The sequence below is a fragment of the Macaca nemestrina genome, chromosome 13 (assembly GCF_043159975.1).
Source record: "Macaca nemestrina isolate mMacNem1 chromosome 13, mMacNem.hap1, whole genome shotgun sequence".
NCBI lineage: Eukaryota > Metazoa > Chordata > Mammalia > Primates > Cercopithecidae > Macaca > Macaca nemestrina.
The window spans coordinates 116100921-116245099 of record NC_092137.1 but is presented as its reverse complement, the minus strand read 5'-3'; the positions used below and the strand labels follow the sequence as shown (position 1 = coordinate 116245099).

Genomic DNA, 144179 nt, shown 5'->3' with positions numbered 1-144179 from the left:
TGGGGACACAGCCAAACCATATCACATGGGAATTTGCTCCAATATCAAAAGGCTTTTCAAAAGATGTTATCTATCTATTATCTATCTATCTATCTATCTATCTATCTATCTATCTATCTATCTATCTATCTGTCTGTATCTATAAAAGGGATCTACAACATCTTTGCAATATCAAAAAAATTACAATATGATGATAGTTGTAAAAAAGCAGAATGTACCATGATAGGTAACCTTAGTCTATTTGTTTATTTATCTATGTATAATTTGTTAATTTTTCTGTTAACAAGTAAGCTTCGGGAGAACTAGGAGTATCATGTTCACAGCCATTTCTGCCTGCCCTACCCTAGACATTTCTAAACCATAAAAAATATTTAGTATATATATATTGAATGGATTAAAAATTAAAAAGCAGCATCTAGTTATTTTCTTGATATGTGGCTTACCATTTTGCACACCAACAATTGCAATGTTTACTATTGCTTTCTCTAGGATCTAAAAAAGTGCTTGAAGTATGGCAGCACTCAATCAAAAGTAGCCATTATTTTGAAGTAAAATAAGTACTGTTGCATGACTTTTGATAACTTGTCTGAGACTACCCAGTTAGTGGAGACATGTGATTTTGGTGTTAAAAATGCATATTCTGCCATTGTAATGTTTGTATTTAAAGCATGGTTTCACCTTTTACCGGTCGGGTGATGCTGAGCAAGTTACTCTGCTTCTCGGTGCTTCAGTCTCCTTATCTGTAAAATGGGGACAATAATTATATCTGCTTCATAAATTGTCCTGATTTTTAAAAATTATAATTAGAGACCCTAAAGCAATGTCTGCCACATGGTAGACATTGCACTGCTATTTATTGCTTTTACGAATGGCCAATTCATTAAACCATCATATATGGAGATACGGTTCCTGCACTTCCAGGGCCTCAGTCAGGGCCCTTTTTCCTCTGGCTTAGTTTCCTTCTCTAGCATTTCTCTAAATCCATGGAACATACAAGGGTCCATTAGCAAATCTGCCACCAAATCATTAGCTGCTTGAGAGTAATTACCAAGTCTTACTCATCTTTGCTCCTTTAAAGGCTAGTATTATACATAACACATAGCAGATACTAGTATTATGCTGTATTTAGCAAAATAATTTTCAATTTTACCTTAAATATACTTAGATAAAGGAGTTACACATTTCAAGTTCTCACTCCATCAATGCTGGCTAAATATAAGAGTTTTTTTATGTTTTCTGAGAGAGTGCCTGGTTTGGTGTAAGATAAGGACACGAGCAAGAGTTTCTCTGAAACTTCAATATATCATACAAAAGAGGACAAAGAAACTGAGAAATGATAAAGATAAATATGACTCAGAAACTACACTTAGAAAATGTAGCAATCCATCTCTGCACAGACTGTGTGAACAAAGAAAGCATGAAGTTTGAGTACAAGCTGGGAAAGTGTTTGTTAAAGGAGGATGGAAAGAAAGCGAGAATGGTGTTTAATATTAATGATGTTAATGTGATGTTTAGAGAGATTGTACCCATTATATCGCACATAATCCAATTACATACACCCCCTGTAAAGTATAAATTAACAAAACAGATTTGAACAAAATTTTGTGAGCTCTTCCTCAAGTACATGTATACCATAAGGCTGCATGAGCGTATCTTAAGGAAATGTAACTAGAATCACAAAGATCAAACATGGAGAAATAAATGCCAAGAAGAGGTGCAAAAGTGTTTGCTTTTGGAGAGGCAAATATAGACTAGTCTTTAGAGTGTGGGCTATGAAGTCTGACTACCTGAGTTTTTTATTTTTATTTTTATTTGTTTGAGATGGAGTTTCGCTCTTGTTGCCCAGGCTTCAGTGCGATGGCATGATCCTTGCTCATCGCAACCTCCACCTCCCGGGTTCAAGTATTCTCCTGCCTCAGCCACCTGAGTAGCTGGGATTACAGGCATGAGCCACCACACCCGGCGAATTTTGTATTTTAAGTAGAGGCAGGATTTCTCTATGTTGGTCAGGCTGGTGTCAAACTCCCGACCTCAGGTGATCTGCCCACCTCGGCCTCCCAAAGTCCTGGGATTACAGGTGTGAGCCACTGAACCTGGCCTCTACCTGGGTTTTTATATCCAATCTTTCTTACATTAATCAGTTTTACAACATTGGGCAAATGGCCTTCGTTTTCTCATCTCTAAAATGGTAATGATGGTCATACCATTGCTGAGGAATTTATAGTGCTTAAAAAGCATGTAGGACACTGCTTGTCTATAACAATTGCTCAACAAATGTTAGTTGCTATAATTATTTCCAAACAAAATATGACCATTTTTCAAACTTCGTTAGACTTTGATAATGCTGATCATTGGTACACTGTCAATTTTTTTTTTTTAAAGTGTTCTCCAATCTAAAGTGGAATGGAAGTAATTTCTTGTATCCAGGGGAATTATAGAACCACTTCCCATGAAAGATGTGGTCCACGGAGGTGGGTAGGAGCCTTATGTTCAACAACTCTAAAAACCCAGGATTTTCTTGGCTCCTTACCCCCTAACCATACCATGCAATGATATTATTCTCTGCCACTAACATATATTTTCACACCTCCAATTGTCCAGTACCCTCAGTCTGGCCAGGGCTGCCACAGCTCTGTAGCTTTGAATTTCTAAGTCCAGCCTTACAGATTCCACACTGACCCAGTCAACATAGAATATGTAGTTCTCGGTGACTATGTCAAAAACCGCTAACTATATATGTATGTGTCTATACCAAAACCCTCTCTTCTGCTGCATTAAATTATGGTCTATCCTTATTGTCAATATCATGGTCTTGCTTTCTGTATCTTTATAGCAAATCTTTAAATCCAGAAATGTAAGTCCTCAAATTTATTTTTTTTAAGATAACTATGACTGTCTCTGGTGTTTTGCATTTCCATATGAATTTCAAAATAAACATGTAGTTTATATAAAAAATATCCACTGGAATCTTGATTAGTATTGTGGTGAATCCGTGGTGGATCCCATTTTGGTGGGGGGAAATTGCATCTTATAAATAATGAGTCTTCCAATTAATAAACATGGTATATTTCCCCATTATTGAGGTATGTAATTTCACTTAGTAATTAATGTCTTATATTCTCTAATGTAGATTTTTTTGTACATCTTTCACTAACTGTGTCACTCAGCATTTTAATATTTTTAGGCTATGCTATGTACTTTTAAATTACTACATTTTGATTTTATTTTTCAATTATTTGTTGCTAGTATATGCAGATACAACTAAATTTCAAATTAACCTTGTATCCTATGGTCTTGCTAAATTCACTTATTAGATGTGGTATGTTTTATGTGGATCTATCAACATTTTCTATGTATACAATCATATCATCTTCAAATAAACATAAGTTTGTATCTTTCCAATATTGGTAGTTTGTATTCGTTTTTCCTGCTTTATTGTACTAACTAGCATCTCTAACACAATGTTAAAAAGATGTAGAGAGGGGGAAAATTCATCATTAATTAACCAGTAAGCATTAAGTTAGCTGTGGAGGGGGATTAACAGAAACTTGTTATCAGAGTAAGTTCTCTATTTCTAATTTAAGAATTTTTACATTAATGGATTGTATATTACATCAAATGCTTTATCAGCATCTAATAAAGTAATCAAATCACTTTTCTTTTTTATTTTTTAACAAATTAACTTTTTTATTAATTTTAAAATGTTGAACTGTGCTTTAATTCCTGAGATAAACCCAACTTGATCATCATGTAGTAGTTTTTAATATATTCATGGATCCTATTGCTAATACTTTTGTTGAAGATCAATGTATCTTTGTTCATGAATGATATTGGTCTATCATTTTCTTTGCTTGGTAATGCCCTTAACATGTTTTGGTATCAAGCTTATACTGGCTTCATAAAATTAGATGTGATGTATTTTCTCCTGTATCTTTTGAAAGAATTTATATAGGTTTGGTGTTATCTCCTCATTAAATATTTTATAGGACTTGTATGCAAAACCATCTAAACCTATAGTTTATTTGTGGTAAGGTTTTAAAACAATAAACTAAATTTCTCTAACAGATATTAAGCCATTTTACTATTTCTTCTGAAATCACTTTTAGTGACTTGCATATTTCAAAACATTTTTCTGTTTTGTCTAAGTTGGCAAATTTATTGGCATGATGCTGTTCATAATACCATCTTATTATACTTTTATGTTCTTTACAATCTCTAGTATGTAATAATTGTGTGTTTCTCCTTTTGTTTCAATTTTAATTGAAATGTAATAATTGTACATATTTATGGATATATGTATACAATGTGTAATAATCAAATTAGGGTAATTAGCATATCCATCAACTCAAACATTTAGCATTTCTTTGTATTGAGAACATTCAAAAACCTCTTTTCACTATTTTCAAATATACAACAATTACGGTTAACTACAGTCACCTTGCTGTGCTATAGAAAACTGAACTTGTTTCTCCTATCTAACTATAATCTTGTACCCAGTAACCAACCTCTCCTTATTTTCCCCTCCCCCCTACACTTTCCAGTATCTGGTAACCGTTATTTTACTCTTTACTTCTATGTGATTTACATTTTTAGCTCCCACATATGAGTGAAAACAGGTAGTATTTGTCTTTCTGTGCCTATATTCACTTAACACAATGTCTTCCAGACTCATTTATGTTGCCCCAAATAATAGGATTTCCTTTTTATGGCTAAATAGTATTCTATTATGTACCTATACCACATTTTCTTTATCTATTTACCCATTGATGAACACTTAAGTTGATTCTGTATCTTGACTATTGTGAATAGTGTTGCAATAAACATGGAAATGCAGATATTGCTTTGACATATTGATTTCCTTTCCTTTGGATATATTCCAAGTAGTGGATTGCTAAATTACATGGCATTGCTATTTTTAGGTATTTTAAATTTTATTTTTAATTGACAAATAATAATTGTACATATTCATGGGATATATAGGGATGTTTTGATACATGTGGTGTAAAGGGATCAGGTCAGGGTCAGCAGCAAATCCATCATCTCAAACATTTATCATTTCTTTTCATAATGGCAGTACTAATTTACATTCCCACCAATAGTGTATGAGTTCCTTTTTCTCTACATCATTGCCAGCATTTGTTATTTTTGTATCTCATTGTGGTTTTGATTCACATTTCTCTGATGATTAGTGAAACTCAGTATTTTTTCATATACATACTGGACATTTGTATCTATTCAGATTATTTGCCCATTTTTAATTAGATTTTTTGCTTTTTTGTTGTTAGGTTGAATTTCTTATGTATTCTGGATGTTAATCACTTTTAGGTGGATAGTTTGAAAATATTTTCTCCCATTTAGATTGTCTCTTCAGTCTGTTGATTGTTTCCTTTGCTGTGCAGAAGATTTTTAGTTTGACATAATCCTGTTTGCCTATTTTTGCTTTCATTTCCTATGCCTTTGAGGTATTATCCAAAAATTATTTGCCTAAATCAATATTCTGAAGCATTTATCCTATGTTCTTTTCTAGAAGTATCATAGGTTTCAGTCTTACATTTAAGTCTTAAATCCATTTTGAATTGAATTTTTTATATGGTGAGAGATATGGGTCTAGTTTTATTCTTATTTATGTGTCTATCCAGTTTTCCCAGCACCATGTATTGAAGAGACCGGCCTTTCCCCATTTTATGCTCCTGATGCCTTTGTTGAAATCAGTTGGCTATAAATATGTGAATTTATTTCTGTGTTGTCTATTCTGTTCCATTGGTCTGTGTGTCTGTTTTTATGCCAGTACTATGCTGTTTTCGTTACTATAGCTTTGTAGTATATTTTGAAGTCAGGTAGAGTAATACTTCCAACTTTGCTCTTTCTGCTCAAAATTGTTTTGGTCATTTGGAGTATTTTGTGGTTCCATATAAATCTTAAGGTTGTTTTCTGTGTTTCTGTGAAGAATGTCATTGGAATTTTTATAATAATTGCACTGAATCAGTAGATCACTCTGTATATTATAAAAATATTCTTCCAATCCATGAATGTGGGATATCTTTGCATTTTTTGCTCTTTTTGATAATTTTTATAAGTGTTTTATAGTTTTCATTGTAGAAGTCTTTGACCTATTTGGAAAAATTTATTTCTAGGATTTTATTATTTTTTAGCTATCATAAATGGGATTTCTTTTTCAGATTGTTAGCTATTGGCGTAGAGAAGTGCCATTGGTTTTGTATGTTGATTTTATATCCTGTGTCTTTACTGAATTCATTTATCAGTTCCAGTTTTTTTTAGTGGAGTCATTAGGTTTTGCTACATATAAGATAATGCAGTAGACTTCCAAGATGACATTGAATACAAGTGGTAAAAGTGGGCATTCTTATCTTGTTTTAGATATTAGTGGAAAGTTTTTCAACTTTTTCCATTTAGTGTGAAAATATTTTCATGTTAGCTATAGGTTTGTCATATATTGTCATTATTGTTTTGAGATATATTGCTTTGATACTTAATTTGTTGAGAGCTTCTATCATGAAAGAATATTGAATTTTATCAAATGCTTTCTCTGCATTTATTAAGATGATTATATGGTTTTGTCTTTAATTCTGTTGATACGATGTATCATGTTCATTGAATTGTATTCATTGAACCATCCTTACATCTTTGGGATAAATCCCACTTAATCATGGTATATAATCTTTCTGATGTTCCATTGAATTTGGTTTCCTAGTATTTTTTGAGGATTTTTCATGTATGTTTATTGGGGATATTGGTCTGTAGTTTTCTCTTTTTAATGTGTTTTTATCTAATTTTAGTATCAGGGTAATACTGGCCTCATAGAATGAGTTTTAAAGAATTCTCTACTCTTTAATTTTCTGAAATTATTTGAGAAGAATCAGTATTAGTTCTTCTTTAAAAGTTTGGTATAATTCAACAGCAAAGCCATCCAGTCTTGGACTTTTCTTTGTTGGGAAATATTTCATTACTGATTTAATAACCTTACTCATTATTCATCTGTTTAAGTTTTCTATTTCTTCATGGTTCAGTGTTAGTAGGTTGTATACATTCAGTAACTTGTCCATTTCTTCCAAGTTTTCTGATTTGTTGACATATAGTTGTTCATAATAGACCCTCATGATCCTTTGTATTTTTGTGGAATCAGTTTAATGTTCCCTTTTTCATCTCTGATTTTATTTATTTTATTATTTTATTTTTATATATTATTTTATTTTAATCTGATTAAAATTATTTTAATTATTTAAATTTATTTTATTTTAATGTGATTAAAATTATTTTATTTTAATTTGATTTTATTATTTATTTTCCCTTTATTTTCTTAATCTAGTTAATGGTATTTTTATTTTTGTTTATCTTGTCAAAAACCAACCTTTGTTTTTGTTATTTTTATAAATTAGTTTATTTTAATCTGATTAAAATTGTTTTATTTTAATTATTTAATTTTATTTTAATCTGATTTTATTATCTTATTTATTTTCTCTTTTTCTTAATCTAGCTAATGGTATTTTTATTTTTGTCTATCTTGTAAAAACAAACCTTCATTAATATTTTCTATTTTTTAGTCTAAATTTCATTTATTTCTGTTCTGATCTTTATTATTTCCTTCTGTTAATTTTTATTCTGTTTTTTTCCTGCTTTTCTAGTGCCTTGAGTTCCATTTTTATACTGTTTATTTGAAGTTGTCCTACTTTTTTTTTTGAGATGACATCTCACTGCATTGCCCAGGCTGGAGTGCAGTGGCATGATCTCAGCTCATTGCAACCTCTGTCTCCTAGGTTCAAGAGATTCTCCTGCCTCAGCCTCCCAAGTAGCTGGGATTACAGGTGCACACCACCACACCAGGCTAATTTTTGTATTTTTAGTAGATTTGGGGTTTCACCATGTTGGCCAGGCTGGTCTCAAACTCCTGACCTCAAATGATCTGCTTGTCTTGGCCTCCCAAAGTGGTGGGATTCCTGGTGTGAGCCACCGTGCCCAGCCTGAAGTTGTTCTACTTTTGTGATGTAAGTATTTATTGCTATAAAATTCCTTCTTAGTACCGCTGTTGCTTTATCTCATAGGTTTGGATATGTTGTGTTTTCACTTTTATTTGTTTCAAGACATTTTAAAATTTGCTTCTTAATTTCTTCATTTGCCCATTGACCACTAAGGAGCATGCTATTTTTTTCTGTACATTTGTAGAGTTTTCAAAGTTCCTCTTGTTATTTATTTTTAGTTTTATTCCATTGTCATCACAAAAAATACTTAACAGAATTTTGATTTTTAAAAAATTGTCAAGATTTGTTTTGTCACCTAACATATGGGTCAATCCTGGAGAATGTTCTGTGTGCTGTTGGGAAGAATATGTACTCTGCAGCTGTTGGATGAAAAGTTCAGCAAATGTCAGGTCAATTTGGTCTAGAGTGTAGTTTAACTTCAACATTTCTTTGTTGCTTTTCTGTCTGGAATATCTGTCCATTGAGGAAAACAAGATGTTGAAGTCTTCTACTACTATATTATTGTCATCTCTCTCTCTCTCTTTAGATATATTAATATTTGTTTTATTTATTTAGTTGCCCTCATATCGAGTGCATATGTATTTACAATTGGTATATCCCTCTGCTAAATTGACTCCATCATTATAAAATGACCTTCTTTGCCTCTTTTTTACAGTTTTTCTTTTTTACTCAAAGTCTATTTTATCTGATATAAAAATACTCTTGCTCTCTATTGGTTTCCATTTGGATGCAATTTCTTTTTCCATCCCTTTATTTTCAGTCTATGCGTATCCTCATAGGTAAGATGAGTCTCTGGTAGGCAGAATATAGTTGGGTGGTGGTGTTTAAATCTATTCAGCCACTCTATATCATTTAACTGGAGAATTAAATTCATTTAGAATTAAGATTATTGGTAAGTATGAACTTGCTGCTGCCATTTTGTTAATTGTTTTCTGGTCGTTTTGTAGATTCTTTGTTCCTTTCTTACTTTTTTCCTTGCAGTTTTATGTCTTTCTACAGTGGTATGATTTTTTTCTTTTCATCTTTTGTGTATCTGTTACAGGCTATTGTTTTGTGGTTACTCAGGCTTAAAAAAATCTTATATTTATAATAGGTAAATTTAAGGTGATAATAGCTTAATTTGATCATGTACACAAACTCCCCACTTTTACTCTTCCCCTTCCCATGTTTTGTTTTTGATGTCACACTTTAAAAATTTTTATGATAAAGATCTCTTAGGAAATTATTGTAGCTTTCATTGTTTTTAATAGTTTTGTCTTTGACCTTTATACTATAAATATACATGTTTTATCCACTGGCATTACACTATTAGACTGTTTTAATTTGACAGTGTACTTACTTTTACCAGTGAGTTTTATACTTTCATATGGTTTTATGATACCAATTAGTGTCCTCTTCCTTCAGCTTAAAGAACTTTTAGCGTGTTTTGTAATGCAGGTATAGTGGTGATAAATTATCTCAGCTTTTCTCTGTCTGAGAAAGCCTTTATTACCCTGCATTTTTGAAAGACAGAATTGGTGAGTTTAAAATTCTGGGCTGGCAATTTTCTCAGGGTTTTTAATATATCATTCTACTTCCTTCTGACTTGCAAGGTTTTTGCTGAGAAGTCCATTGATAGTCCTATGGGGGTTCCTGTATTTGGGATGATTCACTTTTGTCTTGCTGCTTTCAACACTCTTTGTCTCTAACTTTTGACAATTTGACTATGATGCATCATGTTCTAAGTGTCTTTGGATTTATTCTATTTGGTATCTCCTGTATTTCCTGGATATGGCTTTCTAATTTCCTCCCCAAACTTGGAAGGTTTTCTGCCATTTTTTTAATGTGTTTTTTTTTTCCTTTCTTTCTTTTTTCCTCCTTCAGCATACCAACAATGTGCAAGTTGTTCTGCTGACAGTGTCCCTTAAGTCTCTTAAGCTATCTTTACTTTAAAAATTATTTTTGCTTCTCAGATTGAATGCTTTCTAGTGATCTGTCTTCAAGTCCACTGATCCTTTTCTCTGCCTGATCTATTCTCTTGTTGAATTACTCTAGTGGATTTTTCAATTCAGTACTAGCATTCTTCAGATCTATGATTTACATTTGGCACTTTTTAAAATACTTTCCATCTCTTTGTTGAAGTTCTCAGCTGGTTCTTGTATTGCTGTCTTGACCTCTGTGAGCACATTTATGACTATCATATTGAATTCACTGTTAGGTAAATCACAAAACTTCACTTCGTTTGGCTTCCTGCAGATTTATTTTGTTCTTTCCTTTAAATTGACATATAATATTTTACATATTTATGAGGGCACATGTGACTTTTTTACATGCATAAAATGTGTAATGATCAAGTCAGGGTATTTGTTCTTTATTTGGAATATATTTTCCTGTTTCTTCATTTTCTTTTATCCTCTATGCTGATTTCTGCACATTAGGTAAGACAACTTTATAGCTCTCCCACACTGGCCTTGTGTGAGAGAAGGTTTTCACCAATTTGTCTTACCAAGGATTTTAAGGTGCCCCTGGAACTTAGAATGTGCCATGTCTTGGCAGTACACCAATATTAGTATGATGGGAGCCTGGCTCCTTAGATGTAGCTAGAAAGTTTGGGGTGCTTGAGGTATGTCCTAGTTCTTGCTATCTTCATTGTAGTGCTACATGCAGGTGTTGTCTTCCACTCTCTCTGCACTAAGCTGAAGAGAAGATCCGTGGCAAATCCCTATACTCATATTCAGGCTGCACCTTCTGATTCTGGAGGAATAGCTGCTGGCTGCAGGCCTGTTATGTGTCTGCCTGATTGTTTTCTATGGCCATGGGTCACTCAGGATTGCAAAAGCCCTTTGACTTTCAGAGCTAGGTTAAGAAGAGAGTCCCTTAGGTGGTAGTTATGAAAGTTGTGGTGCTTGGTGCATGACCCAGTTCTTTCCAGAAAGAATGGATAGCCCTGGATTTGTCTCTGGGACAAACTTGGGTAGGTCTAATGAAGTGCCAAGCTCTGGCTCCGGCTAATGAAGGGCTATTGTTTTTTGACCCATTAGCTCCCTCATGCAAGTTAATTAGAAACCAGGCTATCAAATAGCCACTGGGAGTGTGTGTGTCTCAAGCCCCTTTTGGAGAGAAAGTGAGAGCTGCATGTTCTTATCCCTTTTTGGCACCTTTCCAAGGGGATGTAGTTCCTGGAAGTGTTTGGACACCTGTTTAAGGCCACCTCTTTGCTCAGTGATCAAGGGAGACTCACATATGCCTAGTCCCTTTTGTTCCCAAAGCTACTATATTTAAAATGCAGTCCTTTGGGATGTGGGAGGTAGCTTTAAATAGTAGGGCTCTTAATATGTGTCCTAAATTTCTGTTGTTAAAAGGTAGTTGAATTTTTTAAGCCCTTTCTCTGCACTGCTCCAGAGGAATGAAGTTCTTGGAGGTGCAGAGATGTGTATATGTCACTCCTTTTTCCTCCTAGAGCTAGGAGACTTAGGATTCAGTCCTTTGGGTAGACATTGTAAGAGTTAGGGTATATGGTGTGAGTGCAAACTCCTCCCAGACTGCTAGTGGGTTAATAATTAACTGTCTCTTTAATCCTCCAATGCAAGTCACCCCACGACAGGCCCCAGTGTGTGATATTCCCCACCCTGTGTCCAAGTGTTCTCATTGTTCAATTCCCACCTATGAATGCGAACATGCGGTGTTTGGTTTTCTGTCCTTGCGATAGTTTTCTCAGAATAATGGTTTCCAGCTTCATCCATGTCCCTACAGAGGACATGAACTCATAATTTTTTATGGCTGCATAGTATTCCATGGTATATATGCGCCACATTTTCTTAATCCAGTCTATCATTGATGGACATTTGGGTTGGTTCCACGTCTTTGCTATTGTGAATAGTGCTGCAATAAACATATGTGTGCATGTGTCTTTATAGCAGCATGACTTACAATCCTTTGGATATATACCCAGTAATGGAATCACTGGGTCAAATGGTATTTCTAGTTCTAGATCCTTGAGGAATCGCCACACTGTCCTTCACAATGGTTGAACTAGTTTACAGTCCCACTAACAGTGTAAAAGTGTTCCTATTTCTCCACATCCTCTCCAGCACCTGTTGTTTCCTGACTTTTTAATGATTGCCATTCTAACTGGTGTGAGGTGGTATCTCATTGTGGTTTTGATTTGCATTTCTCCGATGGCCAGTGATGATGAGCATTTTTTCATGTGTCTGCTGTCTGCATAAATGTCTTCTTTTGAGAAGTGTTTGTTCATATCTTTTGCCCACTTTTTGATGGGGTTGTTTGTTTTTTTCTTGTAAATTTGTTTCTTTGTAGATTCTGGATATTATCCCTTTGTCAGATGGGTAGATTGCAAAAATTTTCTCCCATTCTGTAGGTTGCCTGTTCACTCAGATGGTAGTTTCTTTTGCTGTGCAGAAGCTCTTTAGTTTAATTAGATCCCATTTGTCAATTTTGGCTTTTGTTGCCATTGCTTTTGGTGTTTTAGTCATGAAGTCCTTGCCCATGCCTATGTCCTGACCTAATGTAAATGACGAGTTAATGGGTGCAGCACACCAACATGGCACATGTATACATATGTAACAAACCTGCACATTGTGCCCATGTACCCTAGAACTTAAAGTATAATTTTAAAAAAATAAAAGTGAGTTATGCCAGAAAAAACAAACAAAACAAAACAAAACAAACAAACCACTGGATGAGTGTTCTCTAAGCCCCTTGGAGAAAGAAACAGAGGGCTGTGTTTAAGTACCTTCTGTGCATACTCCTGGAGGGATAAACTCACTGGAAGTGCTTGTACGTCTGTATAAAACCACTACTTTTACTTATGGTTTAAAGAGACAACACTTTTGTCTAATCTACACTCCAGTAATTTAATTAGTGAATTAAGAGTCAACCCATGGGAAACTTAGGGTTAGGGTCCTACATGTGAGGTCTAGACCCTCTTCCCCACAGGGATTCCTTTTCCAATTGTGTGCTGCAGTGCCTGGATGGGGTCCATACCCAAGTTTTCCTTGGCTTTTCCTACATATTTGATATGGATGTTTTCTCAATTGCCCAGTGGGTAGGAGTCTCTGAATTGGTCTCTGACTTTCTTTTGGAGAGAACTGATTCATGAATAGATTTGTATTTGGTGCATCTGTGGGTGAAGGGAGAGTTAGGAGTTTCCTGTTCTGCTACATTGATGATGTCACTTCCACTTTCGTTATCTTTTCTTGATTAATCTTGCTAAGGGTTTCTCAATTGTAATAATGTCTTCAAAAAACCAATTTTTGCTTTGCTGACTTTGCCTATTGTTGAAATGTTTTCTCTTTCAGTTCATTTCTTTTTTTATTCCCACTATTTCCTTCCTTAATTTAAGGTTAAGTTGTGCTTCTATTTAAGAACTTAAGATGAAACCTTAGACCATTTAGTCTTCTTTTCTAATACAAGCACTTAATTTTCCTCTAAGGACTGTTTTACCCGCATCCCACAAATTTTCCAGTATCATGCAGTTCAAAATGTTGTCTGTTTTCTTTGTTATTTTACCTTTGAACCATATCCTTTTAAGGAATGTGTTGCCTTATTGTGAAATATTTAGAGATTTTCTAGATATTTCATTATTAATTTCTATTTAATTTATTAATTTCTTAATTTAATTTATTAATTTCTATTTAATTTTGTTAACTTCATAGAACATACTCTAAATTATTTCACTATTTTAAAATGTATTGAGGTTCTTTTAATGGTCTATCAGATGATCAATGTTGGTGCGATATCCATGTTCACTTGAAAATAATGTATATTTTGCATTTATTGGGTGTTTCCTTCGATAAATGTCAATTAGGCCATGTTGGATATTGTTGTTCAAATTTTTAATATCTTTTTGTCTTCTCATTCTATCAATTACTGAAGGAAGGATGTTAACATTTTAAATTATGATTAGAGATTTATTTATTTCTGCCAATTTTATTCATTTATTTTGTAGGTCTGTTATTAAATACATACACATTTCAGATTATTATGTTTTCCTGAAGAATTGACCCTTTTATCATTATAAAATATCCATTGTTATCTCTACATTAATATAGCTATACATTAATATAGCTAAAGCAACTTTCTTATACTTACTGATGGCATCATATATCTTTTTACTTATCCTTGGACTTTTAAACTTTCTGTGTCTTTATATTTATATTAATCATGAATATCATATAGTTGGTTCTTTCCTTTTTTCCCTGTGTGATTATCTCTGACTTTTAATTGAAGGGTATAGCTGATATACTGTTAATGTAATTATGGATGAGTTTAAGTGTGTGTTTTATTGGTCTCATGGATATGTTGTTTTTGGTTTTTCCCTTTTTGCCTTCTTTAGGGCTGCATGTGTTTGAGCATTGTATATTATCTCCTCTGTTGAATTTCTCTATTTTTAAGGGATTACACTGAGGATCATGATATGTATCCTTATCTTATTCTACTTGAATTAACTTCACTTCTACTTGAATGTTAATCCAACTTAATTCTGAATTTGACTTGATACAATATTACACACACCACACACACACACACACACACACACACACACACACACACCCCAGTATGTTTTAACAGTATAATTCATTTTATCCCTTCTCTTATCTTTTGTGCTATTATTTCGTACATTCACTGGATATAGAATTTTTGGTTGGCCATCTTTTCTTTCAGCTCTTTAAAAACGTAATTCAGCTGTTTTCTGATCGCCATTGTTTCTGATGAGAATTCAGCCATAATTTTACGTTGTTCCTCTCTACTTAATGTCTTTTTCTCTGCCTCCTGTTAAGAATTTATCTTTACCATTAATTATCAGCAGTTTACTATGGTGTGTTCACATATCCTTCTCTTTGTTGTTTTTTCCTGCTTGAGTTTCACTGAGATTCTTGGATTTGTATCTTCATGTTTTTACCCAAATTGAAGAAAATTTTAGCTATTCCTTCAAATATTCTTCTGCCTTTTTTTTTCTCTTCTTGTTTTTCTGTGACTTCAATCACATAAATGTTAAACTGCCCAATACTGTCCCACAGATCACTGAAGGGCGGTTCATATATGTATATATATATGCATTTTATACAGAAGGAGGCATAACAGTGGGGTATATTTGTCATCACAGAGCTCAACTTAACTTGTGACCTTTCCCTTAGCTATAGCAACCTGAATTTAATCTATACCTCAAAGTTCACTAGAACTTTTCTCTCTCTTTCATGAAGCTGGTCCCTAATTCTTCTAGTCAAAATAGGTCATTTCCTTCTGTACATAACAGTTGAATTTTGTTGTTGTTGTTGTTTTTAATATGACACTTCCTACTATGTCCAGTGTTTTATTTTTATTTATTTTTTGCTAGGGTTTTTATTGGTTGGTTGATTGAGAGTATTCACTTTCGTTTTATCGTTTCAGTACCTGGAACTCACGTTACCTTCCAATTCTGCCTTATTGTTGGGCATCTTCCAAACTCTACTTCTCTGTAGAGCTGTATGGGCAGCAAACTCTTGTTCCCAAAGAACCTTGCCATTATATACCAGACCCTTCAGAATGTGGCAAATCCTCCCTGGGAAGCCTCACAAGTGGCTCTTCTGTTTCTTGAGCTTCAGATTAACATGGTCCCCTGCATTCATTTCTGGCAATAACAAGCCTTGTGGAAAATAACAATGGCAAGGATATGAGGGAAAAAATGAGGGTTGAAATGACCAGTTAAAGTAGCACGGAGAACTTGCTCAGCTTATAGCAACGGACTTCTCTAGCTTATTGCCCACATATGTTCGGATGAATCAGGCCCAGATAGCTGTGTAGGTGGCCTCGCAGCATGTTCTCGATGTAATCTTCATGTTAGTAGAAGGACTGTGAAAACTGCGATCCAGTACCCAGATAAAGTCAAAGAGGAGAGTCAACATATAAGCAGATATAATTTAATATCAGTGAGAGACAGGACATATTTGAAACAGAGTAGAGGGTTATATCAGATCCACGGTTCTTTAGAGTGAAATGGAAAAACAAATGTATCTCAAGAGCCAAAGAAATGCAAAATCTAATTAACCCTCTGGGTCATTGTATAACTTCTGGAGATCTTTTCCACGTAATTAGTCATTGTATAATTAATTCTGAGATTAGGACTACCTGATGACCTCCTGTGAGTATTGGAGTATTAACTTAGCCAACACAAATAGGTACGATATAGCCCATTTGACTCAAACCAAACATCACTCATGTCCTGCCTGAAATCTCTGGTCATTAAGATACTTACCAAATTGAGAAGCTGTCCCCTAAAACTGCACAGGACAATAGTCATCAAATGGAGTAGAATGCAATAATTGTTTACTTAATGGGCAAATATCTTTCAAAGGCAGAAAGACTTAAAACTAAATATAGAAAATATTTGAAAGAATCAAATATATGGTATTAATATCCTTGAAATAAGAAATCTGTGCATGATTGATACTTTACATGTATATATATCACTCAAAATTGTAACTTGATAGAAACAACAGATTGACCTCATAATTCCAATTTGAAGTATATTTTTAAGCAATTGAAAAACTCATGATTTTTAAGTAGACAACTTAGTAAGATTAAAAATATCAATGGAAAGCTTAAGATAATTCAAGTTTCTCAATAATTATTTAAGTTTGATTCATCAAAATTTTAAGAGTTTTTTTTTAAATTATGGAGGCTTAAACCTAAACATATGTATATTAAACTTAAAATATCGGTTTGGGGCGTTAAGAGAAGTTTTCCTTTTTGTAAAGTAGATAGAATGTTAGCCAAAGGCCCTCTTAAAGGTGATTGTTAAAATTTGCTAGATAATAATAATAACATTTATTATTAGCTTTTAAAAACCAAAGTAAACCCCCATAGTGCTTTTCCATGCACAAGGCAGCCCTGCAAAACACACATTATTTAATGCGAACTAATCTCTTTGCTAAGCTTTCTGCCTGTTTGACTTTCCATTTGGCTTTTCTTCAAATCTCCTAGAAGATGCCTTCAGGCCTGGTGGTGGCAGGACAGAATCACTAGGTGACACCCAAAGACCATGAAAAGAGTTACCAGCAGGATGAGCTCTGTGAGGTTGGAGAGAGACAGGGAAGCTAGCAGAGAGGCAGGGAAGGCTTTGGGAGTCATCAGAAGTTTTTCAAGCGACTACAGATGACCCCTGGCTACAACTGGGGAAGGCCAAGTTTTATCCCTAAGTACACACTGTATCCGTCCACCTTTGGATCCAGCCCCTGATGTTTGGTCTTATTATCTTCAATGATAAGGAATGAGGAGTCAGAGCGTGTTTCTCCCCGAAAGCCAGTGTGACTCCTTGTTTCTGAGATTCTTTTGTTAGTCTTTGCTTGTTGAGGTTTTGTCTTTCCCTAAGGGTGAATTCCCTGGCACAATGGACCACTCCCAGATCTATGCGGGTGCTTTAGCTGGCAAAAGAACTGAGGTTGAAATATGAGATTGACTTTCTGGGTGAGGTTCCTGTTTGTTCAAAGCCACCTCCTATCTTTCTCTTCTGAAGCCACCAAAGAAAACTCTGAAGATCCCGGAGTGACCCTTAATTAGCTCAGGGAGGAGGTACAGGGTAGCTGAAATAGAACTCCTTTCTTTTCTCTACAGCAAATACAGTCAGGGCCAAAAGCCTTTTATGGACTAATCATTTTTCCCTGGTTTGATCTATTATCTGGGTACATTGCAACAACTTTGCCTCTGTTCCTTTTAGACAAACAGCTAGGTTTTGAGTGAGTGATTTCTTTAGCTCCAGTAGCTATGATTTTGGGAGTGCCCGGCCATTATCTTCAAATGGCTATTCTCTTTCTTTTGGGGAAATGCAGTGGTAAAACATCAGAGCTGCTCCTGGGGAAATAATGAAGTGGCCAAGGTCATGAAAGGATCTGGACTGCTGTTCCTCTGCTTGCCCTGACCCGCCTCCAGGCCTCAACGCCAACCCCCGCTTATCAAAATATGTTCTTAGGAAAATTCAGAACAAATGCCTTCCATTTTGGTGGGTTAGATTTCTCAGAATACCAGCATCTGAGCCAAGTTTGAGAAAAATGAATTTCAGGCAGGAAAGTGGCTTAAAAGGGTTTTTTGGGGAAAGAGGGACTTCCCTCTCATACTAAGGACAGCCTTCCTAAAAGGAAATGCGTTTGCACAGATTAGCGTACAAATTCAAACTAAAACAAAAATTGGTCTAAACTAGTACTTTGGCTGAACTTGAACTAACTCGAAGTGGTTACTTGAAGTCCAAACTAAACATTAGAAAGCATTCTCTCAACAGTCTAGAATGTATCTTTAACCAAAGTTGAAAGAAATATGAGATTATGCCATCTTAGATTTGCCACATGATTTTAAATTGCTGTTCTTATCGAGGCTTTCAATGGAAGCAATTGGACAAGTAGAAAGATTTAAAAAGTATTTTTCTGGACATTTGGACACAGGAACTATTTTCTCAGGATTAAGGGTAATCACGCTTAAAATAATACTTGTTCCACTAACATTTTATCTTAATGATTCTCAAACTTCATTGTGGGTGAGAAACACACGCACCTGGGGAGACAGTAGAATGATGGTTACCAGAGGCTGGGAAGGATAGTGAGGGAGCGGGGGACGTACGGTTGGTTAATGGATACAAAAACAATAGAAAGAATGAGTAAGATTTAGTATTTGATAGCACAACAGGGTGACTTTAATCAATAATAATTAAATTGTACATTTAAAAAAACGTAAAAGGGCCAGGCGCAGTGGGTCACGCCTATAATCCCAACACTTTGGGAGGCTGAGGGAGGTGGATCACTTGAGTACAGGAGTTCGAGACCAGCCTGGCCAACATGGCGAAATCCCATCTCTACTAAACATTCAAAAATTAGCCAGGCGTGGTGGCACATGCCTGTAATCCTAGCTATGCAGGAGGCTGAGGCAGGAGTATCACTTGAACCTGGGAGGCGGAGGCTGCAGTGAGCCGAGATCACGCTGCTGCACTCCAACCTGGGTGACAGAATGAGATTCTGTTTCTAAATAAATAAATAAATAAATAAATAAATAAAACTGGATTGTTTGTAACACAAAGGATAAATGCTGGAGGTGACAGCTACTCCATTAACCTTGATATGATTATGACACATTGTACACTTGTGTCAAAATATCTCATGTAACCCACAAATATATACACTTACTATGTAACCACAAAAAATAAAAATTAAAAAAAAAATTAAAAGGATCACCTGGGGAATTTAAAAGCTCAGATGTCTTTTTTTTTTTTTTTTTTTTTTTGAGACGGAGTCTCGCTCTGTCGCCCAGGCTGGAGTGCAGTGGCCGGATCTCAGCTCACTGCAAGCTCTGCCTCCCGGGTTCACGCCATTCTCCTGCCTCAGCGTCCCGAGTAGCTGGGACTACAGGCGCCCGCCACCACGCCCGGCTAGTTTTTTGTATTTTTTAGTAGAGACGGGGTTTCACCATGTTAGCCAGGATGGTCTCGATCTCCCGACCTCGTGATCCGCCCGTCTCGGCCTCCCAAAGTGCTGGGATTACAGGCTTGAGCCACCGCGCCCGCCCTCAGATGTCTATTATACACCCTTCTGCCTTTCTCCTTCAAGTGACCTAGTTGATCTGTGCTGGAGCCCAGGAATCTACATTTTTGAGAACTACATCAAGTGTCTGATCACGGGTAAACCAGAGTGTTTCATTTCGACTGCAGGACTGTGTAACCATTTCCGGTGTAAAGGCTCTCTCTTTTTCTGGGCCAGACCTGCGCTGCGTGACCCAGCCTCTGTTTCTCACCTTGCCTGCCCTGCTTCCTCCCCCTAGGAGCTAAGCCCTGTTGTACTGTGTTTCCTTGGTGCCTAATTTAATCTCTGGTTATGATTTACGTCCTTTGGGCAGGTGCTAATCACATAGGAAACAAATTCTCACTTGCTGAGGCTTCGATGCTCCCAGAATAAACTTCATACCCTTAAGAAAATGATCCCTCTGAAACTGTCATATGGATTTGATTATCACACTTCACAAAAAAACAAAGCAGATCTAAAAAAGCAACAGTATGATTAAAGTGTTACAGAAGGTTTCATAGGCGGTAGAATAAATAGGTTAGAATCTGTGTATCTGGAAAGTTGAAAATTCCCTAGAGGTAAGACTATAGAGGCTGACTGGTAGAACCAGGTGGTGCCGTGGAGATCATGCTGGCGCCTCACTCCAGAGTCATTGCAAACACGTGGGTAAGAGCAAAACCTGCTGGGCCTTGTCTTCTTAAAAAACTCGAAAGACCTATCGTAGATTGGAAGAGATAGTTTTGGGAAGATAAAAGCAATATATGGCCCAACAAATTATGGATTAAATATAGGCAACTTATTACTAGCAATAAATCACCTAAAAGATTTTAAGAACATTCTTGAGACTTTTATGTATGTCGCACACATGAAGAAATCATTAAGAAAAAATAAGTGTTTTCAGACTCATCTCTAACATTTGAAAGAGACCAGGATTATGTCTTGCAAAGTTTTTTTTTGTTGTTGCTGGTTTGCTAAAACCAGGCTTTTCCTCTTGCAATGGCTGGCAACACGAAGGCCTCAGCACATCTGTAAAGCAGCGTGCATGGTAGAAGAAGCACAGTGTGGGGCTCTCTGGGAATTTCCAATACAGTTGAGAGATAAAATACATCCATGAACAGAAAATAACGCAACACGGCACAGCCAACAGAATGAGCTGTAGTTTGAGAGAGGAGTCCAACACTAGGAGAGATCAAATATTCCTGTTAGTTTCCGGTGATAAAACTTAGCCTCCAGAGCCACACTTTGAACAGTTTTGTGCCTCAGTTCACTATTAAATAGAGATGATGATGACAGGAGTCACACCTACTTCATAAGGCTAAGATTCGATGTTAAGATTTGATTAATGTATGTAAAATGCATGACATCCAGTATAACAGCGTAATAAATAATTAGATCTTCATTACCATTGTGCTTTTCCTTTGGATTTTGTTTTATACCACTCCACACCTCTTTCTTTTCACTTTTGAACTCTTATTCATCCCTCAAAACCCTACTCAAATCACACCTCTCTCAGGAAGCTGGCCTTGATTGCCCAATTTGGTTTTGAAGTACAAGATTGTCAGCTTTGATCATGTAGTTTTTGGCCACCTCCTCTACAGTCAATGCTCTTTGAGGTCAGAGAGTGAGAATCATCTGTGTCCGCAGACCTTAGCAGTGTGCTTAACACATAGTAGGTACCAAGCAAATATTTCTTCATTAAATGAAATGGCTTATCTTGAATAGGGAAGGTGGATTTTATACTAAATCTCAAAGTCCAGGCAGAATCTTAAAGGACAAAAATTGAAGGAGAATAAAGTCTGATGAGTGAAAAACTATGGTTTGCGCTTCTTTGGTAAAGTTGTGATTTCCTCCTCCTGCTAGTCCTTATTCTTCGGTTGGAAAATTTATTTCAGGAGTGCATTTTTGGTTTGAGTGTTGATGTCATGATTGTTATTCCTTCACCAAACTGATTTAAAGGGTCCCAACACAGAATTTCTACTTCATAGGTTACTATTGTCAGGAAATCCAATAATGAATGTTTGGGAGCATCACCACCCCAAATGAATTATCTGCACAGCACTTACGTCAATTCAACACTTAACTCCTTTTCTGTCTTATGCTTTGGATTCTGAGTCCCTTGAGTACAGAGACAGTATCTTACTCGCCACTAAATTGCACACCCAGAAGTGTGTAGTCAAAGTAGCTGCTCGGTAGATCCTGGCTGATTGAATGAATGGATGAATTGCTGGATGAGAGTGTACGATTTTATCAACAAAATCATTTATTTTCACTTCTCCAGCATGCCTTCTGCAAACATGTATTTCTCTCTTTGATTAGTCTGCTTCCTATAGCTGGTTAACCAGCTGCACACAAATATCTGCCTGTTGATATTGTCCGCCCAAATTTTGTTTCAGGTGCTTCTTCCTTCACTTCAAAAGCTGACTAAATACCCAATATTGTCTCTCCACCTTAAGTTACACAATAATTAGATAAACCTCTATTACAGCAAAGATTGCATGCTGCTTGACTTTTTTTCCTGAGATCTTAAGGAACTCATCATTGTATTCCTGAGCTTTGAATGTACTCATTCTTGATCACATGTATGGCATTAACTTTTTCTATGTTGCTTCATAGAGGCTGACTGGTAGAACCAGGTGGTGCCGGGGAGATCATGAATAATTTTAAATTTATTTTAAAATTTATTTTTAAAAAAATCAATGCACATTGGCCAAGTGCAGTGGCTCACACCTGTAACCCCAGCACTTTGGGAGGCCCAGGCAGGAGGATTGCTTGAGACCAGGAATTGAAGACCAGCCTGAGCAACATGGTAATTTGAAATTATTAAACTAATATTTTTGGCATATTCAACATACCTGAATAATACCTTATATGTAGATATAAGTGCATAATGTATTGTTAGACATTTACATTTAATTATGTTCCAAATAATTGAATTTAAAAGTATTTGGAAAATAATGTATATTTAAATAAATCTATGTCCTTGCTCTCTTTTCTGATTTTAATTTTTAAAAAAGGTATTACACTCTGGAATTTTTCTTGACTTACAAATGGTTCTATAATTTTAAAAAATATATTTTTCTCTTATTGCCTATAATATTAATATTACCAACACTGAGTATTATATTAATAGTGCTAGGTTGCTATTACTTTGAGTTTGAATTTTTTAAAGCTCTTATAACTGTTGTCAAATTATTTTTCAAACATTATCTGCCAGTTTATGTGCTTCTCAGCAATGGGTAGATTTACTAGTTTTATTTATGTATTTCCCAACATTAGGCACCATAATATACTTTTTAAAATAATTTAGTAGAGGAAATAACATTTATTTTTGCTTTCATTTGCAACCTTTCACTATAAATGAAGTCGAACAATTTTCATCTTGCTTATACATTTTTATTTTCTTTTAGGTAAATTATCTTTTTTACATACTTTGTCCATAATGTGGTAAACTAATTTAGCAATTTGGGGGCATTAAAAATAATCACTAGATTTCAATAAACTAAATTTTTACAAGAGTATTTTTAATTATACCAATTCTCGTCACGCAGCTAGTGTTTACCTAGCTTAAAGCTCATGTCAATTACAGGAGTAGCCATTTCATTTGAGAAGGAAGTTGTAAAACTCAAATCATGGACCTATACTTGTTGTGATGAGAACCGATGAATATGGTGGATATTAATGTCCCCGTATCAATAAGCACCTGCTATCAATTACAATCCAGGGCCGGGGCGGCCGGACAGGTAGTTTCTGTTCTAGACCAAACCTAAGAGAAAGGTAGGCCACTTATCTCAGGTGAACACAAGGCTAATCAAACGCTGCTCTTTTCCCTGTTTCACTTTTGTTTGCTTATTTAACCAGGCAAAAGTAGTTAACCACTCAGAGAAAACAGCTTCAACTCTGTTGACATAAAACTCATTTCACATGACCCACAGATAATCGTTGGCAGCCTTCAAAAGGGTACAAGCTCCTGCAACAACACCATTTCCTCAAATCCAACCGCAGTAGCAGCCCTACTTTCAGTCCATGCAAATTTTTTTTAAAGAACTAAATGACCGTTTATTTGTCAGGCAGTTTCCATGAAATAGACTTAAAAACAATCATTCATAAAATATCAGTTTTGGAGCCTAAGTGATGACCACAGCTGAAGACATGCTACAGCGATGGCTCTGTATCTTAGCAGCATATTGGACTCTTGTGGGAGCTTTAGAAGATAGTGATGGCTGCCTGTACTCCCACATCCTTCAGGGCTCTGATGTAATCGGCCTGGGATAAAGCCTAGGCATGGGGATTTTTAAAAGGCCCCCTACGCTAGGTTGAGAAACTCTCACTGCTCTAGGGGAAGATAATGGATAGGGTTTGACTACTACCTGCTGCAGGTAGTTTCAATAATAAAAGATGAATGATAACACATATTAGTTTATTTCTCAAAGGAAAAGATTCATGAGGATGTTCTTGTCTACTTGTTTGTTTGAAGAAATGCCTGCAAAAATATCTAGAAATATAGAATAGATTCAAATGATGCAAGTTGATGAGATTTAGGGGAGAAAAATAGTTCATGTTTGATACTTTACATAAATGCTACAAAATTCTATTTGTGCATATCAGCGTACCAAATCTAAATCGGATATTTAGGTGCTTTTGCCAACCGTCTGATCCACATTTATTATTTTAGCATGTTTAACTCTATCCTCGTTTTATACTCCTGTTCTTTTCAGTGATGCCCAGACTGCCTCCTTTATACACTTTCTTATCCCCAGTGCCTGGCAGTAGTGTCTGATAACATTCAGTAAATGGTTATTGACTGAATGAATGAATTTTCTTTATTGTTTTGCTAGCTGGATAGGCTGTTAGTAGTAGTAGTGCCACAGTGACCTCTGTTGATGAAACCAGGAAGTGCAGAGAGAAACTCTTGGAAGAAAGGAGTTATTTTAATGACAGTCAAGTTGAGGTTGAAATGCGAGCTGTGCCCAGTCTCAGAACTGAAGAGAAAATGGTATCAAATGCGAATGTGTTCACAGCATATGGAGAGAGCAACAGCACCACTGGTCTGTCCCAGCGAGTAGGCCAGCTCAGCAGTTTTCTTAACAGCTTGTCTGATTCTTTCTCTCCATGGTCATATGCCAGGGGCATAAGCTTCAATTTGCTCTCCTAAATAATTTTACTAGTTTGTCATCATTAAAAACTTAAATATTTCATACTATGCATTGATTTTCATTTTTTTGTAGAGCCTGAATTTTGCCATGTTGCTCAGGCTGGTCTTCAATTCCTGTTCTCAAGCAGTCTGCCTGCCTGGGCCTCCCGAAGTGCTGGGGTTACAGGGTGAGCCACTGTACCTGGCCAATGTGCATTGATTTTTTTTTTTTTAATAAACTACCCAAGACATTCTAATTAAGGTATCTAAAAAACTGCACTCCATTTAAAAAAAAATCATCGTGCTTTAGAGTAGGTTTTAAAAACTGTTCTTGTTTTTTATTTTTATTCATACTTATTGTTTGCATACTGATACATGGAGCCATTGAACTGGTACCCATCTCTCCAGTTCCCTGTTTCCTCTCATACTCCTAGTACTTGGTGTAAAATTTAGGGGGAAGAGAAAATAAAAGAGGCAGACTTTGATAACTGCTTAAGAAATTAAGTACAAGAATATTTAATCTCATGAAAAGAAGTAAAAACAGGAATATTGCCACCAAATAATAAGCACTGATAATATAGGGGACCAGCCAGCTAAGAGTTAACTTTGAGACTCTAGCACTAAACTGGGTGTCCCAGTTTCAACCTTTGCACCGACTGAATCAGTTAACTTTCTGCCTAATTAACTCAAACTTCAGATGGGATTATACATACAACATCCCATATGGACTGTGGGCCTACTTCCCCATCTAATCAGAAGATATAAAACTGCTTATCAGCATACAACTGATTACTTAGGGTTTAAAGGAAAAAAAGGGAGGTGAGGTATATATCTGAATAGAAATGTCATATTGATACAAATGTTACCTGAACAAAACAGTGATGATTTTAGAGGTAGTAAGAAAGAAAAGAGTACATAACATGCCAGTTAAATCATTAAAACATCATCTCCTTTGAATGAAGAATGAAAATACACTGGATCCTCACCTCATTGCCATCTTTGGGGTTTTGGTCCTGTGACCACTTTCACAGTGGGTCTGTGTTGTAGGCCTCCAAATGGCAATAAATGAACCGTCGGCCATCAGATCCTGGTGGAATTCAAAACAAAGAGTTCCGTATCAAATTATCCAACTATTTTTGTAAGACTCCAGGTTTAGTCTGTTTATTTTTCTTTACACACCCTGTCCCCAAAACTTTTGAAGAGTGCTAAAAATGATACAAAACCCAAGAAGATAACAATAATAAAGCAGAAGGAAGGAAACCAAAGATGGGGCCGTAAAATGGAGCCAGTAAAGACGTTAAGAATATGCATAACCATGGTATCTATGTGCATGCTTACACACGAACGGACCACATATACTAAAAGCCACACTGCAGAATAACCTGGTCAAGAACTCCTTCACATAACATAAAAACAAATACGTTTCCCAGAAGACAACCAACTCTTCCTGGTATTAGACTAGAAAAAAGAAAAACATGCTTGGGTTCTTTGTGAAAAGAGAAACTATGTGGTACAATAAACAACGTCCTTAACAATTATCGTGATGCGAAGTTGCATAAGGGCTTTTCCTGAAATTGCTCCTCTTGAGGGGGAGCCCCGTTCAATCTGAGTTTCAGATAAACAAAGGAGACATACGTATACTAAACAATTACACCTGGTTTATCTATGATTCAAATTTCAGTGGGCATTTGTAATTATATTTGCTAAATCTGGCACCCGTGGATGAAAGCCTCGTATCAAAAGGCAGATCCCTACATCTGTGCATACATAATATCCCTGTTGAAAATATACAGCACCATGCAGGGACCAGCCCAGATCAGTGCTACAGCTTAGTGAGTTTAAGTACTCGGGGTAAAAAAAAAAATTCAACCACATTCAAAAATTAAAACATTTGATGAAAGAACTTTTGGGGGAGTCGAGGACTGGTGAAAGTTCTATTTAAAAGTACATGGAAATTGACTATTTTGTCAGGTCATTACTGCTTACCTACAAACAATTCGTGGAACACTAGTGTTTTAGCTTGTTTACTTTTGGTTTTTTGGTACCATATAAATGATGGGGCACTGACATAGTTTAATATCTTAAATTATATATATAGTTAATATCTTAAAATAGAGCTTGTAACCAATATAATGGATTATGAGAACCTAGCAAAACATTACAAATGCATTTTAAAGCATTAATTATTGATTAAAAAATGGACAAAAATGACATTGCAAAAATTTTGTGTTTTTACTTTGAATGTTTTTGATCTGGCTATATAATAATCAATATCTCAAAGCTCATGAATATTTCTAAATGATTTAACTACTTAATAATTAGTTAATATTATTTATATTTACTAATATTAATGATCTAATTATATAATATGAGACATTAATATTAGATGACTAAAGTATTTAGTAAAACATTTTAAAACTACATGTAGATATTTACAAAATGTATTATCAAGTCAATTAATTTCCTTCCTCTTTGTAGATGAATTGCTCCTATCATGGTTAATTGTTAATATTAGGAAGAAAAATATAGCTACTTAGATCATCTAATAACTTATTCTGTTAATTTTAGTATGAAGCAGTTAAACTTTGCATTTTCTCAATGTAGTTCCTTAAACACAAATCAAGATGTAGGATTTAATTTTCTCTTTCCTCACATCCAACTCAATACATATTCTAAAGACAGTATTAAAAATCTGAATCCCAAAATGTTGCATCTGTAATAAAATTGATTCCCTATACATTTGAATTCAAAATTATTCCCTGATCTGACATTCAAGAATTTTATGGAATTTACTAAAGAAAACAAAATATTTGAACATTCCTCACAGAACATAAATCCTGGCCATAATTTACTTGACAATGTCCCTGTTGATGAACACACTTATTTTATTTCTCATCTTTTGTTTTATAAACAACGCAGCCCAGAATATCCCTGCAAATCTATTTTGCACATGTGTATTAGTATAGCTGTACATGGAGTCCTAGAAGGTCAGTCGTGGGCTCAAATAGATTCCCCAGTTTTACATTTAATAGAAATTGCCAAATTGCCCCTAAATAAATTAGATCAATTTTCTGTCTAGCCACAGAATAAGAGAATGTTGTCCAGCATCCTTGGTAACAACATGGTTAGTAACTGCAGGTTTTAACTTTTTCCAGTTTTATAGGTAAAAGAAACAATAACTCCATCTTTTTTTTTTTTTGAAATACACTTTCTCTTTGTCACCCAGGCTGGAGTGCAATGGCACAATCTTGGCTCACTGCAACCTCCGCATCCCAGTTCAAGTGAGTCTCCTGCCTCAGCCTCCCAAGTAGCTGGGATGACAGGCGCACTCCACCACTCCCAGCTAATTTTTTACATTTGTGGCAGAGTCGGGATTTCGCCATGTTGGCCAGGCTGGTCTCGAACTCTGAACCTCAAGTGATCTCTCTGCCTCGGCCTCCCAAAGTGCTGGGATTACAGGTGCGAGCCACTGTGCCCGGCCTTCTTCATCTTATATCAATTTGGAATGCATCAGTTATAAATGCAGTTGTAGTTGATACCTGTCAATTTTCAGCTCCTGGCATTCATCCCCCATGCTCAGCTCCCTCTCACACTTCCCACTGCTATGGGATCATCTTTTGAGGATGGCTCCATTGTGTGTCAGTGGTAGGTGGTAGAGTCCAGCAAGACAGTGGATACAATGTGGCTTACCCTTGGACAATATGACTCTCTTGTGGACACTGATTCTTTAGAGAGGGACCCAAGGGCGATGGTGCAGGTTGGAGCCACAGCTGCTGCAGTGGCGGCTGCTGTGTGAGTGTGTGGAGGCTACAGTGTGATGTTGTCTGTGATCCTTGCAGCACAGTGCTCCAGAGATCTGTGGCACTGGTCTAGTCTGGAACATAAGCTGGTATGCTCTGAGTCCTGGATACTTTTCCAATGCATTCAGTTCCTCTTTAAGATAATCAATGCATTCCTTCTCCTTGCAACCACAAATGCTGCCACGATTATATAGAGGTTCATCATAATATTCCTTTAAATTGCAAAACCTTTAAATAGTGAATCCTTCCAGTGCATGAAGATGATTTGCTAATTGGCTTATCAAATTCCCAGGAATTCATCTATGGTAATAAGCAAAGTGAATCTAAATTTTAAAAGAACTGTTAGAGTGAACACAACTAGAGAACAGTCATATCAGCTCTCAGTGGGACTGGGCATTTTTTAACAAAAAATGTTACACCATGACATAAATTGGGAGGGACACACACAATACACAAATGGTGTTCAAGATTTCAAATACAGGACAGGGTCATGAGAACTAACATTTGTTGATCTCTGGCTTCCAAGATTAGAAAAAATAAAGATGGCCGGGTGCAGTGGCTCATGCCTGTAATCCCAGCGCTTTGGGAGGCCGAGGTGGGTGAATCACGAGGTCAGGAGTTGAAGACCAGTCTGGCTAAGATGGTGAAACCCCGTCTCTACTAAAAACACAAAAGTTAGCTGGGCATGGTGGCAGGCGCCTATAATCCCAGCTACTTGGGAGGCTGAGGCAGGAGAATTGCTTGAATCCAGGGGGCAGAGGTTGCAGCGAGTTGAGATCACACCACTGTACTCTAGCCTGGGTGACAGAGTGAGACTCTGTCTCAAAAAAAAAAAAAAACAAAACAAACAAACAAAAAAACCAGAAAATAAAAAATAAAAAATACTTTCATTTCAATTTAGTAATCAGCTAGCAAAAAGCAAAGTATTTGCTTCATTTGTATTTGGACTGTACCAAATACCAATACCTATGCCATGTAAGTAGATGGCGCTCCCCATGGTCTGCTGTTCTGCCAGGTGTAGAGCCCAGGCAGGAGTCATCCAGTTCAAGCAAACCTGGAGTCCCATGAGTGCTGCTCTTGTGCCATTAGCCAGGGGAGCACCCTGTCAGCCTCTAGAGGCTCCCAACTACAGCGGACCACGTAGAGCAGCATCTTGTTGGGTCGCAGTTGTAGCCTCTTGTGTTCTACGTGCACTTCAGTATTCTTCATAAAGTAGTCCCAGGTCTTTGGAAGATCTCACTGTGTCTACCTCAGGAACATTTGTAGCATTCATTGCACAAATCCCTTATGTATGCTATATAAGGCACTATTTCTGTTTGTTCCCTTATCACATGGTTGCATACATAATACAACAGTTGCTGTATTATGTTGAAGTGTAGTTTTGAATTTTGATTATTTCTTCCCTTCTCTATGTCTCTCTTTCTCTCTCTCTCTCTCTTTCTCTCTGTCTTTCTCTCTCTCTCTCTTTCTCATCTATCTGTCTCTATACATACATCCCTCCCTTTGGCCAAAGCAATCTTTTATTGATATATAATTTACCTTAATGCATAGATGTTAAGATTTTGAATATTTAGCCTGATTAGTTTTATCAATTGTAGACACTCATTTAATCACCACCCATAAGGAAATAGTGAGCATTTCCCAAACCCCAGAAAATCCTCTCATGCTCCTTTCTAGTCAACTCTGCAACCTTCCCCCAAGAGAAAAACACCATTTTAATTTCTGTCACATAGTTGTGTTCTGGCTATACTGACCTTCATGTGAATTGAATCACGTGACTTTTCTGTTATGTTTCTGAAGTTTATCCAAATTGGTGTGTGTGTCAGCAGATTGTTTCTTTTCACTGAGGAGTATTTTACTTTGACTCAGTGTGTATGAATGAACACACCACAATTCATTGATCCACTCTCCTGTTGATGGGCATTTGAGTTGTCTCCAGTTTGAGACAATTATGAATGACGCTACCATGACGTTTTTCTCTAAGTCTTTTTGTGGACATAGAGTCTTTCCTTCTCTTGAGTAATACCTAGGAGTTAAATCTCTGGGTCATGGAGTAAGTTTAACTTTATAGGAAATTGCAAAAGGCTTCTCCAATGTGGTTGGACATTGTTATCCTCCTACCAGCAATAGATGAGAGTCCCAGTTGCTTCACTTACTAACATTTAGCTTTGTCAGATTTTTCTATAAGAGTCACCCTACTGTACGTAAAACAGTATCTCATTGAGATTTTAATTGGCATTTCCTGATGGTTAATGATATTAAGCATCTTTTCATGTGCATATCTTCTTTTGGGAAATATTTATCCAAGTCTAATAGGGTGGCCATTCTTAACTGGGTTTTTGTGTTTTGATTATTGTTTTCTCTGAGTTATATATTTTGGATTCAAATATTTAGCCAGATATGTGTATTGCAAAAATTTTTTTTCAAAATGTCATTATCTCCTAAAGAAAAATGGCAAGTAAATGTCATAACTATTTTCTAGGGTAGGGCCCAAATAATTAAAGTGACAGACCTATATATCGGGCATTGATTGACACAAGCTTTCTGTATAACAAACTACCCCCATCTTCAGTGGCTTAAAACAATAAGCGTTTATTTAGCCACCAAGAGCATGGCTTGGTTGGGCTCAGCCACAGCATCTTGGCTAGTATAGCTGTGGAACATGGTCTCACTCTCCTCCTGGGGTAAGCAGGTTAGCACAGGCATAGTCTTCTCATGGCATGGCTGAGGCACAAGACAGCTAGCAGAAACATGCAAGGCCCCTTGAGTCCTAGACTCAGAATGACACAGTGTTACTTTCACATTAATCTACTGCCTCAAGCATCCCTCATGGTTGAAACCAGGGCTAAGACGTAGAGAAATATACCCTGCCCCCGGTGAGAGAGCTTTGCTAACTTACTTGAAAAATGTCATAGCATCAGAAAGAAATGAAGAATGGACAGTAATTAATGAAATATATCACAGACATATAAAAGTCATGTTTACAAGTGCATTTTTCAGGAATGTATGACACAAAATAGACATTATGAATAATTTAGATAATTTGCACCTTAACTCTCTCAATCTAATTTCTTACTTCTGTTTAGTCTTCAACTAGTCCTAAAACAATTTACTAATTTAAGAATTAATTCATTCAACAATTATTTAGAATATTTCTTATATTCCAGGTGCCATACTAGGTTCTATCACAACAGCAGTGGTCAAGACAACCAGAGTTTCTGTAAGTCAGAAGTGGATCCAGACAACTAAGTAGAAACTTTCATTTCAGTGGGATGTTACAGGAGCCAATTAGAAAGGCACACTCATGGTACAAAGCAAGGTTTTACAAAGAAAAATGCTACAGGAGCCCATTGCCTAGAGTCATGGTACAAAGCAAGGTTTTTTTTTTTTTTTTTTTTTTTTTTTTTTTTTGAGACGGAGTCTCGCTCTGTTGCCCAGGCTGGAGTGCAGTGGCGCGATCTCGGCTCACTGCAAGCTCCGCCTCCCGGGTTCATGCCATTCTCCTGCCTCAGCCTCCTGAGTAGCTGGGACTACAGGCGCCCGCCACCGCACCCGGCTAATTCTTTGTATTTTTAGTAGAGACGGGGTTTCACCGTGGTCTCGATCTCCTGACCTTGTGATCCGCCCGCCTCGGGCTCCCGAAGTGCTGGGATTACAGGCGTGAGTCACTGCGCCCAGCCCAAAGCAAGGTTTTACAAAGAAAATGACATCTAAGCTGTGAGTTAAAAAAGCAAATAAATATGAATTGAAAAGGCAGAGGTAGAGAAGAGGTGTGTTAGTATGAGTAAGAGTTATGGAGGGCATGATGGCTTAGAAGTTAAAGTAGTTAGATGTAGCACAGAGTTTGAGTGGAAAGATTATTGTCGCCACAAAATGGATCACAGAATTAGAGAAACAGGAGGCAGAGAGGCTATTGAGGTATCCTAGGCTCCAGGTGCTGGAGGAGCAAATGGGATGAAGAGATGTGAATGGATTCCAGTGATATTTGGAAGTCATAGTAAGAAGACTTGGAGTTTGACTTGATGTGGCATATGAAGAAGAGAGATAAACCAAGTATAATGCCAAAGTTTCTTAAGCAGCCAAATAGACGGTCTTGCATTTAATAAAATGAGGATTTGAGGCAAGGGTCACATTGGATTTAGGAAAGGACACATAATGCATTTGTTTCTTTTTTGAAAATAAATTATTTCATTCTAGCAAGAACACTTAAGATGAAGTTACCCTCTTAACCACTTTCTAAGTGTACAATACAGTATTGTTAACTATAGAAGTGATGTGGTACAGTAGACCTCTAGAAGGATTCACCTTGCACAACTGAGACTTTATGCCCCTTTGATGAGCAGTTCCCCATTTCCCCCTACCCCAACCCCCTAGCAAGTACCATTCTATTCTTGGATTCTGTTTGACTATTTTAGATGCCTCATGTAAGTAAAAACATGCAATACTCGTTCTTCTGTGACAGGCTTATTTTACTTAGCATAACGTCCTTAGGATTTATTCATGTTGCTGCATATTTCAGAATTTCATTTTTAAGGGTAAATAATATTCTACTGTAGGTTGTATTAGTCTGTTTTCACACTGCTATAAAGACACTACCTGGGACTGAGCAATTTATAAGGAAAAGAAGTTTAATTGACTCACAGTTCCTCATGGCTGGGGAGACCTCAGGAAACTTACAATCATAGCAAAAGACAAAGGGGAAGCAAGGCATGTCTTACAGGGTGATAGGTGAGAGAGAGAGAGAGAGAGAGAGAGAGAGAGAGAGAGAGAGAGGGAGAGAGAGAGAGGAGTGCCAGAGACTTATCAAACAACCAGATCTCATGAGAACTCATGAGATCACAAGAACAGCATGAGGGAAACCACCCCCATGATCCAATCACCTCCCTCAGGTCCCTCCCTTGACATGTGGGGATTAAAATTCGAGATGAGACTTGGGTGGGAACACAGCCAAAGCATATCACAGGTATACCCCACATTTGCTTTATCTGTTCATCCGTCAATGAACATTTAGGTTGTTTCCACATCTTGACGATTGTGAACAGTGCTGTGATGAACATGAGAGTGCTAATATCGCTTCAGGGTCCTGATTTCAATTCTGTTGGATAAATACCCGGAAGAGATATTGCTGGATCATATGGTAGTTGAGTTTTTAACTTTTTGAGGATTCTTCATACTTTTTTTCCACAGTGGCTGCACTATTTTGCATTCTCACCAACAGCCTACAAGTATTTCAATTTCTCCACACCCTCACCAATACTTTCTTTTTTTTTTTTTTTTTTTTTAAATAACAGGCTAATAGCTGCAAGGTGAGATCTCATTGTGGTTTTGATTTGCATTTCTCTGGTCATTAGTGACCTTAAGCATCTTTTCATAAACTTGTTGACAATTTGTATGTCTTCACTGGAGAAATGTCTAGTTAAGTGTTGAGTTTATTTTTTAAATCAAGTTATTATTTTTTTTGCTATTGAGTTGCATGAGTTTCTTTATACAGAATATTTTGAAAATTAACCCCTTATCTGATACAAGGTTTGCAAATATTTTCTCCCATTCTGTAGGATGCCTTTTTACTCTATTGATTGCTTCCTTTACTGTGTAGAAGCTTTTTCATAAGATGTAGTTCCACTTGTCTATTTTTACTTTGGTTGCGTATGCTTTTGGCATCATATCCATGATATTATTTCCAGGACCAATGTTGTAAACCTTTATTTTTCCTGTGATTTCTTCTAGGAGTTTTATAGTTTCAGGCCTTATTCCTCAGGTCTTTAATCCTTTTTCAGTTGATTTGTGTGTATGGTGTAAGACACAAATTCAACTTTGTATTCTAAACATACTGAGTTACAGGTCACATATCCAGGAGGCAGTGTCTTGAAGTTAGCCATAAACATGAATCTGAAATTCAGTGGAGAGTTTAAAGCTAGTAGTAGATCTGTACATCCCAAGCATGACCGGATCTGAATGTCAGGGGAGAAAGCAGAAACATTCATGGAGAATACAAGAAGAGGTCAGAATGGTGAGGAACATCAACCAATAGCTCAACAATTAAAGGTGGGACAGATGAAGGGACCCTGCCATGGAGCCTAAGAAGATACAGTCAAAGCCATACTAGGAATGCTTTGGAGGAAGTATGGATGTCTGTATGCAGGAAGAAATTAAATAGCAAAGAGTAAGGGACTAATTAGTGTAGTGTGGTTCTTAACATTATCCAAGAGAGGCAGATTTGGAGCTCAGGTGGAAGAACAAAATTCCTGTACTGTTTGGACAGGAAATGAGGTACCCCTTCTATTGTAGCTAAAGGGAAAGAGAAAAATATCAGTATGAAACAAAATAAATAGTTAAACTGGTGTATGGGAGAAAATTCTTGTTTACAGTTTCTCTTTTTTGGAAAATAGAGGGTACAGTAGTGTCAAGGAAGAGGTGAAGTATTATGTTTAAGGAAACTAGATAAAATTAGAAAATCCCCCCCAAAACTGAGAGAAGAAACTAAGAAAACCTGCTTTTTTTGTGTGTTGTTTGTGTGTTGTTTTGTTTTTGTTTTTGCTTTTGTTTTTTTGCAGCATTGAGCACCCAGGAATGGTGGGATATCATGAATTTATCCTGTTCCAAATCTGAATGGCTGTGCTATTTGCCAGCAGTGTTTGGGTGCATGCGCAGAGAAACCAGACATTTGGCCTGATTCAGGTAAGTGTTTCCCCAAGTGTGGAGCGAGAAGAACAATGAAAGAAGAGATCTGAGGATACTGGATTCTAGTTTTTGCTCAAAACGAGCTCCTTATTCTGCAATCGTAACATTTTCTCAGAACTGATTGAAAAATTCAGAATTTAGTTATTTTTTAGGCGTTTCCAAATCAATTAATTCCTTGGTCAATGTTAATGAAAGAAAAATGAGTTTTCCCTTAGGATTTCACGTTTAATTGCTGAATGTCTTGTTGACATTCTTATGTTTGTTTTGATGTGACTTCAATGGAAGTAGTGCATATATTGGTTTTTCTTATTCCCTATATCCAAATCGCTAGGACATATTTATGTAATGATGTGCTAATTCACCATATTTCCACAATGTTTGAAAATTTTGCATCGATTAAGATTTTAGATGTTACTACATCTAAGAAGGAAACACATCTCTAAATGGGCAACCTGCCTGGCATAGCCTTTTGGATGAAGGTACAACTATGCCTGAGGAAGCAGTTTCCCAGGCATGTACATTCCCAGAATGTAAATACATCTCAAGACAGAAAATCATGGAGATGTGGGTGAAAGACATGAGTATGCTATTAGATTTATACATTATGACAAACCATCTTGTGAATAGTAAATCATGAGTTGTTTAAATGGGATTTAGTATACCAGGTGGAACCCAGATATAAGTAGATGAATGTAGGCCTACTTACTGAGACAATTACATAATCTAATAAAAAGATTGAAAGAAGTGGGCTCTTGTCTTCTTGTTACAGTCCAATAGAGGAACTGGTTCCACGGCTTTGTTTGATGTCAGTGAATTATGCAACAGGTTTTAAGAACTGGTTCTTAAATAGTAAGGACTGGATTGCACCAAAGTCACGTTTGTCAAAAGTCAAAAACAAGTACTTTCTGTTGGATGTACACATGGCAAGACAGCCAGAATATTTTATACATTTTGATTGTCTTCACAATCTAACCATGACTCTGTCAGGCAGTGAGCCCTATCAGTTGTTAAAAATGATGTAAATATAGTCAGATAATTTGTTCTTGTGAACACAACCTAGCTACTATTTTCAGGTAAAGGGACATTTTCATTTTTCCCTTGTAGTCTAACTCCAAGTTTTCCTTGTCATCATTGTAAGCATAAATCTTGTAATATCTTCTCTTTGGAACTAAAGCTAATGGTGTAATGATATGAAGAAGAGAATAATCAGAGAGAATTTTCAGAAAAGATAAAAATACAGTAAAACCCTGGAATTAGATTTGGATTGGATTATAAAGAAAAGGAAGCATGCATCCTTGTTTAGATGGGGAAAATTATGGGAGTGCACATGTTTATATCAATATCTGAGATAAAAAGATGGGTAGAGCTGGGTGTATGTTAACATCAGGTGGAATCCTTTTTTCACTTGTCAGTACACAAGTAACCGAAGTTGGAAAAATAGTAAGAACATCATTGTGTGAGTAAATATAGAACAGGGGAGAAAACTGTGCTGAGATTTCTTTTCTGATTTTGTTTCTTCTTTATCAACAACTATGGAGACTCTTATCACAGCCAACGACCTTTGTTGCAGGTCTTACTGCATGGGACTCTGTTTCATCTGCTTTTGTGCTTAGTCACTGTAGCCTCCTGTCTGCAGCTGTTTTCTCTACAAGGGGCAGGCAGGGTTGTGGCATCTTTAGAAAATAGGGCATGCAAGGCAGCAGGTGCCAGTGTCAGTAAAGGCCCTGCCTGGCTCCCTTGCTGAGAATCCAGGCCATGCCTGAGCTAGGGTGTGTGTGTGAGTGTGTGACTGTGTGTGTGTGTGTGTGTGTGTGTGTTGCAAAACAAAGTTTCTTGGGCTTAGCTAGATTTCATTTTACCTTCTGAGTGAGCTTGTATTTTCCATGGAAAATGGACAATTCTTTCTTTTCCATAGGTCAGGAGGCTGTTCCTGCATTCTTTGGGACCAGAAAAATAATTTTCATTTCTCTTCTGTCCTTATCTGACTCTTTCCTCCTAAATTTCATTTACACTGATGTAAATGTAATATTTTTTGATGACAGTCCAATAGTGTGTAATCTCTTCATGTCTGAAATTCTGAACATCTGAAATTCTGTTTTATTCACATAGTATTTTTTTTTTTTTGAGATGGAGTTTCACTGTTGTTGCCCAGGCTGGAGTGCAATGGCGCAATCTTGGCTCACTGCAACCTCCACCTCCGCCTCCCAGGTTCAAGAGATTCTTCTCCCTCAGCCTTCCGAGTAGCTGGGATTACAGGTGCCCGCCACCATCACCAGCTATTTTTTTTTTTTTTGTATTTTTAGTGGAGATGAGGTTTCACTATGTTAGCCAGGCTGGTCTCGAACTCCTCAGCTCAGGTGATCCGCCCACCGTGGCCTCCCAAAGTACTGGGATTACAGGCGTGAACCACTGCGCCGGCCCTTCACATAGCATCTTTTATTGAGGCCATACATTCATGTGAAAAACTTCCCAATCAATCTCGGGTAGATACCTGAAAAGAAATATTTAAGGCACACTAACCTGTTTGAATGATCAAAGTGCCTGTTGTCATTTAGCCAAATGGAAGAGACCAAGCTGAGAGTCAGACGGCAAGATTCTTTACTTGGGGTTGGCACTGACCTTTGAGCAAATCGGTGCTTTTTTTTTTTTTTTTTTTTTTTTTTTTTTTTTTTTTTTCGACAGCGTCTCTCTCTGTTGCCCAGGCTAGAGTGCAGTGGCAATCTCGGCTCACTGTAACCTCCACCTCCCAAGTTCCAATGATTCCCTTGCCTCAGCCTCCCAAGCAGTTGGGATTAGAGGCATGCGCCACCATGCCCAGCTAATTTTTGTATTTTTAGTAGAGACGGGGTTTCACCATGTTGGCCAGGCTGGTCTTGAACTCCTGACCTCAGGTGATCCACCTGCCTCGACCTCCCAAAGGGCTGGAATTACAGGCGTGAGCCACTGTGACAGGCAAGTCAGTGCATTCTTAAGGACCTCATTCTCTACAGATGCAAACGCAGATATTGCAATGGAAAAGATTGGGAGTGTATGTGTATGTGTCTGTGCACTTTTTTTGTGTGCTTGTATAATCCGGAAGACCCAGCTCTTTCTTCTTCCAGTCAGATATCCGGAGTTTAGCATAGGAAAGGATAGGAGTTGAAGATACCATTAGTTAGGACTGGGATGTGGATGTTGTCTTTTCTTGCTGGCACTGTGGAGCCTGTCACCTCCCCTGTAAGTACTACTAAAAATGCTTCTGAATGCTTTCCATTCAGTGATTCATTTGGCTCCAGTTCACGAGCTCGGATCACCTGGTTTACACTTGTGATGTAACTACTAAACATGAACATCTGGGAAAACAGTGCCTCAGGCCCAGTGAAACTTCTCACAGGCAGCCTCTTTGATGGTTCTAGTGTGTGTGTTCCTAATAAAGTGCTGTTGCAACTCTTTTCTGCTAACTTTTAACTTCAAGGACTGCAGGGAATTCTTGGCGAATTTGACCTACTAACTTCTGAGCTTGGCAACTTTGCCAGAGTTTTTCAGTAGTTGGAAATGAATCTGAGTGAATTTAATCTAAAACTTAAAACCTAGAGAGGCCTGAATTTAAACCCGAGTAGATGTGAAATTAAGTCCAGTGGAATTGAAATTAGTTTCTTACTTTCATATCTGATATGATTTAGCCATTCTTGATGTTCATCATACTTAAAGATCCAGAGGAATATAGTGGTTCCTCTGAATGTTGAAACTGAAGAAAACATTTTTTTAAAAAAAGCAAAGGAGACCGAGTGCGGTGGCTCACACCTATAATCCCATCACTTTGGGATGCCGAGGCAGGTGGATCACGAGGTCAGGAGTTCGAAACCAGCCTGACCAACATGGTGAAACCCCGTCTCTAGTAAAAATACAAAAATTAGCTGGGGGTGGTGGTACACACCTGTTAATTCCAACTACTCAGAAGGCTGAGGTAAGATAATCGCTTGAACCCGGGAGGCAAAGTTTGCAGTGAGCTGAGATCGCGCCACTGCATTCCAGCCTGGGCCATAGAGAGAGACTCCATTTCAAAAAAAAAAAAGCAAAGGGAAATAGTGAATTGAGTGCACAGTGTAGACCAATATTCTGGAAAATTACCTTTCCTCATCCATTTTTAAATATCCTTTTGGTTGTTTTCATAAGTACCTACAAGAAGTTATAAAAATAAAAATAAGATCACAAGTTACTTTTGAATCACCAACAACTGATATGGTTTGGCTCTGTGTCCCCACCCAAATTTCATCTTGAATTGTAGTCCCCACATATTGGGGGAGGGACGAGGTGGGATGTGATTGGATCACGGGGGTGGTTTTCCCCATGCTGTTTTCATGGTAATGAGTGAGTTCTCACAAGATGTGATTGATAAATGTCTGGCAGTTTCCCCTGCTTTCTCCCTCTCTCTCTCTCTCTCTTTCTTTCTCTCTCTCTCCACTATGTAAGACCCGCTTGCATCCCCTTCACCTTCTGCCATGATTGTAAGTTTCCTGAGGCCTCCTAGCCATGCTTCCTGTTAAGTCTATGGAACTATGACTCAGTTAAACCTATTTTGTTTATAAAGTACCCAGTCGTGGGTAGTATCTTTACAGCAGTGTGAAAACAGACAATACAACAATGTAAGTCCCTTCGATCCATTCCTAATTACACTTGTGAAGAAGTTACATTAGTATCCGTCCACGCTTTGTGTAAGAAAACTGAGGCCTAGTCCAAATATATATTTTTATGATTCCCTGAGATTTATATAGGATGCAAGTGTTATTGACCGATATTGTTGGCCATTATACATCGTATTATGTGATACAGAAACTCTCGGGTCTGGCAGAGACCACCTGGTACCATATAGGGTGGACAGTTAATATTCATTCAGTGTCTACTCTCTGCAAACCTGTGCTAGGTGCTTATACATACATTTCCACAGTCAATCCTGACAGGGCTGTCTAAAGTAGGCCTTATTACTCTGATTTCATAAATGAAAAAATAAAGAAATTAAAGCCTGAGAAGCTATAGAAAATGACCATATTATAAGTTATTCATGATAACTACTATATTTTGTTTACCATTCATTCATTTGTAACATTCATTCATTTTTTTCCTCTACTAATTCCAGGAGGAAAAAGAAGATATTCAAATATAAAATCAAAGACTAATTCAAGATAACAATGTGATAAGTTTAAATTTATATTTAATTGTCAAAGAATGGTAAATATAATATGCACTGATAAATAATCAAGTCTAATATTTGGTCAATTATGCCAGAAAAGAGGATATTTATAGAAGGACAATTTTACTCTTCAATGGAATTCTCAGTGAGTCTCACTGTAATATGAAATTTCATTTCCAGGGCCATTGATTTTGCATGTTTGGTCATTTGTCTTGATGATGCCATACTGTCTTCATAAATGAATCTGTTTTTGGATGTTTATAGTCTGTCCATTTTACTGAACACATACTTTTACAATAGGAGAGCATTATAATTATTATCATTATTTTTAATATAGGAAAATATATCCCATATTGGTTTGTTGGCCTGAGCTAATGGTTTTCTCTTCAAAACTACTAAAATACTTTTCATAAAGTTAAATGTATATTCCAGAAGAGCATGGAATATATTAAATGTGTATCAGAAAATATGCATTTACAATTAGTCTTAAGGAGTAAAACTTTCCTGATATTTGAAACATAATTTGTATGGAAGCCAAGTCAGGTATCTTTGCAAAGAGCATATCTGAATTATCTCAAATCTCTAAGCCCAGAATAAGCAAAATGTTCTCTACCTGGGACTGTGGTATAAATAGGATGTATGTACTATTTTCTAAACATCAAAAAATTGAAAATGTAAATAGTAGATTTGCTGAATTAGAAGTAATGTATAGAATTGTTCTGCATTGATTTCCACTTTTTCTTTCAAAAGATAACATATAGAACAGGTGAGAGTGTAGAAAATGTCTTTGTCCTGGTTTCCTGTGATCCTGATTTCGTATTTATCAGGTTCATCCATTTTGTATATCCCATTGCCAGAATATATTTGAGATCTAATTTTAATATATTTATGATGTAAAATTAAAGGGTATAACTCATCTGGAAACATTTAATGAGGACTTGCCATGCCAGAGGGACAGTCCTGGTCACTGAGAATGACAATGCGCAGCCCTGGAAATCAGGCAGCCGACATGGAGTTGATTGCAATTGAAGTTTCATTCTAGAAAGATGGGGGAGGTTACATTTTGAATGAAAAATGTCTCATTTTGTGAAGGAAGCTTTGCAATTACTCTGTGGTAAATGGTAACATAAGCAAGAGTGAAGGCGTTGGTCCTCACCTGAACAGTTGTGTGTACTTGCCTTCATACTCTTCATTGAGGTTTTCACAAACATGGACTCTTTCCTTTTAATTCAGCCAACCGATTTTTTATATTTCAGCTTCCACATCACCCTTCCTAGGGATGGGAAGAGAGAGAGGGGAACCTTCCCAATGGGGTGTAAGTGGAGTGGCGCTCTGTTGAGCCAATGGCTCTGGGACCCACAGTGGCGTATTCAGAAGATTAAGACTGTGGTGACCCTGCCTGCATCGATGCTCAAATTCAGCCTTGCTCAAGTGGCTTCGCTCATTTGCCTAACTGTATATTTGGATCCTGGGCAAATTTCATAACACACCAAGAAGTACTGCTTTGGAAAATCCACTGTATGTGATGCAGAAAAATTATATTATTCTGCTTTTTATATGCAAAAAGAAAATGGAGATATTCTGGAAAAATCATCAATTGCTTGAAGAAGCCTGGTTCCCTAACTTCAGAAAGAAACCCCTGGGATTAACTGTCTTTGGTGTACAACACAGTCACTTCCATCTAAAGAGGAAGCCATGAATGAGACAAAGTTACAATTTGTGAGGAAGCTCCCAGCACTCCTGGGTAGAAAAAGACAGCACTAAGCTAGCTCATACATATCCGGTGGTTCAAGTTCCTCTTCTGTATCTGAATACTTTTCACGAATGAGGAAAGCAAGTATAAAAGATGAAAGGAGAGTTTAGGAAAAACTGCCGAGAACACACATTTGACAGAATGGCAAAGAGAATGAAAAATAACACTTTGAGAATGAAGTAGGAAATGACCAGAAAGCCAATGGATGCCATTCACTGATGTTTTTCACTCATTCAAACACTGACTGAGCATTTGCCAGGTGCTACTCTTCTACCGAACCCCTTGACTCAGCCGTGGATCTTCTCTATAGGAGTTTGAGTATAGTGGGGAGGCACACATATAAACAGATGGGGACAGTTACTGGCACGTGTCATGAAAGAACACAGGGATGAGACTCAGGGATTATCTTGTAAGAAACAAATGGAGGGCCACATGAAGCCATCTCGGCAAGGAATTTTCTGCCTAGGGTATTCCTCAGAATTCCAGAATTGACAAAACTCTCTCTAAGCAATATCTGTGACCCAGAAGGATATCGGTTTTTAGCGCAAGATCAAGGTGTGTATTAGTCTGTTCTTGCACTGCTGTAAATACAGAGACTGGGTAATTCATATCCAGTACAAGAAGCACGGTGAAGCATCTGCTTCTGGGGAGGCCTCGGGGAGCTTTTACTCATCGCAGAAGGCAACGTGGGAGCAGGCATCTTACATGGCAGAAGCAGGTGGATGAGAGGCGAGTTGCTACATACTTTTAAACAACCAGATCTCATGACGACTCACTCACTCTGCAGTACTAAAGGGGGATGGTGCTAAACCATTCATGAAAATTACTGTCGCCCCCATGATCCAATCACCTCCCACCAGGACCCACCTCTCACACTGGGGACTAGAATTCGACATGAGATTTGAGTGGGGACACAGATCCAAACCATATCAGGGTGGTGTATCTTTTTTACCAAGTGAATTCTAGCTCAGATTAAGCACTGGAAATTATTTGGAAATACTTTACTGAATTCAGCACTTTATGATATTTAAATCTTGCGCTAAATTTTTATAGTTCTTTAAATGTATATGCTTAGATTAGGGGTGTTACTTTTTAATACAAATAGCATATTTTACTTAGGCATGGAAATTGGAAGGAATCCCAGACTGTGGCCCTGTGCAAAAACCACTTGTGAGCTACATCTTCAGTGGATAGATTTGAGCTTACAAAGTTAGTATCTTACAGGCTGTAGATTTGCTGCTAGAGTGAGAACTTTCTTCAGAGTTTGACTTGAGACTTGAGCTTCCATGTAAGTTTTATGGCAATCTATTAGAAAATTAACTTCAGTAGTTAATTATGAGTGTCTATTACAAGTCTAAAAAAATCAGTTGAAAGATTTGTTGAATAAATCAATCAATGGCTAACTTTTTGCAGCCTTTTTCTCAAAACCCAAAGTATACATTAAAAGAAACAAATTATATATATATATATTAAACAGATATATATATTTCCGTTTAAAATATATTCAAAGTTCAAAGTTAAAACATTCTATTCTTGAATCCTCCTTTTTTTCCAGTTCATTCCTCCTAATACTCCGACTACATCATTACTTGCCTCCACCGAGCCAGCTGAAAGCCATCGATCCTAGCAGGGGATCTCTAACTCCTATCTCAACTGGGTCTGCTCTTCCTTCATACCTGGCATAAATTCCACGTTCCACCATATACCACTCCTTTGCAGAAGCACTCGCCCCTTCCTATATGCCTGATAAACCATAATGTAGGTTAAGTCTGATCTCTGCTCATTCCATGTTTACACCTGTGCAAGTGAATACAGGATGCAGAAAACACACAATTGAGCTAACTGGTCCCATTTTAAATTCATGGTTATTAACCTCAAGTGGGTCCTTAATTCTGTTAGGAGTCCAGAATTTATTTTCCTACATTTCCTCTTCTATTTTCTTTAATACACATTTTATATTTTCATCTTTCTCCTCAAAATTCCAATGTCTCTTTCTTCATCCTCACTGTTAATGGAATATTACAGCAATGACACCAGAAATTTACCAAGCTCTCCTTATCGCATCTGCTCACCACCTTGTACATGTACCCCCCCTTTGCCTGTTGCTGTGGCTAACTCACTCTCAGCCAAGCCTAATCCCTCAACGAGCATCTAGATACCACCCCTGTCATCTTAATAGAACAATGCTTCAGAGATTGCCTTTTTTCTCTTCTAAGTCATCCACGTTTGTATTCTCATTGGTTCATTTTCACCATTATGCAAATATGCTGTTATTTCTCTAACTTTTAAACATTTTCTTTTTTTCCTTTGAGGCAAGGTCTTGCTTTATCACCCAGACTGGAGTGCAGTGGTGCAATCTCGACTCGCTGCAACCTTCGCCTCCCAGGTTTAAGCAATCCTCCTGCCTCAGCCTCCTGAGTAGCTGGGATCACAGGCACGTGCCAACGTGCCACCATGCCCGGCTAATTTTTGTATTTTTAGTAGAAATGAGATTTTGTCATGTTGGCCATGCTGGTCTCAAATTCCTGACCTCAGGTGATCTACCTGCCTGGGCCTCCCAAAGTGCTGAGATTACAGCTGTGAGCCACCACGAAATTTTTTTCAAAGAATGAAAAAAATTTTCATTCTTTAGATGTGTGTTTCTCTCCAGCTAAAATTCTATTTGTTTCCTTCCCCATGCAGTACAATTCCTTGAACTAGATGTTGATCCTCACTATTTCCAACTTCTCTCCTGCATAGCTTTCTTGAATCCACTCCTGTCAGGATATTACATCTACCACTCCACAAAAGTTGTTCTTCTCAAGGTCCCCAAACTTCAGTGATTTTAAATCAAAGGCCATGTGTTAGCCCTCATCTTACTTAACCCATCAGTGGCATTTCATACTGTTTTTACTCTCATCTATAGAATACTCTTTTTGTTTGGCTTCCTGGACATAGCACTCATACGAATTTCTTCTTATTTTCTTAATGTCTCAATCTCTTCACAAGTTCTTAATCAGCTCCTTGGTCTCCAAATGTGGGTATGCCATATGGTTCAATCATTGGGCTCTTCTTTTCTCTTCCTACACTCACTTCATAGGTGATCTCAGTGCTAGCTATGGAACAGGTGGCCACGTAGCTGCTAAAGACCAGTACTTCCCTTCCTTCGTGTAGAATGGTTGCTTGGAAAAAAAAACAACAAAACTGCTCAGTCAGAGACTATATTTCCAAGTTCTTCTCACATCTAACTGTGACCACTAGTCTACTTCTTGTCAATGGTGTATGAACAGAAATGATCTGTACTCCCCAAACTTTCTTATGTGCATCATTTCTTTGTCCTCCATACCAGCAGAGTGAAGATGCCAATTGGCAAGCCTCTGTTAGCCTAGATTCCTGAATGACTTTGTGGAGCAGAACCCCTCCTACAAACCAACTCCTTTTTGCTATTGTGAATTGGACTTTAACTGAGTGAGAGATTTCTATTCATTTCAGTCACTAGGGCTTGGGACTTGAATTTCAGCTCCATCATTTAGGGGCTGAGTTTCTCTGTAATAGCACAGTATTTTCATAACTGTTAATAATACACCAATTGATTGGTTGATGATATATCCATTCTGATCCCCTAAACTCCAAACCTGAATATTCAACTGCCTTTGACATTTCCACTTAGAGGTCTGACAGATACCTTAAATTTACCATCTCCAGAATTCCTGACAAATATCTCCTTCACCTACCTCTTCCACAACCTTCCCTGTCTCTGTTAAAAGCAACTCCATTCTTCCAGTCCTCAGAGCAAAATGGCCTACAGTTAACTTAAAAGGTTCCTCTCTTTCTCTCACCCTCCAAAGCTGATCTTTTAGTAATAATCTCAGACCTACCTTCAAATATATATTCAGAATTCAAACATCTCTAGAATCTGACCACTTCTTATAACTCCTACTGTCACCAAATTGAGTCGAACTAGCATCATCTCTTGCCTGGATTATTCTAGAAGCCTCTACCTTCATCTCTGCTTTTCCCCTTGCTCCCTTAAAATCTATTCTCAATGCAAGAACTGAAGAAACCCTGTTAAAATAAAAGTCAGATAATCTCACTTGATTCTGCCCAGACCTTCCAAAGATTTCCCATCTTAGTGTAAATAATGATGTTCTTGCCAGGGCATCCAGGACCGTATATGCTAAGGCCTCTGTTCCTTCCCTAATTCCCAAAACCTTTGATATTTATTTCTCTTGTTGCTTCTCACATTCTAAACACTCTTGTAGCTATGTATGCATGGAGTAGAAGACAGGAAAGAGATTTGTGTTTTAGTATCAGTTTTCTCACTCAGACTGAATAGCTTTTGATCAGCTTTTTTTACTTTTCTTTTTTTTTTTTTTCTTGAGACAGAGTCTGGCTCTGTCGCCCAGGCTGGAGTGCAGTGGCGCAATCTTGGCTCACTGCAAGCTCCGCCTCCTGGGTTCACACCATTCTCCTGCCTCAGCCTCCCAAGTAGCTGGGACTACAGGCGCCCGCCGCCATGCCCGGCTAATTTTTTGCATTTTTAGTAGAGACGGGGTTTCACCGTGTTAGCCAGGATGGTCTCGATCTCCTGACCTCGTCATCCACCCACTTCGGCCTCCCAAAGTGCTGGAATTATAGGCGTGAGCCACCATGCCCAGACTCTTTACTTTTCTTAGTCCTATATTTCTTATTTCCTAAACTAGGGTACATAATATTGACGACATAAAATTGTTGTTTACTAGTAAGTAGAAAAATACGAGAACCTCTAAATTCACGGTAACATCATAATTATCATCGCTATCATCATCATCACCACCACCACCACCACCATCATGATCACCATCCTCTCCATCACCATCATCACCATCTTTATTACCATAATTGTATCTACCATCATTATTCTGTAGCATAGTGTTTAAGAGTGTAACTTCTGGGGTCAAATTGCCTATATTCAAGTCTTGACTAGCTGTGTGACCTTGGGCAAGTTACGTAATTTTTCTGTCTTTAGCTTCCTTATTTGTAAAATAGATACCCTAATGATATCTACAGTTTTAAGGTATTATAAATAATTAATGAGATGGTGGATACAGTGTTTGAAAAAGAGCCTGTCTCATTGTGTATACTCAGCAAATATTAGCCACTGCTAATATTGGGGCTCAAAAACTGATACCTCAAAATACAGTGCTTTGTACATGCTGAACCGAAGAAGAGGCCCCAAGTTCTCTCTGGCGTTCCTGTTCCCCACCATCTCCCCCTAAGTACAGGATAAAGTTGTTCTGTGAAGTTCCCTTATCTGCCTAAAGTCTGGACTTACCAAAGGAAAAAAAAATTATCTCTAGTTCCTTCTTTGAGTTTTCATTAACTGAACTTATCTTGCAGGAAGAGACTGAAATCTGTCAACATACCTGGACAGACTTTTGTTACAAACCATTTTCTGCTCTATGGGCTCAACAGACGTTGCCCCAGAACACTGCATGCTCTTCAAGCCCATTTAATTCCTGTAAACATAATTTACTATCCCCCTAAAATCATCCACACTTCCCTATCTCCATTTCCCCTAAGAAATAGAGTATAATAGCATCGGTACCCCATTGGGATATTGGCCAGCCACTCTGATTCTCCCCATGCTCATGGCAGTAATAAATTTGTAAAACCTCTTCTCTTATTAATCTGCCTTATTATGAGTTGGTTTTTCTGCAAAACTGCTGAGGGTAAAGAGAAACTTACCTTAGCCCCAACAGTATTACTATATTTCTTCTGTCATGTTCTATAGTTCTTCAGGGCAAGATTTATGTGATCCATCTCTGTATCCCCTACATGAATGAATGCTTTGCACATAGTTGATTTTCAAAAAGCCAAAAAATACTTAATTTTTGGTTGTAGAAATAAAGAAATGAATGGATGGATGGATAGATGGATAAAAAACATAAGTAAACATAGGTAAGGCATAACGTAATACCCACTAAGTTTTAGGCTGATGTTGTCCCTTTTAGATATTTTCAAGCTTTAAGGCTGATAACAGAACAAGATGAGCTCAGGGACTGCAGGGAGCATGGAGCTTCCGAGGTATACTCACTAGATTTCTTCCCCATAGAGAAATTACTAAGAAACCACAGAAACAGTCCTCTGTGAACAATCTGGACCTCATTCAGATTGGAAGCAGCTGATGAGATTTTCTGAGGTAAACTCTCGTTAGTTAAGATCTAAACAAACGTGTTTTTTAGAGTGAACTTTGGATAAATGGAAACTCGAAAAGCTTTGGGAAATTACTAAAGATCATAGAGCAGTGGAAAGTGGAGAACGGTGCTTCAGTGAAGACTGGCATTTTTTGAAGATAGGCATTTTTGACTCTGCTTTCTCTATTTCCAAGATTGGAAATGGTCAGATTTCTATTTCCAGTATTTTAGCAGTTACGTATGTTCTGGAATAGTAAACAAAATGTACATTTGCAAAGGTACTCCTTGTTTTCCACTTCTGTTTCTAGAAACATCTTTGCCATGATCCCTTGAAGCATTCTCATTTATTGGGTCCCCAAAGGTACAAAGAGGCTTAGTTGCAGGTACCTAGCAACTATATATACTCTACAAATATTTGTTGAATTGATGAGTGAGTGGCCTTATATGTAACAACAGGATTCTATTTAGAAGTTCCTATGGGAACTGTAAAAGTCATTTACTATCCCTCTAAAATCATCCATATTTCCGTATCTGTCTTCCCCCTAAGAAGCAGGGTATATAAGCATCAGTAACCAAGACAGACTTTAGTTTTTCTCCCTGCAAGGTAAGTTCAGTTTTTGCTTTCTGACTGCCTTGCATGTCAGAGTTCAGATGATACATGACAAAGTTGAAAGGACAGGGAGTCTCTCTTCCCACATGCAACATCACAGTATCTGGAGCAGGATGAGCCAGGATGTAGGCGTGTGTCCATTCTACACAGATGTTTTAAATTCATATCTTAAATTTTTAAAACTTTTTATAAAGAAACATAAAATTACTTGTCCCAAGTCCCTTATTTTATGGAGGAAAACCAAAGCACTGAAAAATTTGGTGGTTGGATATCTGAAACTCTCTTAGCTTAAATATTTGAGGAGAATTCAATATTAAAAGTACCATTGTTAGCTGGGTGTGGTGGTGTGCCTGTAGTCCCAACTACTTAGGAGGCTGAGAAGGGAGGATCACTTGAGTCCAGGAGTTATTAGGAGTTTGAGGCCAGCCTGGGCAACACAGTGAGACTCCATCTCTACAAAACTAAACAACAAAAAAGTACCACTATTATTTATAAGCTTGAATTTGCAGAAAGTACCTTTTCATAAAGCAAAACATTTCTCTGCTGAAACAAATATATGTGGCCAAAAAGAAAGAGAGAAAAACATTAATTCTGTGGGCATCAGTAAAATGTTCACACCACTGCATGACTGCTCTCTGGGAAGAAGTCCTTAGATTTTTGCTGAGAAGTAAGTCTCTTAAAAAAAGAAAGTAGTTTAAACATTGAGAACTTTCAAATATAATAATAAAATAACCAAATCAACAATATTATGAGTGTCAACTTTTTATAGGCAAAGATTCTCAATTGATCTATTACCCAACTAATGGCTAGAGGTTGCACAATGTAGAATTTAAAGAAAGGGGAATATAAAATATGAATATTATAAAAATGTGCAAAGAATAGCGTGACATATTAGTATCTAACTATTATTAGTAACTATTGCGATTGTTACACTGGTATCTGAGGATGGAGCCGTTCCCTGGTCTCTGTCTCTTGATTGAACATACATTGCTTCCGCATACTAGCTTCTAAGGGAGGTGCTAACCTCTGGCGCCGCACTGTGGTCCAGAAGAGCTACTGCCACTAATAAGCTGTTTCCTTCCTCTCTGTCAGCCTCCACTCTACATCTGAAAAAGACGGATAGCACATTAAGCCTTTTGGAGCTGTGAAGAATATGTTTGCTGGCATGCAGAGACCTCTGCCTGCTCCTTCATACAGAAGTTCCTGAGGTCTCAACATTCAACAACTCTTCAGTAAGCTCTAAGCTCTGTACGGCAAGAGACACAAAGTTAAACCTCAGTTCCTCCTGAAGTTTCCAGTGCAGGAGCAGGAGATTTAAGATCAGTCCTGGGTTAGGTCAGGATCCTAATCTCCTCTGCATAGCTCGTGCTTTTATATTTTAAGGTGCGTGTCCTCTTAAGCTAACTCTGTTTTATTTTACTAATTTCTTTCCCTTGGACCAGAAAGTATTCCAAAATTCTTTGTGATTCCTAGTGATGCCAGATCTAGTGTCTTGCTTGATGGCTGTATAATTCAGGAGTTATTCCTACTAAAGTACTCCATTAAATACAGTAATATTCTAACAGACCACTCTAGAGCAAAGTACAGACAAAAAAAAAGTACGTGTTTGCCTTAGAAGATTCATACATTCCTAGTAAATATTTCCATGCTATGTGAAAGTCAATCTCAAATCAGGTAACTATAATTTCTAAAAATATTTAGAAATTTTGTAATGTGATTAAATTCATATATCATTTGGATAGACGGGGGAAAAAAGACATGAGAGATCCCACAATGTGAACCAGGGATCACTGGAGGAAAACATTTCATGTGAAACTAGGAGAATTCATGTCCATCCTGCAACTGACCTAACTGTGAGAAAGGCCTGCAGTTCAGATCCCTAATGTGTGGGAGCTGTTCATTTCATCGTCATTTCATACATTTATTCGTCCAACACATATTTAGCAGGTACTCACTGTCTCCAGGCACTATGCTAGGAGCTAAAGATAAAAGAATGAGTCAAACAGACCAATACCTTCACAGAGATTTTCAGTAGGAGAAAAGCAAAATGATTAAGTGCTGAAAAATTATGGGAAATCAAAGGGCATAAAAGAGGACCCCCAATTAGTCCAGAAATTCAGCTACCAGGTAAGATGTCTAAAGGTCACGAAGAAACCACTAAAGGGTTTTAAATGTGTACCCACGTTTCGCTTCTTGCTTCAGTCATTCTATGGGTTGGTGTTACCACTTTCACGGCTGAGCTCCTAGTCAGAGGGCATTTTGAAGAAAGAGCCAGGCCAAGTCGCTCTCGGCATAGGGACATAATTTAACTCTTTTAAGATTTGCTTTAAGGGAAAGATGAAAAGTGTCTTTTTAAAACTAATTTATTTACTTACAAGAATAAATAAAAGGACTTTTTTTTTTTTTCCAAATGTAAAAAAGAAAAGTGGATAGCCTTTGACTTCAGTAGCATAGATGTGTAAAGTTAAATTGATACCACATAGGGTCTATGGGCAGTGAGGGCCCAGAAACAGATCTGTCATTCATTTACTTGTTCATGATGCACAATCATTCTTAAAAGTGTTGTGTGACAAACTCCTAGAAATTATTGTCTAAATGTGCCCTCTCCCTATTACTATGTCACTAAGTGTGTAGACCTGCCTGATTCACTTACTAAAACTGTATCCTGCGATAACTTTTTGGAACAATCCCTGAAATATTCTCCACTGCTTATTTTGCAGTAGCTGAGAATATAGCCTGCTGTTTATGGGCAACTAGTCATGGGGTAAAGGGTGAGATGAAACCAGTGTTAGCCTGGGTAGGCCTGGGCGTGAATTCCTTCTAGATACTTACTTAATGTGTGAACTTGATTAAGTCTATTTGTTTATTTTAAAACATTTTTACACTATATTTCTTCACTTATAAAATGGGTAAAAAATATCTGCCTCTTTGGATTTTTATGATTAACAGAAAAATGCAAGTAAAGTGCCTTGTATTGAGCTTCCCATGTAGAGATAGGTACTCAAAAATTTTAAAAAGCTCTTATTTGCTGCCTTTTCACGGGGGTATGTTAGGCACATACCTTTAATAAAAGTTTCCAGTGAAAGGAGAAGGGGAGGCTGAGTTTGGGATGCGCAGTGATTCTTTTTAAGATAATATCTTTAGTTTCAATTCTGTAGCACTTTTGAAAAACTGGTGCTTTGTGAAACAGCAAATGAAGTAGTGCTCTGTAACATCTCTCAGAATTCTTCTCTCTTTTTAGCCTGGACCCATTACTTTGAAGGTCCAAAGAGGACTGTTCCTTATTTTCTTCTATGCAGGTGGAGGATTTTTTTTTCTTGTACCCTCTGCTGACATCTCATTGATTTTCTATGTTAAAACTTAGAAGAAAAAAAAAACTGCTTTGAAGGTCGAACTGCCTGGTGTTTGTTTAATAGTAGAAGCCACGTGTTTTGACACATCAAAGATTAAGAAAAGAGGAGGATTTTTATTTCATAACTATCAAAGGGAAAACTTTGAGTTAATTGAATGGCAACTAGTCCCCTTTGTGCTCATTTCAGTTTCTGGCGATAAAGATGCTCGAACAGTGAGATCGCAACCAGTGAAGAAGGCTGCGCTCTGAAGGACAGGAAAGGTTGGCTCTGCATGAGAAAGCCCTTTCAGATCCAGAAGGAGAATCGCGCTTCCTTTCTTTTCCTAACCACAGCCTGTCCTGTAATTAGGGGAGCAAGTCAATCTCAGCGAGGCAAATCACTGGTTTTCCATGAAATAATTATATTTCTTATGCTCTTGGACATGTACACCTCTAAGCCTAAAAGCGGAGAAAGATGTTTTGGTTTTACGTGAGCTGGGGGAGGGAGAAGAAAAGTGGCAGCGACAGTGTAGCAAATGGGTGAAAGCACAGTGTGGCAGAGGAGAGAACAGGATTCCGACTCCGTGGGGGCGTGGGAACACTGAGTTCCGCACAGGGAGCTCCCCTGCGCAGAGCACCTTGTGCGCGAGTTGATAAACTCTCGCAAAGGAAACAAAATTTGGCTTTCCTAAACTTTCTGTATGTTCAGAGAACCCCATGCCTTGTCTTGGCCTCCGCAGCGCCCGACTGGGGTGACAGCACCCCTCCTCCACCGGCCCGGGCTTCTCCTCCGGACCGCGAGCCTGTGGCGGCTCCCCGCGCGCCCAGCGCACCGGGTGTCCCCTTGCAGGAGCCTGCGGGGGCGGGGGAGGAGGGAAGGGCGCGACGCGTGGGTCGCGCCGGTCCCTTCACTGGATGGACGTCCGACGCTGCCTCCGGGGCGGAGACAGCTCCGGCCACCATGCGCCCGGTGGGGCGATTCCACCCACAGTTCGCCGGCTCTGGGGGTGGCGGGTCTTGGCGCGCGGTGCCTGCGCCAAGGGAGGGCAGCCATCGCCCCCGCGGTCACTGGGGCCCTGCGTACCCCGCGGGCTCGAGCAGGTGCGCGGTGTGCCGGCCGGGTCCCCTTGTCCTCCTGCCCCGCGGCTTGGGCGCTGCGCCCGCCCCGCCCCCGCCCGCGGGCCGCCCTGGGCAGGGCCTGCAGCTGCGGCTGGGGAGCAGCTCACGGGCATGGGCCGGCGGCCGGCGGCGGAGGGCGGCTGAGGGCTGCTGAGGGTCCGCGCAGTGGCCTCTTGTCGCCCTGCACGTGCCTTGCCAGGCAGTGCGCCTGCTCACAGCGAGGACCTAGCCCTCTGGTTGCAGAGACCCGGTCCCGCAGCAGCGGCGGGTGGCTCTCGCTGCCCTGCTCTGCACGGGGCAGGGCGGAGCGGGCTGCGCAGCCCGGGCGCGATGCGTTGAGCGCTCGGAGGGCCAACCGCCGCGCCTCTCGGCGGCAACCGGCGGCACCCATGGAACCACTGGGCAACTGGAGGAGCCTGCGGGCGCCACCGCCTTCGATGCTGTTGCTGCTGCTCCTGCAGGTGGCGGGGCCCGTGGGCGCCCTGGCGGAGACCTTGCTGAACGCGCCGAGAGCCATGGGCACCAGCTCCAGCCCGCCCAGCCCTGCGAGCGTGGTGGCTCCCGGAACGACGCTGTTCGAGGAAAGCCGGCTGCCTGTGTTTACCCTGGATTACCCCCACGTGCAGATCCCCTTCGAGATCACTCTGTGGATCCTGCTGGCCTCCCTGGCCAAGATTGGTGAGCGAGCTAGACTCGTGGGGAATGGGAGGGGGCGATCTCGGGGGGACACCTGGAGGGTGACTGGGTCAGCCAGCTGACCTCTGGTCACTCAAGATAGTGACCGCCTCATCTTGAGTCAGGGCAGGGGCCACAGATGGAGCAGCTTCTTCTGGTTGAAAAGGACTCTAGGAAGAGCAGTTTCGCGTTTTGGTTCTTAAGTGAACGTTGGCCTTGAAATGGCCCCAAAGTGTGAGTTCTACAAACTTAGCGATTGCTGCTCACTTCTGCCGCACGGAACGCCAAGTTTGTCAGCCCTCTGCTTAAGTTGAGTGAGACCTGTTTATTGAAGTGTACCAGTCTCACCTGCAGGGAGAGAGGTGCAGATGAAACCCGGAGCTATTCATAATGTGGTTAAAACCCTGGATGCTACAGGAGAGAGGCGCCTTGGCAGTGACACAGTACCTGCTGTGCGCCTGACTAATGAGTTGCATGGAAGGGGACCAGGGACACCTGAGTGCTTGCAGCTGCAATAGAAACGCCCTGTCTCCTCCCTCTATTGGGTTGAGGCTGTCACTCTCCAGGAAGCTTTTGCTTCAAGGGTGGCTGAACCAAGTGAGGTGAGATGCATATTTAAAAATAATTAATTCTGGGCCCAGGACAATGGCCCAGCCTGTAATCCCAGCATATTGGGAGGCCCAAACGTGAGGATCCCTTGAGGCCAGGAGTTCAAGATCAACATGGGCAACATAGCAAGACCCCACAATACAAAAATAAAAAATCGGCCGGGCGCGGTGGCTAACGCCTGTAATCCCAGCACTTTGGGAGGCTGAGGCGGGTGGATCATGAGGTGAGAAGTTCAAGACCAGACTGGTCAACATGGTGAAACTCTGTTTCTAGTACAAATACAAAAAGATTAGCCAGGCGTGGTGGCGGGCGCCTGTATTCCCAGCTAGTAGGGAGGCTGAGGGAGGGATTGCTTGAACCCAGGAGGCGGAGGTTGCAGTGAGCCGAGATTGCCACTGCACTCCAGCCTGGGTGACAAAGCGAGACTCTGTCTCAAAAATAAATAAATAAATAAAAAGTAGCCTGGTGTTGTGGTGCACGTGTGTATTCCCAGTTACTTGGAGGCTGAGGCGGGAGCCTGAGGGAGGAGGATCGCTTAAACTCAGGAGGTTGCGGTTGCAGTGAGCCGTGAATGACACCACTGCACTCCAGCCTGGGCCGCAGAGAGATACCTTGTCTCAGGAAAAACAAAGCAAAACAAAAAAACTACCCACTTTCACACTACCTTTAACTCTCATTTTGAAAGCAGAAACCTCAGAATATATTATCTCATCTTCATTACCCATGCCCCAGAAACTTTTATGTTATGAGCATGGTGCTTTATATTATTTTTACTTTATATTTTAAAGACTTTATAAAAATCCTGAAATATATTAACTACTGTTATAATGAATCAAATAAGTTTATTAGGTCCAAAGAATGTAGGCATTACATATGTTTTATGTCTTTACCCTGTGAGATGAGGCAAATTTCCATCAAGAATGAAAAGACACGTTGTCTGCCATCCTCAGGGAGCTTATTGATGAGTAGAGAGAGGTGTACACACTATGTGATTATTGCCCAGGACACTGCTAAGTAGGGTGACAAACTCAGAAAAGATAGTATGCCATTGCAGGGAAGCAGAGAGCACTTCCTCGTGCAGATAAAACTTTTAAACTGGATTTTCCAGGATGACCAGGATCTGGTCAGTTAGAGAGAAAAGGGAGCAACATTCCAGAGAGGAATGAACAAAGACATAAATTGGGAGGGGAGTGCAAAACAGGTAGAAGGGATGCTTTGCAGGAGGGTGGAAGTTGTGGTAGGTAAACCGGAAGCAAATCTTCATGCCAGATAAGATTAATTAGATTCTATTAGTGGTGACTAAGAGAGACACATATTATTTAATGACTCTGAAGTCTGTAATTGACTGACTTTGACGTGGTTCTACTAGTTGAGTGCCTTAATTCCACTGATAAATGGTATAAGGGAAGGGGACTTCCCCATCTATCAACCAGATAGGCACATTTGTGTAAATTCATTGCCTCTAATAATAAACTCAGATGCCACAAGCCCGCCCTGTAGGGAGTGGCAATATTAATACTCCCACTAGTTGAGGTGGAAACTCTGAGTGAGTGTGCACCCAGAAGCACACAAAATGGCGAGCCAAAATGAATGACCTGTTCCCTGTCACTCCCTCTGAGCCTCAAGGCTCCATCACTGGAGGCCTGCTTCTGTGCCTGTTTCCATTACAGCTTCTCTGTTGCCATTTCTATTCCAACTCTCCCCTTTGTTCATCACTTCTGATTGTTTTAATCAGATTAATGACAATAATGACAGCCGCTAGGAGGCATTTAAGGGCATTATCTCTAATTTTTACAGTCACTATGCCAGGTAGGTGTTGATTTCCTGGTTTCATATAGGAGAAAATGAAAAAATGGGGAGATTAACTTGGTGGTGGGTGGTGAGCCAGAATTCCAGCCAGGTCTGTCTCATTTCTCATCTTTGTGCATTTCCAGAAGGCATGTTCCTTTGTGAGGATTAAATGAGAATGAATGTGTAACACCTTTAGAATAAAGCTGGGCACACTGTAAGTACTCCATCACTTCATCCATACTGTCATCATTAGTAGCAGTGAGGACAGTGGTGTAGTCAGAGTAGCAGTAGTAACTGTACAGTTTCTGGCACTACAGAACCTTTTCCACTATTCACTGTCCTGGGCTGCCTCCTGTCTCTCTTTACTTCTGTTTTGGCCTCAGCCTTCTGCAAGTGTTCTTATTCTGTGGGCTGCCTTTCTGCACTTATTCTCTTGCTGTCCTGTTCCATTCATTTGACTGGACCAGCTCACTCTCACTGTGTGATATTTTGTTAAAGGCATTCATGGTTGCTTGCGAAACAGGTGCATTTATCTCTCCACTAGCATTTTCTTAGCCCAGATGTGTTTATATTCCCTGGGACCCCTCTGTTCTACTTGCCAGTTTCTGCTTTCCCCTGCATCATGCTTTGCTATGGAAATCATCACATATTGCACCTCCTGTTCTCCCCCAAATTTGGAACGTCTCTGGCTACTACTTTATCTTTCCTTTCTGCATCTGAGTGTCACAGAGATGATAATTTCCACCCAGAGAGGGGTCTGAACAGCCAAATGGAGACTGCCACGGGTAGAGTGAAGGGTATATTTCTCAGGACAGAATGTGGAGTTTTAAGAGTCCAAAATGCTGGTGCCTGGGGTATTTACTCTAGATTCTTCTGCACAGAGCCCAGCCTTGTCCTGCAGCTTCCCCTGTGTTCCTAGAGGAGCCAGGAAATGCCCAGAAATCCCCACCCCTCCTCTTGCTCCCAGGGTCCTGAACTTTCTGTTTGGTTTTAAGCAGGATGGTCTTGGTGCTGTGGGACACTTTTGTACCCCACTAAACAGTCATCTAGTCATTTATCTTTCAACTTTTGCTCTGAAAAAGCCGTTTTGGGGTGGCTTATATGACTTAAGTTGCTCATATTTGTGAATGAAGAGGAATTGCGGTGTGCAGGTGGTTGTGAAACTGTGGGATAATGCAAATGCTAACCCCTGCAAAATGCCATGGTTTCTATTTAGGGCACTTTTATGCCATTTGTGTAGTGTACCTAACCTTACCTGCCTCAGAGAACATGGAGAAGCATTGCTAGTGAAGAATCTAAACATGGTTAAATTAACAGGTTGTCCAAATTGGAAGCTCCAAATAACATTTGCAGGGTATTTAAATAATGCCTGATGGTGAATTCAGAATAGTTTTCTAATATAATATATATTATATTATATATTATAAGCCAATATAATCTTAGAAATATTACAATCAGAAGTGAGAAAATCCATTTTTGGCAAAGTAATGAATGATTCAGCTTAACTCTTAATTGTTACACTTCATTATCATTATCAGTTACACTTCATTATCATCACTTCATTATCAAAATCAACATCCTAATTACTTGGTCCAGAAAAAGTAGTTTTGTAATTATAACATTTACCAAAACAATGATAATGATGATAAAGATGATGATGAGTATATGCTTATGAAGTAGGTTAAAATATTTTTTTAAAGCACAGCAAATTTAGTATACCTCGGAAAAGCTTTAAAAGTTTTGTCAAGAGATGTTTCCTCATTCGATTTTTACTTAGGTCCTCGCACATGTGAATTCACATTATTCTTTCACTTTGAATATTTATATTTTGAGCAACTGTTGATTATTTTTACAGTTATAAATACACACTTTGCTTGATAAATCTTGTACAGAGGGATGGGGTTCTACAGCCTGGAATAATGGGTAGCCAAAGAATTAAGATACAATTTTCTGGTGTGTTTTAAGATTGCCTCCTCTGATTTCTTTGCCTGTGAAATGGCCGAGTGGGGTTTTTGCTAATTTGGGAGAACTTGGACATGGACTGTATTTCTTCTCAAGGTTTAAGGACAAAGCACTGAGTACCTTGCTGTCTAAAGTAACAGAGCCTCCTTCTTTGTCCTGGGGTTCCCCTAACATACCTTCCCATATCTTGAGGTCTTGTGAGGCTGGCCTATTTCCATCTCCTTTCAAGTGTCACTGGTCACTCTGCTCTTTTTTATTTTCTCTGCCCCTTAGTTGGAGTAGGATGCAGAATTTTCCACCTCTCTCCATCCTGCTGAATTATATTCTCATAATTTTAAGGGAAAGATAGCAGTTTGGCTCATGAAGACGTCTCCTCTGGGATCCAGGCTATGCTAAAATTGATATCTGAAACCTAAGAGTTTCATATCTGTCTGAATTACAGAGACTTTGATCTCTGAAAAAAACTTATCCTTGCACTTAGCCTGTTTTTCTTTGTCCTCTGGTTTTCCTGAGGCATATTCATCAACTGGATGGTCGGTGGATGGAGCTCAGGGTCTTCACCTGCTATCTGAACCACATCTCACTTTGAATACACTTCTAAATTCAGGAGTTTCTGGTGGCAGGTATTGGTTCCTAGTAAAGTTAAAAGGAGAGCACTGATTCCTTTCCTTCTCAAAGCCTCCATCTTCTCCCAGTGGGCTGCTCACACATTTTCTGTTCTCTGTCTGAAGGAGGACTTCAACAGCTTTCTCATCTTCTCTCTGAAAACCAATTGGAGTGTCTTCTAGAATTTCGCCACTATACCTTACCTCTGAAGTAGTTTGGTACCCTTTAAAATAATAGATACTTTTATCATCAAATGAAAGTGTTACATTATACCCACTTTGACAATGATAACAATACTCAGCTTTATTTGTTACAGAATTATTTCACCTAGATTGAAGCCCTAAGAAGTATACAATGAACTATTCGCATAAACTGTTTGTTCTGGCTGGGTATGGTAGCTAACAATTGTGATCTCAGCACTTTGGGGGGCTGACGTAGGAGGATCACTTGAGGCCAGAAGTTTGAGACCAGCCTGGGCAACATAGTGAGACCCAATCTCTTCAAAACGTTAACAACAACAACAACAACAACAACAGAAAGCCAGGTTTGGAGGCCTGTGCCTTTAGTCCCAGCGACTCAGGAGATAGGCAGGAGGATCACTTGAGCTCAGGAGTTCAAGATTACAGTGACCTGTGATGACGCCCCTGCACTCCAGTGTGGGTGGGCAACAGACAGATGGAGACCCGCTCTCTTAGAAACAAAAAACTAAACTGTTCCTTGGATGGTATAAAAACTCACTTGTAAAACAAAGTGAATTGATGGTTTTGGTATATGGATAGATTTTAATCAGTTGAGTCCATTGCTTTAATGTTTATAGTTTTATTTGGTTTATCTGTGTCTTCTGGGATCAATTTTGGTCATCTGTATTTTTTATAAAATTATTATTTTGAGTTTTTAAAAATTTGTTGGAAGTTGTTTTATGATTTAAAAGATCTCCACTTTATATGCATATATGTTCTCCTTTCTGTTTCGAATATTGTTATGTTTTTCTTTTTTTCACCTCGATCAGGTATGCAGGAGTTTGTCTATTTGATACTTTATCAAAGAATTAGCTTTTGGTTAGCTTCTAAGTTATCTGCTTCTACTCTTACATTTATGATTTACTTACTTCAGCTTCCTTTGGGTTTATTTATTTAATTAATCCTTGAATTGAAAGCTTAACCCATTAATTGTTTAGTTTACTTATGTTCTATTATTATTGTTAATTCACACCTTACAAGAGTAAGAAACACCAATATTTAAAAACATAATTAATATTATTTTCAATAGCTTCTCTGGTAGGTATTTTTATGAATCCCTGAGCTCCAAAACTGACACGCAGTTATGCTAAAATGACATCAGTCTTATTAACATGAACAAAATTACTTCAGTAGCTTACTTACTTATTGAAACTCCTAATAAGCCAATTCTCTAATCAATTTATCCAAAATATGGATATTTGCTTGTCTTCATTAAATTCGAATCTATGATATACTGCATACTTAAGACTCTGTCACAAACTAAACGTATTCATCATACTAAAAGTTTATGTAAATCCATCTTTGATACAAGTAATACCAATAAAGATAATGGTAAAGACAAAAGATTTAAGGGAAATTATGCAAATGACTTATCAGTTTCTGAATAAATTGCATGATCGCTTTACCGCTGTTAAGTAGGAAACCATGGGTGTTCTGAAAGGATTACTTAACACGGCATACCAATGATAAAACTGGAATGGTGACTGCTTTTGATGGATCTCATCTCAGGATGCTCAGAGTCTACAAAATCAGTTTGATTTTCATGGAGCCAAAGGAATGCTTCATGAACTAAAATAGGATTAGTCAATGAAACTCTTCTTAAAGATGAATTCTCATGATCCAAATGGGTAAATTTTGGAAGAATGGCAATATATGTTATTTAAGTCTAGAAATATTCCCCTTTTTCCTACTTTAGTTGCATTGCATAGTTTTGATATGCACGGTTTTCGCTGTCACTCAGCTCTCAGTATTTTTAAACCCCCTTGTGATATTTAATGCTAACTCAATAATTAGTCAGAATTTTACTTCTCAGTTAATAAACTTATGGAGATTTGGGGTTTTTTTGTTGTCGTTGTCAGTTTTAGAGATAGATTCTCACTGTGTTGCCTTGGCTGCTCTCAAACTACTTAGCTCAAATGATTCTCCTGCTTAAGCCTCCTAAGTAGCTGTAACTATAGGCATGCACCACCATGCCCAGTTGTTTTTTATTTTATTTTGGCTAGATAGGTATAATGCTGATTTTTAGTGTTGATTGTGATATCCTTTATGGCTTATTTTATGGACATTTTAAAACTATATTTTCCACTTAACGCTTGAAAAAGAATGTGTATTCTCTATTTATTGTGTACAGGATTTTATATACTTAGATGTATACATATACAGACACACAGAGACTAGATCAAATTTCTAATTACGGTGTTAAAATCTTCAATAGCATTACCAGTTTTTTAGCTACTTTATCAGCTCCTGGGGTACATTAAAGTCACTTCTAAGATTGTGATGTCAATTACTTTTTGTAATTGTTGCAATTTTTGCTTTGTTTTGATGCTATGTTATTATATACTCATTCAATATTGTTACATCTTCAGAGTGAGTTCTTCCTTTAATTATTAAGTTTTTAACTTCCTTATTTCCAGTACTTGTGGCTCAAAGTGTATTTTTTTCATATAAAACTATTACCATTTAAAAGAAAACTTGATTTTGCACATGTACTTTTTTCCATATCTGTTTTCTATAACTATATTTTCCAGATTTATATTTTTATACCTATGCTATCAAATGAGTTGTGTCATTTTCATTTGGATAGGTATCATTAAACCACATAGATCTGGATTTTGCATCTTTAATTTCACACTTTAAAACACCATAGCTTAAAAAGAGAAATGTAATTGCACTTATTGTGAATAATGATATATTTTGACTTATTTTGCTCTCTGTTTACTATGCTTTTACTTGGTGTCCTAATCTTTCTTTCTTGCTATATTTTGGCTTGGTTGATTTCTCTTTCTTACTTGTTTTTTATACATAATTATATATTCTATTTCTGTTCTTTTTAAGGTTACTTTACAGTTTTGTGTGATTATCTGATTTAACAGGAGACAACCAGACTACCATGGCTCACATCTCAGATACATTTTCCTACCTATTTTGTGGTTATGTGATTTTCACTACATAACTTAAACTCTCAGGGCTCAGTAGTCCTGGTGGTAAAGTGGTGACAAAAAACATAGCAATGTCATAGGCTGTTGTGTAAAGTAAATTAGCTAACACACGTAAAGTGTTAAAATAATTTCATGGAACATAATGGTATCAGATAGGTTCCTAGAACACAAAAGTATTTGCTATTTTTATTATCTTCTTCCTAATACTTGAACTTAAATAAATCCTAACTGCGTGTTTCAGAATCATAATATTTTGTCATAATTCATATTTGGACTGTATTTAACTTCCTCCAAATTAGTTTTTGCTTTGTATAAGAAATAGTTACATAGATTTGTAAACATGTTTTCCAGTTTTTCTTCATTGTTACTTTTTATCTCTTTCTGCCTTCCGGGTTCTTTTTTGTTTGTTTTTGTTTTTACTGATGTATATTCTTTAGTGGATACTTCAGGGAAGGCTTTAGTCTTGCATGGAAACATCTTTATTTTTATTATACTCTTAAATGGTAACATAACTGAGTGTAGGGTTTGGTGTTATTTATCACTCAGAATATATTACTTCAATACTTTTTGTCCTCTTTTGTTGGTAAGTAGAATTATGTTGTTACACTGCCTTTTGATATTAATTTGACTTATGTCTCTGGTTTTAAGTTTTTTAGTTGTTTTTGATATTCTGCTATTTTCTTAACGTGTCAAAGTATAGATTTACTTTATTTTCCTTGCTCAGAACTTGTTATACTTCCATGCTTCTTAACAGCTGTTTCATGTTTTTCGTCTCTTCATTGCTGTGGTATTTCTTGGAGATTTTATCTTATCTTTTTTCCAGCTTACCATATTTTACTCTCAGTGCATTTCTAATCTGTGGTTAACCTACTCATTGGATTTTTAGTTTTAATTATATTTTCATTTAAGTTGTGTGGGCCCTTTTTCAAGTCTATCTGTGTTTTGTTCATGCTGTTGCATTACGTAAGTATAGTAATTATTGGTTTTATTCCTCTTTTATTCCTTTAAACTACATTCATTTTATAATCTCTTTTGGATTGTTCTGTTATTTATAATACTTGGGGTGCTAATTCTTATATTTATCCATTTGCTGACTTTCTCTTTTCAATATTTATTTCCTTATGTAGATTGTAGTTTTAATTATGAGCTTAACTTCAGCAGGGGATGTTTATTTGGTAAACGTCTGTTTTCTTTAAGTTGTAAAATGTTCTTACAAAATGGTTTGGAGTGTGCTTCTTGCTGGGACCTAGGGTTTTAATGATTTGCTTTTACTATTCATTTCTTAGCTTGGCTTTACTACGTGATTCAAGTACTATAGATATAGACTTAATACCTATATGTGGTTTAGACCTGGAATTTTATACTTCATGGGTGAATTTCCCCTGGCTCAAAGCCATAAGGAATTCAAGCATTTCTTTTCCTTCCTTTTTTCCTTGGCTAAAAGCATCTTTTCTTTTTCTAGTATTTATTTATTTAGGACAATGTAGCTCTTGGAAATTCAGGAATTTCTTCCGGAGCCCTTTCTTTAGTGGTCTGAAGTCAAATTTCTCGTCCTCATGTAGGTGTTAAAATGCCAGATCCTAGCACATAGGTCACGCTTCTATGTCAGGAATTCCCCTGGTTCACTGTGACTTCAAATCCTACTGGCATATCTCATTTTGATTTTCTTCTTCTTTTTTGCCTCCTAGACCTTTTCCTCTGTTTTGAACTCGGCTAGATATTAATATCTTATGTAGTGGTATGAGGAGACACCATTTGTGTCCATATTGTTGGATATCTCTGTGACATTTTACACAGTACGTTTTAAGGACACACTTTCTATAGAAGGTTTAATTCTCATGGTTATGATATCATAATGGCTTCTCTTTAATGTAAGGTAAAAATAATGTGTGCTTTCCTAGTTTTCAATCTGAAGGATATGGGGGTGTGACTGTACCGCTTCTGTTTTATTTTGTGTATTTTCATGCTTGTGTAGAAGAGGAATAGCTTAGCAGTTGATGGAAGTGTTTGACCTAAGTTTTGGGAAGGACATTCCCAGATTAGAAGTAGGAATACCCTGTTGTAATTCCACTTCTGCCATTAACTTGGTCTTATGACCCTGACAAGTATTCATCTACTTGGTTCTTCCATTGGGAGATATATACATACATATATATACACACACACACGCACATATATATACACACACACACACACACATATATATATACACACACTTACCCTATCTGTTTAAGACTGTCTGCAGGGGAGGACATCATTTCATCATTTATAACAAAGCTGTTACTTTTATAGCAAAGGAGACTTAATCCAAGAGAAGCATGCGTTTATTATATTAATATTATATTATAAGTGATGTGTAGACATGGGCGTATTGTCATTTTAAATGATACAAGCGCAATTATAGGTTATTCTCTCGCAATTACATCTTTTAAATGTGTGAGTCATAATTGATGTGCTTCCTGCAACCGTCCTGTGCATTGTTTATCACTGTACATGGGTTTTCTCGTCTTGATTTGTCAAATTCATTCCTTGTTTGAAGACGACTTGTATTCCTCTTTCTCGCTAATAATTCCAGTGGGTAGGGCAGGGAAATTCCACCAAAAGATCTCTGTTATGACTGTGACAAGCATACTTTCCAGGTGAGTTTCACGTTATTAGTTTGTGTTGGTATACAAAGGCTCACAGGGGAAAGACAGAGAAGAAAAATCAAATTCACAATACATTTAGAAATTTCACCTAAAAATGAATCAGATTACACCTGCCTGCTCTATCTGGGAAGCACTCTAAAGAAGTATAAAGGTTTTGCTATCCATAGAAAGTTGTTTAGAAAATCACAGGGCAGTGAAACAACTCCATAGCCATACGTCTGTGACTCTGCCTCTGGTTGCTTCTCCCAATTCCTGGGCCTGTTTCCTGGAGACCCACTGGCCAGGAAACCTGAGCAGTGTAATGCAACCAGTGGCGCATTTTCTTGTAGCACAGAAGGGAGGAGATGGGTGAGACTCGGTCATCCCTCTGTCACAGTTTCTTTAATAAAATAATAATAGCCAACAAGGACAGAATATTATTCTCTGCCAGGTATTTGAGCCAAGCGCTTTATATTCTTTGTCTTATTTAATCTTCATGGTAATTCTGAGAGGTAGGCACCATTATTATTCCTTGTTTTAAAAAATAGATGAGGATAAGAGTTTAGGGAGCTTAGGTAACTTGTCCAAGGTGTCAGCTATCAAGTGGCAGAGGTGGGGCCACAGCTAGTTGTTCATCACTTAGGTCTCACCCGGCCCCCCTGTTTCTCATGGGAAATAATATTAAAGTACCACACTTCAGGTGTGGTCTCCAGCGCACTTTACCCATTCTTAACCTGGAGCCAGAGGCCTGCATTTGAGGCTCATGCTTGACCCATAGGCCTTGTTATGACGGTCTCAGATTGCCATTGTAAAATCACGCAATAATAATAGCACCCGGCCTCCTTCGTGTGATTCTGTGAGGACGAATCGAAGTAATACATGGAAAAAGTACATTGCAACCCAAAAGTTAGGAGTAGTATGACCTCACAACAACTCTAAACTGGGCAGGACACAAAGAGCTAAGGAAAAGGTAAGGTAGCGGAACTCAGTAGTACCAGAGCCGGACCATGAGTCTAGAACTTCAGAATCTTGGCCTGGTCTTTTCCATCATCCATGACACACAGAATACAGAATTTTAATGCTTTTGAGATCTATATTTAACATGTTAAGTATTCATAGGTTAAGAAAAGGTTCAACCCATATAACTTAAGCTGTCATATTAGATTTTAATAAGTTCAACTTCAACAGAGTTATAGGAGAAAAGATGTTAAATATGTTTCATTGTTGCACACACATACACAGGTATTACACATGCGAACAGGCACACATAGAAACCCATGTACAGATAAATGACATTCATTAGAATGCATGCTCAATGAGGGAAAGGACTTTGTGTTTGACTCATTATCTGGAACAAGGCCTGGTACATAGTACAAACTCAATAAATAATCACTGAGTAAATGAGTAACTCAATAACATTTGGAGAAACTCTTTTTTTCACCACACTTTAATGATATAATTAAAGTTACCACACTCCCTGGTTGTCCATGATATTTCTGGTTTACATTTGTTACAAATGACCTGTCACATACATTATTATTGTGTCACTTCACTCTCAAATATCCTCACGTGGATGGTAATTGATTTGATCACTCTACCATAGTGCATATACTATTATTGGATATACTTTTAATGGCAATTTAAGCTCTGCGGTCCAAAATCCCAGCCCTGCTACTTACTAGCTGTGGATCTGGGTGAGTCAATTACCTTCTCTAACCTCTGTTATTTCATCAGTAAAATGAGCTCACAGTAGTAGCTTCTTCATTAGGGTGTTGTGAGGATAGAGTTAACACATTTACAACGCGTGCTACTTTATAGACCTCGGAAATGTGGATAGCCTTGAAGGAGAACAGATTTCTTCTTTCTTCCCCAATGTATAATAGCATTATACCATGAAAATCTGTTTTGTCCATTTGCTCCACAGCAAGTTGTTAGATGTCCTGATCTTCTGCCATTGTTGTTATGAAAAGGTTTCTTTCTAAATCATACATATGTCAGCCTCTGAAATATGTGACATAAGCTTAAAAAATCATTTCTTTCTGCTTTTGCTAAGTTAGTGTGCAAAAGAAAAGAAAGGCAATGCACATCTTTTTTTTAATTTTTTTTTTATTATTATTTTTTTTTATCCCAGGTTCTTGTCTTGGAAAATGAAAGGTGAGCAGTCAGGCATAATTGGTGGAGGGCTAGGTGAAAGACTAGGCATGGAGGGCTCACAGTCAGCTGAGACTCCCTATAGGAGCAGACTCTCTTGTTGACCCTCCTCCGGACACTTCCTGGAAAGCCCAGAGCTTCTGGGTCTCTTCTGTGTCATTAGGGTCCACAGATGCATCAGCTCACACACTTGTGGTAAGCACGTTGTTCAGCAGTTGCTTTCCTAGGCCTTTTGTGCTTTTTCTACAAATAGTGTTTCTTTGAGAATCTAGATTGGAAAGAATGTTAAAGCAAAGTGCTGCCTAAAGTAATTATTGCTATTTTAGAAATGTCAACCCGTGCTTTTCATCACCAGTATTCTAAGGCAGAAGCATGCATCGGCTGACTGTACATTTTCTCTTACAGAACGCTGGAATGGTGAGGAGAAACGATACTGAAAAATTGCAGCTTCCTCTTTTCTATCTGATTGAAAGTCTTGGTGTTCAAGGTTGGGAAGGATACATTGTTAGTGTCAACACGCCTGGTCTGCTTACTTAGGAGAATGGCAGCATTCTTTGTGTGTTCGCTGGTAAAGTTTCTGGATGAGTATGGAAGATGCTGACTCCGGCTCGAGGAGCTTTAAAGGGAAATAAGAATACATGCATGCTTGTGTGCAATAGCTCTGGCCCCAGTTTCTCTGGATCCTGTTGCCCAGGTTTGCTTTCTTCTAAGCTGTCTATCACTCTCTGACATCTGATTATTTATGTGTGAGTTGGCTGTTCACTCGCTGTTCATCCCTCCTCAAGAGAGGTTCCAAGGGCATGGGTGTCTTTTTACAAATGTTGTCCCTTACAATGTATACAGTTAAAACCAAGTAACACTGTTTTATATTTTCAATCATTTCACAACTGGAATTTGTCATCTGCTTTGAACCTCACAAGAGTCTGTATTTTATTTTGTTTTGTGTCACAACTGACATTCATTCATTCATTCACGCGCTCACATTCTAAGCACCACACATGAGAGGTGATGGTTAGCTAAAGGGATTTGGTTGATAAGATAGCTAATCTGTTTACTTAATGGTTGGCTCCATCTGCAGTGGGTTTCTTCCTTTCTTTCTTTCTTTTTTTTATCTTTGTCTTTTTCTTTGGTCTTATTTCAATTTTCTGTTTTGAAGCCACTAAAACCAGGGAGCTGTTACTGTTCCTAAATCTTGTAACAAATGAGTATAATTGGCAAGACTCTAGTCCTCTGTTTGCCCACTGAATGTGTTAGTAGGTTTGACCATTATTTTAATGAACGTAATAATTATGATGACTGTAGAACTCTATGGAACTGTGAATCTCCAAGAATCCTTAAAATACACATCCCAAAACTCACTGAAACCCCGTTGATTTTTGCAACCATAAGCAAATGGGAAGACACCTGGATGTACAAAGACCACTAACTTGGTAACAGAAGTCAGGGAGGAGGGAAAGGGAATGAAAGGGATAGGATTCTAGCAAGCTTGGAAAATACAGTCATTTACCAAATGCGATGGTTTCTTAGTTTAGCATGAGCTAACAGTGTGCAAATATTTCCCTGCCGTGTAAATAACTGGTGACTGCAGTTAAGTGTTAGCAACCACTTAACTGAAAAATGAAATCAGGTAGCAATTACTGGCAATTGTGGGTTCCTTCACTATACTTTGATCTATGTATTTTGAGCAAGTGGTAAATTTGCTTAGAAGGCAAGCTCTTGAAGGAATAGAAACCAGAAAACAGAAAATACGGTTCCCACACAAGGTGGTTGGGTGGGTGGGGTAGCGTCCCTGGAAAACCTTATATGGCTTAGTGATAGCAGTGTGCAAACAGCAAAGCCAAAATTGGCATAAATCATTTACGAACACATGAATTGAAAGAATGATAAATCCTAAGATTTAACATCTAGCCTGGGGCAGTAGAATAAAAATTGCTTTCAACTGTTGGCTGGCATGGAAAGTTTTGAATCTAGGTTATAGTATACCAGAGTCTTTATCACCACTGGCACACCCGAGTGGCCCCTCTCCCAGCTTAACTAAGCTGTGCAAAGGATCTGTTCAGAAATAGTCACTAGAACGTGTCAACCACTTGGACTCTGTAACTCCTCCTACACACTGCCTAGGCACTGGCAAGTTTTACCTTCAGAATGATCTCTTCAAATTGAATCCTTTCTTGGTCAAACCCCTTCCTCAGATTGTGTTTCTAAAATGGGAGGGTTGGAGGAAAGGAAGAAAAGAAAAAGAAAAAGCGGAGGGCCTAGAGCCTTGAGGAGATGAAAAAGTTAAAGATGTGTGGAATCACAGAAGACCCGTTGAATCTGTTTCATAGCTGTAAGACCTACACCTGCAGTCCTAACAGACTGAGAGCAAGCTCTGTGGCTGCTTCACCCACCGTTCCTCACAGGAAACTTGAGTCCCAGAGTTTTCTAAATAAGAATACTCTGCATGTTCAAGGGCAGCTCTCAGTATTTAATAGCGAGTATCTTGTTTTCCATCTGGCTGTATTAGAAATTCCCTTGCCATCTGTAGAGTCCTTTTCTCAGCTTGGGGAGACACACGTTTCACACCCAGATACAATACATGCTGAAATACTTTGAAAACTGGCCAGCGTCATCGTTATTATTTCCTTGGGCAGAGTTGCAGCGCCAGCACAACTGAGCCAGTGATCATTTCCGAACTGTCCAGTGGGTGTGGTGTGGGTTGAAGAAAGAATATAATGCAGGCGGTGAGGTGGCCAGGGCATGAGTTAAATCCTGTGCCCAACCCGGCTCGGGTATCAGAGTAGGATTCAGCTGCCTCCAGTGAAAAAGAGACTCCCAGGGTGGCAGAGCCACCTGCCTGCAGAAGTGAACTTCACCCACTCTGTGTGTTGTCCTGGACCCACCAGAGATCTTACCCCATTGATAAAAGCCAACTGCAGTGCCCCAGCTGGGATAGGGAGGCACCCCTGGTCCCTGAGGAGATGGTCCCTCATTCATCTGCTTAAAGGATGGGAAACGTGTTACTTAATTCCTGGAATCTCTGCCTAAGTTGTGTTGTCATTGCTGTGGTTGAGACTAGAAGGAAGGAGTCTAAAAAGATAGACATGTAGCTGTCAGTGTGGGCCTTTGTTGGTGCCTCTTCATGCCCTGAGAGATGGGAGGGGTTACGGGGAGCAAGTTGGACAGCCAGCTCTTGCCCTGCCCAAACTTCAGCTGATGGCCACTTTGCAGAAATTGGCATAAGATGAGTGACCAAAAGCCCAGTTTTGCTGATTTTCCAAGATAACTAGGACAGAAGAATTTACATGTGGATCCTCTCAGTTTCTCAATATGAGCTCAATCGTTGAACCCACTAGATAGGCCGAACAAAACAGGCGCGCAGGCCGTGGTGGCTCATGGCCTGCAAGCTTGCAAACTCTGCTTCAGACTTCTTCATGTTACATAAAATTTTGCTTCTTGTATTTATACCTGGGTATATTTAAAAGGGCTGAGCTGATTATGTGGGACACGTAGGCACTCAGGATCAGCTGGAATATGTTTTATAGTCAAGTTAACACTGATCAAAATGAGTATTATTCTCAGAAAGTGATCATGTTACAAAAAGACAAATACAAATGGCTGACATACTCTGACCACTGACAAATGTGGGAAGGGCGCTATGGAATATCTAAGGGAAAAGGGTTCATGTTTCCCACCTTGAATAGGAAGCACAAGCCAAAGGGAAGCTGAGCTGGGATTGCACTCAGGAGGCACTGTGTTAAGACACACAATGAGTTCATCGTCTGTGAAAGGTAAACTCTGTGGGTACATCAGTTGTGGTCCTGGCAATTACTGATCTCTTGAATGAAAGTGTTCCTTATGCTCACTAAAGAGAGGCACTTTCCACTGCTTCTCGGCCTTTTGATCAAGTGTGGGGAGGCGCTTTCTTTAAAAATGTGTCTGTGAGTCTAGACGCAGTGGCTTCTGCCTGTAATCCCAACACTTTGGGAGGCCAAGGCAGGAGAACTGCTTGAGGCCAGGAGTTTGAGAAAACGTATCTGTGAGTAAAATCAATGAATTTAATAGTCTTAAAAGAAAATAAAAACTTTTAAAACTATTCTGTGCTCTTTTTTCACTGAACATTATTTCAAATAAATCCAGGAGTGATGGCTCATGCCCACAATCCCAGCGCTTTGGGAGGCTGAAGTGGGAGGATCCCTTGAGAGCAGGAGTTTGAGACCAGCATGGTCAACATAGCGAGACCTTGTCTATAAAATAATTAAAAAATCAGCCAGGTGTTCTGGTATGCACCGGTAGTCCTAGATACTCAGGAGGCTGAGGTGAGAGGATTTCTTGAGCCTAGGAGCTCGAGGCTTCAGTGAGTTATGATTGCACTACTGCACTCCAGCCTGGGTGACAGAATGAAACCCTGTCTAAAAAAATAGAAACCTAAAGAAAAACTGACATGATAAACATACGTGCTGTGGTAGATTATTATATCATGTTAATAGGCTATCATTCACTCAACCATTCTCCTATTCTTTGACATTGTGCTATGAGTGTTTTTGTGAAAAACTACCTGTTTTACCTTTTCAGCTGCCAAAAAAATTCTGTTGTTTTGCTTCTTGTTTTTGAACAGCCCATGCTTTGCATATTTTATATCAACATTTGTAGAGTTGCCTTTTGAAGGTTTAGTTCAGACTCTGTATCAGGGGATCAATCAGAATGTCAGAACACTGCATGGTGACCGTGCCTACCAGTAGAGATCCATTTAGCAGCATTATCTTTTCTCCCAGTTGGTTTAGCAGTGCTTATGCAGTCACAGCAATATTTGTAAGTGTACAATTCAGTGGCATTGAGTACATTCTCAGTGTTTTGCAGCCATTACCTCCATCCATCTTCACGACATTTTCATCTTCACAAACTGAAAATCTGTGCCCGTTAAACACTTACTCCCCATCACCTCCTCCCTTGAGCCCCTGGTAAACTCTACTCTGCTTTCTGTCTCTGTGAATTGGTGCATTCTAGGTACCTCATGTAAGTGGAATCATAACAGTGTTTGTTCTTCTATGTTTGGCAAAAGTGAACGTTTTAAGGAGGAACAATATAGCTCTTACAACTTTAATGAAATTGAGACAAACGTAGAAACGACCGGTAGTAATAAAAGCATAAACCTCCAGTGCAATCAGATATAGACCAGTGGGCTGTTCATTTTCTTGGGAAATAAAATAACAAAATTAAAGATCAGAGAAAATGGAAAGGTTGGAACTAGGATTGTGAGGCGTGTGAGACAAAAAGTGACATACAAACTCTGTAACTTTCTGGCATTGGAGTCTACAGTTACAACACGCACATTTTCACTGCATCTGAGGCTTGGCATATAATCACTAAGGAAACTAGCCAGCTCAGAGGACAGGTTAAGAGCCTTTTTCTTTGGTACCATACTAGGAAAAAACGTGTGTTTCTCTGCTGTCTCTCAGCACTTCTCACATCAAATGTGTAGGTTTTTCCTTGATACCAACAACCAATTCTCCTACTCTCCAGACAGTAGCCTGGTATCCTAAAATTCAACTCTATTCTGACTCTAATTACCCGGAGTCAGGACAGAATCCATAGTTAAGGGCCTTGTCCCACAAAACTGCCCATGATTCAGATGACCATCGAAAGTCCTGGGCCTCCCCATACTTTTGACCAGCTGGCTATAAATTGGGGAGTCCCATGACCTGCTCAGATTCGATCATTTGCTATAATAACTCACAGAACTCAGGGCAACACTGGTTTACTGGTTGTTATAAAGGATACAGATGAACATCAAGGTGAAGAGGTGCACAGGGCAGGCATGGGGAGGGTGCCGAGCTTCTATTTCCTCTCAGCATGCAGCACACTCCCAGCTCCACCACGTGCCCACCAACAAAGGAGCTCCCAACCTCATCACTTAGGGTCTTCATGGAGGGTTCATTAGATAGGTGATGGAACTCAACCTCCTGCCCTTCTCCACTCCCGAGAATTTGGGTGGTGGAGTTGGAAGTCCCAAGCCTCTAATCCTGCCTTGGTCTTTCTGGCAACCAGCCCCCATCTTGAAGCTATCTAGGGGACCCCAGCCACCAGTCATCTCATCAGCATACAAAAGACACTTATCACTCCAGGGATTCTGAAAGTCTTGGAAGCTCTTACGTCTCTAGAACCAGACACTAAGACTGAATATTACAACAGATGCTCCTATTGCCCTTATTGCTCAGGAGATTACAAGGGTTTTACGAGCTCTGTGCCAGGACCTGGGAGCAGAGACCAGATATATATACTTCTTGCTAACACAACTTACTACATATTGTATGAGACAACAGGAGCGCCAAAGTGAATAAAACTTGCGCCAGCCCTGTGACCGTGTGCTCCAGTGGGTGCGACAGACTCTCAAATGGATTTGTGAACTCAGGGTGGTGGGCACTTTGTCAGGGGCGTCAGAAGGGTCATGAAGGAGAGAGAGCCACACAGAGCTCGTGCACAGTCCCGCCCAAATGCTCTGTAAATGTCTCAGATGAAAGGCGTAGCTCTTTCCTCACCTCCTTTCCGTATTGGGTGTTACTTCCCATGGCCTTATGGTAAATCCAAACTGTACATGACAGTTCCCAGAACACCTCACCCTTTCCCTCTTTTTGGATTTCATGCAGCGTCTCTTGTGGGCCACCTTTGTCCCCACTCTAGTGAGTTTTGCATGTGCTGTTCTGCTTGAGAAGACCCTCAGACCCTTCTTGGTTTTGAGAATTCTAACTCCTGTTCACTTCTCAGGTGAAAAATGATTTCCTTAAAAAGCCCCTCCCCCACAGGGAAGACAAGATCTGAGACCCCGCCATGTAATTGTGTTGAAACTTACACTTCCTGCTCCATAACAAGCATGCTGTGTGTGATCACCTGCTCAACATCCTTCTTCCCTGTAACCTGTAAACTCCATGAGGACAGAAGTGTCTATCTAGGATATTGCTGTGTCCTTAGTGCCTGACACATTTTCATGATGGTGAGTGCTTGGAAATACTTGTGAGTTAGGACAGAAAACCAAACACCGCATATTCTCACTCATAGATGGGAATCGAACAACGAGAATACTTGAACACAGGGTGGGGAACATCACACACCGGGGCCTGTTGGAGAGGGGGGACTAGGGGAGGGATAGCATTCGGAGAAATACCTAACGTAAATGATGAGTTGGTAGGTGCAGCAAACCAACATGGCACATGTATATCTATGTAAGAAACCTGCACGTTGTTTATACCCTAGAACTTAAAGTGTATGAATATTTATTATATAACTTAAAGTATATTAATAATTATTAAAGTATAATAATAATAAAGAAATACTTGTGAGCTAATGAATGAAAAGAAATCACGTAAGTTATTTATCAATTTCTAGGAAGGAAGAATCCCTGTAATGATTTTCCCATAAGGTACATGGTCCAATGATTTACAGGCTATGCAATCATTTCTTCAACGTGCTGTCTCCAGCACCTCCTTGGACTTTTAAAGATGAGCTGGCTACCTTTCTGTGTAGTTAAAATTTGGCATTTAGAACCAGTCAGGCTTTTTGAAGATGATCTTTGACAAGCTGAGGAAGTTCATTTCTATTCCTAATTTGCTGAGAATTTTAATCATGAATAGATGTTGAACTTTGTCACATACTTTTTCTGCACCAATTGATATAATCATGTGGTTTTTCTTCTTTAGCCTATTGATATGAAGGATTACACTGGTGAATTTTTGAATATTGAACCAGTCTTGCATCCCTGGAATAAACCTCACTTGGTCATGGTGCACAATTCTTTTTATATATTGTTGAATTATTTGCTGATATTTTTGCATCAATACTCCTTGCTAAAGGATATTGGTCTGTTGTTTTCTTTTTGGTACTGCAGTTGTCTGGTTTGATACCTGTCAGGGCAATATTAGCTTCATAAAATGAATTGAGAAGTGTTCCCTCCTCTTCTATTTTTTGGAAGAAGTTGTATAGAATTGCTTTTATTTTGTAGAATTCAGTAGAGAAACTATATGGACCTGGAGATTTTGGGGGCGGGGGGGGGAAGAGTTTTAAAATTACAACTTCAAATTTTAACTGTTTTTGCCAGTTGTAGGGCTATTCAATTATTTTTTTCATATTGGTTGAGTTGTTGCCATTGGTGTTTTTTGAGGAATTGGTCCATTTCAGCTAAGATGTCACGTGTGTGTATGGTTGTTCAAATATTCCCTTATTAATTTTTTTTTATTTCTACAGGGTCTGTAGTGATACCTTTGTTTCATTCTCAAACTGATAATCTGTGGTTTCTGTCTTTTTGTCAGTAAGGGGTCAAAAGTGGGTTGCTTTGTGGCTGGACGACGGTGACGTCCATGTTCTCTGCGTTCTTTACGTCGTCTTTGCTGGCTCCATCGGGAGGGGAGCGCTCATTACCACCCAGTAGAGAAGACCCTTTTCTGCCCTTTTCCTTCTCTGACACCACCCCAATAGGGAAGCCAGGGTGTTCCTTACACTCTGGTGAGGATGGAATCTAAACCGCTCATTCAGATGTTGCTGCCGTTGGGACCACAGTTTCTTCTGTGGTGTTTGGCTGGAGAGGAGCAGTTATTGTCTAAAACTTCTGTGCCTTGCGAGGTTGACTCTTCCCTATTCTCTTGTCTAGATAAAGCAGGCTATTGTTGGGTTTTTGTTGCCTGTGTCCATTGGCATTTCTGCGTTGCTGGCTTCTTCAACTCCAAGTCTGAGATATGAGAGACAAAAAGAAGACCCAGAGAACTGAATGCCATGGTCTGGGGGTCTCTGGCCAGCATTTCTTCTGCTCTCTATCTTTCAGAGTTATATTTGCTTTACATTTAATATCTAGGCTCTTTAGGTGTATAGAGTGGCATAGAGAACAATGCATCTACTCCATCTTCCCAGAAACAGCAATCTGTTCTTTTTTTAAAAATTATTTTTCATTTTTCACTTTTATTTTTGTTAAAGAGATGGGGGTCTTACTATGTTTCCCAGGCTGGAGTATGGTGACTATTCACAGGCGTGATCTCACTAATGATCAGCATGGGAGTTTGACCTGTTGTATCTTTTCAAATTTTCGTTTTCTTACTTTTTTTTTGAACAGACATTTAAAAAGATGAATTCAGGTATACCTGTCTCCTAACTTAATGACCATTACTTTTGTCACTGATTATATCACTTCTAACTTAGTAAGAGAGATGATTACAGCAAATAATTACTTTCTGTTGAAGATGGCTGAATAGGAACAGCTCCCAGCAAGACCAATGCAGAAGGTGGGTGATATCTGCATTTCCAACTGAGGTACCCGGGTCATCTCATCGGGACTGGTTAGAGAGTGGGTGCGGTTCACGGAAGGCAAGCAGAAGCAGGATGGGGCGTCGCCTCACCCGGGAAGCATAAGGGGTCGGGGAACTCCCTCCCCTACCCAAGGGACACTGTGAGGGGCTGTGCCATGAGGAACGGTGCATTCTGACCCAGATACTACACTTTTCCCTTGGTTTTTGCAACCCACAGACCAGGAGATTCCCTTGGGTGCTACACCACCAGGGCCCTGGGTTTCAAGTACAAAACTGGGTGGCTGTTTGGGCAGACACTGCGCTAGCTGCAGGAGGAGGTTTTTTTTTTTTTTTTTTTTTTTTACCCCAGTGGCACCTGGAATGCCAGCAAGACAGAACTGTTCACTCCCCTGGAAAGGGGGATGAAGCTAGGAAGCCAAGTGGTCTAGCTCAGCAGATCCCACTCCTACAGAGACCAGCAGGCTAAGATCCACTGGCTTGAAATTCTTGCTGCCAGCACAGGAGTCTGAAGTTGACCCGGGATACTCGAGCTTGGTGCGGGGAGGGGTGCCTGCCATTACTGAGGGTTGAGTAGGTGGTTTTCCCCTTACAGTGCTAACTCTGACTGTGCAGAACTCATGGCAGTGTGGCAAAGTGCCTGAGGCCAGACTGCCTCTCTAGATTCCTCCTCACTGGGCAGGGCATCTCTGAAAGAAAGGGGGCAGCCCCTGTCAGGGGCTTATCGATAAAACTTCCAACTCCCTGGGACAGAGCACCTGGGGGAAGGGGCAGCTGTGGGCACAGCTTCAGCAGACTTAAACCTTTCTGCCTGCCAGCACTGAAGAAAGCAGCAGATTTCCCAGCACAGTGCTCAAGCTCTGTGAAGGGACAGACTGCCTTCTCAAGTGAGTCCCTGACCCCCATGGCTCCTGACTGGGAGACACCTCCCAGTAGGGGTTGACAGACACAGGGAAGCTCTGGTTGACATCGGGTGGGTGCCTCTCTGGCACAAAGCTTCCAGAGGAAGGAGCAGGCACTAATCTTTGCTGTTCTGCAGCCTCCGCTGGTAATACTCAGGCAAACAGGGTCTGGAGTGAACCTCCAGCAAACTCTAGCAGACCTGCAGCAGAGGGACCTGACTGTTAGAAGGAAAACTAACAGAAAACAATAACGTCAACATCAACAAAAAGGATGCCCACAGAAAAACCCCATCCAAAGGCCATCAGCATCAAAGATCAAAGGTAGATAAATCCATGAAAATGAGGCAAAACCAGTGCAAAAGTGCTGAAAATTCCAAAAACCAGAATGCCTCTTCTCCTCCAAATGATAACAACTCCTCTCCAGCAAGGGCACAAAACTGGATGGAGGATGAGTTTGACAAATTGACAGATGTAGGCTTCAGAAGGTGGGTAATAACAAACTCCTCTGAGCTAAAGGAGCATGTTCTAACCCAATGCAAGGAAGCTAAGAACATTGATAAAAGGTTACAGCAACTGCTAACTAGAATAACCAGTTTAAAGAAGAACATAAATGACCTGATGGAGCTGAAAATCACAGCATGAGAACTTCATGAAGCATACACAAGTATCAATAGCCGAATCGATCAAGCAGAAGAAAGGATATCAGAGATTGAAGATCAACTTAATGAAATAAAGCCTGAAGACAAGATAAGAGAAAAAAGAATGAAAAAGAGCAAACAAAGCCTCCAAGAAATATGGTACTATGTGAAATGACCAAATCTATGATTGATTGGTGTACCTGAAAGTGACAGGGAGAACGGAACCAAGTTGGAAAACACCCTTCAGGATATTATTCAGGAGAACTTCCCCAACCTAGCGAGACAGGCCAGCATTGAAATTCAGGAAATACAGAGAACACCACTAAGATACTCCTCAAGAAGAGCAACCACAAGACACATAATCATCAGATTCACCCAGGTTGAAATGAAAGAAAAAACGTTAAGGGCATCCAGAGAGAAAGGTCAGGGTACCTACAAAGGGAAGCCCATCAGACTAACAGCAGATCTCCCTGCAAAAACTCTACAAGCCAGAAGAGAGTGGGGATTGATATTTAACATTCTTCAAGAAAATAATTTTTCAACCCAGAATTTCATATCCAGCCAAACTAAGCTTTGTAAGTGAAGGAGAAATAAAATCCTTTATAGACAAGCAAATACTGTGAGATTTTGTCATCACCAGGCCTGCCTTACAAGAACTCCTGAAGGAAGCACTAAATATGGAAAGGAAAAACCAGTACCAGTCACTGCAAAAACATATCAAAATAAAAAGATCAATGATACTGTAAAGAAACTGCATCAACTAATGTGCAAAATAAACAACTAGCATCATGATGACAGGATCAAATTCACATATAACAACATTAAACTTAAATGTAAATGGCTAAATGCCCCAATTAAAAGACATAGACTGGAAAATTGGATAAAGAGCCAAGACTCATCAGTGTGCTGTATTCAGGAGACCCATCTCATGTGCAAAGACACACATAGGCTCAAAGTAAAGGGATGGAGGAATATTTACCAAGCAAATGGAAAGAAAGAAAGAAAGAAAAAAGCAGAGGTTGCAATCCTAGTCTCTGATAAAACGGACTTTAAACCCACAAAGATCAAAAAAGACAAAGAAGGGTATTACATAATGGTAAAGGGATCAATGCAACAAGAAGAGCTAACTATCCTATATATATATATATATATATACACCCAATACAGGAACACCCAGATTCATAAAGCAAGTTCTTAGAGACCTACACAGAGGCTTAGACTCCCATAAAATAATAGTAGGAGACTTTAATACCCTACTGTCAATATTAGACAGATAAACAAGACAGAAAGTTAACAAGGATAGTTAGGACATGAACTCAGCTCTGGACCAAGGAGACCTAATAGATATTTATAGAACTCTCCACCCCAAATCAATAGAATATACATTCTTCTCAGCACCACATAGCACTTATTCTAAAATTGATCACATAATGGGAAGCAAAACACTCCTCAGCAAATGCAAAAGAATGGAAATCATAACAAACCATCTCTCAGACCACACTGCAATCAAATTATAACTCAGGATTAAGAAACTCACTCAAAACCATAGAACTACATGGAAACTGAACAACTTGCTCCCGAATGACTACTGGGTAAATAAATTAAGGCAGAAATAAATAAGTCCTTTGAAACCAATGAGAATAAAGACACAAGGTACCAGAATCTCTGGGACACAGTTAAAGCAGTGTTAAGAGGGAAATTTATAGTACTAAATGCCCACATCAGAAAGTTAGAAATATCTAAAATTGGCACCCTAACACCACAATTAAAAGAACTAGAGAAGCTAGAGCAAACAAATTCAAAAGCTAGCAGAAGACAAGAAATAACTAATATCAGAGCAGAACTGAAGGAGATAGGGACACCAAAAACTCTTCAAAACAATCAATGAATCCAGGAGCTGGTTTTTTGAAAAGATTAACGAAATAGATAGGCCTCTAGCCAGACTAATAAAGAAGAATAGAGAAGAATCAAGTAGACACAATAAAAAATGATAAAGGAATATCACCACTGATCCCACAGAAATACAAAATACCATCAGAGAATACTATAAACACCTCTATGCAAATAAACTAGAAAATCTAGAAGAAATGGATAAATTCCTGTTCACACACCCCCTCCCAAGACTTAACCAGGAAGAAGTCAAACCCCTCAGCAGACAAAAAAGTTCTGAAATTGAGGCAGTAATTAATAGCCTACCAACAAAAAAAGCCCAGGACCAGTTGGATTCACAGCGAACTCTATCAGAGGTACAAAAAGGAGATGGTACCGTTCCTTCTGAAACTATTCCAAACAACAGAAAAAGAGGGACTCCACCGTAACTCATTTTATGAGGCCAGCATCACTCTAATACCAAAACCTGACAGAGACACAACAAAAAAAGAAAATTTCACGTCAATATCCCTGATGAACATTGATGCAAAAATCCTCAATAAACTACTTGCAATCCGAATCCAGCAGCACATCAAAAAGCTTATCCACCACAATCAAGTTGGCTTCATCCCTGGGATGCAAGGTTGTCTCAACATATGCAAATCAATAAACATAATCCATCATATAAACAGAACCAATGACAAAAACCACATGATTATCTAAATAGATGCAGAAAAGGCCTTCAATAAAATTCAACACCTCTTCATGCTAAAAACACTCAATAAACTAGGTATTGATGGAACATATTTCAAAATAATAAAAGCTATTTATGACAAACCCATAGCCAATATCATACTGAATGGTCAAAAGCTAGAAGCATTCCCTTTGAAAACTGGCACAGGACAAGGATGCCCTCTCTCACCACTCCCATTCAATGCAGAATTGGAAGTTCTGGCCAGGGTAATCAGGCAAGAGAAAGAAATAAAGGGTATTCAAATAGGAAAAGAGTAACTCAAATTGTCTCTGTTTGCAGATGACACGATTGTATATTTCGAAATCCCCATCATCTCAGCCCAAAGACTCCTAATAAGCAACTTCAGCAAAGTCTCAGGATGCAAAATCAATGTCCAAAAATCACAAGCATTCCCATACACCAATAATAGACATAGAACCAAATCATGAGTGAACTCCCATTCACAATTGCTACAAAGAAAATAAAATACCTAGGAATAAAACTTACAAGGGACATGAAGGACCTCTTCAAGAGAACTACAAAAAGCTGCTCAAGGAAATAAGAGAGGACATAAATAAATGGAAAAACATTCCATGCTCATGTATAGGAAGCATCAATATAATGAAAATGTCTATACTGCCCAAAGTAATTTATAGATTCAATGCTATCCACATCAAGCTACCACTGACTTTCTTCAGAGAACTGGAAAAAACTACTTTAAATTTCATATGAAAACAAAAAAAGAGCCTGTATAGCCAAGACAATCGTAAGCAAAAAGAACAAAGCTGTAGGCATTACGCTACCTGACTTCAAACTATACTACAAGGCTACAGTAACCAAAACAGCAAAACACTACTGGTACCAAAACAGATATATAAACCAATGGAACAGAACAAAGGCCTCAGAAATAACATCACACGTCTACAAACATCTGATCTTCTACAACCCTGACAAAAAAAGTAATGGGGAAAGGATTCCCTATTTAATAAATGGTGCTGGGAAAACTGGCTAGCCATATGCAGAAAACTGAAACAGGACCCCTTTCTTACACCTTATACAAAAATTAACTCAAGATGGATTAAAGGCTTAAGTGTAAAACCTAAAATCATAAACACTCTAGAAGAAAACCTAGGTAATACCATTCAGGACACAGACATGGGCAAAGACTTCATGACTAAAACACCAAAAACAATTGCAACAAAAGCCAAAATTGACAAATGGAATCTAATTAAACTAAAGAGCTTCTGTACAGCAAAAATCATCATCAGTCTGAACAGGGAACCTAGAGAATAGGAGAAAATTTCTGCAATCTCTCCATCTGACATAGGTGTATTTTCCAGAATCTATAAGGAACTTAAACAAATTTACAAGAAAAAAACAAACAACCCCATCAAAAAGTGGGCAAAGGATATCCAACAAGTGCTTCTCAAAAGAAGACATTTATGCAGCCAACAAACATGAAAAAAAGCTCATCATCACTGGTCATTAGAGAAATGCAAATCAAAACCACGAGATACCATCTCACACCAGTTAGAATGGTAATCATTAAAAAGTCAGGAAACAACAGATGCTGGAGAGGATGTGGAGAAATAGGAAAGCTTTTACATTGTCAGTGGGAGTGTAAATTAGTTCAACCATTGTGGAAGACAATGTGGCGATTCCTCAAGGATCTAGAACCAGAAATACCATTTGACCCAGCAATTCCATTACTGGGTAAATACCCAAAGGATTATAAATCATTGTACTATAAAGACACATGCACAGGTGTGTTTCTTGCAGTGCTATTCACAATAGCAAAGACTTCTAACCAACCCAAATGCCCATCAATGATAGACTGGATAAAGAAAATGTGGCACATACACACCATGGAATACCATGCAGCCATAAAAAAGAATAAGTTCATGTCCTTTGCAGGGACATGGATGAAGCTGGCAACCATCATTCTCAGCAAACTAACACAGGAACAGAAAACCAAACACTGCATGTTTTTGTTCATAAGTGGGAGTTGAACAATGAGAACACATGGACACAGGGAGGGGAACATTACACACTAGGGCCTGTCTGGGGGATGGGGGGCAGGAGGAAGGAGAGCATTAAGACAAATACCTAAGTAGAGCTTAAAACCTAGATGATGGGTTGATGGGTGCAGCAAACCACCATGACACAGGTATACCTATGTAACAAATCTGTACCTTCTGCACATGTATCCCGGAAATTAAAGTAAAATAAAACATAGTAAAAAAGGAATTATTTTCTGTTTTTGTAGATTATTTTTGTTTAATGTTAAACTCTTTGACCTTCATGGAATTTTCCACAGTTGTGGAAGTTAAAAAGAAACCTGTAGGTATGCGTTTGCTATTTCTATCTGCCTGTTCCTATAACACTGGTTAAATTATGCTTTCTTTCCTTGTTGTTGTACAGCTTCTTACTTTATAAGACATTCGTGTACCTCTGTACATCATTGTGTGGATTTACTATTTCATCCCCGACGTCCATTATGGGGTTAATAAGAACATATGGTGATGTGTTTAGCAGTGGTGTGGGGGAGTGTGGCATCGTACTGAGAAGTGATGGCTCTTCTCTACTGCTCCCTAGAAACTGTCTGCCATTTCTTCTGGCTAAATCATGGTATCAATTTGTTAAGCTCCATGGTATTTTTAAAGGATTTCTGATTGGTGTTTACCATCTTGAGTTTCTCTCCTAAAATTATCTGCCTTCCTATTGCTTTCCATCTCAGTAAATAGTCCCATTCTACACATTTGTTTGAACCCCAAACTATGGATTCATCCCTGATCATCTGTCTCACATCCTTCATCCAGGCCAGCAGCACACTCTTTTGGAGCACCTGTTACAATACACCCCCCATCCCCCTCCTGTCATACTCACCACCACTTTGATGGTTGGAAGCCACTCTCAGCCCTCTCCTGGTTTGCTGAAAAGGACTCCTCACTGGCCTGCCTGCTTCTGTTTTTCAACAGCAGCAGTGTTTTTCAACAGTGGGGACGTGGTCATGACATTCCTCTGCTCAAAAGCCTCTCAGGAAATATCCAGCGTCTGTCCCAGGACCACAGGCTATGCAGGCTCCAGCATTTTTCTGTCCCTCTGTCCTCATTTCTTACCTTGTTCTCCTTCATTCTTCAAGCTCCAGCCAGAGTGGCCTCTTGGCTCAAGGTGCTCCCAACTCAGGGCTTGTCCCCTTGTTCTTTTCTTCCCTGCTCTGGAAAGTTCTTCCACTATGTTTCACACCTTCACTTCATTCAGGGCTTCCTTCAGGTGTCACTCACCAATGAGGCTTCCCTCGGCACACTGATACAAAATATCCATCAAGAGGATTCTCTCATCAATCCAAAGGATTCTCTCACGGTTCTCTGCTTTTGTCTGCACTGCTCATCACTGCCTGCTACTGTGTCTTTATTGGCTGACTGACTTATTTTCTGTTTCCCACACTAGCCTGCAGCTCTCCAGTGAAGAGGTTTTGTTTAACACATTGCTACATCCCAGCACCTTGATGATTCCAAGAAAGCAAATTTTCTCTATTCATTTCCTCTTCAAGAAACACTTGGGGGAGGAAGAGCCATAAATGCATGCACATTTGTAATTTTTGATTTATTCCGTGAAAAATGAAATCTAAGAAGCCTTCTTTTGTTTGTTGTCACTAATTACTTAGCTGATGAGTTTTTACTTTGGTAGTTCATAAAAACACAGACACCTGCAGCCCAAGCACCTCGTGAGGTCAGTGGGCTTGCCAGAGGTCACAGGTCAAGAGCAGCTGCACCCATTGAATACATTTAGTCCTCACAAATTATTGGAGCCTTCTGTAGTATAAATATTAACATAAAGCTAGATTTGAACGCTCAACATACAGATGATCACTGTATTATTTCACAGTTCTTTAAACCTTTTCCAATTTTTACAGCTATATTGATTTGGCTCAAAAAATGTTTAATGTTATAGTTTTAGTCCTGTTTGTAAGCTCTTAAGGATTTACTTACTAAAAGTTCTGTGACTGTAAGTACCTAAAGACTTATTCTATCACTTTAATAGTCATTTATCACTTAACAAAGGGGATACGTTCTGCGAAATGCATCCTTAGGCGGTTTTGTCATTGTTTGAACATCATAGGGTGTGCTTACACAAACCTAGGTGGTACAGCTTACCACACACCTAGGCTATATGATGTCGTCTACCAGCCTATTGCTCCTCATCTACAAACCTGTGCAGCATGTTTCTGTACTGAATACTGTAGGTATTTGTAAGACAACAAGAAGTATTGACGTATTTAAACATATCTAGACATAGAAAAGGCATTGTAAAAAATGTAGGATAAAGGATAAAAAGTGGTCCACCTGTATAACGCACTTACTGTAAATGGAGTTTGCAGGACTGGAGGTTGCTCTGGGTGAGGCAGTGAGTGAGTGTGAGTGAATGTGAAGGCGGAGGACATTACTGTACGCTACTGTAGACTCATAGACACTGTAGTCTATGCTAAACTTATTTTAAAAAAATTTTTTGTAATAACTCTTAGCTTGAAACACACATTGTACAGTAGCACAAAAGTGTTTTCTTTCATTATACCCTTCTTTTTTTTTTTTTTGAGTGCAACTTCTATCTCCTGAATTCAAGCAATTCTTCTGCTTCAGCCTCCCAAGTAGCTGGTATCACAGGCACCCGCCACCACACCTGGCTAATTTTTGTATTTTTACTAGAGACAGGGTTTCATCATGTTGGCCAAGCTGGTCTTGAACTCCTGACCTCAGATGATCCGCCCACCTCGGCCTCCCAAAGTGCTGGGATTACAGGCATAAGTCACCGTGCCTGGCCTATATCCTTATTCTATAAGCTTTGTATGTTAAAAAATAGTGTGTTGATATTTAAACTTTTTTGTTAAAAACAAGACATATACATACACATCAGCGTATGTCTACACAGGGTCAGGATCATAAAGGTGTTACCAGGCAACAGGAATTTTTCAGCTCCATGATAATTTTATGGAACCACCATCCTATATGTGGTCCACTGTTCACTGAAACACTGAATGTGGTACATGGCTGTATTATCTTTCTATAATTCAGATAAATTTCTGTCCTACTCTGTTCCTGTTGCTAGAAAACAGAAGACCACAGTTGGATAATTTATAAAGAACATTGATGTTTTCACAGTTCCAGAGGCTGGGCAGTCTAAGCTCAGGGCACTGGCATTTGGTGTGTGGTGAGTGCCTTCCTGTTTCAGCCTCACATGGCAGAAGACAGAGGGCATATGAGGGGCAGAAGAGCAAGCTAACCAACCAGCAACGCTGTGAGAAGCCTCTGTGTAAGGACCTTCATCCCACGAACGAGGAAGGAGCCCTCATGGCCTAATCACACCTTAAAGGCTCCACCTCTTAAGGCTATCACGTTGGCAACACCTGAGTTTTAGAGGGGGGACCGCCAAAGCATAGCATTCTCATATTCTGCTTTCGTTCTAAACTGTATTGAATGCCTGCAGGATGACTGCTATTGTCCTGCAAGTAAGTGCTCTCCAAACTTAAGCTCCGTCCAGTGACCTTCGTGTGTTAAGTCACTTTCCACGTGTTCTCCATGTGCTGGCCCAACCCACATCTCTCTCCTCTTTCCCTACAGGCCTCCTCCTAACACGTTCTCTGTTTTAAAGCCACAATGGGCTCTACCACGAGTTAAGAGGTGGATATTTCCCACCATTTTTCCATGTACTAGAGAAGCCCCTTCATGGTTCTGTTTAATGCCTGTCTTTTCAGCCCTGCCCAGATATTGTCCTACTCTGGGTCTTCCTAAGCAGACTTCCTCTTCCCCTGTTCCCATAGCACTTGGCTGGGGCTTGACCGCACTTTGCCTTGTTTTAGAGTAAGTCATAAATATATGTTGGGAGCTGTATTGGGAACTCTTTGAGATTAGACATCATGGCACATGTATATCCCTCATAGAGTAGTTAACTTGAGGCATCCTGACAAATTGATTGGGTTGTCTCTGAAGGAGCACACGTCTCAAATATTAAACCTATTCAGTGTTCCAAATCCAAGAATCAGACATTGAAAATAAATACAATGCCAATGTTTCTGAATGCTACAGATGAGAGTAGTAATGTAAAAATGGGCTGTGACCTGACTACCTTGGTAGTAAGACCCTGGATCTCTTTCAGCTTCAATTCCCACTTAAATTTTTACAAAGCATGAAAATAACTGCCTTGCCTACTCATTAGGGTTTTTATGAGGATGAAATGAGATGTTACATCTGAAAATGTTTTAGAAATCACTGAATTGTTTCAAATATAAAATTGCACCGGGCGCAGTTACTCATGCCTGTAATCCCAGAACTTTGAGAGGCTGAGGCGGGCGGATCACCTGAGGTCAGGAGTTTGAGAGCAGCCTGGCCAACATGGCAAAACCCTGTCTCTACTAAAAATACAAAAATTAGCCAGGCATGCTGGTGCGTGCCTGTAATCCCAGCTACTTGGGAGGCTGAGACAGGGAGAATTGCTTCAACCTGGGAGGCAGAGGTTGCAGTAAGCCGAGATTGTGCCACTGCACTCCAGCCTGGGTGACAGAGGAAGACTCCATCTCAAAAAAAAAATAAAAATAAAAATGTGTTACTCCATTTCCACAGTCACAATATTGAAGAAAAACTTAATAGGGGTTTAGAAAAATGAAAACTGTACAGTGTAGATAATGTGTAACTATAGCACTCCAATTTTAATGTAACATTAAGTTTTTGTCTACATGTGCTTCATGAATAGTTTTAAGGGAAACCTTTGGTTTGCACTGTAATCTGGGAAGCCAGTGTAAAGACCGTGATACTGACTTGGGAGATGGTGAAATAGGACCCACTGGTTCTATCAAAGGGAACCAATTTCCTATCTCCAAAATTCCTCCATAACCCAAGTTTTGTGTCTTTATGTTTTCCTTACCAGGCTTCCATCTGTATCACAAGTTGCCCACAATAGTGCCTGAGAGCTGCCTTCTTATAATGGTTGGACTTCTACTAGGCGGGATTATTTTTGGTGTTGATGAGAAGTCGCCCCCTGCAATGAAGACTGATGTGTTTTTCTTGTACCTCCTCCCACCCATCGTGCTGGATGCCGGCTATTTCATGCCCACTCGCCCATTCTTTGAGAACATTGGCGCCATTTTCTTGTATGCTGTGGTAGGGACCCTTTGGAATTCCATTGGCATTGGTGTGTCTTTGTTTGGTATCTGCCAGATCGAAGCATTTGGCCTCAGCGACATCACTTTGCTCCAGAACCTGCTCTTTGGCAGCTTAATCTCAGCTGTGGATCCTGTGGCTGTGCTTGCTGTCTTTGAGAACATTCACGTCAATGAGCAACTCTACATTCTGGTCTTTGGAGAGTCCCTGCTGAATGATGCAGTAACAGTGGTGAGTCACATTCACACTGCATGACTCCAACAGGTGGGGGCTGCCCAGCCACCTGCAGTGGCTCTCTGTCCCTCAACTGGCAGGGGCGGGACCCTGCACACAGGGTGGTTTCATGAGCAGTTGCCCAGGGCCCTTCACTTGATTTCATGCTCTGACGTCACTGTCTTATAATTCTTAATACTTTTAAACGCATTATTTATAATTTATTTATTATCATAAAACTGTCTCCTCATTTTCATTTTGCACGGGGCCCTGCAAAATATGTAGCTGGTCTGTGCTGACAAGGCCCCGTTCATGCCAGAGGAACATATGATTTTGGCCTTTGCAACTCTGATGATTTATCAATTTGGCATTTTCAAAAATGATGGTCTTCGATCATAATTTAAAAGACTTCAGATCCCAGCGTTCTTGTGAGAAGTAATACTGTCAGTATCCAATGTATATAATACAGGTGAAATGTTAATACCTACTAAGTGCCATTCTCCATCTGGGGATGCTTTAGTTATCATGTTCATGATTTTACGGAAAGTTTTTGTCACACGCTCACTGCTCACTTTCTGTTACTCTTCAACCAGCACATTTCTGGCCTTCATCACCTTCTCATAAATGAGTATTTATTCAGAAGGCACAAATTATTTGTAATTCTGTCTTGGATTACATAGAATTAGAGTCAGGGGCTCTTATGATCTTAAAGTTAGCAGAATTTACTTCTACCCTGCCTTTTGAACACAGGCAAGGGTTGAGAGAAGGGATGAGAAAGCCCTTCCTTTTACCCACAGACCTGCAAAGAGCTCAGCGTCCACCAGTTAAAGACACTCAGGTGATGCTCTATTGATGACTCAGTTAGGGAGCACTGATGATGCTGTTTTCTGTTAGCCACAGCTCGGTAGTAGGAAAGGTGACAGTAATGATAGCCACTAACTCGTGAATGCTCCCTTTGTGCTCAGGTCTGTATGACAAATTATGAAACAGGCATTCCTCCCATTATTCAGATACGAAAATTGAGGCAGAAAAAGATTGTGTTTAAAGGACTTAAGTTTTAATTCCCTCTCCATCTGCTCTTATCATTAAAATGTCATTCCGACTCATTTAAAAGTCTACATAGTAGGGTGGGTGCAGAGGCTCATGCCTATAATCCCAGCACTTTGGGAGGCCGAGGCAGGCGGATCACTTGAAAGTCAGGAGTTCGAGACAAGCCTGGCCAACATGGTGAAACCCTGTTTCTACTAAAAATACAAAAAAAAAAAAAAATTAGCTGGGCTTGGTGGTGAGCTCCTGTTATCCCAGCTATTTGGGAGGCTGAAGTGAGAGGCTCGCTTGGGCCAGGCAGGCAGAGGTTGCAGTGAGCCGAGATTACACCACATTCCAGCCTGGGTAACAGAGTGAGACTCCATCTCAATAATAATAATAATAGGCAGGCAGAGGTTGCAGTGAGCCGAGATTACGCCACTACATTCCAGCCTGGGTAACAGAGTGAGACTCCATCTCAATAATAATAATAATAATAATAATAATAATAATAATACAATAAAAGTCTACATAGAAACCAATGTATTCTCTGTTAGCCTGTATTCTACTGCAAAAGGAAATCCTCAGAATGAATACAATATAATCTCTAAGGACATCCATTAACTTCATGTGAACATTATTATATAGAAGATAATTTATCGATCACAATGTGTAGTATAGATATTTTAAGACTGCTGAGTTACCTCACTTAAGTAACAAAATCCACTTCATATATTCCATTATTCATTAACTGAGTAGTCATTAACTTACCGATATTAAATTTTAACTGGGAAACTCCCATAATAGTAGAGACATTTTATAACTCATTCTAATTTCCAGAGGCAGAAGGCATGAAATTTTCCATTCTGACTTAGCTCCATATGTAAATTTTACCCTGTTGAGGGAGACTGAGGACATTTGAATGGGAATTCCTGGAGTGAGTCTATTTAGTGCAAAGGGAACTTTACAAAGAAATAAGAGCGCCTGTTGCAGTCCTTCTAGGGCAGCTCAGTAGAGTTAAATTAGTTTCAGAATGACACGCCAGGCCTCCACACTGCTTTCCCACCTCTATCAAAATGTTATTCAGACATCTCGGCGGCCCGTTCTTTGAGTTTGTCCCAAATCAGATCTCAGGATAGGGTCTGGCTAAGTCACTGTGTAGAGTATGCAAAGGTAGCAGGCCATCCAGACGCACCCCCTGTGCTTCCTCCCAGGAGGCACGGAGGCACAACTGTGGTTTTACGGAAAGAAAGGGAGGGCTGACCCAGGGAAGGCAGGTGGCCAAAGTGAGAGCTTGTCACTCCATTCAGAAGGAGGTCCTGACTGGTGCTTTGAGGTGGAAGCTCTTATCAAGGAATGGCCAGAGCCTTTCAGTCAGAACCACTGTCATGGTTTCATATTTAAGAGCTTCCTTTGGTAACTTACTTGCCCTGGCTGAGAGTTCATTGACCCTCAAAGTCAGACCCACAAGATATCAGGGCATGCCCACAGGTTTGCCAAATAATAAACTACTAGACGTTTCTCTCACTGAATTGGCTGAGTACTGAATTGAGCACGTGTTAAGAATAATTAGAACGATGGTGTCAAAAATTTTAATTTTATCTCCTAGTCAGGTACCTTCAAAGAATAGAGGTGGAGATGTTTTGTGGAAGATTCTTTGATTCATTCATTCCGTCTTATCCCTAGGAGAGGTTTAAGGAACTCACAGACTTTGGAAAGTTATTAAAAATACGGACCATGATGCATACGGCAAAAACTATGAGTCACTAGGAGTTGCAGATAGAAGAATAGGGGTTAGTTTAAGGAACTCATGGACTTTGGAAAGGTATTAAAAATATGGACCATGATGCCTACGGCAAAAACGATGAGTCACTGGGAGTTGCAGATAGAAGAATCAGGGGTAATCAGAGAAAATTCACTGACACAGTATATAACCTCGAGGATGGGTAACATGGTAGGTTAGTGCCATTAACTCCTTTCCCAAATTATGATAAATTCAACATCGAGCTAGAAAAGCTGAAGCAAAGAAAACTTAGCATGCAAATGTCTCAAAGCAAGAGAAATGGATCGTATAAATTGCAGATCAAACCCTTCATGCTATTGTATAGGACTGTAGTAGATTAGAAGTAGTAGAACTAGAGACATGACAATTGAAAAAAATAAAGGTGTGATTTTTAAATAGACTTTTCTGCTATCCCTTAGAATAAATGTTGTATGAAAACTTCCCAACATTTCCCTTATTAGGCAAATATTTTTCAGGTTATTTCTAGAACATGTTAATGCAGCCACTGAATATTCTAATAAATTTTGCAAGAAGACTTAAAGAGTTTCCTCCACCTGCTCATAACCAGGCTTAGTTAAGGAGAGCTGGTTCTGTAGAGAGAAGCCAGTAATGGGCCCCAGAGGCCCAGTCACTGTGTGCTGTGGAGTGGAAAGTAACCTTAGGAAGATGGAGGGTAAGCAGTGACCACTTGGATGTTAATTTTGATTTTGCAAACAGCATAATAGATCTAAAATGTCGTATGCAAAATCATTATCCTGTATGTTTCATGCAGGAAGAAATTACCTGAACATTCTTTTTTTTCTGGAACAGAGCCATTCTGATAGACAACTGTATTTGCATAATTTGCACCCTTGCTTTATGTGATTTCACAGAATTAATATGCTTTTAAAATCAAAGTTCAAAGTTCATAACTGCTAATTTTAATATATATATGTTTGCAATTAAAAAAAATCATAAGCAGTATAGTTTCAAAGCTGTCAAATTAGCCCATGACAGAATTTAGTACACAGGCATCACTGACATTTTAATCTAAGAATACAAGTGTCAAGGGGAGATCAACTTTGCACCGACTCACTAGAGACATTTGCAGCCCACATGCATAATATATACACATAATACATATACCTATATAAATTAAAATTCTAAAACACTTTTCGGCATAGATTCCCTTGTAATACAATTGAAGGATTTAACTGGAATGAACTAAGTATGTGGTTTCGGCCAGTTGTAACCAGAAGAATTTTATCTCGTGCTGATCACTAACGAGGTATCAGGTTCAGTGTAAAACAGGTGGGAGGTTGTGGAAAGTTTTCTGGTTGTTAAGGTAACGCTTCTACCTGAGACATTAGCTCTGACACTGCAGTGGCATCGCAGGCAGGAGAAGGATCAAAAATGGAGCTTTGGCCCAATGGGCTGAGAGTACAGTGCCTGTGACCCATCTTAATTCTTTGCAGAGTCTAAGCGGGGATTTAAGACAGGCTGTAGCTTTGATAGATTTGATGCATTAAGTTGCCAGCAAAATAGTTTTGTAAGGATTAGGAATGTGTGACCCAGTTGCAGATGCCCGTTAATCTGTGGAAGGAGTACCTGGACTTCCCTCAGAGAACTCTTCAGCGCACTGGATGGACTGGGGTGTAGAGATGAGAGGGAGGAAAAGGAGAAGAGGACTCAGCTCTGTGCTAAAGGAATTTCTAGTTTTGTTGGGGACATGAGGCACTCACTCAAAACTCAGCACCGACAGCACAAGATGCTGAATGTTCTGGGAGATCATCCGTGGTGCAGGAGGTCAGAGGGCTGGGTATTTGCAAAGGCTGGAGGGGTCCAGGAGGGCTCTTGGGGGCAACAGTAGGTTCAGCTGTGCCTTGGAAGATAGGTAAAGGTTTAGGGGTGGGTTGCTGGCAAGAGAAAGGACAAAGAAAGAAAACCAGGAGCAGGAGTTAATAAATACGGTGTGTTTTATGGAACAGTGATGAAATCCTTTACAATATGACGTGCGTTAGAAAGCAGTTAAAAAAAAAGTGTACCAGGTGTTTTGAGACTATGAGGCCTTCCTGATGTGAAAATGGAATGGCAGCCTTTGAAGGAAGTAGGTCTTTTTTTTTTTTTTTTTTTTTTTGAGACGGAGTCTCGCTCTGTCACCCAGGCTGGAGTGCAGTGGCGCAATCTCGGCTCACTGCAAGCTCCGCCTCCCGGGTTCACGCCATTCTCCTGCCTCAGCCTCCCGAGTAGCTGGGACTACAGGCGCCACCACCACACCCAGCTAGGTTTTGTGTTTTTTTTTTTTTTTTTTTTTTTTTTTGTATTTTTTAGTAGAGATGGGGTTTCACCGTGTTAGCCAGGATGGTCTCCATCTCCTGACCTCGTGATCCGCCTGTCTCGGCCTCCCAAAGTGCTGGGATTACAGGCTTGAGCTACCGCGCCCGTCCCAAGGAAGTAGGTCTTGTAGTGGCTGCAGTGGGATTAGAGCAAAGAAGAGATGAGCCTCCCAGGTGCAGGCTGGAGGCTGGAGACAGAATGTGGTGCCCGAGTGGCCCTGGAGAGAGGCTGTCCCTGCAGCAGCAGATGGCTGGGAAACCCGCCTCTCCTCTGGGACGCCGGTGATCGTCCCTTTTGCCTTTGGCTGTTTGGAGGCAAGGGGTATATATAGCACATCTGTGATCCTGTCTCAGGAAGTAACTGTGGCGTGTTGATGCTGATGAAAACCGATGCTGACAGCAGGTTCAAAGTGGAAGTGGGTGCTACGTGGAGCCATTTCCTTCTCTGTCTGACAAACGATGATGTCTTTGAAATATTTAAGTTTTCAGGAGAATGAGTCTCTTTTGTTCTTCTCTGAAGTCATTTCTTGGTGGGGAGGATAGCAAATGATCTCGAGTGTTACACCAACAATTAGGGAAAAGGAAAAGTTCACTGTTTCCTAGGGAATAATCCACTATTTTTCAAAGCCAATAGACATTTATTGTCATCTACTAGGCAACATAGAAGATGTAAATTGTAATAAGGTGTTGACCGATCACAAGGAGCTTATAATCAAGTAGAAAGGATGAAAGAATAACGTATTAAACCCATATTGTGGTAGGCTATGACCATAAAGTGAAGCAGAGACAGTGAGATGGCATTGGCCAGGCCGCACACTGCTTACCAGGCAGTGTGACTTCATTCTCCCATGATTGAACCTTGAACCACTTAATCAGGAGGTCAGGAGTCTTGGATGCTAATATTGCCTCTGGCATTTTGTGTCATTTGACCTTGAACAAATGGGACCAGTTTTGAGCTTCTCAGACTCCAAATGAGGGTGTAGCATGGCCTTTCTCCCTAACGTCCTTATCAGTCGGTTTTCCTGGAGATTACAGGTGCTCCCAGAGTTGTAAATATCACAGTGAAAAAGAAGCAGGCCACCTGGTTGGCTGGTGTTTGACTCGCTTATTTTGTGAAAAGAAAGTGGTGGGTCTGCAGCCATGACTTTCCATTTCAGTTCGGTCAGTGGCCCCAGGCACAAGTTGAAAGCATATGGTCCAGCAGACATGAAGTGCCTGGCACTTTTGAAGGCTTCACTAAACCAAGACTATGTAAAGAACGAAACAACAGGTTGGGCGTGGTGGCTCACGCCTGTAATCCTGGCACTTTGGGAGGCCAAGGCAGGTGGATCTCTTGAGGTCAGGAGTTCGAGACCAGCCTGGCCAACATGGTGAGACCACCCCCCATCTCTACTAAAAATACAAAAATTAGCCGGGGGTGGTGGTGTCTGCCTGTAATCTCAGCTACTTTGGAGGCTGAGGCAGGAGAATGGCTTGAACCCGGAAGGCAGAGGTTGCAGTGAGCTGAGATCAAGATCACGCCACTGCACTCCAGCCTGAGTGACAGAGCGAGACTCAAAAAAAAAAAGAAAAAAAAAAAAGAAAAAAGAACAACAGAGCAGTCTCATTATAGCATGAAGTTTTGTTGATGTGCATTTCCATTTCTTTGTAATAAAATGTAAGATAAATCTATTTTAAATTATTCTTAAGGAATAAGAAAACCTAGGCAGATGCACACACACACACACACACACACACACACACGAGTTTGCTGCCACTTTGCTTGAAGAAAATTCCTTTGGGTGTGTCTCAGTTACACCAGACATGTATGTGTGGGTGGGGAGAGGAGGTGGAGTGTGGAGTGAGGAACTGGTGACCTGGGAGGATGACTGACTCATCCTGGGTACCTGTCCTGATGCGTGAGTCCCTTCTGTCATGTGGTTCCACAATAGGACCTTATAAGGTAAATGTGTTCACAGCAGCACCGATAAGCTTTCTTGCTGTCATGTTACCTACCAAGCAATGGTAACATGAGCTGGGTGTGCTGGATGGCAAACAAATATTTTAAAATAATCTTTCAGATGATATCTGGAAAAAATAATGTTTTTGGAATAAGTTATGCAATGACTTTGAAATTGCCTCTCCCTTACTTGTAGAAATAAATTCCCTGACAACTCACTTTTATTGAAAGGTTTTTTTGGTTAGTTTAAAGCTACGGTATTAAAATATGAGACAAACGAATACACAAAGATTGTCACTTTCCTACTTGGGTACACAGAAGAAATGTCCTTATTAGAAGGCCAGGTAGATGCGTTTGTGCCCAGAGTGATAATGGGGAAACTGGAAAGGGTCTTGACAAGGTGTTTTCTTTTTCCTGCAGGTCCTGTACAACTTGTTCAAGTCATTTTGCCAGATGAAAACCATTGAGACCATTGATGTGTTTGCAGGAATCGCGAACTTCTTTGTTGTGGGAATCGGTGGGGTGCTGATTGGCATCTTCCTGGGCTTTATAGCGGCATTTACTACTCGATTCACCCATAATATCCGAGTGATCGAGCCACTCTTCGTTTTCCTGTACAGTTATTTGTCCTACATCACAGCCGAAATGTTTCACCTCTCGGGCATCATGGCGTAAGTAATTCTTTGTTAAAAGTGCTCGATGATGACATTTCATTGAATGCATGCATTCTCAGCTAAGATATTAAAGTTGAATAAGTTATATGAAACACTAGGTTTTCTTATTCTTTTAAGAACAATTAAAAATAGATTTTGCGGTGGCTCACGCCTGTAATCCCAGCACTTTGGGATGCCGAGGCGGGTGGATCACAAGGTCAGGAGATCGAGACCATCCTGGCTAACACGGTGAAACCCTGTCTCTACTAAAAATACAAAAAGTTAGTCAGGCGTGGTGGTGGGCACCTGTAGTCCCAGCTACTCGGGAGGCTGAGGCAGGAGAATGGCGTGAACCTGGGAGGCGGAGCTTGCAGTGAGCTGAGATTGCGCCACTGCACTCCAGCCTGGATGACACAGAGAGACTGTCTCAAAAAAAAAAAAAAAAAAAGATTTTCTTACATTTTGTTACAAAGAAATGGAAATATATATCAGCAAAACTTATGCTACCATGATTTGTTGCTCAGATAGAAAGCTGCTTAAACATTCTTCTGGGTCTCATGAAATATGACAGTAAATTGTTGGGGTGGATCTTGGTCAGGCACCAAGAATTGTATGAGTTTGATGCCCAATCAGCGTAGTCCACGTGGGAACCTATAAGCTTATTCCAACAAAGTCACATCCCAAGCTGCTCTTGGAGCTCTGGAATGGCTTATGGATATTCACTGGCATAACCTTAGTCATAGAAATATTTTGAATGGTAGATTTGATTTGGGATAACAGCTTAGTCATTCAAAGCAAAATAAGAGTTGTGACCACGCAATTTCAGTTTAGCTGTTTAAACCAAGATGCAGGATTATCAAGCAGGAAATGTTTAAAGCCAGGAACTGTTTATTTACTAAAGGTATGGTTAGTGTCTCATGCACTAACTGGTTCTGAAGGAAGTGTTTGAGAAGTTAGACAAGTAGGCTGATGAATGATGGAGTTTGAATCCTGTTTTAGCATTTGGAGCATCACTTTGAAGGAGGCTGCTCATTGGCTGTGGATGTTTTTGTAGCTTCCAAAAACAAGCTTCTATTCTATTATGGCAAGACCCTGTATACGATCATTGAGAAATACTTAGTAATGGAATGCTTTTACATTTTTTTTTTTTACTTTGACAAATATGCATTTACAGCTCCATATGCACTAGGCTAAATGCTAGGACCTGCCGTACATATTTAGAATTTTGCAGCTATAAGCATAAGCCTAGATCATCCTGAAATTTTCTCTTCCGGTCTGATTAAGATGATCGTTTGACTGGGGACTAGTTTGACTTTCGCCGTTTATCAGCACGTCTGATTCAGAAGCAGATGAGATTGGTGGTAGAGGAAGTTAAAGACCCCCTACACGAAGAGAGTGGAACCTGGGGTCATGAAAGCCCTGAGTTACAGGTTGGCTGGTTTTCTGTTTCACAGAGAAACCTAAATAAAGCAACGCATTAATCTAGTTTGACCCAGTAATGTACCATGTCTTCCTGGTTGCTATTCATATCATTTGTATGACTTCCAGTTTCCTCACTGTTCTTTGGCCAGTGTCATTGAAAACGTATGACCAACTAGTTACAAGGTCTCTAAAAAGACTGTAGGGGAGGGACTTGGTATCTAGTTTCCAGCAGTGTTCTTCTAGCAAGAGTCAGGGTATGAGAACCTTGAATTGCATTGCAAGTCTGAGTATATGTAAAAGTTCTAGAACTCACAAAGGAGCTATGTAAATTTGTCAGTTTGCCAGATGTTTGCAGGCAGGAATTGGGGTTCTTAAAGATCCAGCATATGGGGGGAAAGTTGAAGAATTAGATGGGCTGGGAATCCTGGTGCATCCCTGATGTTGGTGATGGAAGGTTTGGAAGACCTATGCTATATCAAGTCACTGGCCTCTTGTGAAGATGGGATCACAGGTTTACTTATGCTACGAATTCAGAAGTAAGAGACAAATAGGGCCACATACTCCTGATAAGTAGCACAGGTAATTCTCTGCTGTGGTTTGTGGGCCTTTGTTGCCAACTTCAAACTGAAGATTTTCTTGACAACTTAGTGTAGAGGAAATGTTTTTATTACATTTAAACTAATATTGTCATTGGCCAGGTGCAGTGGCTCACGCCTGTAATCCCAGCACTTTGAGAGGATGAGGTGGGTGGATCACTTGAGGTCAGGAGTTTGAGACCAGCCTGACCAGCATGGCGAAACCCTGTCTCTACTAAAAAAATACAAGAATTAGCCCAGCATGGTGGTGCATGTCTGTAATCCCAGCCACTCAGGAGGCTAACGCAGGAGAATCACCTGAACTGGGAGGTGGAGATTGCAGTGAGCCGAGATCACACCACTGCACTCCACCCCAGACAACAGATTGAGACTCGGTCTCAAAAAAATAAAAAATAAACTAATATTGTCATTGCTCAAAGTATACCGAAATAATAAGCGGGTCCTTAAATAAGATATTACCGGTGATATAAGCATGTTTGCATCAAAATTACCATGTGCACCCATTATGCTGTCATGACAAATGCAGGTACATATTCACATTGGGGTATGTTTGTTCTCAGAAGTGATACCCTCTTTTCTAGTGTGGGGTAATTAGTATGCCATTCAAAACCTGACCGTGTGTGTTGCTTCTTTATGCTGTAGATCACAGATGTGCATGCCCTGCCCCTCTCTAAAGTGCATTATGTGCACTTTATGTGTAATTACTGTATTTACTTCGGTCCAGGGGATACAGCATAATGATGCAATTAAAATGCATATCTACACACACCTCTTTTACAGAACTAGTCATTTTTTCTGGGCTTAAATTGTACCGAGTTTAGAAATTCCTATCATACATTGTACTAATTGCACTCTCTCTTCTACCATTTATAAACCACTTTTAAGGTTAATGGGCGTGAAGGCACCTGACATACGGAGAATGCTCAGGACTTTCCCTTGTTTTCTTAAGAGAAATGGGCAGCTCCTGAGAAAGGAAACTAGGCAGATAGGACAGGCAGCTGCTGGGTGGGCAGAAAGGTTAAACTGCCTCTATAATGATTTGTAGCCCAGTTGTGAAACTTGGCTTCCTGAGTTGTGCCTGCTCTCCTCCATCTCTCCCTCCGCCACCTTCTTCCATCCATCCTTCCTTCTCCTGTCCTCTTCATGTTGCCTTTCAGAGCCTGTAACCCTCTACATTAGCTTTGTTGACTCTTGGGCAGCCTGTTCTAGAAGGATGTCACTTACTTAATGAGCAGGTAGTTACTAGATGAATCTAATGAAAAAGAAACAATCTTCTGAGTAACAGAAGATTTTGGTTTGGGTTAAAAATGCAAGGAAGCTTTTAGAGGAAAGCGCTGGACAGGATTTCAGTATCTTGAATTCTTTGGAAAGACAGTGAAAGTCTACTGTTCCTGCTATTTAACTTTATCATAAGACTGTGGTTTTATAGGCTTTTTACTGTCTCCTGTTCCTGCTATTTAACTTTATCATAAGACTGTGGTTTTACAGGCTTTTTACTGACAAGTAAATTAAATAATGAGGTGAAATCTTCTTCTGTCTTACAAAATATTTGGAGAGATGTCTCCTGAGCTGTCTTAAATTTGGTTTCCCCTTTGTGGTCCTTCCTAATACTCCAAAACCTAATTTAATGTTAAGGAATGATTTACACTTATGTTTTATTGTATATTCAGAAGGGTTTTAGACTCAAACACTAATAGGGTAAATGCAATTCCCTGTTTTCTAACATTCTTCTACTCATTTCTATCCTGGAATAAATTGTGGCAATAGGGAAATGTGTGTGTGTGTGCGCGCATATGCCTGTGTGTGCATACGTGTATATTTCAGTTTCCACAGCACCAGAAATAAGAGTTAAGGGAAAGTTTCCATCATCCTTTAAACCAGAAGCTTCACATATCAATAGCGCTGGACACTTTTGAGTATCAAAGCACTATAGCAGGGCATGAGAGGTGACTAATAGTTATTGATTTTAGAAATTCCTGCCTTGACTCATGTGTTTTGAACTTTATATTCAGAAAAATTCTCAGAGTCAAAGCTGGTGTATTTGACCTCATTTTACTTTCTTTACCTAAGGACGCTAACGGTTGGATAAATTGATCACTAAAATTCAGAGCCATTATATAGAAATCAACTTAAGCCAAAGTTTGTTACCCCCTTTTGGATTTCAGACTCCTTTCTGATCCTCCCCTTCTACCCTACACAGTTCCCTGGGCTCTAATAAGTGGGACATTGGAAACACACTGACCTGAAGAGGGAAGGGTGTACTTGGCCTCCACAGCAGCAAATTTTGAAAATGACTAACTCCTCCTTCAGATAGGAGAGTAAGTGCCCATTTTTTTATATTTTATTTTTTGAAATGGAGTCTCGCTCTGTCACCCAGGCTGGAGTGCAGTGGCACGATCTCAGCTCACTGCAACCTCTGCCTCCTGGGTTCACGCCATTCTCCCACCTCAGCCTCCCAAGTAGCTGGGACTACAGGTGCCTGCCACCACACCCGGCTAATTTTTTTTTTTTTTTTGTACTTTCATAGAGATGGGATTTCACCATGTTAGCCAGGATGGTCTCGATCTCCTGATTTCGTGACCCACCCACCTCAGCCTCCCCAAGTGCTGGGATTACAGGTGTGAGCCACTGCCCCTGGCCGTGCCCAATATTTTTTAGTTCTGCTGTGATGGATTAATAATTCCTTAGTATTTCTTTCCTTAAGAGTACTTCCTAAGTATTTTCTATTTATTGCTAATTATTCCAGTAGCATTATTGCAAAGAAAGTAGAATATGGTGATTAGTTTCATTCTTATGAATAAATAAATCAAGGCCCAGATGGACAAAACATGGCTGTCAGATGACTCAGTGGAGAATTAGACCTGACCCTGCGTCCCCAGTTACCAGGTCAGTCCTGTTTATGTGCAACATCCCCTCCCCCCACCAAAAAAAAAAAAAAAAAAACCCCAGCACATCCCCATGCAAATTTGTAAATAAGTAAATTTGTAACGGGAATTTCCAGAATGATAGGTTTAGGAATGAAATCCAGGAGTAGCTCCAGCTTGCTGGACTGAAGTAGTCACTGGTAAAGGTGTGAAGATCATATGCTCTCTTCATCCTTTTTCTTTGTAGGAGCTGATAATTGTCATCTGTTTAACATTTTGAGAAAAAATAGGAAAGCATGCCTTTTTTTTTTTTTTTTTTTTTTTTGCCTATCCTAGTTCCTCTTGGTTTACCCACACTTTGTAGCATTTAGGGGACCATCTCTTCAAGATCCAAGAGGGTTAAACCATAGCCCTAGATACCAGAATAACCAGTTCAACATGTTTACTTGTGTTCACAAAGATTAAAAATAATAAACACATGACATTGTAGGACATTCATAAAACATTATATGATGTATCGTGTTTATAACATGCTTTCAAACACATGATGCCAACTGACCCTCATCTCAATGTCCTCGAGTGTGAAGAAGAGCAGGAAGAGAGTTTACAAAGAAGGAAGCGGGGAATCAAGACTAGAGCCTTAAATCTCTGGCTCCCTGTTTCTTCTCACTGGGTCATTGTGCCTTACACCGCCTTGACAAATAATAGTTGTACTTTTAATTATAGTGTACACTTTCACTGATACCTCTGACTGGCCAAGACTGACCACTTCAAAATCTGGTATGACCACCCCAAACATAAATAAGGCTGGGGTGGGAGGAGGAAAGGTAGGAAAATGATGCTAGAAATTAAGTGATATAAAAACAAAGCATATACCCCTTAATTTCTTGGACATATTCAGGAAAAAGGAAAAACAAAGAAAGCAACAAAAAGCTTATGATTATCTTTTATTTTCTATTGTATAACTTTGCCTGAACTGTAGTGTAAGACGAGTAAAGACAGAAAGGAATTGGAAATTATAAACCTTAACCTAGAGACATGTAAACAATTCATGAAATTATTTGTATTTATGTTTATGGTTTAAGCTGTTTAATTTAGTAGATTCAATAGATGAACCCCAGCATTTGCCTGGTTCTTTGAAGGAGGAACAAAAATAGTAAGCTGTCACTTCTTTCCTCGGTCCTGCCATAGGGTGGCCACCAGCCTCGTGTGGCTTCTGAGCACTTGAAAGTAGAATTGAGTTGTGTTGTAAGTTTAAAATACACAGCAGAGGCTGGGTGCGGTGGCTCACGCTTGTAATCCCAGCACTACGGGAGGCCGGGGCAGGTGGATAACTCAAGGTCAGGAGTTTGAGACCAGCCTGGAAAACATGGCGAAATCCCATCTCTACTAAAAATACAAAAATTAGCTGGGCATGGTGGTGGATGGCTGTAATCCCAGCTGCTACTCGTGAGGATGAGGTAGGAGAATCGCTTGAATCCGGAAGGTGGAGGTTGCAGTGAGCCAAGATTGCGGCACTGCTCTACAGCCTGGGCCACAGAGCAAGACTCCATCTCAATAAAGAAAATAAATAAATAAATAAATAAATAAATAAATAAATAAATACACAGCAGATTTTTAAGACTGAGTAGGAAAAAACGGATTCTAGAATGTCCCATTAGTAATTTCTATACTGATTTGATGTTGAAATGACAATGTATTAGACGTGTTGAGTTACATAAATATGTTCCGAAAATTACGTTCAGTTTCTTTTCATGTCTTTCGCTGTGAATACTAGGAAACTGCAGATTACATATACAGCTCCGATGATTCCTACTAGACACTGCTGTTCTGTGGTGCTCACTACTAGTGTTTTCTACTTGGATATTTGAAGACTTGGTGACATATGTTTTATTCCTTTTGATAAGGTAAAAAAAAAGGTCATGAAAAGATGGGAGGAATGAAAGAGAAATGCTCTCCCCGCTCTGATGATAACTGTGCTCTTTATAAAGAACATTTCTTTGAGAATGGGGAAGTTTAGAAAGAAAATAAGGAGGGAGAGACTGAAGGGAAGTTGGAGGTCCTTCTGAAGTGGCTTATGATAATTAAGATGTCAAATTAAAGCTACCTTGTGAAAATGAAAAATGTTCCCCTAGGTCCACGTTTGGGGGTTTGGATATAAACATCCTCAAAATCTAAAGTGGGAGGGAAAGCTGTGGCTCCTGCAGGAATGAGCAACGTACTTTAAAACAGGTTCCCTGGGTTGAGATAATGTATGTGTTTTGCAAATTGAATTTGTAAACTTAGACAATAGTCAGTATTCGAAACATTATATTTTCTTGCCTTATCTTCTTAGAGGTAAAACAACATTAAAGACATTGTTTTCATCTCTGTTTTTATCTGTATTTACTCTGCAGACTGACTGAAGATCAATAGAGCCTCTATATTAAGGTCTATTATAGGTCTTTATTCTAGCTAATGTCAAAAGATATTGATTTTTGATGGAGAAAAAAAATCAAACACACAAAACTCATGCGAAGTAAGATTATGTATTTCATTCTTGAAGATTATCAGGAATACATTATGAAGCCAATCAGTCTTCCCTCAACTTGTTACCTGTGTCTCAGTGTCTTCTGGTGTTTATCAAGTGGTCAGGGTACTAAAGGAATAATTAATATATCGGGTACTCAAGGAATAGCAATATAAGTTTAAGTGAAACACAAGCAGAAAAAACTTATTTTCTAGGAAAAATTGGTACAATGCATAATACATCCAATAGATGCTGTACTTGACTGGCTTATGAAAATCAATTGACTGCATTCTTAGAATATTTAGCTAAAAAGATAGGATATTGATATTGCTTTTTTGGTTATTAAGATGAATCATACCATTGCTTTTCTCCTTCAGTGCAGATAACAGGGTAGATTTTAGAGGTATCCTTTAGACAAGAAAAAAGTTGATATTTCCTTGCCAACTTTAAATTACACAAAACTTTAACAATTCGCTCCCGAATTAAGAACGGATTCTTCCAAATCTATTTGAAGAGTGGATATTTTTGTGTAACTGAAAATGCTGCCATCACTTTGCTTTTTGGACTGTTTCTTGACTGTTCTTTATGTTTATTTTTTAAAAATGATGATATCCCTTCTGGCCTGTATTTCAAGAATATTGTAGGAGATGATATTACTTTCTGGTAATGTGTAGGCCAAAATGTAAAACAAGATAATAAGTCAGAAATGTATAATTGCTGAGAAATAAATACTTTTTCTTTTTTAATAAACTTTTTTTCAGAAAAATTGAAATGAAATGTATACTTAGCACCCAGCTAGTACTTTTGAATATGACACGCTTGGACACATGGATTAAATCAGTGTTTCGGACCCTGCGTGAGGAGGTTAGAGCCAGGAATACAGCTATGGAGGTTAAGGTTGGCTCTTCCTTGACATAATATGTGTCCCAAGGAGAACCTATTATTCTTTCTCCTTGCTTGAACAAATCTCAGTTTACTTCTCAGCAATTCTCTGGACAGGGGAGGACACTGGCCTGGTGTGAACCCCAGGCCCTCCTGTGTTGGCTTCTGGGGCGAGGAGAGGCTGCCTGCAGCTCCTCTTGATGCTGTAGCATTTCTCTTATGTACTCGCTCCTGCTGCTGCCATTTCCCTTACCTCAATCAAACATGAGGTCTGACTTTGTCAGTATTCCCAGGGGACCTGGCCAAGTGGCCCCCATTCTGTCTTTCCACTTGTGTCCTCACAGTTAATCCCTCGTTATTTGACGTAACTTAAGTCACCAGGCATCTTTGTAGTCAGGAGCCTGGCTGAAACAATAGAGTGAAGCTCTGTGTTAATGAAGGGAGCCAAACTCAAACCAGTTTAAGTCAGAAAGGAGGGATTTCCTGGCTCATGCAAATAAGTACATTTTTTGAGAGGACCGATGGGATTTGGCCTTAGGGTGATAGGATGAGGGACTCCTATGTCTGCCTAAGTATTTCTCTCTGTTAACTTTCTGTCCCTTCGTGAGAAGGCTTCCTTTTAGTTGGTTAGTCATCTCCAAAGCATGAAACCAGGGTCACAGACAAATCAAGTTTTATATCTCTGCAACTCTGTCACTGAAGAGTAAAGCGAGATCTACCCTGCCAGGTCCTGTTAGAAAACATTTCAGAGCAAGCACTGTGATTGGCCCTGGGGTTTGGAGAACTGTCATGGGATCAGACTGTGTCACATGACCAGCCCTGTGACATGAGAAGTAGGGTTTGTTGCCAGAAGAAGGCAGTGAACTTAAACTCACTTTGAGTCAGACTGCCATCCCAATCTGTGTTGACTACAAGTTAGCAAGGAAAGCCCAATCCTCTATAGTAAAGTATACTGGGATGGTAATGTTGATGATGCTTGGGTTGAAGCCTCAGTGACGAAAAGAGGGACATTTTGGGTAGAGGCAGAGGTGTAATTGAAGGCTCCGAGGTGAACTGAACTCTAGGTTGGTGAGAAGGAGGGGCCCCTGGTCTTGCCTGACCTGTTGTGTGCTATAGGCAGGTGAGAGCCTTTGGAATCTTTAAGGAGAAGTGACATAACTGTATTTCTGTTTTATGATAAATACATGATCAGAGTGCTTCCAAAACTTTTTTACACCACGACACTTACAACTATTAAAGTTTTCATGATACTGTGGGTGAAAGCTGTAGGTCATGGCCCCAGTCTGACTGGCTGCCCTAGGGCTGAGGAATCCTTGATTAAAGAGGAGGATCAGGAAATGCTGCTGTCAGCAGGGATAAGGTACCTAAGTAGAGACTCAGGCAGGAAAAAAAAATACGTGAAGATGCCTGCACACTAACCAGTCTAGGCAAGAGAACACAGGGACCTGCACCTAGATCCAAGTCATAAAAACTGAGAGACAGGAAGGAAGAATAGTTGGCAAATGTAGTTAAATCCACATTACTCCTCAAATCCCATGTTAATCCTTATGCTCACCCTCCAATACAACTTTAAATAAAATGACCCAAATTTCAGCTCTTTTTTCTCATTTCTCCTTCCTCTTTGGAACCCTCTGCCTATACTCCCATTTCCTGTCCTTAAATGTTAATGTGTTTAGGAATCACCTGGAAATGTCGTTACATGGACAGAATCCCAAGCCTCAGTCAGAGATTCTGATATAGGCTTTGGATGGGGCACAGGCATTTGTAGTTTTCCAATGGGGCACAGGCATTTGTAGTTTTCCAACATTTACACGTGGTCCACAGACCATACTGCTCTAATATACTTGCTAGTAGCTGTAAGAACTTCCAGAAAGCAGCAACTCATGCTGATGTTTCTAGGACTCATGTAGAACCACAAAGTATTCTGTGTACGTATCTGGTGCAGGATTGTTGCATGCGGGTTTCACATACCCAGGCCCCACCTGCAGCCCACCTCCAACATTGACCAGGAGTCCTCCACCTGGAAAACCTTAATTCCATCATCAAAATGTTGGTCAAATCTTCCCGCCTCTCTGAGGCTTTTCTTAATACTCCCCAGCTAGACTGGGTAGACTCCATGCGACACTTGACACCTGTGCTTCATGACGCTGTTGACATTGAGTTGTGATCCTTTGATGTTCTCTCTCCAGGTAACCAGAGTTGCTTCAGGTGCCAATAAGTGGTCTCTAAACATTAGTGGAATTGAATTGAAAGCAGTTTTTCGGGAGAAAAAAGTTGCAGAGAATTTATGCAATGGACAAGGCTTCATGATTCATCCAAGATTTATGACAGCTTCAATGTATTTCATTTTTGATGTTTAAAAAAAAGATAGTTCAGTTTTTATGCTTGGATCCTGTTTTAAAAACAATTGTTGTTTGCATTTTCTCATATGTCAAATTCTGTTTCTCTTGGTTGTCAGGTTTTCTGGAAGAAGCAATTCACTGTATAGTCCATTCATGCCCTGGAATAATTTAATTTACCTCACTTGAGTGAGTACTTTATTCTGAGAGCATGCAATGTGCCCTGAGTCACCACAAGACCTGGCTTTAATCAATACAGAAAAAACTTTTTAATTGATCTTCATCGTTGCATATGCTTGGCACTGATTAGTGGAATATGCTTTCATATTTGGCAAAGCCTTAATTGAGAATATACAAATATTATTTGGGTGATATTTTCTTGCAATTGAATTCATACTTTTTAAAATCATATGGAATGGGAGCAAAAGAATTTTGCTTAATTGGTTAATTCTACACAGTTCAGATTGTAGATAAAGCACTCTGGATCTTTATTAAACTAGACTTAGCTAGCATTAATTGAACTTGTATTTGGTACCACTATAGGCACAGACCGTGCTAAGCATTAGTCCATAGTCTCAAAGCACACATTCTGGTAGAAAAGAAATAAGTATCTGTAGAAAGCAGGTTAATAATGGAGTCATGGAGTAATACAGAAAAAAAGTATCTGTTCGAATTTTCTACTCAGAAAATAGTCAAATGACAAATCATTTAAGTAGAAAGGAAAGTCTATTTCCACCCCACCCTCTCCAGGAAAAAAAACAAAAAAACAAAAACCAAAAAACAAACTCTTTTGAGGTAGTGTCTATAGCTGGCCTGAATTGTCCTACACTGTATTTTGATTGATATACTGATAAAGAAAACCTCAATTGCTGGTGTAGGAGAAAACCACTAATTACAGTGCTCTCCCTTCTCTGTCTCTCAATTGGTGATAATCACCACACATTTATGTTAAAGTGGTACGGGATAATAACATAGCAGGGTACATCTGCGAATTCTGTGCATGCCTCGTCTCCACACTGTCCTACGGAATGGAGCCTAAGACCTATCGAAATCTGGGCATGCTTTGGAATGCGAAATGGGCAATGGATATAGAGCAAATATATTCCTATTGCACCATCATTCCAATTAATGATTCATCCATGCAGTCATTGATGCAAAATACATGCCAGACACTATGCTAAGCATTGGCAACACTTTTCTTTTTCCTCATGGAGCGTCCGGTTTGGTTGGGGAGATAGACATTAATTATGTGATTGAAATTATAATTTCTCATTTTTCTCTCCAGCCTATAAAGTTAAAACTTCTAAGCATTCAGTATAACAGTGTCATTGAGACCTAACTTCTTGCATCCTCATCTCTTAACATTTTCATCTTCCCCTCCTCCAGCTAACAGAATCATTTGGCAGTTTCCTGAATGCACCACCCTGTTTCTTTCTTTTATGCCTTTGCATATGGCTGCTGCTTTTCCCTGAATTACTCACTTCCTCTTTTTCCTGATAGGTGAGAGTGTCCATGAAGATGTTGCTCAAATGTCCTCTTTTGTGGCAGAAGTCACCCTTTGCTTTCCTGCACTTCCACAGCATCTTCCCTTTCCTCATTCTAGCATGTACAGTGTTGCGTTCCGATGATCTCTTTGTGTCTGTTTCTTCCCTTAGACTGTGAACTCTTGAAGGCAGAAATTGAGTCTTACTTGCTTTCACCTTCCTAGATCCCAGCACAGAATTTGGCTCAGAATGGATGCTCAGAAAATGTTGGTTGACGTTAAATTGCACTTCTCAATCATATTAACTAGGTATGGAAATTAAAACAAAGAGAGAGAGAGAGACATGCATGAAAAGGAGGGGGGGGGAAGATGATTCAATGACACAAGCTAATAAAAGTAAGGGCGTACTAGGAATATTGAAGGCCAACAGTTTTATTTTGAAGCTTTAGAATTAAGAAACTTAACCAGAATTTTCTATAATATTAAGAATCTATTTAGGCTACTATTTTGTTGAGGACAATGTCATACTGATGACACAGAATGCGGCTGTGGGCTTCACACATGAAATCCTCATGCGTTCATGTGATGAAGGAAGAAATCTCCTCTCTCGATAGTGTGGTGGCACTGTGATAATGCTATGATGTGATATGGTACCCAAGGACTCTCCTGGCCACATACTTCAAACCCAGTAAGGCCAAGGGCAGTCTGATTCTAACCTGCATCATTCGCCAGCTCTGTAAGTTTCTTGTGATTCTTTTAGAGAAAGAGACACATATGTATATACTGTGATGGTGATGACTGTCAGCTCTAAAAGATGACCTGGTGGAGTGGGCAGAGATGGTTTCATTCTTTCTATCCGTAAGAGGCCGTTTTGCCTGTACCTCTCTAGTGGAAGGCAGACTAGCTCATTTGTAGTTTGTTTACTTCTGATGTTTTTGAAGGTGAGGTGGTTTTACTTCAGGTCAGAGTACACTGCAACAAAAAAAAATGTCTTTGCAATAAAAACACCTCCAGACCTTTGCTTGAGAGGCCAGGTGACTCAAGTTGTACATGGCAGACCACAGTGGGAACTTTGGGAGTATTTTCCCCAGCCCCTCAGGTGCCTCAGTGCCACAGACATGCACAGACTTCCTGAACAGGACACTACCAGATGCTAGGGCCTGTGGTACCCACCCAGGGCGTTCTTTCTTCCTGTTCAGTGTCTCACTGAGGCTGGTAGGAAACTTCATTGAGTTACAGTAAGGTGTCTGGCTACTCTTGAGCATCACTCTCGATATCGTGTTAAGGATACAAAGCAATGGAAAATGATCCCATGGACATTCATGTTAAATTAATTCATGTTTTATTCCTACACCAAAGCTATATATATATATTTTTGAGACAGAGTCTTGCTCTGTCGCCCAGGCTGAGGTGCAGTGGTGTGATCTCAGCTCACTGCAAGCTCTGCCTCCTGGGTTCACGCCATTCTCCTGCCTCAGCCTCCCAAGTAGCTGGGACTACAGGTGCCTGCCACCACACCCGGCTAATTTTTTTTATTTTTAGTAGAGATGGGGTTTCACCATGTTAGCCAGGTTGGATTCGATCTCCTGACCTTGTGATCTGCCCGCCTGGGCCTCCCAAAGTGCTGGGACTACAGGCATGAGCCACCGTGCCCGGCCACCAAAGCTATATTTCAATTGTTTCTAAACAGAAATTGTTAAATTGCTCATGTAATAAACTGGAGATTACTTTTTGCCTGCATGGTTTACTTTTTGCCCAATGAATGATACGAACATAATTTTAGAGGGAAATGTTTAGAACGTTTAGATAAACACTATTCGTCAGCCTTTTAAAGTTACATTTTTGAATGATTCAAAACAATCAATTCAAGAGGGAGAGAAGGGGATGGGGTTAATATGAGGAATCAACTCTACCGCTGATGTTTCCACTCTATAGATGACATTTTGTTTTAAAAAATACAAGTGACTGGAGAAGGCTGGGTAGTGGCTACTTTGGTGTTCATTTATTTCCATATTTGTCTATAAGTTAAAGTGCTTTATAATAAACCCTTTTGAAGTATCTTTTGTATAGGATTAGAGAATTTAAAAAAACAATGTCTGTTATAAATTACTTTTACTATAAATTTTCTACCTGACAACATTTTTTCCACTACATGAAGTACCTAAAAAAGCAACATTTTTGAAAGGCTCATTCGTGTGTGTTTCTGTATACATGTCTTTTATATATATATATAAAACATGTTATAATTCAGATTCTTAATCTAATCTATTGCCCTCATTACTTTGTATTGGAGAAATCTTACTTTTTAAAGTCTAGTTAAAGAAAAATTAAGCCAAAATATGAAAGATGAAGATTTTCAGAAATGTGGGTAACCAGTGATTTATATCTGGGGGAGCGCTGGCAAGATGCCTGATACTGGCTTACTGGGACAGATGCCACTTTCCAGCTTGTTCTCCCAGTTCCTATTGCCTGCTGGAGGAGGTTCCAGGATTTCACGTCAAGTCAGTGTGACAGAGCTCCCATTAGTTTCTGTCACCTAATTAATTGCATGCAAGCAGCAGAGGCCATGTTCATCTGGGCCATGCACTTGGTTCAGGATACAGTTTAGGGGAGGAGAATGCAACCTGGAAGGGTTGAATAGTGGCCTCAAAGATGTCCCCAAAGATGTCCACATCCTAATCCCTGGAACCTGCTAATATGTTACCTTCTATGGCCAACGCGACTTTGTGGATGTGATTAGGTGAGAATCCTGAGATGGGGAGATTCCATTGGAATATCTCGGTGGCCTTGATATAATCATAAGAACCCTTATGAGAGGGAGTAGGAGAGTCGGACTCAGAGAAGATGTGGTTAGGGAAGCAGAGATCAGAGGGATGTGGCAAGAGCCAAGGAATGCAGGTGGCCTGTAGAAACTAGTGAAGTCAGGGGACAGATTCTCCCCTAGAGCCTCCAGAAGGAAAAAGCTTTGTCACCATCTTGATGTTAGCCCACTCATGTGATTTTGGACTTCTGACCGCTGGAAGTGCAAGATGGTAAATGTGCATTGCTCGAAGCCACTCAGTTTGTGGTTATTTCTTACAGCAGCCATAGGAGATGGATACAAACAGTCTTGTGCTTGAGAAAGGATAAGCCACAGCTTGGTGGGCAGGGAAGACCTCCTTCCCATCAGAGATTGTGGGGCTCAATGAGAACGTGGAAAGGGTGAGGATTAAGTCCTCCACAGTGCTGGCTTTGTTTCTGTAGAGACGAGGTCTCATTTTGCGTAGGCTGGACTTAAACTCCTGGGCCCAAGCGATCCTCTTGCCTCGGCCTCCCAAAGTGCTGAGATGACAGTTGTGAGCTACCATGCCTGACCCGGTACTGTCTTTAAATCAGATTGCCTAGATTCATACCCTGGCACCACCATTTATTAGCACTGGAATCTTATATAATTGAACCTCTGTCTGCCTTTGTTCTCCCATTTACAAGCATAGGAATGATAACAGAATTTGCTCATAAACTTGTTATAAGGTTTAACTGACATAATCCATTCAATATGTTTGCATAGTACCTGGCACAAAGTAAAGGTTCTCTGAAGATTGACTGTTTTTATATGAGTCCTCAACTATTCCGAGGCTTTGCCATGTGTTTATAGCTGTTTTATAGCTGTTGAATTTTATTACCACATTTAATAAGGCCATTCCTTCTTTTGGGAAACCACATAAATTATGCATTCTTCACTTACAGAAATCTAAAAGAGATACCCACTTATTCTGGGGACAGTGACATGGTGGCTCAATGCGTGGTCCTTAGATTGATGGAGTCTTTGTTTTAATAAGGGGCACAAAAATAAATATACCTGCATTTGTTTTCTATGTGAACAACAGATGTGTTCCTTGCAATGAGAGGTCTTTGTGGTTATCTGTTTAGGTTTTAGAGGATGCTTAGGTTTGCGTTCTTCTACCTATTCTTATGCTCACATAAGAATTTCAGATTTCTTTAAGACAGCAGAAGTCTTCTCAGAGTGAGGAGGACCACATGATGGGAGTAGCGGGAGCTGAACTAGGGTCACTGTAGTGCTGGAGTTATGAGAATGCTGGAAACTTTGCAGATCATGACCAGTATTTAGCTTATGGCATGGCTACCACTTAGTGGAAGGCAGGGTGGCTCCCTCTAATCCCATCCTCCTGTTTCATTCTATAGGACCTGTGTAATGGAATTCTTTTGGTACTTTATACTAATTGTGTCTCCTTAGATTGGACCTACCATGAGCTGTCACCAAGCTCATCCTAAATTCCCCTCTGTGGGTGGCATCTGAGTTGATCAGGGGTAGCGTCCTCGACAGAGAGGGACCCACTTGTGTAGTAAGGCAAGAAGACAGTAAAGAACAAGTTGAGGTTGGGCAATTCCATACAGCGGAGGCACATGGTGTGTGCCCAGGTGGAGAGAGGGCAGATGTGAAACTGGAATTCTCCACTGAGGGAAGTGTGTGAAGAGCTTCAGGAGTGTGGACCTGATCCTGGCGCCCTTCCTTTTCTACAGGTGCCATATTCCAGTAGATATCATGAGAGTGGGAATAAAGGGCTCTGTGGTCTCAAAGTTTTGGAAATACTGGGGAGAACAAGCAAAAGAGTTTCTTTGGTTTAGGAATTCTCAGAGCCTGTTAAAACCTTTTGAATTTCCCAGAAGTGGATACAACAGATACATAGAAATGAGACTCAGAGTTAAGGACAAAAAGAAGTGAGCGGGTCTAAGAGATATTCAGAATGAAGAATCGAAAACAGTTGTGGACCAATAATATGGCGGGCGGCTACTGGGGTGTGACAGGGAGAGAAGTCTAATACAAGCCCATTTTCAAGTTTAGGATTTTATACAATAGAATCCTTTTAGATAATAGAGGAACAGGGCATATATGGGAAAATACATCAGTTTACAGAAAGATAATGAGTTTCAAATTTATTGTGGACTTGTTTTATCTGAGATACAGAAAGGAGAACTGATAGTGTCAATGTCCATAGACCTTTAAGCATGAATCTGGGGTAAGGGAATTGAGGGACCAGAACGCTGGGCGGAGCAGAGTAGTTCAGCCAGGGTTGCTAAAGAAGACCTCTGGAGATTGTAGGATTTCCAAGGTTTACATGCAAATCACATTCACCTCTAAAAATCATTTGATGATGTTGTAGTCTTGGGCAGAAGAGTAGAGCCATAATTTAGCTCTTAAGTGCTATCTCTTGCATTCTCATTAGGATCATTGTTAGGTTTCAAGAGAAGCTGAATCTTGTCTTTCAGAATCACTGCTTGTGCAATGACTATGAATAAGTACGTGGAAGAAAATGTATCTCAGAAATCCTACACGACCATCAAGTACTTCATGAAGATGCTGAGCAGCGTCAGCGAGACCTTGATCTTCATCTTCATGGGCGTGTCCACCGTGGGCAAGAATCACGAGTGGAACTGGGCCTTCGTCTGCTTCACCCTGGCCTTCTGCCTCATCTGGCGAGCCCTAGGTAATGAGTTCTTGTTTGCTAAATGGACATATGTGACACTCACTCACTGAATGGAGCTTTCCTTTTGTCACTCCCTTTCTGCTGTTGAGGCTTCTTTTTTATCTGCTTAATTTCTTCTTCTTTCTTACCTACTTCTTCCTCCTCTTCTTCCTCTTCCTCCTTTACTTTTTTCTCTTCTACATTCTCCTCTTCCTCCTTTTCTTCTCCTTTCTCATTTCCTTCCTCCTCTTCTCTATTATGTTCTTCCTTGTCCTCCTGTTTCTCTTTTTCCTCCTCTTCCTTCTCACCTTCCTCTTCCTCTTCCCCTTTCCTTCCTCATTGGCCTCTTCATCTTCTCTCTCTCTTGCTCTTCTCGCCCCTTCCTGATATACTCTTTTCTTCTCTGAGTATCTTCATGCTTTGTTATAACTCAGATTAGTTTGTCTTGTCTTCTCTGATTTCACATTTTCACCCACGATCCTGGAACAACATCAAAGACCCAGAACCTGGTATTACTAGCAAGACAGAGAAAAAGGGGAAAGACTTTGGGTCCTATTCTTAAATCCTTTGTCCCTGTCGCAGAAGCACAGAAAATGAGTCTATGTGTTTTCATATTCTGGCGTCACCCAGTCTGTTTCCTCTTGGGTTTTCTTTCTTTGCAGGTGTCTTTGTCCTGACTCAGATCATTAATAGGTTCCGGACCATTCCCCTGACCTTCAAGGATCAGTTCATCATTGCCTATGGAGGACTGCGAGGTGCCATCTGTTTTGCACTAGTGTTTCTCCTTCCTGCTGCTGTGTTTCCTCGGAAAAAGCTGTTTATTACGGCTGCCATTGTTGTCATATTCTTTACTGTCTTCATTCTGGTGAGTACAGTAATCCCTTTACCAGGAGGGCAAAAAATATTGTTCAGAATATTGGATTCTGTTTACAGGATGCAAAGTAGCAAAGGTGTGTTGAAACTTTGGTAGTTAGTTACTAGGGAAAATGATATTTCCTGTCTGGGTTCATGTCATTAGATTGTTGAGGGGCCTTAGAGAGTCCAATTTGGTCACTTGGCCTACACAGAGAAATTATTATTTAAGGAAACTAAACTAAGTGCTCTAATCTTATGACTGGAAACTTAGGAACTGCACTTGCTAATGCTTATTATTTTTCTGACTTAGCGAATGCACTTGTTCAATGCTAGTTGTGCATATGACCTTACAACAGCTATTTGACCCCTATGAGTTGACTGCCTAGTGGTGACTCCCCTGAAATGAGGAAAGGATGAATGCATGTTTAATACTGGGAGGCAGAAAGTATGGTGGGCCTGTGTCCAGATCCCTACTTTCCAAATTAATCAATCTCTTTAAGTTAAGATGCCAACTCTTAGAAGATTATATTTTGCAGATATTCATTTATTAAATATTTACTGGACTCCTGCTAAGGGCCAGGCAGTGCTCTAGGAGCCAGAACATATAAAGATCCCTGTCCCTGCTGCAGAGCTTACATTTCAGAGGGGTTGGTAGCACTAGACAAGAAACACAAGTAAATCATAGAGCATGTTAGAAGGTGAAAATTGTTATATAAGAAGGATAGAGTAAGGAGTCAAGCATGATGAGGGTAAAGTGGTGGGGGAAACGCTACAATTCCAACATCAAATGGTCATGAAAGGGAACAGCAAGAAAAATGAGATTTGAGCAAAGGCATGCAGAAGGTGGAGGGATTAGCTAAGCCCAAGAACATCCCAGGCAAATGAGCTGAGGGATCAAGTGTGTTCTGACGGCAGTGTGCTCTTGGCCAGTGTGGCGGAGTGGCACAGAGTGTGGTGTGGAGTGTAGGAGAATGAAGTGAGGCAGGTTCTGGAGTCCAACATCATGCAGGTCCGTGCAGGCCAGTGTATGAAGCTTGGCTCTTCTCCAAGTGAAATGGGAGCTATTAGAAAGTGTCATGCAGATCCCTGATATGTTCTGACTTCCTTTGTAAAAGGATCACGCTGGCTACTGTGTTGCGAATAGACTGTTGTGAGGAAAGGGTGGATGTGGGAATCCAGCATGGAAGCCCTGCAGTCATCAGGCAGGGCCAGGCTGGTGGAAGTTCAGTTGGTGAGAAGTGGTAAGATCCTAGAATATTTTCTGATGGAGCAACCCATGGGATTCCCTGATGGGTTAGACATGTGAGGGAACGAGGCGTCACTCAGATCTCCAGGGGTTTTGGCCTGAGCAGCTAGAAGGATGCACTTGCCCTCAGTTGAGAAGGGGAAGTCTGTACATGGCAGAGGTGGGGGTGGGGAGATTGTCAGTTCAATGATGGGCATGCTGCATTAGGCGTGTCCATTAGACCTACAGTGGAGATAAGGATGAGGCAGATATTATGAATCCGGAGCTCAGGAAAGGGGCTCTCTGGCCACTAGCAGAGAATTGGTATTAGAAGCCATGAAGCTGGACGTGATTGTCAAAGGAGTGAAAATATATATTGAAGAGACCACAATAGAGGAGGAAGGATTAGGCCTTGGGGCAGCCCAACCTTATGACATCGTGGGAAGAAGGGAGCAGCCAAGAAGAACTGAGAACGAGCGACTGGTAAAAAAGGAGGAAGATCAGGAGGTGTGCCTGTGTTTTAAAAATGTATTCATATTTATTTAACAGTTTGTCACCGAATGCTTTCTGGGGGCCTGATGCAAATCGAAGCATCTTACATGTTAATTCATTTAACCCTCATAACAACTCCATGGAATATAACTCTAGGAATCATGGTTTATTATCCCTATTTTGTGGGTGAGGAAAGTGGGGCACTGACACTGAGGTTAAGTCAGTTTATCAAGTTTGCACAGATATAAAAATGTAGAGCAGAGTCAAAACCTATTTGCTTTTGACCCTGAATAAGGTGTCCAGGAGAGAGCCTGGTGTGTAGCAAGTGCTTAGTATTGTAATGCATCATGATTTTCCTCCTTCCTTCTAGTCATTTCTTCAAAAGACAGTTCATCCTTCATTCATTCATGCCTTCCAACACTGGGGACAGCGAGTCCTCTGGAATCCTGGAGAAGACCCTTTCCTGAGTTAAGATGACCACCTTCTGTTATTGTCTTTATTATCAACACCTTTCTGCTTTTGCACAGTAATATGGGCCAGAAATGGTGACGACTTGCCCTTGGGAAGTAGTGGCAGAGCTGAGAAAAAGTAGATGCAGTCCTCTTTATTTTGGAAGACTCTTCAATGAGACTTTATGGAGAAGTAAGCCAAAGCAGGGCAGAGGATCAGCGGAAGGATGACTGCCAACTCTTGTATTGTGTGGAATGTCAGAGAGCTTGTGGGGACAGGGGAGGCTGGAAGTCAGGAAGTTCATGTGAGATGGATCACCTGTTCTCAGTGATGTAGGGGCCTGGCTTTCCCTGAGTGTGAAGAGGACAGGAGGAGGATAGATGGGAGGAGAGAGATGAAGGTGGGTGAAGGCTGTGATAGAAAAAGAGAAAGCCTGAAGCAACAAACGGAACAGTTGAGATGTATTAGCCACATTTGGTATTGTGAACACATCAAGCTAATCCTCCACTAAGGGAGACATCTGGGGATCATTGTCTAGAGCCTGCAGGTGTAGAGATGTCAGTCTTTCCTCTGATGAGGTTTAAGGAGAGTCTGGCCAAGTTCACTTGGATATCCACAGAGAAGAGAAATTGCTGCGGTTCCACTTGTGTTGATATCTTCCTTTTCCTGTTCTCTGCCTACCCTTGTGTGTGCACAGATTGGAGACTGCATGCATATTGCTTGGTTCCTTGACTCTGCCCACATCCTCTTCCTCCTATTCTCCTACCTACCACTGGTTCTTAAGAGACTCTGAACACACGCACGTGCACAAGCGTGCATGCACACACACATAAATACACACATACTCCCTTCAGAAAAGGTGTCTTTTCCAGAATACATCAATAATTAAGGAATTCAGTGAAGGAAGCCTGGAGGGAAATACTTGATGAGATACAAATATAGCAGGAATAACTAATTATAAATCCATGCATAAAATGTTGCCTTTCAAGTAAGAATTATGTATTCTTTTTCAAATGACAGCTTTTATGTTGATGGACCGATTACTAAACTTTAAATATGTTTTTCTCCCCTTATTTTAATACTTTATATGATAAGCTCTTCCAACCTGGTGCTACTGAGTTATAACTATTTTCAAAAACAGGATTTTACACGATGTATGATGCATTATTTGATATCACAGTTTATCAGGAGAATTTTCACACTGTTTGAATCGTGTTGCTCATTAGCAAGTGATGTAGTCCCTTTATGAGGCACACGATCATGTTAGTAGAATACGGTCCTGTTTGGGGAATTTTTTTGTTTTTTTTTCTTGAGATAGAGTCTCACTCTGTCACCTAGGCTGGAGTGCAGTTGCATGATCTTGGCTCACTGCAACCTCTGCCTCCTGGGTTCCAGCAATTCTCCCACCTCAGCCTCCCTGAGGAGCTGGGATTACAGAAATGCACCACCACACCCAGCTAATTTTTATATTTTTCGTAGAGATGGGGTTTTGCCATGTTTGCCAGGTTGGTCTTAAACTCCTGGCCTCGAGTAATGCACCTGCCTTGGCCTCCCAAAGTGCTGGGGTTAAGTGTGAGCCACCACCATGTCCAGCCGTGGAATCCTGAATGAGGAAACAATTCGGATTCCTTGGACATTTGAGTTCGTTTTTTTCCAATATGATTGGTAATTTTATTTATATCAAATATAAGCTATTTCTCATGTATTTAAATGATATTCAAAATTGGGGAAGGTGGAGGACAGTTATATAAAGCGCAGTTTTAGAGTACGGCATTGTGGGTTGCTATTCTAGGCCTGTTTTTTGTGGCCTCTGTGGGCCTCGGTTTACTTAGCTGTAAAATCTAGACAATGGTCCAGGCAGCGCAGGGGAAATATATGTATAGAGTATGACACCTGACACAGGGTTTTCACCTCACGAGTTGCCATGTTTAATATACTACATTAAGAAAAGTTGTAACGAGGCCGGGTGTGGTGGCTCACGTCTGTAATCCTAGCGCTTTGGGAGGCCAAGGCAGGCGGATCACGAGGTCAGGAGATTGAAACCATTCTGGCCAACATGGTAAAACCCTGTCTCTACTAAAAATGCAAAAATTAGCTGGGTGCAGTGGTGTGTGCCTATAATCCCGGCTACTTGGGAGGCTGAGGCAGGAGAATTGCTTGAACCAGGGAGTCGGAGGTTGCAGTGAGCTGAGATTTTGCCACTACACTCCAGCCTGGCGACAGAGCCAGACTCCTTCTCAAAACAAACAAACACACACAAAAAAAGTGAAAGAAAACTTGTAACAGAAGAAAGAAAAAGGTGAGCTCTTTCAATATACTTTTCTTTGGACGGAAAAATGATTAGAGTACAATAATGATTATGTAGTTAATCCCTATGGCAGATCTCAAGAATTCCGTAAATGTATTAAGTGGTTATCTAGAAGTCCGTCAAGTGGGAAGGTTACCCAAAATTCAATAGAGAGCAGCCTCTTTTGCACATTAGTGATGTAACTTATGTTAAGTCACTGTGCAGAATTGTGAAGCATCTGGGGTTTTATTATACTTGTAAGCTAACAAGTTCGCCTGTTACTATTTCATGAATGCTGCAGAAGACTCCTGAGTCAAAGACAAAGGACTTTTTTGTCCATGACAAAAGCTGTAGCCACAGCCTTGTGTTGGTTTGTGTCAGTTTTCCATACCTCGTTGTCCCATGGGGGTGACACAAGGGACCTGTGATGGATGTCTGCACATGTCATGGTCTGTATTACAGGAGGGGGACACGGAGTTTGGGGATATATTGCTCTCTCAGAAGGGTGATCTTACTTTATTTCTCAAGAGTGCTCATTGCTTGCAACCCTGAGAAATGGCCTAGGTAAAAAAGTAATCAAGGCCTGACAGTCTTGGCATCCTCTGCAAGAACATGTGGGGGTGCTCAGGGGCCACGGTAGGGTAGCCTTCCCAGCAATTACATGAACCTTTGCTAATTTAGCCTCTCCAACTGGAATGATGCTGCTCACTATTTTATAGACCTCATGAAGACCCTTAAATGTGCCTTCATTTGTTAAATAAATGGTCATAATTTTTATATATGTACTGTTTAAAAAGGACACAATCTTTGTATTTCATTAACATATGCCATTATTAGGTGGGGTTCCATAGAATTTAGAATACTGTACAACAATCCTACAATAACACGAGCAAGATGATCAGGCTTTTTTAAGATGGACAATGTACGTGAAAAGTTTAGGATGTGAGAGGAAGAGAAGTAGAGGACAGTTCCGTGTGTTTGTGGCTGCACGGCCAGGTGAATGAAGGTGACATTTAATTTGGTGGAGACTACCTAGAGAGTATTGGGTTTGAAGGAAGGGACATCACGTGCTTGCTTAGTTTTGGATGTGTACATTTTGGACATATATATTTGCCTATTAGACATCTAAGTGGATATGTTGGATAGGTAGTTATATATATGAGTCTGAAATTTGGGGGAGAAGCCAGAGTGGGAGATGTAAATTTGGGATTCCTCAACATATAGTTTTTAACACACATAAGTCTGGAATAAATTATTGAGGGTGTAAGCATAGAAAGAATATAGAAAAGAAGGCATCTGATAACTGAACCCTGAAACACAGTAATATTTAGAAATCAAGAAAAGGTTGAGGAATCAGCCCAGGAGACTGGAAAGGGTGACCACTAAAGGAGGAGAAACATCAGAAGGGGTCACGCAGGAAGGAGAGGAGAGGCCTCTAGCAACTGTGACAAATGCAGCTGCAAGGTCAGACCAAGTGTGAGTGGAGAGCACAGCCTTGGATGTAGTGACGCTTTGATGAGTGGCCTCTGCACAAGAGCACTTTGGGTCAGTCAGGAGACCACCACCCCGACTGGCTGGACTCGAGAGGGGAGGGGAAGAGAGAAATGAGGGGCAGGAGATATGGGCAATTCTCTTGAGGTTTCTTAGAGAAAGGAGGTAGTGGCCAGAGGTGGGTATCTGCCATAGGATGACTTTTGTTTCTGATTTTCAAAGATGGGAGCACGTTTGGAGACTGATGGTACAGGAGAGAGGGAGATCCTGATCAGCAAAGAGAAAGCTGGAGTTTAGGGGAGAGACAGACAGACATAGAAGGGGAAATCAATGTGCGGCATGGAAAGTGCTAAATGAGAGACACACAGATGGGGACTGTGAACAGCTACTGCCACGCTTTAATGCTTCTCACTCCACCTATCCCATTCTAAGATAAACACTGTTTGTACAACAGAATGTATGATCTCTTTGACCAAGTGTGTGATGTGAGAAAGATCTTCCATAAGACAGCATAACAGCGATAGTGATATTTTTTAAAACATGAAAATTGTTTCTACAAGTTTTTCTGGAAATTACCTGCTAAATCGGCAAGGAAATATAAGGCAGTTTCTCTCTTCCCTGTCCTTTTTATTTTGCAAATATTAATTCAAAAAACAAAACACAAAACAAGAACTCATTTTCTTAAAAAAAAAAAAAAAAGATGAAAAGAATGCTTATGACACTCACATCGCAGTTGTATTATTTTTTGTTTGTTTGTTTTCCCCTCTGATATAAATGGGAGCTGGGGGATGCTGGGTGGGAGGAAAGCAGAGATGGAACAACATGCAAAACAAATCATTCTCCCCGTTACTCTCCCTGCTCCTGCTGTTACATGATTCTCCCAGGCAGGCCTGACCCTCAGAGGTGGTGTTTAGTATGTATGCCAAAGTGAATGAATGGGTGAAAATTTAACTTGTATTTGCAAATATTTCTATTGGTAGTTTGATGAAAAGCTAAGAGTTTTATTTATTTTTTTTTAATCCTGTATGGATGGTAGCAAGCTATTTTATTTTTCTAAGCCTTATCAGGTTACTCCCTGGATGATCTAAATTAGAAATTTTCTAATGTGGGTAAAATAAGGTGCTTTCTCGGTCTTTTGTGTTTCTTTCTCCCTCCCAACCAGACACACAGGCTCCTAGAATATAACATCCAATGTTGGGGGCTTACTATGGCATACACAGATGTCACATACTCGGCCTGAGAAATAGATGGATTGAAGAAAGAAGGAAAGTAAGAAGGGAGGGAGAGGAAGTAAGGCAGCCTTCATCAAATAATTCTTATGGAGCATGACATGACCACTGCAGGCAATTCAAAGAGAAAAAGGGTGCCTATTAAAAGAGACTATATATACAAACACATGTTGTTATAAGCTTTATGATTATAAACATAAATATATTATGCTTTCAAAAACTTGAGTTGATGGGGTGGTAGGCCACACCTTCTTCCTGGAGTTGATCAGTTGTGATTTATTTATGGTAGTGCCTTCACTTCCAGATCATCTGTAGGGTGGAAGGAATCAACATATGGACTGGGGTAAGCCCTGTGTCCTATCTTTATTTTATGTCCTGTATTTACAAACACTGGTCACTCACTTATTATTTACTAAATGAATACTGATAGGACAAGAGCATGTGAAACAGCAGCTTGTGTCTTTAGAACACATTATAGAGTTTTAAAAATTACATTGATTTTGTCAACTTTTCCTTGAGCTATTATTAAACTAGTGGCTTCATGGAATCTGGAACTTGGTGAAATCTCCCATCTCTGAGAACCACATGTTTACACCCGTTTTCATTTACATAAGTTAGAGATTACAGAACATGTGTTGATTGGAAAACTGCTGTTACCTTTTATGTTATCTCAAAGTGGTAGACTGAAATACAAATAGAACCCAAGATGTGTTTTATACCAAATTTGGTCAAAATCAGTTCACACTTCAGAAAGTTAAATGAAAATTAAGCTGAAAAATGCCCAGAGCTAGACTGATGGAAAAAAACCAATCACCTCCTTTAAAAAATGGATGTGTGTGTGTGTGTGTGTGTGTGTGTGTGTGTGTGTCTCAGTCAGTTTGCATTATCAAAAGCATTCTTAGAGTCTGAAAGACATGAGGAGAGATGAGATGAAAGTCAAATGCATGGCAGGGAACATCCCCCTATATAGCTACCCTCTGTCCCTGAAATCCTAACAACTCTTCCTACCCATGTATCCTTCCTGCCAGGAAGTAGTGGCCATCTGCCCACCAACCAAGAAACTTGGAATCTTGACCCTCACCCCTCCTCACCTGCCCTATTTTGTGCCAGTATTGCATTACTTTTAAGTATATTCACTGACAGCTCATTTTGATGTCTGTAAGTTCCCCTTCAGTCTCCTTTTTCTAAAATCTTCTGGTTACATCTACTTTTCCACGTTAATTTAAAATCAGCCTCTGATTTATGTTACGGTAAAAATCTTCAGGAATATGTCACTGGAATTGTATTGTCGATACATGTTAGTTGAGAGAAAACTGTCGTTACAATATTGTTATCCCGTCTAGAGAACTGTGTTTTTTTTTTTCTGATATCTCAGAATGTTCATAATCTTCTTCAGTTAAATTGTATAGTTCTACTTGTAAAGGTTTTGTACATTTATGATAGGGTGTCATACATAGAGATAATGGATAGTGTATATATGCATACTTAGTATCTATATAGAATACTAGTGTATTATAAAACATATTATTAGATACTAGTATATACTTGATACCAGTATATACTAGCATTATATATATATACACACACACACTCTTTTTATATGTTTTTTCATTGCTATTGTGTAGGCATTTATTCTGTTACATTTACAAATTAATATCTGGGATGGATTGGGCATTTTGAATTTGTGTTAGTCACTGTACCACATTTTCTTGTTATTTTTAAATGAAAAGATATTATTTCAGGTTTTTTAGGACAAAAAGTCAATCATCCAGGAGCAACAAAAACTTTGTCACTTCATTTTCAGTAGTTATTCATCTAGCTCTTCATCTGCCTGCTCTTCTCAGTTGACCGGGACATGCAGAACGGTGCCGAACAGAGACAGAGACAGAGCATCCTTGTGTTATTTCTGGCTCTAATAGAAATGCTTGTAATGTTTCATTTTTAAGTGATATGTTCACTATTGATTGCTGGCATATGTCTTTGTCACATTAAGGAATTTTTCTCCTCCTAGTTTACTGAAGAGCTGATAGTTCTTCACGTTTCCCGAGTTCACCCATGAACATGCCCAGACTGGCCGCAAGCCCCCTCTCACGTTGCTGTGCTATGGTCTCCACTGGGATATGCTTCCAGCATCTCCACCACTGCCTGCCAGTGTCTCCTCTGCTCCAGGCTTTCCTTGACCTGCTTCCTGTGCTAGCCCAGTCATCCCTCTTCTGCTTATTTTGTAACTGTTTTCGGAAGTATCTGACTTTGTATGAGACTACAAAGTCCTAGAACCCAGGTCCTTAACTATTCATCATTGGGTTCCAAATGCCCAAGACCCTGATACTTGTGCAGTAGAAACTCAGTGAAAATTGTTTTTATAAATGAACAAATGAAGGAGTCATTGATAAGTTTTTCTATGGATAATATAACAAGTAGGTGGTTCCTCTGAACTGGATAATACTTTATTATTATTACTATTATTATTATTTTGATAGAGACGGAGTTTCACCATGCTGCCCAGGCTGATCTTGAACTCGTGGCCCCAAATGATCTGTCCACCTCAGCCTCCCAAAGTGCTGGGATTACAGACATGAGCCACTGTACTTGGCCTGCTTTATTATTTTTTGTATTTGCTTTCTCTGCTTCTTCCATTTTGTCTTTGTTTTTGTGAGGACATGGTCCTTTGAAAATATGCCAGCTATTTGAAAAGAAGGAAAAATTAACAAAAAGCTACATTTACTGTGTTAAATCTTGGTAGCCGAATATCTGTTGTCATTGCTTATCAAAGCCTAGGAGAGGTTACCCTTGAATATTAAAACATAGTTTATAAAAAATTTATATTAAAATGTTTATATTAAACAATTTTTAAATTGTATAAATATATATTAAACGCTTAAATTGTGTTTCCTGTTCAGGGAATAACTATTCGACCACTGGTGGAGTTTCTTGATGTCAAGAGGTCCAATAGGAAACAACAAGCTGTCAGTGAAGAAATCTACTGTCGGGTAGGTGTTAAGAAACTGTAATGGCCGGGCGCGGTGGCTCAAGCCTGTAATCCCAGCACTTTGGGAGGCCGAGACGGGCGGATCACGAGGTCAGGAGATCGAGACCATCCTGGCTAACACAGTGAAACCCTGTCTCTACTAAAAATACAAAAAAAACTAGCCGGGCGTGGTGGCGGGTGCCTGTAGTCCCAGCTACTCGGGAGGCTGAGGCCGGAGAATGGCGTAAACCCGGGAGGCGGAGCTTGCAGTGAGCTGAGATCCGGTCACTGCACTCCAGCCTGGGCGGCAGAGCGAGACTCCGTCTCAAAAAAAAAAAAAAAAAAAAGAAAGAAAGTGTAATACCTTTAATGATAAAGGAAAAATATTTGAATTAGTCAGACAGCTTGGTACCAAGTTGTCCATTTCCTGAAGAAGAAAGGAATGGCAGGGTGACAGGGAGGAGACCCTGAGGAGGGAATGTGCTGAGGGAGTATAGAATAGATATGGCCCCACGGTAACTTCTCCAGGTTAGCTTGCTAAACTCCTGCATGAGCAGAGAGACAAGAAGATCCCTCTTTTTACTTCCCTCAGTCTGGAAATGTTCCTACTGGGAAATTATTACCATATTTCATACTTTTCAAAATTATTAACAAACTGTTATAGGTGAGCAAAATAATCGAAGACTTATCTAATACTGACATGACAAACATTTCATCAATTTGTGTGAAAATGAACTGTTTTATTGCTTTTGGTAATAAATCATAAACAAATAAGAAACAAAAGCCATGAAGGTCTTCGGAGTTTAGAAATGATCTAAGTAGAGTGAAAATTATTGATTTCGGGTAAAGACTAATCAATTGGCCTGCTTTTTCTGTTTTAGTTGTTTGATCATGTGAAGACTGGAATTGAAGATGTTTGTGGACATTGGGGTCACAACTTTTGGAGAGACAAGTAAGAAGGTCTTTTGGGTTATGCCATTGGGTTATGAAGTGGCCCAGGATTCCTCTGAAAGCAGGACTTACCGATTTGTATTATTTTTTAATTGGAAATCTTTCCTGTGTTGTACCATAGTATGTCCTCTAAGATAAAGTTCAGCTATAATAGAGATGTGGAATAATAGTATCTTAAACAAGGTAAAAGCTTATTTCCCTCTTCTGTAAATAGCCAGAGATAGGCAATTTACGTTTAATAGATGAGTTTTACTCCAAGACTCCCCAGGGTCTGAGGACCCTCTGTCTAGTCGATCCACTAAGAGTAGCCTTCATTTCCAAGACTGCCTCTTGAACCACAATGGCTGCATCAATATTAGCCATTAGAGGCAGCAAGAAGGATGAAAGATGATGAAGAGACAAAGCATATGTGCTATTAATAGCTGCCTTCTAACTGAAACCATCAGAAGCTGCCATATGATTCTTCTGATGATTGGCTTGGACTCAGTCATGTGGCTATTCCTCTCTGCAAAGAGGACTGAGGATTGCGATCTATTTGGCTGAAAACTAGGGCTTCCATTACTATCCATTTTTCCACACGTGGTGCAGGACTTTGTCAAATGCAGAGATTGAGACCATCTAAGCATGTAAACAGATGAGCAGAAATATATATATACATATATACACACACACACACACATATATATAAAATTATCTGAAAAATTACATACATTTATATAAATGCATATACACACAGGCGCACACACACACAAACACACACACAAACACACACACAGAGTTTACTACTCTGTAAAAGGCTCTGTGTTGGATAAATACAATTCAGTACTGGTCTTCAAGGATCTTAAAGTTGAAGTGGAGAAGGTAGACTAGACAGGCAGAATTAGATGCATGCTTTAATATAAACTGAGAAACAGCGTCATGGGTCGAGAAGTTAGGGCCAATTCTGACAGCAGAGCTAGGAGCAGTGGGGTAGAGAAGCCAGCCCCCACCTGCTAGTGGGACCTCATCACGTACCTCTCTTCCTGACTGCACGTTTGGCACTGTCCAGAGTGGTTGCTTGAATCAGGGCTTACATCATGGAACTTACAAGTGCTACAAATCAAGGCCCTTTGTTTTCACAGAGCAATTTGTTAAACATTTATTAGCACATCACTGGCTAGGCGAGACTTTCGAAGGCAGCATTTAAGCTAATCCCTGAAGACAGAAGAACGCGTTTTAAACTATATTTGGTGGATCAATCTTGTTTTATTTTTCCTAACTTGCTAACAGAACTTTTTCCCTCCACTGCTAATTTATATTAAATTTACTAACCTACCAATGTCTGCAAGTTAACACAAGGGAATTTTTTAGTGTTTCCTGTTTGCTCATATATGCTGGCATAATATTGGGCTACATAAGAAGTACAAGCCATAGACTCAGGCCTGAAATTCTGTAATATTATAGACACAACAAAGCAATCACACAGCAAGCAGACTCCTGTGTGTGTGTATATATATGTGTGTGTGAGAGAGACCATTAGGTAATATAATGAGTGACAGAGACTTTCAGTGCTAGAACAGCCTTTACGAGCTTTACAACACTGTTTACTAATGTAGACAGGGCCCTGGGACTCAGCCTTACTATATAATGAAAGGAAAAAGATTTTGTTTGTATGGAGAGCATGCCCAATTAGCTACATGGGAACACAGGGTAATAAAATTAAGCAAATTATATTCTCCATTATAAAACAATTTTTAAATGGCCATTTCTCATGGGAAGTACGTCCTTTTCTGGAGGCAGGTGGTAGACCAGAGATCCTATACATCTGCCCTATGACCGTGGGACCTTCATAGCATGGAGGAGTCCTCGTCTGTGCCAAGTCAGTGGAACAGACCTTTTTGCCTCTCTTCTCCACTGTTTTCATAGCAATGCCTATTTTCTGCCTACCTTATTCCTTTCAACCCAACCACTTTCCTCCCTTTCCCTAGCATCCCCTCAGTATTTTCCTGAAATGACATACGAGAGACGTAACCCAGAACAGCTGGCTCCCTTTCCAAAGTGAGTATTAGGTTCAAAATGTCTACTGCTGCTCTGCCTCCCACACGGGGGAATAGAGATTGGCCCCGCACAGTCATCAGGCCACCTGGTCCTGGGGCACTGTCAGAAGAAGGAAGAGGTAGATGCTGTGGTCATGTGGGTTTGGTCTGGAACTCAGGAGAAGAAATGTCAGAGAACATTATCTCTGGGGTCCATGAGTCTGCCCTAGGAACACATCCAAAGGCTGCCAGACTAATTGGCTGTAAGTGCTAAAGATGAGAGAGCCAACCTTGCCCCATGCCTGAAAGGGAATGTTACGTGGCTAGCATTTGCCACTGCAGTGGATACACTTCTTTTAATAATTTTGAAAGCATTGATGTATTTCCGTGCACAATTTTTTTTCCAGGAAAATTTCAAAGTTTCCAGGATTGTCAAAGGCACACAGGTAGAGCAGGGAAGTGGGTGCAGCGGGATGTGGTGCTGACACAGGACATTTTAAAAATGAGTTCTGCTGAGATCACATCCTTGGTGATTGTTAATGTTACTAAACATCAGCATCAAAAAGAAGCGATTGTTTCAGGCATGTTGAGTGTCTTTCCCTTTTCTCTGGAATCCTTACGCTGTGGATTTCCAGTGGTTCTGCCGGAGAATTCTTGAGGTATTTGATCCTTTGAGAATGAAGGGGGATACGGCAGGGACCCTTCTCAGTCTTGGCACAAGCAGTCTAATGATGGTGAAATAGAACACCTATGTGTAGCTTAGCAGAGAAATGAAAGGCGTGGAACTGAAGCAAGGAAAACACACTATCACTACACAAAATAGAGCAGATGCCATTGTCCTTGGTGCTTGTTCTTCCTTTTACTTCTCTCTAGTGAGAAGCTCAAACAACAACAATAATAAAAGTTTGAAAAGGTGTGTTGCTGCTAGGAGTCCTGGCCCAATGGGCCTAACATAAAACTCCAATTAAAAGTAGAAAAAAGTAGACCCAATCTTTAGTGGCCAAAAACAAAGCACATTCAGGATGGCTCTTCTTTAATTATTCAGAGCCCTCTAGTATTTAGAACAAAGGACTATCAACAAGAATGTGGGTTAACACTGATTCCTTTCACGGCACAGGTGTGTCTATAAACCTCCTTGGACTTGTGGTGACCACGTAGTACACTTAATTCTTTCTCAACAAATATTTATTGCATGCTGCTTCACTTATGTATTGACATTATAATGTTGTGTAACAAACCATCCCCAAAACTCAGCTGCTCAGAACACGTCATTATTATTAAAGTGCATGAGTCAAGAGGCTGACTGGGGTTGGGCTTGGCCAAGTTGAGGCCGGGCTTGTTCACGTGCTCCAGTGGGTTGGCTGGCTGCCCGCTGATTCTGGCTGGACCTATCTGGTGTGACTGGGGTGAGGTGACTCTGCTCCATGTGACAGTCACCTTTGTCCTGGGACTAAGGAGCCACTCTGTATATTTTTCTAATAGTGACTGTTGAAGCACAAGATGTAAGCCTCCATGTGCAAGCCCAGGTTAAGCCACTGCTTCTTTCATTGTGTCTGCTAATAGCCCACTGACCAAAGCAAGGAACATTATTGAGCATGCTGGCAAGGAACAGGGCAAAGCAAGTCATCTAGGCCATGGTGGAAGGCCATTGCCAAGTAATATGGCAGAGGATGTGGATACAGGGAGGACGTGGGACCAAATCATTCATTCTACCACATGTGCTTATAGTGTGCCAGGCACTCGTGATATGGAAAAAAAAAAAAAACAACAAAAAAAAACGCTGCCCATGTAGACCTTACATTCTTGTGCCGGGAGACAGAAAGTAAGACAAGTACATTGTATGTCATGCTAGAAAGTGCTAACTACTATGGAGAAAAATACATCTGGGCAGCGAGATGGGGACTGCTGGGAGAGGAAGGCTGTGTGCAATTCTAACAGGATGGATAGGAAGGGCACTTTTTGAGAAAATGATTGTCAAGGAAAGACTTAAAAGAAGTGTAAAAAGTGAGCCCTGCCGGTATCTGGGGAAAAGGATTCCTAGTAGAAGGAATAGTAAGTATAAAGACTCAGAAATGGGAGCACTGCTGGTAAGTCTTTAATACAGGAAGGACACCAGTGAGGTTGCAGCTAAGGAAGAGGGGCACAGTACCAAAAGGGGCAGACCCAGATTGTGTAGGAAGTCACAGGGCATTGTACTTGTACCCAAGGAAGATGCAGAACAGTTACATCGTTGGACATATTTTAACAGGAGCACTTGGGCTTCTGTAGAAATGCAATGGTGGAAGTAGAAATGCCAATTAGGTGCTCACTACCAGAATCCGGTGAGAGAGAATGATGTTTTGGACCAGGGCGATAGCATTAGATGGGGTGGGAGATGGCTGGATTTTGTATATATTTTGATGGTGGAACCAACAGAAATTGCTGATGGAGCAAAGATTTGGAATACTGGTCTGCTAGGGCTGCCATAACCAAAGTACCACAGATTGAGTGGTTCAACAGAAATGAATTGTCTCATAATCCTGGGGGCTAGAAGTCAGACATCAAGGTGTCAGCAGGGCTCATATCTTCTGAGGGCCATAAGGGAAGGTTCTGTTCTATGCCCCTCTGCTTGGCTTGTAGATGGCTGTCTCCTCCCTGCCTCTTCACATCATCTTCCTTCTCTCTGTATGTGTTGGAATCCAAATCTCTTCTTTTTGTAAGTGCACCAGTCATTTTGGATTTGGGCCCATTTTGATGGCCTCATCTTGACTTAATCACTTCTGTAAACACTAGATCTTCAAATGTGGTCACAGTCTGAGCTACTGGGGATTAGACTTTAGCATATGAATTTTTGGCGGGACACAATTCAGCCCATAACATACAACATGAGAAAAGTAGAAGAATCCAGGATGACACCAGGATTTTTGACCTGGTGGAGTCATCGTTCACTGAGATGGGAAGACTCTGGCAGAATGTCAGTTCAGTTGGAATATGTTAAATTTGAGATGCCCCAGAGCTATCCAGCTGCAGATGTTGAGTAAGTAGCCAAAAGCTCATATCTGGGGTTTGGCCGAGAGGTTGGAGCTGGAGATACAAATGTGGGGGTCATTGGCATAGAGATGCTATTAAAAGCTAGACTGGGCAAGATGGTGATGGGAGTGAGTGGCGGTATGAAAGAGAACCAAGAACTGAGGCCCAGAGCACTCCCACATTAGGAGGTCAAAAGAAAAAAACAAAACAGAGAGAGGGTGAGAAAGAGGTTGGTGTACCCCAGGGTGGTATCCTGGAAGCCAAACGAAGACAATAGTTTAAACAAGTGAGGGCAGGAAAGATGAGGATTCATAATTGCCCACTGCAATTATATCATGTGGTTCACTGACCACTTTGATAAGAGTAGCTTTAATGCAGTATTGAAGCAATGTGAATGTTCAAGAGAGAATCAGAGGAGAGGAATTGGAGAAAACAAACAGTGAGAACCTTTCTGAGCCATTTTGCTAAAAGCAGAAGTAGAGAAATGGTAAAGAGAGAAACATATGTATTTTAATCTGTAATTAGTGAATACTAGATTTATGTGCATCAGGGTCATATATAAAAATGTAGCAGTATGTGTCATATATACATATATGTATATGTGTATATATACATATCTGTGTATGTATACATATCTATATGTATATGTACATACACATACATGCATACATATGTATAATACACACACACACATGCATATGTGTGTGTGTGTGTGTATATATATATACATACACGTACATATGTATATATACACATACACATTTATACAGGTAGGCACCTACTAAATATATAAAATGACCAGATTAGCTAAATGCTGCTACTAAGTATTCTCCTGGGAATGGTGGAAATGACTTTATTGGTAAAAACAACAACAATTTTCTTAGTCAATCCAGTATTAATTTATTGAAAGTTTCTTTATTTACAGGTTTAAAAAGTTTGATCATAAATATCTGCGGAAGCTTTTGATTCGGGAAAACCAACCAAAGTCAAGCATTGTATCTTTATATAAGAAGCTTGAAATAAAACATGCCATTGAGATGGCAGAGACTGGGATGATAAGTACTGTCCCTACATATCCATCTCTAAAGTAAGTATGGTCTTGCAAAACAAAAGTTAGTATTGCTAAATATGCATTGATAGTATTTTGAAACTAGTAATAATAATTTTGAAAATTTGACCCAGGCCAGGTGCAGTGGCTCATTCCTGTAATCCCAGCACTTTGGGAGGCCGAGGCAGGCAGATCACTTGAGGCCAGGAGTTCAAGACCAGTCTGGCCAACATGGTGAAACCCTGTCTCTACTGAAAATACAAAAATTAGCTGGGCATGATGGTGTGTACCTGTAATACCAGCTACTCAGGAGGCTAAGGCATGAGAATCACTTGAACCCAGAAGGCAGAGGTTGCAGTGAACCGAGATCGTAGCACTGCACTCCAGCCTGAGTGACAGGGTGAGACACTGTCTCAAAAAAAAAAAAAAAAAAAAAAATTGACCTGTGCCCTAGAAAGATGTCTTAAAATCTCACAGCAGAATGAGATTCTGGTTAAAATATGAAACCTTAGACATGTGTATGTTATGTTATTTTATATGTTTTATGTCCTGTTTTGTGTTATGTTATTTTAGACCCTTGAGAGAAACAAGATTAAATTACCCAGGGAGGAAAACAAGGATTATAAAGAGCCTTAAACTGCTTCTATGAATTTTCCTAAACAATATCCAACTGATAAAAAATAACCAAATGTATGAGTAGACAAGAAAATGTGATTTAGGCCAGGCGCAGTGGCTCATGCCTGTAATCCCAGCACTTTGGGAGGCTGAGGCGGGAGGATCATGAGGTCAGGAGATCAAGACCATCCTGGCTAACACAGTGAAACCCTGTCTCTGCTAAAAATAAAAAAATTAGCTGGGCGTGGTGGCAGGCGCCTGTAGTCCCAGCTACTCAGGAGGCTGAGGCAGGAGAATGGTGTGAACCCGGGAGGCGGAGCTTGCAGTGAGCCGAGATAGTGCCACTGCACTCCAGCCTGGGTGATGAGCAAGACTCCGTCTCAAAAAAAAACAAAAACAAAAAAAGAAAATGTGATTTAAAACATTAAGAAAAAGAAACAAAATAGTTGTAATAAGCATAACAGGAATTCAGATAACTGAATTATCAGACAGACTTTTAAAGTATAAAATGTGTGTGTGTGTGTGTGTGTGTGTGTGTCTGTGTCTGTGTATGTTTAAGGAAAGAAAATTACATTGAAAGTTTTGGCAATATCATGGAGATTATTAAATGGAAATTCTTGAGCTACAAACAAAGTAACTGACTTTATGATCTTATTTGATGTGTGTAGCAGCAGATTAGACAGAGTTAATGAGAGAAATGCTTAATTAGAAAATAGGTAATAAGGAAATAACCAAAATAAAGAAAAAGAGAAAAATACAGAAAGCTACATATTGAGTGCAAAACAGATACATTAAAGACAATATTACTAGAAGAAAAGAAATACTCAATATTGTTCAATTTTAAATTTTCCTCAAGCTGATATTTGGATTCAATGACATGTCATTCAAAATCCCAGGGTGTGTGTGTGTGTGTGTGTGTGTGTGTGTGTGTGTGTGTGTGTATGTTTAGATCAGTTGGTCCTAAAGTTTTAATGGAAATACAAAAAGTCAAGACAATTTTGAAGATGTACAGACTTGGAAGGTTTACATTATTAGATAACAGGACTTCATATAAAGTTACATGATTAAGACAATATGATATTGGAACAGGACAGATAAGCAAGCCAGTGGAACAAAATAGTTCAGAACAGACCCACCAATATATGGAAATCTGATTAATGACAAAGTTTACAGAATAAGCAGTGGGGGAGAAAAGATGCCTTGAATAAATGGTTCTGATCAATTAGGTATTCATATGAAAATAAAATGAAATTAACCACTGCCTCACACTATCAAGTCAAGGTATACTGTAGATCTGAATGTGAGAAGTGAAACAATAAAGCTTTTGAAGATTCTGTAGGAACATACCTTAATGTTGTGATAGGAAATTACTTTTTTTAAACAAGCTCCAAAAAGCACAAGCTATAAAGAAAAAGATTGATATACTGAACTGTATTAAAATCATGAGATTTTGTTTAGCCCAATACATCCTTAAAGAGGTGAAAAGGCAAATCACAGACTGGGAGAAGATACTTGCCTCACATAACTGACAAAGGGCTACGGGAAAAAAGACAATCCTATAGAACAATGGACAAGGAACTTGTTCAGACACTTGATAACACAGGATATGCAAATGGCAAATAATCATGTGTGTTCTAAAAAACATGCATGTGAATATTCATAGAAGCATTGTTTGCAATATCCAAAAATTGGAATTTAGCCAACTATACATCAACAACAAAACAGATGAACTGTGGTATACTTATACCATGGAATATTATACAGCAGTGAAACTGAATGCATTATAGCCATATGCAATAACATAAATGAATCTTCAGCATAATGCTCAGGAACAGAAGCTAAATGCAAAAGACTACGTATTATACTGTTTCATGTATATAAGGTTTAAGTTCAGGCACAATGAATCTATGACATTAGAAGTCAGAATAGTTATTACTGTTGGCAAAGAGGGAGAGAATTAGTGATTGGTAGGAGGAACATGAAGTAGTTTCTGGGATTCTAGTGAATGTTCTGTTTCTTGACTTGAGCAGTGGTTGTCTAAGTATGTTCACTTCCTTGAACATATAAGATTCGTGTAGTTTATATTACATTTTATAAAAAATTGTTTAAGTATAAACAGGGATGTAGTCGTACACTTGTCACTAGATGTATGCAAAAATATTTTGGTAGGAATTTGGTGTGCACATTATATAAGAAAATGAGATATCAAAAAGATAGATCGTTACTTAATGACCTCTTATATTCCTTCCGACTCTGAAAATCCGTGAATTAACTTTGATGATCAAAAAAAAAAAAAAAACCTGACTAGAAAGTGGGACAACTGTCTAAACAACAACACCTTTCCCTGAGAAAATGCTTCTCATAAACCATCTGAGCAATTGAGAGGAGGCAAAAATGAATCATCCAACTCTAGAGAAGTCTGTCCCGCTGAAGCATCAGTTCTGTTTGCTCCTCTCTGTGTATCCATTACCCACTGTGCACCAGGTTTTGTACCCAAGTAATTACTTTCATGATTGGTTCACAGCAATGCTAAATTTGCATTGAAAAATACAAGAAAACTATGCTCTTTAATTTCTGTGTCCTCAGTGCCTCTTCTAGAAGGCTTGCATTTATGCATATTAACCTTCCTGGCTTTAATTTGTTTTCTTGATTTTTCTTTTCTCTTTATTTTCTCGTACTACATATTTTTGTAGCCTGCCTCAAACCCTTTTTTGGAAGGAGTTAGAATAAAAACATATAAATGCAGTCCCAATGGTCATTCTTTGCGGTGGTTACATTCCATAAAGTAGCCTCAAATACTGATACGCAAATACTGAAAGCTTTTTTTTTTCTTTTTCTGAGGCAGAGTCTTGCTCTGTCACCCAGGCTAGAGTACAATGGTATGATCTCAGCTCACTGCAACCTCCGCCTCCCGGGTTCAAGAGGTTCTCCTGCCTCAGCCTCCTCAATAGTTGGGATTACAGGCGCCCACCACCACACCCGGTTAATTTTTGTATTTTTAGTAGAGACTGGGTTTCGCCATGTTGGTCAGGTTGGTCTCGAACTCCCAACCTCAGGTGATCCACCCCCCTCATCGGTCTCCCAAAGTGCTGGGATTACAGGCATGAGCCACTGCACCTGGCTGCAAATACTGAAACGTTTTTCTATGGGGACATACAACGTTAGGTTCCTTTGAGCCTCTGGTCACAAAATTTTCATCAGCCAATCGATATGTAACCTATTTTATGTATGTTTATGTTTACAGATACCTTATTTAATATACATCACTAATTCACTGACATTGAATTCATGGTCAAGAACACTATAAACTCATGTATGACCAAGCTTACTTAACACATTTTCTCTGTAAGGCACATCACAGGCTTCTTGTGCTTGGGAACTCTAGACAGCACTTCGGCAATGCCTGGGGGCCATTTAAAGCAGTAGAATCACCAATAAATAATGTAAAAATATAAATAATCATAGCGCTAAATAGACTGTGAGAAGGACATTATGGAAACAAGAAAGCAGACGCCTCCTTGTTCAACATCTTCAGGGAAAGTGTGTAAAATGACTCAAATTTTTTGTCACTCTGCATATGTCTGTGAATAACTGCAAAAATACTGAAATTCTGATATTGGGTTTATAAATCAATACTAGCAAGTAGGTGAGTTCATGATTATGGAACCCACAAATGAGGATTGACTGGATATACGTACATGTTATAAACGGTGTGTTTGCAAATATTTATGATGAGGTTTTTAAAATATGAAAACTTAATGGTAAATTGAAGTCAATTAGGTTTCTGTTGGAGAAAACTATTCTATTTTACTTTATTTATGGAGTGTTAGAAATAATAAAGTGATGTAGCATTATAAGCCATTGTAGTTTTTCTTCCTTGAAAATATAATGACATGAATAGACTCTGAAAACTTGTGAATTGTTAAACGTGCCATGAATGATTTTGAAACTGAAATAAGAGTTACAGAATTTGGAATTATTTTAAGTTACTGAATAATCCCCAAGGGCTATTTTTAAAACTGAAGACTCGTCTTAAATACTTATGGCTCTAAGGAAGAAAATCAATGATTCTAATATTTGTTGAAAGGTAAAATATTCTTTTTCTAAACTTTCACAGTGATTGTCGTGAAGAAAAAATAAGGAGGGCCACATCTACTGAAACTGATGAAATTCGAGAACTCCTATCAAGAAATCTCTATCACATCCGTCAGCGAGTGAGAATAATTTATGTAGCAAAATATTTACTTACCGTTGGCTAACAGGACGCCTTCTGGTTTTGCGCTGTAATTGGAGACTGCACCATGACACTGGGCTCAGCAGGTCCCATGCTGGGCATCTTCTCTCCTTCTGCTTCTCTCCACCCTGCTTCAGGGTCTTACTATCCTCCTGGACACCATGGCTGAAGCCTTGGGGTCCCCTGGGAGTTCTGCTGCTGTGCTCTTAGATATAAAGAAATGCACATGTAGACTAATTTTAAAGAAATGAATTGATTGCTGTTTGTTTTAAAGAAATAGTTTTATAGCTTAGACTTTTAAAATGGAGCTCACCCTCCTTGTTGTTTATAAAGTGCTATAGTTTCTTCTTTCCTGAGTCACTTCTTTCACTTCGTTTCCATTGTTAGCACCTTATTCTAATAATTTGCTAACAACACAGCTAAGGAATAGAGAGTGCCCTCAATTTTCCAAGCCCCATTTCAGTGTGTTGCATGCGTTAACTCATTTAATCCTCCAATGAGTGGTAGGTGTTACTGTTGTCGCCATTTCACAGATAAAGAAATTGAGGCACAGGGAGGTGAAGTGGCACTTGGGCTTGTCAGGAGTCCTCCTCACTCATGTGGGGGTGTTTCAGCAGCTTCTTAGCTGGTCTCCCCACAGGGTGTCCCCATTCCATCCACATGACTCTTACCTGACCCTTTTTCCTACAGTACCTTTTAATTTAAAATGAAACAAAACAATAGTTGTGGCTCCCAAGCTAAACTATTCATTGAAAATTTGGACTCTATTTCCAAGTTCCACTTTATCCAACCGTATTTCCACATCTCCCTCACCCATCTGCTCCCTGAAACACCCAGGGAGTGAGAGGTTCTGTTTTTGTACTTTGGCCCAAGTGGATTTCTCACTATCCCCCGGGAGCATCTCACACCTTCCTGTCAGCTGGTCCAAAGCCTCCAGTTTTTAAGGCTCCCCCAACAGCCACCATATTATTCCCATCCTGTGGTTAAATGGAATAGCACTTGGAGCTTATACGGTACCATGTAGTTGCAGCACTTATTTCCATGATTTTGTATAATTGTGTTAGCCTTAGATGCTCAATGAGATAGTAATCTCCTCAAGGCAGGAATGAAGCTTTGTTCTGTGTTACGTTTGCATCTCTCAATAGAACCTAATATATTTCTGGACATGGGGATATTCCCAAGAAGTACATGTTTATTCTATCAGAAATGAATTTAATTATTTATGATTTATTTTAGGAACCACATTTTTATGTACCCTATAAAACTAAAAGCGGATGCCATGTACAGCCCTGGTTTAGGAATTTTATTTTTCAAACACTGGAAGGTAATCATTGTGAGGAGTGTCACCAGCTCTCTTCATGTGACAACCCAGTTGAAAAAAGGGAACGTTCTGAAGTTAGTCAGAAGGGCATGGCACCACCAAGTGGCTCAAAGTGGTTTGTTTTTAACGTCAGTAATTCCTATTCAAAAGAGGCTGTAGCATGGTGACTTGTATTTTATTTCCAGATGTTAATGATGGCTAAATATCTACAAGAGACATCAAGGTAGACACGGCACTTGATGAAATCAATCATTTTTCTCCTTTATGAAAATCACACTTTTCAATGAAAAACAAACCTTATGATCTGACTTTTATTGAAGGATGAACTATGTGGCACATACCTGTAATACCGACTTGGAAGGCTGAGGTGGGAGAGTTGCCTGAGCCCAGGAGTTGGAGGCTGCAGTGAGCTATGAGCGCCACTGCATTCCAGCCTGAGTGACAGAGCAAGACCTCAACTCTAAAAAAGAAAAAGAAAAAAAAAAAAAACACAAAATGAAAAGAAAATATAAATTCTTTGAAGATCTGAAAACTGTTTGTTAATTTTTATACTCTTAATTTTTTGCTCTGCACAGAAGTTGTAAGTGCTTAGCTGAGGTGCAGATCCAAAGAAATGTGGTAAAGTCTTGGAATTTCTGGGGAAATGATCAGGTTTTTTTTTTTTAATGTCCTCTATGTGTTTCATTTCAGACTTTATCCTACAACAGACACAGTCTGACTGCCGACACAAATGAGAGACAAGCCAAGGAGATTCTGATTCGCCGGCGGCACAGTTTGCGAGAAAGCATTAGGAAGGACAGCAGCTTGAAACGAGAACACAGGGTAACTGAGTGTGTGCCTCTGGGAGACTTCCAGGGGTGGAGCCAACAGCCCTTCCATTGATCAGCTGATGGTCATCATCAGCTCTGCCAATCAAGTGGCTGTTGACAGTTCTCTGAGAAGCTGCAGGAAGGCCAGGTGGCTGGGGGATGTGAGTGTTCGCAGGTAGTGTGGCCAGCATTGCAGTTGGTTCAGGGAACTGTCAATAAATGAGGAAAGCCATTTAAAAACAATATTGTGGGCCTGGTGTGGTGGCTCACGCCTGTAATGGCAGCACTTTGGTAAGCCGAGGTGGGTGGATTGCCTGAGCTCAGGAGTTTGAGACCAGCCTGGGCAACATGGTGAAACCCCATCTCTACTAAAATACAAAAAACATTAGCTGGGTATGGTGGCATGCACCTGTAATCCCAGCTTCTTGGGAGACTGAGACAGAAGAATAGCTTGAACCGAAGTGGAGATTGCAGTGAGCCGAGATCGCGCCACTGCACTCCAGCCTGGATGACAGAGCGAGACTCCGTCTTAATAATAATAATAATAATATGATATATTGGCTTCACGTAGCAAGAATTGAGGCTTATTTTTAATAATATCCTATATTGGGTTGTCAGAAATCAAAATGGTTATATGTGAACAAGGAGTTACTTTATGTGTAAAATGTAGCAGTGTTAATTAAAAGTTAATTTAAAACACTAGTGACTGCGGTACTTGAAATGCCAGTAAATTAGCTGTAGTAATACTTTTTGTTCTATTAATATCATTTTAAAGATTTATTAAAGTAAAAAAAAAACCTTACATATATATATTTGTAAACATATCTTCTTCCCCATACGTGTAGGTTCTAAGTCTTTCTGGCAGTACTTTTATACATAGATGTTTCAGTAGCTTTTCTTTGAGAAGAGCCAGTGGTTTTCATATGTGTTTCTAATTTATTTCCCACTTATTTCTATTTCCCTTTGTAGGGATCTCCATTCTATTTTGGAAGGGATTTAATTATTTCAAGTTATAACAGTTACAGCCCTCCACAAAGTAATTTTGGAATCAGGAATTAAAATTCTGGTTTTTATCATGAAGTTTTGCCATACAATTTTTAATCTTTAATATACAATAAGTGGCACTTGTATCATTTAAGTACGATTTTATATTTTACAGGCTTCCACTTCAACCTCCCGATATTTATCCTTACCTAAAAATACAAAGCTTCCAGAAAAGCTACAAAAGAGGAAGACTATTTTTAATGCAGGTAATGAATATAGTTGGAGCTGAAAAATTTTAAATTTATTTGCCAATGTTTATAAACTAGACAAATTTTCCTATTATTTTTCTTCATTAAGCGTGAGTTCCAGAGTTTGCAAATCTAAAATAATAACTGGGTGAATTTTACTCTGCATTGCAACGTTTTGGAAAGGCATTCTGTGCAGATTCTAAAGAATCCAATCAGTTATTTTCCAGCAAATATTGTCACCATGGGGTTCAAGGGCAGGTAAACAGAAAGTTGTAATTCTGCAAATGTTTAAGTAATTAAAATTTTAAAGTAATTCCAATATATTTTCATGAAAGCAGCCATATATTTATTCTGGCTATAACTATAAAGCTTTGTTATAATGTCTAATATCTTTTTAATGTGATAGTTATCTTTATGTAGACACCGAAGACATTGTCTGTGAACCCCAGAAGAACTATATTAGGATTTCATGTTATTAAAATGTGGGATGTCTAAGGGACTTCATGCAGAAAGAGAAAACCAAATACCATATATTTTCACTTACAAGTGGGAGCTAAACATTAGATACACAGGACACAAAGGCGGGAACAATAAACACTAGGGATTTCAAAAGGTGGGAGGTAGGGAGCCGGGCAAGGGGCAAGGGTTGAAAAATTACCTGTTGGTACTATGTTCACTACTTGGGTGATGGGATTTTTAGAAGCCCAAACCTCAGCACCATGCAATATACCCATGTAACAAATCTGCACATGTACCCCTAGAATCTAAAATAAAATTTTCTTTAAATGTGGGATGGAACAATCATTACCCCTCTTTTTTTGGTGGGGGGGCTTGCTTAATTAACTGTGAAGAGGGAAGTCTAAATGATGGCTGGTGGTAAAGGAGGGTGAGGCGAGAATAATCGGGGGAAGACAAGGCAGCACTGAATATTTAGAACAGTGGCCCTTGGTCCCACCAGCAAACATGCTGTCAGTTCCCAAGAATGTCAACTCCTGGACAAGCATTTTGTTCACTGCCTTACCCACAGCGCTCCAGCACCTGAATCTGGTTCCAAAGCTGTCTCCTCCCTTTGTTTGCCAAGGGTTTTGGCCCTTTTGTGGACATGTAAAGGAAATCAGCAAAGCCGTGTTTGAGGTTCCAGATCAAGGCAAGAATCTTCTCCATAGCATGTGATTATCAGACCGCCTGCTGTGTGCCAGATGCCAGGCTGAGCCCTCCTGGGATCATCCCTGTGGGGCAGATGAGCACAGCTGCTACTACCAAAGGGGCTCGGTTGGAATCCCAGCTCCACCACCTACAGATACCTCTTGAACCTAGTTACCCCATCTGTAAAGTAGGTGATTGTGAAGACAAAATGGGCTAACGCATTTGAAAAGACTTAAGACAATGCCTGGCACACAGTAAGCTCTTCAAAGTTAGCATGAATATATACTTGTGGGCATGGGTGCTCGCAGGGGTTATGTGAGATGCACAAGGCCACTCACCTAAAATTAGCACAAGCCCGCTAACCTCCCCTCTCCCCAGAGTCCCAGGACATATCAGTTGCCTGACCCACTAAGGTACTGAAGTTTCTTGCAATGCCTTCTCTCTAAAATGCTTGCCCACCTTGTCTTTTGCTCCGTGATAGATGGCAATAGCAGTGACTCAGACACAGATGCCGGGACCACCGTGCTCAATTTGCAGCCCAGAGCCAGGCGCTTCTTGCCAGAACAGTTCTCCAAGAAATCCTCCCAGGCCTATAAAATGGAATGGAAGAACGAGGTAGATGTTGAATCTGGCCGAGAGAAGCCCAGCACCCCCCCAACACCTCACAGCAGAGAAAAGGGCACCCAGACGTCAGGCTTACTACAGCAGCCCCTTCTCTCTAAAGACCAGTTTGACCCAGAGAGGGAAGACAGTTTGACTGAATGCATCCCGCCCAAGCCACCACCACGGTTGGTCTGGAGGGCATCGGAACCTGGAAGCCGGAAAGCCAGATTCGGGAGTGAGAAGCCTTAATAGAAGCAGCCAAAGCAGATGTGAGTGTCTGACCCAGCACAGCTGTGCTTTGTTACTCTGAAACCCGACAAAACAGTGGAATCCATGAAAACTCTCTGTGCATCTAAATACTTCCGGGGGGCGATAGATTCATGCCACGGATAAATGAGGCAAATCCGAAGAAAAGGAAAATCCAATAAAAAATAGTCCCACAAAATGCCTTTTGTGACTTACAGGTGGCAATTGTATTATTTGCAGGCCTGAAAAAAAAAAAATGGTAATGTGTGCCTTTATTGAACTTGAATGACAGAACTTGAAATTTTTAACACACCCTTGTCGGTGAAGATTTTAATATATTACGTATGTGCTTCAGATTTTATTTATGAAAAAATATGTATATCTGTAATCAGTCGTTAAGTGAATGGCACTAAAAGTATCGAGAACAGCTTTCTTTCCCAGGGGAGAAGGATGGCGCTTGGGGGTGACTCCTAAGCTCAGGGTGGAAGCTTTTCCCTGTCCTGACCCGATGGAGCAGCTGGTAAGTGAAGAGCACAGCTGGAAGCAGAGACACCTGATGACTCAAACTGGGCAAACAATCAGAACATCATCCTGAAGGAATGGCCTGACTCCCAGAGCGCAGATTGGAGGTGCCAGGACTCCTATGAACTACTGAGAGTCTGTTTTTTAACTTGTTCCTCTGTCTACTGTGTGTTTGGGGGTGACATCAAAATTCCATTTCTTCTTCTTGTTTAAATGGGGCAGAGAGAAAGGATGCCCAAGTATCCACCAGCTTATTGTGCTGACAGATTTGGGAGCAGCTTTTGATGAAGTTCCACCCATGAGGGTCCATGTGGCAAGTGGGGGCACAGGGCAGCACCTGGTTACAACTTGCTGGTGGGTTTTATGTTGTGCAATAGTAGGAGGAGGAGGCAGGTGATCTATGCCGATCTATGATCACCTGCTTCAGCAGAATTTTTCTGTAGAGTGATGCTTGAATTTTGAGCCTCCAGGTTAGAGGCTCCAAGCAGACAAGGAAGAAAGTTTATAGATACAATATTCTAAAGTTTAACAAGTTGAGTTGGTGAGATATCAAGTTTTGAATTTTATTCGGGAAGCACTTTGGAGAATGTGGGAGTCCTACTGTTTTGCACTAGTCTGTAATTTGTTACCTCTCCGCATTCGATAATATAGTAACTCAGAATTTTCATATAAAATTGAATTATACTCATTGGAGTACTTTTTAAAAGTACAGCAGAAAGAAAAGAAGTGGAATATAAGCATTAAAGATTAGTATTTGATTCTCTATCTCTTAACTGTAGATTTTATTGGCCTGTCTTTCTTCTAAATAATTCTTTAAAACTTGACTGGAACACGCTCTGCATTTCTGAGTGTAGAAAGTAAATGAAGCCACTCACACAGTCCTTTGATTTCCCACTGAAGATACCCCAAAGGATGCAAGTGCCTACTGTATTATCAGGAGGGAAACATGAAAATCTTAAGACAAAAATCCTCAGAAGTGGTTTTCCACCCCTTCACCACCTCCACCAACAAGGAGAAGTAAATCTACACCTTTTTCTCATGTTCTAAAGTCTTAGAATACTGCTGGATTGTCAAGCATGAGACACAGCAAAGGTTACATACACAAGGTACAAGTTCATAGGAGCACAATTCCTTGATCCAGGGAAAGTAGCATAGAATGCAATTTGAAAACTACAGGCTTAGGACTTTGTGCCAAAATCTCTATTTTAAATGAAAATATTTATATATATAAATACATTTATTCTGCTTAACACAAATGAAAACTGACATAAAATTTTATAACATGATTCATCAAGATATGTGATGTAGATTTTTGAGAATGCCAAAAATCAATTTTCAGAATAGCTACAGTATGAAATCTGAAAAGAAATACAGAAATTGAAAGTGACCTTAAAGAATAAATTTCCTCATTTTTCCTGGTTTCCTATGTTTATAACTATTTTACAGAGTTTAACTTTCTGGAACTGAAGGGGAAAACATGAAAATGTTTACATCACTTCTTGTTAAGCAGGTAGACCAAATTCAGCTTTCAGTAATTCATCCATATAGAATTTGGATGACCATGTATAAAGGAAAACTTAAATCTTAATTACTATCAGTTTTTTTCTTGTTTGTTGAATGACAAAGGCAATAAAAATAAATTTGACTTTGGCTTTTTCTCTATACTTTCTTCTTTTTGCAACTCTTAAATTCTAGTCGCTGGTCATTATGAAGGAGAGTATTGACTAAATATTTTCATAATCTAAATACTGTCACAATCTAAATTTCTGTACTAGAGAGAGCCCTAGTCCTTAGTAAAGCCCTTCCTTCGTCCAAACAACACTTGATCCAACCAAAGTTCCAATGTGACTGTAGATTTTTGATAGGTCTTCGGTGTTGGTTGTAACAAAATTTGATTTGAACCACCTATAAGTGAAAAGTCGGGGTTTATTACTTTATATGTAATGCTAAGGGGAGACTGTTGGGAACAGTTATGTCAGTGAGCAAACTAGAAATTGGCTTCAAAGTCTGATACTTTTAAAAGCATGTGTTTTGTGCGTATGCTCACAAAGTGTCTGTGAAGAGATTTCTTTCAGCTTTTGCTCAGCTTTATGGTGGGGTGTATTATTTTACCTGGGCAGTGAGGGTATTGATTTATATAAAAACTGTAGAGAAACACAGTTAGTACAAGTCTCAGCACGTTTTGCATTTATTGTACTGCCCAAATTGTGTTTATGTTAAAAGTCGTGTTTTATAATCTGCAATATTTTTGTCAAAGTGCACACTGTACTTTCTTCTTAAAAATGTGATTAAAGAGATCACTTTGTCCGGATGAAGCAGCTGTTGGCATTATCTGCTGAGGTTTGACCACCACGTGCTGATTCTCTCATCAATCTGAAAAAGAACACTCTGGCACACACGAGGTTAAAGTGTGTGGCTCGCTGCTACTTTTTATCCCACTTTTTAACCAACCCTTTCTTCACCCCCCTTCTAAGGAAAGCAGAAGCCCCGTTTGGTTACCAGCTTCGTGGCA

At 39.6% G+C, this 144179-nt stretch overlaps 1 protein-coding gene across 2 annotated transcripts; it reads left to right on the top strand.

Annotated features, from left to right (window-relative positions):
* The first annotated feature begins 53655 nt into the window (after positions 1–53655).
* LOC105490131 (solute carrier family 9 member A2) lies at positions 53656–143978 on the top strand. Of its 2 annotated transcripts, XM_011755517.3 has the most exons (13): positions 53656–53944; positions 87198–87661; positions 95127–95377; positions 107680–107763; positions 112723–112940; positions 113582–113784; positions 123849–123938; positions 124798–124868; positions 130817–130978; positions 135672–135768; positions 137800–137931; positions 139078–139168; positions 140778–143978. In XM_011755517.3, the coding sequence occupies exons 1-13, from the start codon at positions 53656–53658 to the stop codon at positions 141146–141148; spliced, it is 2523 nt and encodes an 840-aa protein (XP_011753819.2). In that variant the 3' UTR covers positions 141149–143978. The 2 variants fall into 2 exon arrangements, with proteins under 2 accessions (XP_011753819.2, XP_011753820.2); XM_011755518.3 differs by lacking the exon at positions 107680–107763.
* Positions 143979–144179: the final 201 nt, after the last annotated feature.

Bases quoted from the DNA above. Each gene is read 5' to 3' on its own strand.
- LOC105490131 (XM_011755517.3), top strand. From the start codon at position 53,656: ATGGAACCACTGGGCAACTGGAGGAGCCTGCGGGCGCCACCGCCTTCG. The intron at 53,945-87,197 runs GTGAGCGAGCTA...TTTCCTTACCAG, and splicing joins GGCCTCCCTGGCCAAGATTG to GCTTCCATCTGTATCACAAG. The intron at 87,662-95,126 runs GTGAGTCACATT...TTTTTCCTGCAG, and splicing joins TGAATGATGCAGTAACAGTG to GTCCTGTACAACTTGTTCAA.